General features: G+C 32.5%; 5 protein-coding genes across 13 annotated transcripts; 4 read left to right on the top strand and 1 right to left on the bottom strand.

Moving 5' to 3' along the window:
• Positions 1 to 57,856: 57,856 nt before the first annotated feature.
• On the top strand, positions 57,857 to 74,506 carry LOC123693302 (fatty-acid amide hydrolase 2-B-like). Of its 2 annotated transcripts, none has more exons than XM_045638328.1 (9): positions 57,857 to 57,911; positions 68,328 to 68,510; positions 69,961 to 70,180; positions 71,188 to 71,405; positions 72,038 to 72,167; positions 72,684 to 72,823; positions 73,041 to 73,181; positions 73,340 to 73,609; positions 73,895 to 74,506. In XM_045638328.1, exons 2-9 carry the CDS (start codon positions 68,334 to 68,336, stop codon positions 74,195 to 74,197), a joined length of 1,599 nt encoding a protein of 532 aa, XP_045494284.1. In that variant the 5' UTR covers positions 57,857 to 57,911; positions 68,328 to 68,333; the 3' UTR covers positions 74,198 to 74,506. The 2 variants fall into 2 exon arrangements, with proteins under 2 accessions (XP_045494284.1, XP_045494283.1); XM_045638327.1 differs by lacking the exon at positions 57,857 to 57,911 and adding an exon at positions 67,287 to 67,517.
• A 2,838-nt stretch (positions 74,507 to 77,344) lies between these two features.
• LOC123693307 (guanine nucleotide-binding protein G(q) subunit alpha) lies at positions 77,345 to 112,845 on the top strand. 8 transcript variants are annotated; one of them, XM_045638344.1, is made up of 10 exons: positions 77,346 to 77,642; positions 78,109 to 78,312; positions 86,474 to 86,658; positions 90,502 to 90,656; positions 93,512 to 93,640; positions 93,827 to 93,955; positions 102,395 to 102,524; positions 105,737 to 105,890; positions 107,288 to 107,395; positions 110,356 to 112,845. In XM_045638344.1, the coding sequence occupies exons 2-10, from the start codon at positions 78,195 to 78,197 to the stop codon at positions 110,436 to 110,438; spliced, it is 1,191 nt and encodes a 396-aa protein (XP_045494300.1). In that variant the 5' UTR covers positions 77,346 to 77,642; positions 78,109 to 78,194; the 3' UTR covers positions 110,439 to 112,845. The 8 variants fall into 8 exon arrangements, with proteins under 8 accessions (XP_045494294.1, XP_045494299.1, XP_045494300.1 ...); XM_045638338.1 differs by lacking the exons at positions 93,512 to 93,640; positions 107,288 to 107,395; positions 110,356 to 112,845 and adding exons at positions 106,654 to 106,761; positions 108,986 to 109,136 and having other exon boundaries at positions 77,345 to 77,642; XM_045638343.1 differs by lacking the exons at positions 93,512 to 93,640; positions 107,288 to 107,395; positions 110,356 to 112,845 and adding exons at positions 106,654 to 106,761; positions 109,004 to 109,136 and having other exon boundaries at positions 77,345 to 77,642.
• A 624-nt stretch (positions 112,846 to 113,469) lies between these two features.
• On the top strand, positions 113,470 to 115,603 carry LOC123693248. Its single transcript, XM_045638249.1, has one exon. The coding sequence runs from the start codon at positions 113,470 to 113,472 to the stop codon at positions 115,225 to 115,227; it is 1,758 nt and encodes a 585-aa protein (XP_045494205.1). The 3' UTR covers positions 115,228 to 115,603.
• A 1,611-nt stretch (positions 115,604 to 117,214) lies between these two features.
• On the top strand, positions 117,215 to 118,678 carry LOC123693249 (glutamate receptor ionotropic, NMDA 2C-like). The gene has a single exon (XM_045638250.1). The coding sequence runs from the start codon at positions 117,215 to 117,217 to the stop codon at positions 118,676 to 118,678; it is 1,464 nt and encodes a 487-aa protein (XP_045494206.1).
• A 922-nt stretch (positions 118,679 to 119,600) lies between these two features.
• On the bottom strand, positions 119,601 to 121,317 carry LOC123693312 (bombyxin G-1-like). The gene is made up of 3 exons (XM_045638352.1): positions 121,267 to 121,317; positions 120,103 to 120,286; positions 119,601 to 119,769 (listed from the first exon to the last, which is right to left on the bottom strand). Exons 1-3 carry the CDS (start codon positions 121,267 to 121,269, stop codon positions 119,612 to 119,614), a joined length of 345 nt encoding a protein of 114 aa, XP_045494308.1. The 5' UTR covers positions 121,270 to 121,317; the 3' UTR covers positions 119,601 to 119,611.
• Positions 121,318 to 121,896: the final 579 nt, after the last annotated feature.

Raw genomic sequence — 121,896 nt, forward strand, 5'->3', positions numbered from 1 at the left:
TATCTTTAGAACTAGATTATCACCCGTATTCACAAACGTTACTGTGAGGTCTCATAGTAGGCATGGACGCATAGGGGTAGCAAAATCATTTCACAAACAATACTTAAGTGGTGAAGCGCACTATGCGCTCGATAAACTGAACGCACAGCTAAGCAACTTCGTTAGCTACTTTAGACAACGCATAGTAGACCAAAAACAGGCCACGTGTACAAAACGTGTGAAGTTATATTTTTTTGTCGTCTTAATTTGTTGTTACTTTCGACCTCAAAAGTCAAAATGGATTATAGCAGTGAAGAAGAATTCGTAATTATATTAACGATAGGATATTTGAACGAAGGACAATAATAACAAGAAAAGTGGTACGGGACTTTCTAGATCCTTATTTGATTACTATAGTTCGGAGTTTAGAAAACGTTATAGATTTTCGAAAGATGTTGTTTATATATATTATATGGCTGTGAGTTGAAGGAAACAGTCAAGTCCTCCCAAGCTTGCTTTTTTAATTCAATATTTTTTGAATTAGTTCGCTTGTCTGGGTCGGTCTCGTACTAGAGCCACGATTAGTTCCCTTTCCGACGTGGTGAATGGTATTTTCTTTTCTTAGAACTGGAATACAATTATGTACTCATATTGTTTTATACGTCACTCAAAATTTTCGTTTAAGTTTTCCTTAGTTTGCCAGTCAATATGCCATATCAAACAAAGTTAAAATTACATACATAATAGCAAAGTAATAACATTACAATGTTTAAACTTAGGTAATTTGTGAAGATAGTAAAACAAAATTTCTCTGACCACATTGCGTCCGTAACGTTATTTTTTTTATTTCCAGTCACGTGGTGCTGCGACATTTTAAGTGTAAGCTTATTATATGAAAATTACCACGACAAATCAAATGAACAATGTTTCTAAACAAACGGTTTGAATTGATTGTCATTGTCATTTACTCCTGTCAAACTCTACCATGAACTTAGCAATACAAATGGACCAATCACATGTCGCCATTTTACGCAGTGCGTTTGCTTTGCCAAGCATTACTTAAGTTTTGTCTATGAATAGAAAGGCTCGATGAATGGAACGCACTGAGAAGTGTTAGAGTCTGTGTGAAAAGAGAACCGTCCTAAGATTTGAGGGCGCCTCTGTGATTAATATCCGTGTTAATGATGTTGACAACACTGTTATGTCATTATAGTGTGATTGTAATATTTTGATATTTTAAGGTTTTGTAAAGAATATAATATTTTCAACGACTGTCGTAATAATTGTTTTGATGTATTGTATGTATTAAGATTATAATATGTTATGTATTAAGGGAAATAAGTAAAGGGTCTTTTTTCAAGATTTCAGTAGGTATAAGGAATAAAACTAAAATTTTTTTTTAAATCTATATTTATATTTATTCATTGGCTCCCTGATCAGAACCATAACTAAAGTCTGATTCTAAATATTCAATGCCGGACATGACTGAACTATCTTTGGAACTAATGGATAGATCCACAGAATTATCTTCTTCAGAACTTGATGTGCTCGAGTCTGTAACATTTATGATGATCTCTTGCATATCTTCAATTAAATGGTCTTGTTCCCAATATTTTTGTTCTACATGTATCACATGATCACACTCTTTTCGCCAATGTTCTGCAGTAATATTTTTGAAGCATTCATTTATAATTGGTAATAGGTCTTTTGCTGATATGTTCACATTCTTTGATGCTACTTGTCTTTTCACAAGGCTCCATATCATTTCAATGGCGTTAAGGTCACAGTGGTATGGGGGTAACCTCAAAACAGTATGACCATGTTCCTCAAATATTTGATTGATTTCAAATACTGGTTCTTTTTTGTTCCTTTTTACTAAACTTAGAAGTTCAGGTTTCAGTGCGTTATCTGGATATTCTATTCCATTGTCTTCCAACCATTTTTTCAAAGTGTCTTTCTTGTCGCTGCTATTTGGAGGCTTATTTATGCGTGTACTATGATAGGATGCATTATCTAGCACAATGACAGACGGTTGAGACAGGTTTGGCAAAAGCTTTTCTTTTGCCCACTTGGTAAAATTCTCTCGATTCATGTCGTGATGGTAATCAGCTGAAATACTTTTAGTTTTATATGCAAGTAAACAATTTTCAACAAATCCTTCCCTGCTACCTGCATGAACTATAATATATCGTTCACCAAGAGAAATTGCTTTTGAAACTCCAGGTTCACCGGGACCCTGCCAACATTTATTGACTTCATGTGCAGTATGTATATATGTTTCATCTATATATACAACTGGTTTTCCAGTTTCCCTCAAGCGCTTCATTGTTCGCAAATATTTAGCTCGCCAGACCACAATATCATGTCTTTCAATGAGAACTTTTCGTTTTGACTCACATTTTTTATATTTGTAACCCAGCTCTTTTAAAATACCACTGAGACTACTGATTCCACCGCAATAGTTTATGTCTTCCTTTAACACACGATGTAGCTTCCTCAAAGTCGGTACCTCCTTCCTCACAGCATAAAATTCACGAATTTTGTTACGGATGACGCACTTATCAAAATCATCAAGAATGAGTTTTGGTCTTCCTTTACGTTTTTTCCCTGGTGTGCACCACACGCCGTTATTTGTAGAACCTTCTTTTTTTATTTTAGATATTGTACCTCTATTTAAGCCTGGAAAAAATAATCTTAAATAAGTCTAAACACTTTATAAATGAAAAGTATCAAAACTCTTTATACCTGCTACCAAAAACATTGATTGAAACAAAACAAACATTTATTCATTTAGATCATCACATATTTAATGAATTACTTTTAATTTATATACATTTCGAGATCTCAGGGATCGATGGTTACCTAGGAGACTAGAAAACATAAAGAAAAACTGTTACATACCGGTCATAGCTGCCACACGTTTCGTGACTGCGTTTAGGTCAATAATGGTATGTTTTGCCGCTTTTTCGCTTTGGCAAAAGCGAATAATATTATATATTAATTCCCTTGTTGAACTGTGTATGGTTTTACCTCTTTTCGACATGATTAATAATCAAAATTCACTGGAAAACGTTACAACAAACAAAGCTGTATCGACACGAAATCAAGTTTGACGTTTGACAGACGGCTGGATTGGGCTGCCATGTAAAAATCATATCGTTAGTTCCATTTTACGCCACGCCTATTCTCTTTTCACACAGACTATACCCTTGGCACAGTGTTGATGCTTTACTTATGGAAGTACTGTTTGTGAATACGGGTGTATGTCTTTTCTTTTATTTTGAATGCATGCGATGACACTCGTAGAACGAATAACTTATAATATTTTCCCACGCAAAAGCAGATTTTGTAGAGCTGTGACAGACTTGTCACGTCGTCATTTTTTTTGTTCTTATTACTTTTGCAAGGATTTCCTCTACGTATTAGGATTGTCAATAATTGTGATCTCAATATTATGTAGAAAGGATAAAAGAGATAATTATGCATTATATTTGGTACACTCGTCCTAGCTAAATCGTGCCGTTTCTTCCGCGGGCTAATCATTCTGATGACTTAATTAATAAACTTTGACCAAATCCATCCAGAAGTTTTCTCGTGAAACATTTACAAACATACATCCTCAAACTTTCGCATTTATAATATAAGAATACGTAGATTTCAAAACAACGCTTACAAAAGCTAGATCGAGTACAATCAACAGCTCACTAATCTGCAGTCAAATTGTAATCGGTATAATAAAGCAGACATATGTTCGACACCTTTCATAACCGGTCGAACGAAGGACATCCGCTTTTTGGAGGGTAAAAAAATCGGGATCGACATTCTCACAGGAACCGCTGTGTATCCGGTGCGCGGGCGCTGTGGAAAAAACAATCATTTGTTAACGTCTATACGCCAGGTACATTACCGCCTCTCCAAATCTTGACTTGACGTATTTGGTTTACCTGCTTCACTTTAAATGCGATTTTAATCAAATTCATTATTTTAAGATCCAGTAATAGGGTAGATACTGGAGATGTCTTCTGTATAAGATTAAGTTCGTTTCTATTATGTGACAGAATGTTAGAGACAAAAAATATTTAATTATGTCCGTAGATAAGTCGTTCTCGTCCTTCCGTTAGTCTTTCTTCTTGATCTAGAAGGAATCTAATTATGCCCAAGTGTGAGGCACACTTAACATTTTCATCTTAATTCTTGGCCACTCATCAATTAATTATTATCGAATAGCTATTTATAAGATTCTGAATGTTAACTATGATTTTATCATTCTTGTTAATACGCGACATTATTCTTTGGAATTTAACAAAGCATTCTTAGAGCATCTATCAAATCACACAATTAACACATCTAGAAATGTATTCCAACATTAAAATAACGACTTCCTCGATAAACGTGATATGGTAATCTAAAATAATCAACCAAAGAAAACTTTCTCGATTGAAAAATTACAGAAACAGCTACATTTAATATACCTTAACTAATATATAGCGAAAGTACCAATCTTGTTTTAACACTCAAAATAGCTTGACAGTACAGTATGATGACCTCTAATCTACATTCGGACAAATTACTTCCACGCATGGACAACAACAATAACTCGAATGTCTCTGGACACAACTCTACAGGTAGGGAACATCCACCCTTATTCAATGTAGAATACGATCGAAAATAGCGTATATTAATAATCATTACAAAATAAGTTCTGTCAGTAGATTTAGTAATAGTTAACTAAGTGAAAGGCTGTACGTGAGAAAAACATCGCCAAGACTAACAATGATACATTTCGTCTTCTGGGCCAGTGATCGATTAAGGTTTCATTTGTCCACATCAATGCCATTGTGAAACAGTTTTATTGAAATATGAGATTTAATTGTGCAAACCTTGAACTAAGTAAATGTACTTAATGAATAAATATTGTTACATTTACACACGAGTATTTCATTTTACGCGTTTCACGCATTAAAGGTTTTAAAACAGGATTTAAATACAGTGCGTTATCTCTGTAAATAATATAAATTGAAAAGTTTTTGAAATGTTGGGATAAATAATTTAAAAGGCAAAAGTAGCATTTTAAAACTATGAGAATCTCGCCGAGTGTTATGTTACTTATAAAATGAAACAAAAGAACAATACCATAGTCCAGACGGAGAATGGAGATTATTAATTCAATTTATTTTTGCACAGAACTGCATAACTACTATCATCACTGTACATATAAAGTAATCAACCTTGCAAGTTGAATGTGACTTGTTGTAAAGAAAATATAGCAATTGTTTAAATTAATCAAGACAATAACAAATAATTTCAACATCCTACCCATGTAAAATTCGTACTTTCTTTGTCTTCACGTTACCACGTGAGTACAATATGTCCTTCTAGACAGTCATGCAATGTCATACTTAACATTTCATGATTGACCCGCCAACCTTGGCGAGCAACTACCACTGCCTGTCAATATTAACAGAAACTTCATTTTCCGTTAATATTAACGTTTCAGCTAGATGTTTACTTGGCTGTTGTGATATTGATTGTGATCGTGTTTATTTGTATTGTTGTTTAATTAAACCTAATTTAGATAAGTGTTTTAATGTCTTGTGATAATTTTTTCAGTAAATTGCAATTTCCGGGTTTTGATTCAATTTAATTATTTTTAACTAAATTAATCTGTAGTCGAAGTCTATATCAATAAAAAAACTTACAAAATTAATTTATCCCACATATGATTTTCTGATTAATTTTCTTTACAATTTCTTTCATTTCCATAATTCCCATTCGCGTATTATTAAATAAACTACAATACAAACACCTACGTTACATACGTCTACGTCTATCGGGTGGCATGAAGACGATCGAGAATAAAAACTCCCCCCGTGTGGAAAGGTTTAATCCCAAAACATATTACGGGAATGTACGCAGATCGGACTTTACGAGTTTTCACAATAATCAACGCGAAAAGATTACATGTTAAGAATAATACATGTGTAATGTGAATTAGGTATGAAGTTATTTTTAGATATTGCCTGTGTGATATGTTACAGTCTCTAATATAAATATATACGCGTATTTTAAAAATAAACAATACACAATTTTTCTCTTACTTCTTGCTTCCTGAAAATAATATAGATAAGTATATTATGAATGCGTTCCTATCACCTATGTACGAGGTTTTACGGTAACAGTTTCATAAAAACCTGCAGACCGAAGTTAACACCTTTGATAAAGGTAAATAAAATGAAGATACTCATAAGAGCAAACCTGAACTGTATGAAAAGATCCGTTAAAGGCAGCATCCGTAATGGCTTTTCTATTCAATTTTCGATAGAGATTTTTTACCAACCCGCAGTTTTGCGTACGGCGGAACCAATAAATCTCCTCCTGATGTAAGGGGCGAATTAATCACTCGACAAATCGGCCAACTAGTCGTAAGATTCGTCAGACGTCTCAAAGAATATACACTCAAATTCTTGGTCACTTGAGTTCATATTGCAATACACAACGTTCTATTTACTGTTCGGAAGGTGGGAATAAGAAGTGGAAATAAATAGTATCTTTTGCAACCATACACTCAGAGGAGATTAAAGTGTTCGGGATAGCTGTAACATAAATTAGGGCCACGGCCGTAGCTTTTGATCGCCGTAAACAAAATGAACAGTTGTAACTAGTAGGTACATGATTGTTACCACAAAAAGAGCGGAATACGAAACAAAATTCATCGGATGTGAATCAAAAAATCAAAAATCCAATTTCATTTAGCGACGCTCTGAAATTTAAAAGCTGTGTTATTCCCGCCTATTAAGGGTAGGGCAGGCGGGTCGGTGGGAGGGCTGGTATCGGGCACGAATTAATAAACAAACTGGCCAAGGCCACAGCCACACGACCTTTAGCCCATCCTCGCTCCCTTTATCCGTTAATCATAAAACCATTGAATTATTTAGTTACTCATGCCGTTACATTACAAGAAATAATGTTCGTAAACGTATATGTGATATTGAGGGGAGCCTTCTCGGCGAACGTAGGGACGATTTGCATTATGGGAGATGATGGTTACAGAGCAAATCCTCGATTCGCTATAAAACGTCGCGACGAAAGTGGGCTCACACGGCCAAAGAAAACGTTGTCATTCAAAATCAGACCACGTGTACAATATTTCATCATCAGGAAGGGTGGTCTCCCTTGCTCTCTCCGGCGGCCCCACACTCTGGCCGCCCGCGCCCGACCCAAAAAGTCTATCTGCACTTGACATGGGAGGAAACGAGACAGATTAACCGTAGTGAAGGGAACAAAGCTAAATATGTTTCAAGCTGATACTTGCCCTGTGTGGTATACGGCAAATTTTACAGGTACTTATTGTTACTGTGCATGTCCTTTGTGTGTTTGCCTCTTGCTGGACTTTTATCTCTTGATATTGTCCTCGATGTCGGTTCGAGTACTTACCCTGCTTTTAATTTATATCCGAAGTTTATTGTAAGCCTTTTATCTTTGCTGAAATTCTGTATGAAATATGATGGTAATCGCTTATTTAAAGAATAATTCTCGTTACGTCATTAAAATGCATAATTAAAATCGTTTAAAATGCCTTGAAATCAAATGTTTGTCATTTACAGTTTCGCACACAACGAAAGAGTGTGTTTACGGGGCTCCACGCACACATCGCACCCTCGGCGTGAAAAGTTTGAGCAGTAATTTATATGACGGTTTAAATAATTACTTCGCGTTTTTGGTTCAATTTGTAGATGAGGCGGTGTATCGGTGCTGTTGACATTTATGCGTATTACTCTGCTGGGTTTATTGATGGTATCTTTGTTTCGCGAGGGTTGTGATAACGTGCATAATTTTATTAATATGTTCATGGCATTCTGTAAGCCCGGACTATTTAGTATGAGAACTTTTCTTAACTGTCTAATAATATTGTACAAGTGCAGATTTCGTAACGGTACCTAAACAAAACAATTTTTAATTTAATCTCAAGAAAATTACCTCGTTTAAAATTAATTTTCCGCATTATAAAACCTTTTTCATTCATTGCCATCTGTTTCGAAAATAGATCGCTTGTCAATAAAAATGTAAATTCGCCACTTCGCTCTCAGCTAATTCATTTCCCAATGGAAAATCCGAACCCGTCACTAGAGATCGATGAGCATTCATTTTGCTAAATTTTTTAGATTTCAATACTGACCAGACGGTAACTTGGAATTTTCTTTTAGGAGTTTTCTTCGCCTTTGTTTGCCTGTTTAAAAACAAGTTATGTATAAGTAAGTATCTATCGCTTAAGTTGAATAAATAAATAGATCATATAACTATTTCCGGACTCGTATAAAATCTATTTGACATATGCAACAGAAACACAAAAAATTCTGACCTTCTAAACAAAGCAAAAAATCGAAGTACGCAAATTTGATCCAAAACCCCGAGGTGTAGTATTCAACTCGCGGTGATACGCCTGACACCCTAATCAAATAAGTACCTTTTTCAGAGAAAAGATACAACAACAGTAAAAATAAACCCTAAGCGGTGGGAGTACAGTTTATAATGGGTTTAACTGCTGGTGTCAGACTAGCTTCCGCATAAAACGTATTTGTAGGAAGGACGACCCAGAAAATGGGTATAATGTACTCACACTACCGTCGCTTCCTCCTTACCCCCTGCGTCCCCCAGGACTACAGAATTTTATATAACAAGCTATATCTCCCAACTCGGTTATTGTCAGCAAAATGCCTTAGACATAATTTTTTTTAATTAAACTTTACTGGCCAACCCGATGAGACGTTGCAAATCCTTTGCAGAAATCTGGTAGTTTGTAACAACTTCATCTTAGAGTATTTTTTATCATTTATTTCGATGGAAGAAGAAATTGATTTTTTTGCAGTGTTGTATAGTTGCAAGTTGAAGTTTGGTATGCAAGTATGGTAAAAAGTAAAGAAACGGTTTGACCAACGTTATATATTATTTTCTAATTTCAATTAATTGTTATTCTTCAGTAATTATTGTTTAATATACGTAAAATTCTAAACACAACCAGCGTTTAGATTAAATAATATAATCATGGAATGTGAATTGTGACAAAAATAGCAGCGCTGAATCCTCGAATACATACATACATACTTTCTAAAAATACAAATCTATTACAATGTTCTTCCAAAAATAGTCACAATATAGCAAATATATAAGAATGTGAAAAATTTCATATTTCTGGATGTACAAAAAATAATCAATTTAATTTAATTTATTTATCAAATAAAACCTTACACAATATTTATCTTCGTTCCTAATAACAATATTAACACACTGAACTTTGATATAGAAAACTGATATCACAGATTATCACAAAAACTTCATCTGTTTGTCGATAATGTGATAACATTTCAAGAGAATTAAAAAAGCGATCCTTTAAACAATTTCTCACTCAATCACGTTAAATGAGTGGGTGAGCCTCCCCCGTTTCCAATGAATACCTACCGAGTGTAATCCACCGCCTACTGTTAAACGTAGATACGTTTTCTTTTTGATTTGTATCTTTATAATTATAATGTGTAAACGTTATAATATGGCACGAAAAGGGCAATATTGTTTTTCTTTTTGTTTGTGATATTTTTTCTGAACTTACACCTTTTAATTTCAGTTTATATCACAGATGTATTGAGAAGAACCTACTTTTAAATATAGCATTATTTTATATTACAACCATAAAAGCCTCATTTTAATAACAGAAAAGAATTACAAGATTTGCTAGCAATCTATCAAGAGACACGTTTTTTTATACTTTAGCGGACACTAATCGAAATGTTGTAATTTTTTTTACAATATTTAATTCACTTCTACTTAGGAGTTTTCGCTAAGCATAGAAACTTCAGAACTCAATCATCCTGTAACCTCTAACGTGCTCTTAATATAGCTATTCGTATGATCTAAACGAAATAAAAAAATGTCAAATGAAGGACATATCCAATTTCGAGCTAAAATGATGATTAGTTTAATTATCTATCCTAATTGTAATGCTTGTACTTTACCTACTCAAAATTAATGTCATTTGAATTATGTTATTTAAAATAATTGTGATACAATTATTAATGAAAAAAATAAAATAAAACTGAATGTATATTTAGCAGAACTCACGACCGAAACGACCTGTAGACGATCTTTGAACGCAATGTATTAAAGATTATTGACTGAAAGTAACCTTGGAGTGTGACAATTCGAATTAACGTGACTGCTACAAACGGCTCACCACAAAACCTACTATCAGATTAATCACAAATATATAACACTGATTATTATAAGCGAATAATTATTATTATTAGCTTCGTTTCCATTGTGATCAGAAATACTCTCAATCGAAGTTTTAATTTCGATCCTGAAACAAAAAAGAGCGAGATGGCAAGATTCAAAGATACCAAAATCGTCGGCTATTTCCATGACGTGACGGTATTGCCATGACGTGACCTTGAAATTTTACGCCCAACGCGCCTAAAGCAGTTTAACTTCAAAAGTTTTCATGTAAAATTTTCCATTGGTTTTGCATTTTGCAGATTATCAAACGAATCACACAATCATAGATTTGAGATTTCTACCTCTTTATACTATTACGATATTTTCTTTAACATAAAGAAAATCAATCGGGAAAATGTATCGAAAAATTTAGTAACGAAGGTATTGGCAACCCTTATGTAATTGTGCTCTGAGCGAGATTGTGGGTAAAAATAGGAAAGCAAAGACATCCGGAATCCGGATGCCTTACCGACACCTTCACCGTAGAAACGCATACCTTTAGGTATCTTCTTTGAATATCCTGAATGGTATTCTATGCTACCTCTGGAAAAATAAAGACGGAGTTTATGAATTATGTCAGTATCACTCATAGTTAACACATAACTGAATACATCCATATTGTACATGCAATTATCAACATAAATAAACATAACAATAACTATTCCAGCAATTACTACATCGCACTGACGTAACAGATTTTTAATACAAAACAAGAATTCTAACACATCTTGTATGTCAACTTTAAGTGCGAGCCAATTAAACGCAAACATATAGCATTCAAAAACTAGAAAGCTGGTAATTGTTGTTTATAAAGCACATAAAGAAGGCTTAGAGGTTCGCAATAATAACGGTAGAATCGCATCTCAGGGCGAATACGTGATTCGCAATCTTATCTTCAGGCCAGTCGCAGCACCAACACTAGCAACGTGATAAAGAAACTACTAAAAAGCCTAATTAGAACAATACATTAACTATTCTTGCACGTACTTGCTGTGAAAGTCAATTTTAAACATAACTTTCCTTTCGCTGGATCAGTAATTACAAACAATGTATAATAATTACAAGTGAAAAGCGATCGTTTAGTTAATTGTTTTAGATAGATTGATATATCCAGTTAATTATTGATTATTAAATCAAGGTTATACACCTTATATTGTATTATCGTAGTACCAATTTATATCGCTATACTGTCGTTTATTTTACGAAAATCTTTAATAATATGTGTGGTGGTGTTTTTCTCATAAAATATCGATAAGTTCGATGTATCTTTACAGTAACAACAAGAGCTCTAGAGTTTGAAATATAAATCAAGTAAAGTCCTATTACTCCCAATAATACAACAATTCGAAGGATAGAACTCATACTCTAGAAAAAAATACGACTAAATTTTATATGACAGCCACTCACAGGCCCTCGTATTGACAGGAATTTAGTACACATCCACGTAAGTACTAAGTGTTTAGTAATCGATATTTTTCATTTAAATAAAAGTCCAATAGGTTAAACGTCAGTAACAGCGAGGCGACTATAACTATGACCTAAATAAAGTGCGAGTATCGTACCAATTCAATTTAATCCAATTACTGCGCACATATCGTTATGCGGCGGCCAGAACTTCGTCACCATTGAATTCGTCTATACAACTTGTCTATGAATTATATTATGAATGTTGTATAGTCTATAACCTACGTAGAGAAAATCCGCTATGGTCGTAGTAGAGATCTCCTGTGGTTTAGCTTGATCTGATTATTTCATAAATTGTTTATTAAAACACTTTCTGTTTACTGCCTACTTAATATAATTTTTAAACATGTTTCCGTTGGTTTTGTTGCATCGACTCTTTTCCACCACAAATCGTGGAAATGAAATTCGATAGAGTACAGGTAGTATTCTGTGGTACTAATCGTACTTGATGATACATATAATTTAGACTTTTCATGAGCCATTTTTATCTACATAACACCAGTTATTATTCACATGTTGTTTAACAAAATTTTTTACATAATAAAATAACAATTCCTTAAAGTTGTTCTACAATCGAACGATGTAACGTCACCCGTCGCAATTGTGGCCATATCTATAGACTCTATAGGGTTGACTCATATAAGTATTGTATGTATGTTTCATTGCTTTCACAATATTTTACAGTCCGGTATTGATTATTAAAAGCTTTTAACATCACTACATCAATCTACTCTGCATTTACTATTTGCATATTGAATACATTAATGTTTTTGTAAATACATACCTATACAAATAATTATTGTTATCAAACTAAATATTGCTAGAAAATCAAAGAATGTTTTCATGCTTTTGAAGAGAAATGTGATTGCCTTATTTGAATTGATTATTTGCGATACATAAGTAGTTAGTTTTTTTAAAGGAAATTATGTGCATTGAAAAATACAGTGTTCAATTAATGATCTCAATTCGAATACTGAAATCGTAAGCTTCAATAGATTCAGTAGTAATTATGATTGCAACTTAATGCCTTTATTACAATCTCATTACAATTATCAGCATATTTCTATACGTAAATAAAAGTTAGGACTTAGGACCCCTCTGACTGTACACTTTTATCAGGTAAAAAATGGCTGATATTCAGTGCTGTAATTTAATCTGGACTAAAGAGATTAGATTCCAAAATAGTTCTATAAATGCCATAACACCTCCGCTTTCTTTTATTCGCAAAGTACGTATCTTTAAAACATTAACCATCTAGGTATCTATACTATAAAAATGAATCGCAAAATGTGTTGGTAAGCGCATAACTCGAGAACGGTTGAACCGATTTCGTTAATTCTTTTTTTATAATATTCCTTGAAGTACGAGGATGGTTCTTATAGAGAAAACGTAAACATGTACCACGGGCGAAGCCGGGGCTGACCGCTAGTAATATATAAATTAGTAAACTTGAAATTACTCGTTTTAAACACGCCAGACAGTTTAGTGTTTAGGCCCGAAATTCTAGAAACAAGATTAACTAAACTATAATATTGTGAATATATCCAGAGGTCAGAGCAAATGGCGACCCAAATACGCTCCCGACAACTCAATTACAAAGTACGCAATTTATTATGCTGTCTAGTTAGTGATAGGGAAAATATGTGATGATTTTTGTTAGAAGAGATATAGTATTCTTGTTGACATACGTTTAATTTGTTATTTCTGTGTCGAGAGACGAAGATCTAAGTCTTCTGGTTTTCTAATTCTCAGTATCTTCAGTTTGGCTAATTTGTCAGTTAAAATAATGTATGATTTTTTAAAGTGAAACAAACTTCTTTAGTGCGTTGAGAGTAAAATTTCAAGGTCGCGTCATGGCAATATCTACGCATCATGGAGTAAGGCCACGATTTTGGTATGTTTGAATGTTACCAAAAAAGTTTCACTTCTGACACGTGTGCTCGGCACACACACTCTTTTTTTGAAGTTTTGCTACTTTTGCTATGCACCTTTCTACTTGATAAATAGAGAATCAAATATTTTTCTTTTATTTTCAACTAGCTGTAGCTGATCCCGCCGTTTCACCCGCATTGCTCCGCTCCTGTTGGTCTTAGCGTGATGATATACATATAGCCTATAGCTTCGATAAATGGGCTATCTAACGACTAAAGAATTTTTCAAATCGGACCAGTAGTTCCTGAAATTAGCGCGTTCAATCAATTAAACTTTATAATGTTAATAAAATAAAATATTTTTCTATTATTTTCAATTTCTTTGTTACATAATAATTCAATCTTTACCAGGTAAAAATATTATTTAACAACAATACCTTGTTTGTCGTTTAGGTCACACAAGCCTTAACCAACTTTTAATCTTTAAGAACTTTCTTCATGAAGTACTTATTTCTCAGTTCTAAAGTTCCGTTTCTAACTGGAAATTGTTTTTATAATCCAAGACTTTTTTGGACGTTAAGAACAAGAACCCATTTGTTTCAATATTTTGCCTTTAGGTACTTCCACTTTTTCATAATATTTATCAAACTGTTAAGTTTGATTAATATTTGTGTAAGTTTAGCAATAAATCAATACAATTTTATTCCATTATCAAAAGCTATAATATCTGTACCAAATTTCATCCCAATCGGTTCTGTGGTTAAAGTTTTACACTTTAACCACAGAACCAGACGAGACAAACAGACAGGCAAAGTTACTTGCGCATTTTTATTTATAAGTTAGGTCAGACAATACAATTTAGGATAATAATTACAAATTCATTACAAATTCGATAGAATAATTATACATATATTATATATAAGCAAGAGGTAGGATCTGAAGTCGGTATTTACTAATCAAAATGTAATTCCGAGATAATATTGCTTATAGAGCAACATCTAATGCTGCAAATGTAAACCTTCATGAATATTCATTATCACTAACCTCTTCGGATTCTATCCTAAATCATCATTTAGCGGGATAAAAGTTATCTCATACTTTAAATTTTAGTAAAAATCATCTGTCAGTGAATTTTTGATCAAACCCGTTCAGTTTAAAAACTTGAGAATTAACTTAACTTCTTATTTCATATTTAGTACGACAATAATTCACATAAGAAATCTTTTTGAAAATTTATCAATTTAATACAAAAAAGAGCAAAAAAGGAAAATATGTTTTGCGAAAATAAACATTTTTTTTTATTGTGACTTATATCAGTTAATAAGTTAATTTTACTTTAAGGCAATTACTTCAAAGATGTAAAACGTATATCATTGAGAAACCTGTTACGGTAACATTATTGTATTTTCCAGAAAATGTCTCCGGGTCACTGAAACACGATGTGGGCGGTAACACAATATTCTATTTTTTAACTCACGGAAAGGTCAGGCTTTAAGTAAATATTTTATTATAATCCGAGCTGGAGGAAATACTTCTGTTATAATTTTCAAGATCTTTTTAAAAATAGCATAATTTTTAAAAACATATACGAATTTTTTTACACAAACCCGTTTCATAAAATACTTAAATCTATCGTTTGTTTTGTTCATTAATTGAACAAAATAAACGATAGATTTATAATATAATTATAGATTTATATTATAATAAATAGAATTTCATCCTTCTTTTCTTTTCTTATACTAAGTTTTTTTGTATCAATATCAATTCCACATACTTCTGCATTATTTAACTAAACAAATCACGTACTATTAATACTCTTATTAATATAGCCATAATAAAATAACACTCATAATCACAAATAATAAAATAACATTAATAAACAAAATAATCTCTCAAATAATAAAATAACATTAATAAATAAAATAACACTCCAATCAACGCATAAAATTCAAGCTGTTATGTAGCTGTGAAAAATCTCCGTTGTAATAATGATATCAGAAGAACATTAAACGAATCTAAGGTAAGCTCCTACGTTGCAGTCGAGACCGTAGGCTGTGGCGCCTCGCTTCCAGAATTAATAACTTTCTCACTGAGGAGGGGTCTCTCACACCCACCCCACACCGCAGAGCCCGTACTTCTGTTGCAAATCTCGCATTACTTCGAAATTTTTGGAGGAATTTTTTGGGCTGCCATTTAAGGTGGTCATGGTAAAGCATTTATATAGCGAAATTAAAATATACGTCTTATAATTTATTTCTATTGATCAAATAAGGTGTATTTTTAGGACAGAATTAAGAAGGTTAGTAGCAAAAAGAAGATATAATATATTTTCTTTCTTAGTGACACATTACTGGGCTGTAAGTTTTAACCTTGTATTAGTGGTCATCTACCATGCGTTACCAATAAAAATGAAGAAGCAATGCGGATACATAAAGGTAGTGATAGAATAAACTATCGAATCGAATTGTTTCCTGTTTTGTTCCAATTGTATACATGCTCATATTATGTATTCAGGCATCGAGTTGCCATGGTAACGGAGATCCTCCTCTCTCGTGGGGACGGAAAGCCTTCGGAAGTTGCAGGAGTATTTTGGTTTGCCTCTTTCACTGTATTTGAGTGTGTAATGATTTGATTCTCGTATTATCCGTCACAAATCGCTTTATATTACTTTGTAGATTAAGTGTTAGATTTTAATTATATTATTTTGCAACAGGGTTGATTTCATATAATTGAGAAAATTCTTAATTTGTGTTCTTTCCCGTGGAGTATTATAAAGCAAAACAAAATTTATCATATCAGGTACTTAGGTCTTTTTATATAAAATTTAAACATACAGCTTTGCATTAAATCTGCCTTATACCTCACATGACACCTGCTTCCTTGTGGCAGTATGCAAAGGTCAGATTTTTCATTATCCTTCATAATACAAAACTATCGAAATCAAAAAAAAAATGTTAGTGTTTTCATATTCTTACTTTCGTACAAAAGCTCATAGTAGATACTTCACTCTCAAATTTAAAAATAATTTAGTTAATTGAACATATATTGTAATATGATAGTTATCATCAAAAAACATTTTTGACTTAAAAATTACATAAGTATCTCACAACGAAATTTTCCAAAATTGTACATAATCATTTTATTCATCATACTTCATACTGTAGAAACAAAACTTTTACCTCATACTTGAATTCTTACGACTTATATCCTGAATTAAATTACATCGTAAATTTATAAAACTTAACGTTAACTTAACTTAAAGAGTATTAAGTAAGTAAAGAGAAGCATTTTTAAATGACCTCAATATTTAAATTTTAATCAAAATTCGATATGTAACTTGGTGAAGCGCGTTGATGTCTTTCATTCTGTGTCAATTAATTTTCAATAGTTTATAATATTCTGTTATAATAAAATAAAAATAAAAACTATATTTGAATTTCTTATATAAAAATTCACATGGTAGGATAAGGTCTTGTTTCCTTTTTACACCTACATACTTACAACTCATTCTTGATCAAGGCTGTCGACGATAAAAAAATCAATATTATATTATCTGTGATTTCAACCAGTAATATGCAGACCCCAATTAATATAGAACACGTTAATCTTAGCATATTTTATAAACTTTCACAAGTAAACTCTTTATATTTACTCAAAAATGGGTCAAGTTACGCCTGCGGAAGGATTAAATACTTTTTTGAAGACTCATCTATTTTGGCTTCACAAGTTTAAATTATATTCCTGCTTAGTTTAAAATATGCTCTTACTATAATTCTTACATTAAATTAATAAAAAAACTCAAGTACGTAACTCTCATAAAATAATCGATATGTAACTTAGTAATTGATCTAATCAATGAACAACTTTTTATTTGTGTGGATAAATTGATGACGGATTTGTAACTAACATCACAGAATAATAACTAGTAGCTAGCTACTAACATGTAAAAGGTCATAAATGCTGTGCTGGGCAGTTTGGGCCGACAGATTCACAGGAAAAGCTATATACTATACTATAGCTTATGTGTACATAAGATACACTACTACCAAGTATTATCAAAATTCGTTCAGTGGTGTTCCCGTAAAAGAGGAACCAACATACATACTACATACATCTATCTTCAAAAGCATTCACATTTATAACTAAGGTAAAAAATCTAGACTCCTACATACTCGAAGAAGGTACACGAAGTTAATGACTGGGTCTAACTAGTGCTTCATAATATGGTTATATTACAATAAAGTTTAATTGCCAGCAAACAAAAGGCTAGGAAGCTACAGTGGGCGACGCGATATGCATCAGCGCACTCGCAGGGCTGCATTCCTACTTAGTGCAGGCGACAGCTTATTGTGGACAAGTAAATATAATTATTTGAATTATTTGTTTGTATATTTGTCTTTTAAAACATAATTATTTTTGAATTGATATTTGTTATTATTTTTGAAGTCAAAACTTCTTCTTCTAGGTCGCGTCGTAGCAATACCCTCACGTCAAGGAGTAAAGCGACGATTTTAGTATCTTTGAATCTTGACAAAGAAGTTTTACTTATGACACGTGTGCTCGGCACACACGCTATTTTTCTGTATATTTGTATAGTCAATTAAACATAATTATTTTAAGCTGAACGATACATCTAATAGAGAACTGGATGATATTCGAAATCTATAAAAAACTATTTGCTAGATAGATAATAGATAATATTATGTTTGGTGAATTTGTAATAAACGTATGCAAATATTATGTTGTTGTTTTATTTTTATCATTTCAATTTGTATATTCTTATTTATTTATTGTAAAGCGAGATTATTTAGACAGAGACTTATTATTTGTTCAACTAAATACTAGGATAATTAACAGGGCATATCCATAATAATATGAATGTATCGAAGTAAGTGAAGTTCGAAGAAAGTGTGAAATAGAATTAAGCGTGGCTTCAACCAGAGGCGCAATATGAAAGTTTAAATATTTTCTTGTGAACATAGATTGTAATAATAGTAATTATATTGATAAAAGAAGGTTTTATTTTTAGAAGATATTTCTCATTAAATCCGTAAATTACTGAATTTTCTTTCACTAAAAAAATATAGAGATATGCTTGGTAATTAATTAAATTAAATTATATAAATGAAACGTTACCGTCAATTATTACGATTGACTTGAATTTAATTTTGAATTATGTGTTGATTATCATTAATTATCTTTAAACTTCTTTCTTAGTAGTGTAAATAAAAATTCATTGATATGAATTTATATGAGAAAATATTTTTTGTATTTTTAATAATTATCTTGCTACAATCCTGCCTCTATTCTAAACTTGTTAATAAATAATTGTACTACACCATATCCAATTTCCCTAATCCAAAAACCACAAAAATAACCATAACAACTAAAAACAATTTAACTTTGTTCTATCGTCAGTCAAAAGTCATAACACGGGCCACTCCGAAATCCAAATTGTGATTAAAGTAACCTAATACACACAATAACCGCTCACACGTTACCGACAACCGTGCTCAATTTAAGCCAAAAGATTACAAGCCAATTTATCATTAACGTAACAAAAGACACATTTATTACCTAAGCATCAAGGTATAAATTCGTCTGCACACAAGTGATGAAACATCATGATACGGCTGTGTGCCTCCGTGAAAGCTATACATTTCATTTATAATAGGTACAATGAGCGCGTCATATTGTACACAACACGTCCACTACCGTATTCATTGAATTGCTTGTGTGTGCTCTAAACCAGAGATTGGAGCGAGGCAACCGAATTTGTGCTTTAAATCTATGTGATAAATCTCAAAATTGTTCAACACGACAAGGGTATGGAGGCAATGAGAATATGTTACGTTTTGTTTGTGTGAACCGCAACGGCTCGAAGTATCGAAGAATGCGGAGCGTGAATTACCATGTTTAGGGACTTGTCAGTTTGACAATTTTGCTCTTATTTGGTTTTGTTTGTATTATCTACCCAATTAGATAGTTAATTTTCTTGAATTTAACTAAGGATTAGGTTAAATATATGAATATTCAAAATATATTAATACTACCTTTGAGCTGCTTAGTTAAATCAATGCGTGCAAATTAATTAATATTAATGAAATCAATTCAGAAAGAGATGTACATATTTCACGTTTTATAATCTTATTTTTAATTGCTCTACATTCAATTTTGGTAAAAAAAAATTTGTTTATTTATCTGATACCTAATAATATTAATTCATCAATGCAGTAAAATAAATAAAAATGTAATATAATAATAATTTAATTGTACATCATAATGTAAACAAGGACAATGTCAACCGATCGCCGTATCAATTACTAAATTGAATTAAACGCTATAACCGCGCGGGCGCTCTCCGCCACAATAGCGATCACAACGCATCGCTCGCATTAGCTACTGACAATTTACGTACATATGTGTACCACACTCGTTACGTTTACGTGACGCTCACACATGTTTACAATTTTACATTTTCCACGGATACAAGCAAATAACACCCTTACCGGCTCGACATAGAGACGCCATAAGCTAATAATCAGCGTACTGGTTTATAAACTCACGTTTGCCACCGCACCGGGTGGCGAAGTCCGGCAACGTCGCGCCCAAATTTATTGTGACATTTATTTCTTGCGGGGCTCAAAACAATACCACTAGCGACATCTATTCACGCAGTGTGAACTAAAGTTTCGGCTCTCAGAGCGAGAGAGCAAAATTTGACTATATCACTTTCACGGTCTCATACTTAAAGCTAAGCGGTTTGCAGTGTACAGTTTGTTTGTGTCTGTAAACAGCGCGTCCGCCGAGGTGTACCGCGCATGAATGAAATGGATGACCCGAGGAATGGGAGAGCATTCTACGGTCTACATGCGAGGGAGAAGGATGGCATATGAGCGCGAAGCGTACAGCGTACTTCGTTTATCAGATTACATGCGAAGTATCGCGAGCGTGGCGATGTTTTGACACGCGATAATCATGAGATAATGCTGGCGATCTGAGCGTCGTTTAGGTTTATATTGGCTTTTTATAGCTGAATGTGGAGTGTTGGCAGCAGCGTGTAGCAGAATAATACCAAAACAAAAATAGCATGCGTTGTTGAAATGACGTATGCCGCCAGGTGACTTTTCAACTTCGCACGCGATCTTCGCAAATTAGCTTAGTTTGCGTTCTTGACAAATGTTTCCTCTGCTCGCAGTTGAGCAGCCTAATCATAACAGCTCATTTCAAAATAATTTATTACACTGATTTATTAGTTTTAGTGTACAATGAAATGTTATAAGTAACATAAGGAAATACAATTTTTAAAAATCATAAAGACTGGTTGTTATTCAATTAATAAAAATTTTTGGTAAAATATATTATGTTTATGGTTAATAAATATTACGATATAATCCCTAGGTATGTCAAAATTATAAATTTTAATCCGATAAAAAACTGCTGCATTTTTCAAAATACTAATTGCACTCAACTATTAATAGCTGAAATGAAATTACTCTTGTTGAGTTTTTTCAATAAAAACAATAAAATTATAAATAATTCATAAGTTTCAAAATCGCAAAAGACATGCAGTGCCATCTATGGGTGAGTAGCTAAATTAATACACAAAGTTCATCTTAATAAAATAAAGAGTATCTATTATTCGTCACTTATAGCACAGAAAAATTGTATACCACAAATAACATATTGTAATTTGAAAACCACAGTTATATTATGGTACCAGGCATAAATATTAAATTACACATGAACAGTAAACGTTTTATGGACACAATGCTCACGGAATATTTCCATACGAACATATTAACAAATATATAGAGTTCATAGCATTTAGTTTATGCATTAGAAATTCCTTGACCGCTATTTCTGGACGACCGATGTTTATCTTACCGCTACGTACGTAACATGTTATTCTTGTATTGAATTCGCTTTTTTAATTCAGTAATTTTATATGCTATTGATTTTGTAAATCGCTTTTAATCAAGTAAATGGAACACCCATGACGTTCCATTTAACGACTATTTTCTCAGAATGCAAACAAAACAAGTGACGTAATTGTCTTCGCTCACTTTAGCTCCTAAGACGTAACGTAAGTTTTCCAATAAGGGTTCGTAAATTTCCACAATCTGAGGGAAATGTCACGTTAAACATCACAACTCATATATTTTGTAAACATTACAATTTGCTTGTACCGGCTTTATCCAGATTACAAAACGTAGTTCAGATATTATGTAGGTACAATTATTTTGGACTGATACAATATGTGTGCACATACAGGAACTACACATCACATTAACATAGATCGTCTGTAGGATAAGCGTTCATGAGATATCTCTCACACCAAATATAAAAAATACAAGAAAAACAAAGAAGGTAGGTAGTCCGTCGTCCAACGATATCGTTTATCGCACAAATAAGATCGTCACGTCTGCTTTTGGCTCAGTTTACATATTCTTAACGTTCCGACGTAAATCTTCCATTGATTTACGCATAACCACGTACTCTAATTTACAACTAGTCGGATTTAGCCGTAACAGACGTATGGCGACCGTATTCCGACTCATTCCTATAAGTCGTAAAATCACCGGGACGATGTATCACTTTTAAATTTACTTTTCCCCACGGGTATCATTCAAGGTGTTTTATTTTTACTTATTTACAAAAGAAAATAATGATTTATACTTAGTATATTTATATCAGTGCTTATATGGACTTTTTGTTATTATGAGGAAAAAAGCGAATAAAATGCCTACGTAAATTGTTGACCTACATCGACACTTCGTTAGTTATTTTTCAACGCTTTGTAGTTTATTTACGAGGTATATAAAACAGTTTATCTCTCACAATAATCGCAGTAGAAGTGCCATTTGGGTGGCCACCATTAACTTTTGTTAAATGCGCACAAACACCACACGTACTTATGCTATTGCATAAATTCTTAATAAACATTTCATTAAACGTCACGTATTTCCTTCGAGTATTGAAATGTGAATTTATTATAAAAGTATGCAACTGTACACCCATTTTTGTTTGACCTACTTTACTTTTATCAGCCTATAAAGTTACAGGCAACTGAGGAACATAATGCACCCGTGAAAGCTCTTAATAAACTGGTCAGCTGTAGCCTGAAGGTAATCTGTATCGCTTTTGTACCTGATTCCTGGTAGAACCTAGTTACTGCTTAGATAATTAACTTGGCAACCATACTGATGCTTCTTACGTAATTAAACATTACTTTGAAATTCACACATGTAGTGTAGAAATATATATAATATAATATAATATAAACTATTATAATATGTAGTAGCTTTTGTAAATCTGAATAAAAACGATAGTATTATATCTAAAAGTATATATATATATATATATATATATATATATATCAATTTTCAGTCTGCAGACAGTGCTTCAGCTTGTAATATCATTTTAAAGGTCACTTAGTGATAAATTTTAAAATAGACGGAGTTGTTCTTAGACGGAAATACATTTAAAAATCCTTAGATACTGTATTGCGCACAAATAAAAGTAATTAAATGGATATGTATACTCACTTCTCGTAGATAATAGATATGCGGCAATACTTTGAAATAAATAATTAAGTATTTCGTTTTTTAATAGAAAAATATATTCACGTCATGTAGTAATTTATGTATTATACAATTGACTAACTAAAATAAACGCAAATAATAGATAGAGAAATAGAGATATTTAATAGAGTCATTGCTTCAGATGTCCGTATTGTCCTGAGGACAACCGAAAAACCATGTTATTAAATCTCCCAATCACTACATAGGTAGGTAGTATAAAACAAAGTCGCTTTCTCTATCCCTATGTCCCTTTGTATGCTAGTAGTAAATAAATCTTTAAAACTACGCAACTGATTTTGATGCGGTTTTTTTTTCCAAGAGGAAAGTTTTAGTAGTTAGGTATATAATTTATTAGGTTTTAGACAAAGCGGGCGAAGCCGCGGGTGGTAAGCTAGTTATTTATAATCGTGCACAGTATTACCAAGATACTCAACTACAAAGGATATAATAATTATATTTTGAACATTACACAATATTATCTATAAGTTGAAATTCAATTCATATATTCAGCAATTAATGAGGAAATACCTTATCTAGTTAGATAAAAGATAAGGATTATCTTGTTATTAACACGTGTAAACATACAAAAGAATTTATTAGTATCTATTAGCCTATCGCACCGAGTTTTTCCATTGGTCATAAAAAATATCATATGAATATGCTATTATTTTAACCATATGCATATTGTATTACATATAATATGCAAAATTAGGTCAACTAGGGGGTAAAGTTTAAACTTTTCTGGGTAAATTTATATACGATACATAATTAAAATGATGAATTAATCCGTAACTTTATTAGGTTAAGGGTTGATTTTTCAATCCTTGGTTAAAACTTATTCATCGATTAACGTATTAACCTCCATTTCAAAAATGTATTGTAATTCCGTATTTGACAGTTACAGAAGAGTACAATCAGCCCCTGTGCATTGCTTTTGTGGATTATGAGAAAGCTTTCGACTGCATCGAGACGTGGTCTGTTCTGGAGTCCTTGCAGCGATGCCAGGTAGACTGCTGATATATCGAGGTGCTGAGATCTCTGTACGATGCCGCAACCATGTCCGTCCAAATCCAGAACCAGCGTACCAAGCATATCCATCTACGGCGAGGCGTGAGACAAGGCGACGTAATCTCGCCGAAATTGTTCACCAACGCGTTAGAGGACATGTTTGGGACGCTGGATTGGAAAGGACGAGGCATCAATATCAACGGTCAGTACATCTCACACTTGCGATTTGCCGATGACATAGTCATTATGGCTGAATCGCTGCAGGAACTCAAACAGATGCTGAACGAACTAGCCGAATCCTCCTTACGCATCGGTCAGGTCAAAACTAAGATCATGGTCAACAATCATGTTTTACCGGAGCTGATCATAATAAACGGAGTCTCCCTAGAAATTGTTCAAGAGTATGTGTACCTAGGGCAAATGCTCCAACTAGGTAAGAACAGTTTCGACGGTGAAATCAACAGGCGGATACGGCTGGCTTGGGCAGCATTTGGAAAACTCCGTCGAGTCTTCGCGTCGTCACTACCACAATGCCTCAAAACAAAAGTATTTAATCAGTGCGTCCTACCAGTCATGACCTACGGAGCCGAGACGTGGACACTGACAGTACGACTGGTCCACCAACTTAAAGTCGCTCAGCGTGCTATGGAGAGAGCTATGCTTGGTATTTCTCTGAGGGACCAAGTCCGGAACGAAGTAATTCGCCAGAGAACGAAAGTTACCGACATAGCTCAACGGATTAGCATGCTGAAGTGGCAGTGGGCCGGTCATATATGCCGCAGAACGGACAACCGCTGGGGCACACACGTACTAGAGTGGAGACCACGGCTCGGCAAACGTAGCGTAGGACGCCCTGCTACAAGGTGGAGTGACGACATCCGCAGGGTTGCTGGGCATGACTCGCGTCAACGAGCGAATGACCGGGCTCAATGGCGTGCCATGACTGAGGCCTATGTCCAGCAGTGGACAAACATGGGCTGATAATGATGATGATGATGATGATTTGACAGTTTACAGGTGACATTTGAATATGTTCGTGTAACACTTTATTCGACGGATAAATTTTAACCAAGGATTGAAAAATCGGCTCTAAGATAAATATATCTTACAGGATATATGTCAATTGCGTCTTTATATTAATTAATTTATGAAAAAGTAACCCACGTGAAATGCATAGTTTTGTCGGATTATAATATAATATTATGTTCATAATTATGCACTCTTTATCCTTATTAGCTATTCCCACACTCAAGTTTTTATTATGAGATATATTAGAACAATTTTGATAATATTTTATTATTTTACAATGCAACTGTATAATAAAATTAATTAATAATATGAATAAGTTTAAATGTAATACTGCCACTCACCGCTAGATGGCGGTATATGTAAAATTGAAACATTTTATCGTACAATATGAAGCTTTATGAGGCATGTAAATCGCAAATCCGTTGTGTAACAAATACTTGATATTATGGGTTTTATCTGTTTAATAACGCTATGAAACAGTATAAATTAAAAATTAAAATAGGAATAAATGAAAATGGTCAACGTTTTCGTCTTTTGTTATATTATATCGAATGAAAATAATTTATTAATTTTATAATAACTATTAATTTTTTATGTAGTACTAGAGGTCCGCCCCGGCTTCGCCCGTGGTACATATTTCGCAATAAAAGGTAGCCTATGTCCTTTCTCGGGTATCAAAATATCTCCATACCAAATTTCATGCAAATTGGTTCAGTAGTTTAGGCGTGATTGAGTAACAGACAGACAGACAGAGTTACTTTCGCATTTATAATATTAGTATGGATTTAATCATGAACAGAAACTTATTTTATTAAAAATGTACTAGTGCTGTCATTTTTCTAATTAAAGTTGAAAAAAGGCGAATAAATAATTATTTATTAACGACCTGTATACCAGATAATACCTATCATAGATAATCTTTTTATAAAATCTATGGCTAACTAAATTTCATATCGGGATACAAAGTCCAGGTCCTAAAATAAACATGACAGCTTTGTTGCCACACGTTCACAATTTCCTCTCGATTCTCTTCAAATATATAAGATATTGGGCGCCAAAAATAACATCAACCCAAATACGCGTAAGGTAAGGGAAGCTAAGCTATTTTAAGCGTACTTAACCTCTTTATTTATAACAAGGAAATTCGATTGTTTATAGAAGTGACCCATCTTGTGTTATCCATATTATGCTTGATTGCATTTAGATTCACGTTTAGATATGCCATAAGGACTCATAAGACTCATGTAGACTCATAGAGATAGATACATAGCCTTTGGGCAAAATTTAGGTTATTATAGTGTACATTAGGTACTCTTCACAGGTCCAATTATTTTTTCATATTTTTTTTTTCAACAAGGCAAAACAAAAAAAAAATACAAAACAATTCAATCTATTGATATATTAATTTATATTAAATAAGTACATTAGTAGTATTTATATTATCTAAATTAAACAATAAGTTAACGCAAAAGCACACAATAGTAAAAACACAACATAAAAACAATATTATTCCATCGGAATTACGAATCAATCATTACCACGTTAATCCATTCCGTTATTTACAAATAGAAATTTGTTACAGAACGTCGCGACGATGTATGCAAATGGCTCGCCTTCACCATATTCACACTGCAGGGGACGCCCTCGTAGAACAATTAAAATATGCAAATCAAAGTTATTACCCACTACTTTTCATCCGCCTCGATTGCGTTCAAATCGGAGGGAAACGGCGCAGACGCTGGAGGCACCAACAGTGGAAATTTTTTGTGATATAGATATCTAAACTTATAAATACTTACCTATATGTTTATTGAAGTGAAACTTATTTAGGCGCGTTGAGAGTAAATTTCAAAGAAAGTCAAAAACGACTGTTTTATGAACTCTGTAAAAAATATGAAACGATTCCATAGAAACATTTATAGAAAAAAAAAGAGTTATAGTAATAAAAATAAAATATCGCTGCAAAGAAAAGCACAACCAAATTTCCAGTAACGTTGCATAGAGCACCATTAAAAAAACTGGCTAACTAATCTTTAGAAATGAAGTTTCAATGAAAATACATTTATCTGTTGATTCAGTGAAAATGAGACCATAATACTCTAGACAACTACTAAACACCAAAATTACAGAGAGAACAGTCGGGGTTAGCTACGATGTAAATTAATAATATGTAAATTTCACGTTCAGGCACTGAAAATGGAGTTTAGACCGTCGTACAGCTACTCGTATAAGGTATTTTATTAATTTGCGTTCGTAACATTTTTAATTGATCTCACGTGGTCCGTTCCGTGAAAGGGTTGAATAGATTGTAACAGATATATATTTTTAAGAATATGTTCGATGGCAGTATAAAATTAGTAGGAAGCTCATTATCATTTGAGCTAACGGTATGAATTTGCTTTATAACTAAAATATATAATCTGAAGTCAAAAATAAGTAATGTATGAAATTAAATAATAAGGCCCTGATAATTATATTAATTGGCTAGCCACCAGTCACTTTTTTTTAATAATAATTAGTGATTAATTTGTTTACGCCACTTAATATAGAAAACTATTTATTTACTCTGTGACTAGACAAAAACACTATACAATTTTAGAAAATAATTCTGATAATGAAGATTGGCGTCTACCAAGGCTCTTATCTCGGGCCGTTGCTATTTCTTATTCATACTTACGACACGGCTCGATTTGAAGAATCTCCGCAAACATTTTCAAAGTAAAAGACGAAGGTTAGATAGATAATTATGTTTTTTTTTTCAAATACATATATTTTCGCATAACTTACACATACAATAAATTTAAATTACATTTTCGTAAGCGAACCTAAATTTACGAACATGAACAATATGCAATCAAAAAAGAAGACTGCTCACTGCATGTGAAAAATATTTGCCAAAAATATTTTCACATTTTTGAACGAAGCATTAACCTACAATACACTGTAAAAACAGAGTCCTTTTATCATCTGTGTAACGAAATCATCGCTACATTACCAGCAATAATTGAGTTACAGTTTCAAATATTGTAGCTCGCGGGATGATTCATAAATTGATCACTAACTCGCAGGTCAATACTCGAAGGGGATGAATGAGGGTGCGCCCACGTGTCGAAGGGCCATAATCCGACAGAATAAAATACAATAGTGTCCGGCTTAATTGAAAAACTAAAAAAGTTACATGTGTTACTATGAGAACGACGAAGTACTTTTCATCGAGGTAACCTTTTTTAGGTGGGAAACGGCAATGTTATGGTAGATGGTAAAGGTTATTTAAGTGTTAGAAAAAGTTTATTTCATAATTTGCAGTTTATTAGAACATTTTAATTCCGAAAGTAGCAAAAATGGTTTAAATTATATTTTTAGCTTTATAGCTAATGCGTAGGAAAAAAAATCCAAATAAATTACAGATTGTGTTTACCGTTGCGTGGATTTAACTAAAGTCAATACATAACCATGAACAGCATGTCTTTATTTATGTTGGCGAGCGTTTCCTTAGTATATTTAATTCGATCTTGATTAATTCGTTCGCTCCAAAAGCGTAAGTCATAGAGCATTAAATTGGTAAAAAAAAATGTGATAATACCTATATCGCGTTCCAAAAGTTACTTCTTATTCGTCTATATCATTACATGTTCCTTTTAGACGCCAGTAATAATCAACCATAAAGTTCAATATTGATAATAATCGATCAATTAATGATTGACACACAACATCGCCAGATAATATACGTTAGATAGAAATTAAACCAACCATTCACGAAAAACAATTAGGTATTTGAGTTATTTAAAGACAAAGAAGTTTGATATAACTTGAGTCACTTTTACAGCGGTGGAATTTCCACACCCTCATGCAATGAACGATGTAGAGTGCGGGATCTCACCCCAGTATCCACAATCCAAACGAGATTCTCAATGTTATTTGAGAATTCAATACTTCCCTCACTAGATTATGATAATTTGTTTCGTTATTCACTGTTTAATGAATCGCTCTATATGTAGTCGATAAAGCTAAAGTTGCATAGATATAAGGTGACCATTTTGTTTGTGACTTCGAAACAGATTTTGATGAAAGTGTTTCTTAAGTTGAAGTTAATTTAGGACAAAGAATATCCTGTAGATATGGTAGACATTTGTGATTTAATAATAACACGCACAAAGTATTAAAATGATAATTAACATTCGAAGTTTATGTGTAATTCGAATAGTGGATGTTAAATAATGGTTTATGAATTTAAACATCCACCGATAGCTCTTAAATCAGCAATGCTGTAAAACTTGACATGCTTAACATTACTCGTATTAGCAATGAGGTTCTATTTGCAATCATTAATTACCAATATTATACCTGTTGTATTGAATGGCGAGTAATTAGCCCAGTTATATGTTTCTCCATATAGGCGTAATCCGCAAACAATATTAGGGGATATGTACCAACACTGCTGTATATCTATAATTCTATACGAACGTGCTTCGAATATCGATTGCATATCAATAGACACTTAGCATTAATTAAAATGTAAGCATATATTATATGCATTTGATTGTATTGTGAGATAATTATGTATTGTAAAAGGCGATTATCGTTTTACATTTATGTAGTAGTAATATGGTGTATCATCGGATGACCTAGTTGGGTTTCGTTTCTGTTAATGAATTTTGTTTCTGTTTTATATATAGAGGATAGTTAGTTAGCTAAGAAATGATCAAAACTAAATGTTGATATTTGGGAGGTCGTCTTATTATGGAATTGCTGACAGCATTGAGCATAGATACTTATTATAAGACGAAAGTATGCAAGTATATATCTACGTATGGCATATGCGTCAGTTTCTTAGCTCTTTGTCATTAACTTAAGCTGTAATTTATCATGTGCACGTTGCATTATTTCAAGAAACTTCAAATTTATGATATCACTCAAAAGTAAACGACTTCTAGATATTTTAAGAATTTAATACCTATTATGATGACATGAGATTCCTAATATTTTAAAGGATGATACAGAAATCGAGTACCAAGCTATCGTGTTCTTTGCATTGCGGTGACAACACTTCCTGATTCCACGGAGACAGTATACAGAAATATTCCACAGTCAATTTCACAATGAAACTGTCCTTATAAATCAAACATCGGTACAAGAAAGAAGTGAAAACTAAATTAAAAACAAAATACCTTAATCTGTTAATTACATGATTAATATATTCCAGCTGGATAATATAACATTTACGAGTATGTTATTCAGGATTAAGAAGCAAAGTCTAAATGTTGTATGATATATTTTGCCCACTTGACCTTCTTAGTAAGGTAGCGTAAGCATTACAGTCCTAGATTTTTCCCAGAGAAATAGGGTTAAAAATAAAATTAATTCACAATATTATCTATGTACAATGTACATACTTCTTTTAGATTTTTTTATCGTAACAGACATGAGTTCGAATAAATAGCTTTCTGCTTCTGTGACACTTAAATTTCTAGATATGAATTAAGTCAAATTCAGGAGATGCTAGTCGACTTATTTACGCTATTGTTGGAAACTTACGGACGCAAACGCGGCACTGTAGTGAAACAATATCCAAATAAATATGAATACTATTTAACTAATTTTGAAATCAAAATAATCGCAAACAATATGAATATCTTAAAATAGTGTATGATGACTATGAATTATTTTGATAAGGGTTGAGTCTCCGGACCCCTCACAAATGGTACAGAGCGAGGACGTCCTCTTCAAACTCAAAACTCAAACATTTATTTATTCAATTAGACTTCTTCGAGAAGCACTTTTGAAACGTCAATACATATTTTTAACATTACCCACCGATTCGGAAAGCAGTATCTATGGAGAAGAATCGGCAAGAAGCTCCATAGTTGCTCTTTTAAATCATTTCAGTATTACAATTTAATTTTACAAAATATGTAAGTAACTGTACGTATATATTATCATAATATGCCAAAGAACTGTCCTGTGGTTTTTACTCGACAACCCTCCATGGGTTTTTATCTTCCATATATTCTTTAATGCTATTATTTCTCTTATGCCTATGAGATTGTAATTACTTCGCCATCAGGTGAGGCAATTAAGCATGACTGCTTCAAAATGCAGGGAAAACTAATCGATACGCTGCAAAGTATATTACTTCATATCTTATAAAATTTGGTGCTATACAATTTAATATACCTATGAATCGATCTATTCTAATATATTTACACACTACCTAATCTGTATAAAATAGAGTTAATCTCGGAGTTAATTAAACTAGATACGTCTTTTCAACTAACTTCCAGAAGATTAATTTTCCAAATGTAGTCTGAATTTCAGCCATGTATTCATTTTGCATGTGATATTTTGAATATTACCTTGTAATTATTATTATTTTTTTTATATTGTACATTTAAGGACGTAAAAAATAATTTAATTTTTCTCTAACTTTTCTCTTAATGTTACAGTCCCAGCGTCACGCAGCCGGCATATACCGCTCCGCTGTATTAAGTATGTGTATGAAAACATAATCCTAAACTAAAGCGCACGTACCGTGCCAAAGACAGGGGGTTGTCAGTTGGCATAAACATAGTTTTTAGAATTCATCAAATATAAAAAAATATGTCATACGTTTTATAAGTATTTTTTTACGTAATCATGAACGATGAAAAACTATAATTTCTATAGAGGGATAGTACACCACATATTGGATAACCTGTATAATATATCAAATTCGATACACATGTATTATTTTCCGCATGGACGTATATTTATTATTGATATATATTTTAAATATTTTACATTACAAAGTTTACATATTAATAACGTTAAGAAAATTAATATTTTAGAGCTTATCCAGTACTCTATTCGCATATCTATGTGAATCGGCGACAGACGGAGGGCAATCGAATTACGTTCCCATTATTATTTCGGAACTGTTTGCAGCGATATATCAGGGGTGATTTGTGTCCAACACAATATCAATAGCTTTAAAATCAATTAACCACCAGTGATTTTCAATCTAGTTTGTTGGCGCTAGTTAAAATCTAATTTCCTTACTCTGAATTGCTCTCGAAGCGAGCAAGCTGACCATTACGCATTTTTATCACATCTAAAATTTACCTCATCCAACGATTATAGGGTTGTATAAAACTGTCCGAGTTCTAAACAGTTAGTTACGTTATCATTATTAATTAACGTAATCGCTTCCCTCGCAAAATAGGTCAGCCTCATTCATGATACCCCAATATTAAAAAAGGCGCAGGTAACGTAAAGATCTTCCGTTTACAGAACAATAACGCCTACAAGCGAAGAGATTGTCAGAACAAGAAGATAAAAATATGAAACGCAAATTATTTTAAACGGGGCCCTTTATTCTTCGAAAATTACTTATTAAAAGAGAGAATATTTTCAATTGCGTTTGCGCAAACATTGTCACACCAATTAGAACACAATTTGGACACTATCAAGAAATAGAAGCCACCTCAATGAAATTATTCAATTAACCAGCCCACAGAAAGCAGCCACGCAATATCGAAGCCCGTTCGAGGGCCCAAACAAACAACAACCTTGATATTGGCGTCAATAAAAATAAATATCCCCTATCCCTTCCCCCTCCCCACCCGCATCGCAGCTATAACCCAAATAGGTTATATAATTACGTATCACGCTTCATTGTAGTGATAAATACTTTCTCACACTTATCATTTACCAAATCTACGCCACTGTCCATTTTAGATAATGGTGCGAGAGGGATGGCGCATATGGCGAGTCCGTATTCAAGAACAAAGCGGCTACAAAATAACATATATTATTATAGTGTCCACAAGCCAAGCGGATATTGATTATCTGCCACAGTTGAGAGCCAGCGCCCCCTCCCTCCGCCACCCCCACAGCTTTGTTGTGACGTATATAAAGTCCTGGTTATCCACGATTCTGAACCGTAACTCATGTGAACAAGGTTCATATTTTAGGCTACATTTCAAAAGATATAACCCTTTTCGTATCGCAAACTGTATTCAATATTTGATCTCTGTCTAGCAGACTGAACGGCATGTGACTGCAATATCCCCATCCCGTTCAGGCACATTCCGTAATCATTTTCAATGCATTCCCTTGCCATGATTTTCCCGCGGCACTTGCGAACACAAGTATTCAACCATTTTGCGTTCATAGCACTCCTGCATAAAGAACTCAAAATTATTTTTTCTAAAACACAATCATGTATTTGTTTTACAAATTTTGAAGATTGCACTACTATTTTTTATCAAACTGATACTGATGAACTGATTTTACCAATTTATGTGCCACACAAATTCAACAATTTAATTTTATGGTCTGTGTTACATTCACTGGCAAAAGCATTAGATATAGTTTATCCAAAAGATTAAGACCATTCTGTTAATTACGAAATATTACCGATATTACCGCGTTATTAATATTCCCTTCAAGATCACGCAGTCTCGCAAGATCACCTCTAACTTAAAAGCATGGCATGTCTAGACACAACTAGCGAACAAAATTTGTACTACAAAACTTTTCGTGGGGCAAGGCACCGACTACATTGAAATTACATCTGTGTGTGTAAATGTAACCTGTGAAAAATTGCTTTTCCCTCGTAGTAAATGGCACGGATGTCGGCGGGGTGTGAGTGGAGCGCGCCTGTGTGCGTGAGGGGGGCGGGCGGCAAGGGGGTCGAGTCGTGAACTAAATAGCTTAGTGTTAACACATATTGACATCAAATTCACCGCGATGTTATCATTTATTCAGGTAGCTGTAAATTCATTGTACTTTTCGTTAAGGTTTACGTTAAATAATTTTGCGTGCCGCTTAATTCCCGTGCGGCGCGACATTTTTACAGCGCGAGCGTGTCAGCGATTAATTATTTTTGTCGCTTTGTTTAACTAACGTTGACTTTGCTTCGAAGTTATTACAAATTTTAATTGCCTGCTGAGGCTTTTCTTTTTTTACAGCTATTTTCTCGTTGCATTAGTGTTGACGTGGTGTCTCATATCAACATGTGCACAACTCGCGTTTGTATTTTTGTGTTCAAATAATAGTTGCAATAGAAGACTAGGATATACATTTGTTACGTTACTCTATGAAGAAAAATAATGAAGGATATATTTCAATTATTCAGATTGTTCATTACATTTTATGAACACATCACAAAGCTACTGTACCTACTTAATCGCATATTTCAAGGCCCAACCTCAAAATAATTAAGTTTCGTGTTAATTTAGTCGCTTCGTTCATGGCCTAACTTCAATAACTTCCTATGAAGCATCCGGAAGTTTTAATAAGTTACACACAACATAAAGGTCAAGTGGTTATAGCGCGTATTAAATAATTATTGGTAATTTGATCTTCTTTCATCTATTCTCGTTTGTTCACTAATTAATATAATAAAAGTATGTTGTGGTTTATTATATGAATTTATTCTCAATAGTAAGGTGCTCAAAAATATGGACATAGAGTTGTGGAGTAGATGTAGAGCAAGATGATTATTAATTTTTTTTTTCTTTTTTTTTGTGCAATGTTTTAATTTAAGTACCGTGACATATAAATTTATACTAGTGATACCCTTTGCTGAGTAATATGAAATAAAAAGTGTAATTTCACTTCGCAATATAGCTAATAGGTAAATTTCAGAGAAAAACATAATCAGGCGAGAAACAGAAAGTTGTATTAAATTTTGACAATTTTTTTCCAAAATTTTATTCCAAAATTGTTAGATATAAACACTATAATATTATATTTGTAAAAACTAAAATGACCTAACTAAGATGTTATATTATTTACTTTTTGTCAGAATAATTTGAAACTAACTTACTAGGTACACGATAATATAAATGATAAATCAAGTGCAATTTAATCCGCATATCTAGCGGCCACAAAAACAAAGAAATATGAAAGTCGGTAACTTTGTATCATTGTTAAAAGTAACAAACCAGTTTCTATATTATTTAAGAAATACTTATTCCAGTCATCATATTTTTTTCTTAATGATAACAGAATAAACAAGATATTAGTTTTAACAGCTGAGACTATAAATCGTTATATTAAATGACTTCTAATATCGATAACGACATCAATACAATACAAAAACAATATATGAAAAAATGACGTGCACAACGGGCGTCTTAATGAACTTGTAATAAAATTATTGGCCACACAGAGGGCAGTTAAGGCAACGCCCCAGCTACGACGAGTTAACCTGCCTTAGGGATGTACTATGTGTTATCGATAGTCGATAGATATTATAGATAAACATTATTTATGCAAAACTTTATAACAGATTGTTAACACTTATTAGATGACGTTGTAGAGTCATTGATTTCGGAAGATCCCATATTAATTATTGTCCTGTACAAATTGTATGCACTATTTTGACACTTGTAAACGCTATAAGTTTTAACGCCAATAACTAAACTTATTGAACGAATCCGTGAACTTATCAAAAAATCTGTTCTTCAGAGAATACAAATACAGGTAGGTATCGAAACTAATCATTATTAGAATAAAACGAACACAACATCAAACGTTCTAATACGCCAATCATAACCTACGCATTATCGAACACGCACCAACGTTTTTTCGTACAAACAAATTTCCCAAACACTAAACCTCGATTCGTCTCTACATCACTAGTATCCAGAGAGGCTACAATAAAATGTACCGAGAGCTACAAGCCTGAGCAGTTACTCCACCACCCCACTCACACTACGACACCACCACCCTGTAGACATATGCGCAATCCCCCTCACACACACACGCTTGATATCACACATGAATATCAAACGGCAATAGACATATGCATCTGTCAATCCGTTCATGCGCTAATCGTTACTTCAGTTAATAACTGTGACTGTTATCTGAGCAATAAAGGTGGAATTGATGCAGCCGATTGTGGCGAACAGGTCATCGAACAGGATTAGGCTTTTATTTATTTATTTATTCTTTATTGTACATATACCAAACAGAAATAAGCTATACCTACTATAATTAGATACAATCAAAACACACGGCACATACGTACTAAAAGGCGGCCTTATTGCTCAATAACAATCTCTTCCAGGCAACCCTGATTGGTAAGGAATGTATGCTAGTACGCGAAGTATGTGGTCTAAAAATATAACTGTCGTACAATGTATAAAATGACTAGAGTCTTTGTCCTTGAAAGAAACATGAAAGTATAGCGTTCGCGTCGTCAGGGGCATATTTTTTTGAACAACAGTTAAACTGATGACTTTTTCTAGCAAGTAGGTCATCACCCCGTTATGACCTATGAGACCTATATTAATATATTTGACCATAATATTTGTAGTAGGTAACCACGAAGATTTGAACACACTTTAGTTTTTTGGACTTTAGTTATGTATGGTCAGGGAAAGTAGAATGACAAGAAGAGGGTAAAAAACACGTAAACATTTAAAATTGGTTATGCCTAAATTAAAAAATTTAAATATAAATATTCTTATAAATCTATTCAATATACTATTCCTCTTGGTTAAAGAACCTGTCGTAAAAATCACTTTCAAAGAAATCTTACTTTATAAATCCATTGTTATATTTGCAAAAAGAATATTCAATTCTATCACAGAACGCTATGTTTCACTACATTTTCCCTTTGTTTGACTTCGCAAGTAGGTAAATCTAACGATCCTTTATCACTTTTTATCTACATTTCAATGTTATGTTTATTTTATTCATAGTTTATATCTGTTTATTTTACGTGATTATTATTAATAATTTTTGAAATACCTTAATTTCAAAAAAATCATTTGACCTTCAAAGTCCCAAAATAAATCGGATCAATGCATGCTTGTAAGCAGTTTAACATCGCATGAATTAAAAAGGTTCACCGTCTGCTCAGTTAAGTTCATCAAAACCATAAAAATATATTACTTGACGCATGAATAGACGTTAAAGTACATATGTTTTTTGTAAATTATTTCTGTCCATAATATAATAAACTTTTTACTGTTAACAATTAATATGACTAAAATTAACTACTAACTTTGACTACTAGTAGGTATAATTAGTTTTAGACAGCTTTATAATTTTAAGACATACCTACCTAGATATGCTAAAAGCAATTTAAAGCACCTTAACATTCCTTTGAAAAACGCGTACTTAATTATTTCAATTACCGAATCATTTACGAATCAAAACAAAGCTCTAATACTTGTAATTGACATCGATGCCCAACGAGGTCGGCATCGCCAACAATGATAATGTAGCAGTGTTGGTAACAGGTCGCGAACCGGCCCTTGCGACGCAGCGGACACCCTCCGCGCTCCAGACGACAACCAACAAGCTACGAAAGGTACACGCAGGTGGCAATATACAAGATTTATAGACTAAATACTGATATTAATTATCAAAAAAATACTGTTAACTGTTTAAAATCTAATGAAGTATAAAAACCCTATTTCGTGCGTATCTTACGTAAGGCGACTGGATTTTGGCAACTTTGAATCTTGCCAAAAAAGTTTCACTTCTTACACGTGTTCGCGGCTACACGCTTATTAATTTTAAACAGTTAAACGACAAAATTCTTAGTATTATCTGTTCAATTTAAATAATTTAATTTTACCTAAGTAGGTACAAACAACGTTAAGCGGTTATAAATTAATATACCAACAATATTATAATAAAATATTAGTTGAATCACAATCCTTTGTTTCAATCTTAATTTGTTTAAAACCCTACACGTGACCTTTGGGGTGTTAAACTACTAATAATTACAAATCACGCTAATTAAATTAAAACAAACAACTTTTAAACATGCTCAAAAATATGAACATGTAATTAATTTTGTTATCACAGTAAAATTTGAACTAACACAACGTTTTAGCAGAATTTTACACACGCATCTACAAATTCCATAAATATGAAATATTAAGTTGTTCAATAACATACTAAATTCAATTTAATATTATATTTGACCAAATCTAAAATGTATATTTTCCAAATGATGAAGATGCATTTGAGATCTAAATTTTTATACGTTTACTGATGGTTTAAGTTACTAAACAACTCATGTATTCTACCTGCAGCTATGACACTAACAAAGTGCTAAGAGCATTTGCCACATCCATTTGAGATTTTATTCGCAAATCATTGGCACGCAGTCTGAAAGTGGTCATCTCAAGGAGAAATTACAATAACAGACGATACTCTGTATGAAATACGAAATGCATTGATTTTATTTACATAGTCTGTACCCTTTTTGTGGCGCTCCCCCTTTAAGTGTTAGTTTGTAGACAAACAATTAAATTCGATTTAATGAATAACATTCCAATTTTATTGAAAGGAGATTTGGAAAATTGTTAATCTACTTATAATTTAATTAAAATAAAACTTTGCATATTACACACAAATAAAAATCTGCAATAAGACACAAAAAGCTGCAATAAAATTCGATAAAATCTAAAAGCATTTTTTATTTACATCCTGTCTCACTATTACAAAATCACAGCCCATTCAACTTATAAAAAATAAAAAATAAATCATAATAAAAATTACAAGGGACAGCGTGAAAGAGATTCCCTTTCATCAAATAATCCAGCAATCTTTTCGCGATTGACAAACCAAAGATGAAAGAAGTTTAAGTGTTCTTGTAAACCGTGGCCCTGGGAGGGGGCCCATTTCTCTCCCGGAAAAATACCCGGCCGGGCGGGGCGGCACCCGGTTAATGATCAAACCTCCAATATTGCGAAGGCATGCCCTTATCATTATAATTTATTCACGAAATAGAAACCTTCTTCGTTGTCTTTTCAGAATTAATAACAAGAGCTGTTTTGCTCTTTGATTCGAATGGCCATACTTGATATACATTTAATTTGAACATCGAACTTTTGGCGGCGGGATTGTTACGTTGAAATTATGAATAATAAAGTTTAGGTTTTGTGAATTGTACAGCAATATTTATGAAAGGTTCGATAAGTTTGCAGAGAGTTTATCCACTGAGGGCATTGACCCGCTGGATAAGCTCATATAGCTATGATAGTGTTGGCCGAAATGAATAGAGGCTGTACGAGTACATATTTGTAACTTTTTACAACTAAGCGCTCCGCATTTTTTAATAATACCTCCCGTCACCCGTGTATACACAACCAATCAGAACGTTTTAAATGTGATATAGCGAGTAACTTTGTATTGTATCCTATAGAAAATATTTTACATACATGATGAAATTGATTGCAAATTACCTGTATGTTCGTTAGCTGCTGGTATTTTCAAGTGTTTAATTCGAATTCTTACATTCAGAAAGTTCTAATTGACAGAGCTACCAACTTTTTTCATAATCAATCGGTAGTTCCACATAATTCGTTTGTACATTCAAAGAACTAAGTATTAGCTGTGTTTTCTTTATTGTATAAGAGATATCTATCGTCTCTTTTATCTGTTTTAAATGTGATCTCAATAGAATCAATCAACCTATACCATATTTCCATTTAAATTCATCCTCATAATATTGTTACATAGTCTTGAGGCAGGCTTCTGAGAATCTCTGCTTGAAAACAAGTATTTCCCAGAAAACTAATATCGCGTAATTTACAAGTTATTATGTTTTATTAAAAGGGGTTAGGCGGTCAGCGAAAATTCAGCTATTCGGGCCTGAGGTAAGCGGTGAGGGGGTCCGCGTTTAGTATGGAATCAACGTGCTCCAAACTAAAAATCGTAAGCGCCATTCACATTTTTATCAAAAAGTGAATGAAAATATTTAGTATTTTCTAAATCTAAAACAGTCACGAAATCGACAAGGTAAATACCTATGTATTTGTGATTTTATACGAATTATTATCGTAAAATACGGTTGTAATAAGCATTTATATGATATTTTAGAGGTAACTTCAGGATTTTTTTTTATCGAGCAAAATGTTTCCAATCGTGTTTTGGAAACAGTCATCCCATCACAAATATGTTCTGTAATACATATTAGAAATTCCAGTGCGAAAAAACTTCAATATTTTCAATTATAGCTCATAAAAAACAGTCCATTTTGCCGTGTTCACCTACTAAGGCCCATTTTAAAATCTTGTTTAGATTATATAATATTTTATATTGGTTTTTGCGTAATGTTATAAAGCCTTCCCTTCAATTCAAAGTACCAAAAAGTATTGCTTTCAACAGATAAACTCCTTTATAAGTATACATTTATTAATATTGTAGTTTTATAAATATTCAATAAACTAGACATTTAAAATATATGTTCGCTACAAAAGATTGCTCATTTCTTCAGATACAAGTACGAGAAGGTAGGTACTTATAGTTTCATAGAAAGTTTTGTTTCCACCAACTTATAAACTTAACAGACGTTAAAGTTGATCCGATGATACTGTTCGCAATACATTGCCTTCTACTATAGAAACCAGTCGGAATAATTTTATTATACCCTTAGTGAAGAAGCAATGTAAAGTATACAAAGCACGGATTGTCGGTAATTCGTAGTCTGTCAGATCACGATGCTCCGGAATTATATAGAGCAGTCTTAAAAGTTGCACCCTTCTAATATTAATTAGGTACTCGCTTTTAAAATACAATAGTGCATTTATTTTACGCTATTTTGAGGTTCTGACTACTGCTTATTCATAATTTTTCTATTACAATAATTAATGTCGTGAAATTAGTAAAGCGCTCTTAATATGATTATAAAGTACAACATAAGTGCAGTTAATACGTTAAAACACACCCTATAAGTATACTTTTATAAATATTAGATTAGTAATATACAGCTCTATATAATTACATACTCAATTTCACTCGCAGAAGTTAAGGAAAGGTTAAACCCACCCGTCCCCCCACGCCCCGAACATTCCCGAATTTGCCCAAAGTATCGTTTAATGCAAGTAAATTATCTCCCATCGTTGAACATTAATTAATTCTTTTTGAAAGCGTGACTCTCGCGGATTTTTTAGCGTTTTATTTTGAAACCTCCCTCTTTATAAATTAAGTCTAGACAATGTAGCGGTGTAGATTTTTAGTGCGTAGCAGAAATGGAATATTGATTTGGAATGCGTTGAATATTTACATGGAATCAGCTGTGTATGCAATAGTAAAAAAATATCGAGAATAACGGAAGCAACATTAAAGGTAAATTTTCACAAAAGGCTTAAATCAGAAAAATATAAATTTTCACAAAAATCTCAAATCACAAAAAAGCTAAATTTTCACAAAAAGCTCAAAATTGGAAAGCCTTATTTAACAAATCAAAAAACAAAAACAAATACACTCATAACAAAATAAGCTACTTCAAACGTTTACAGCATTGATTAAAATATGAAAATCCACTGCGGTTTTCTCAACCACATCGTTAAATAACATATTATAATGCCCTAAATGTAAGACAAATAATTAAATTAATCGGTAAGCAGGCCGATATAAACATTATTAATTCAGAGCCCGCACTACCGACCCTAGGGCCCTTCCCACCTTACCCCCACTGTCTCTCCGGAGGTCGCCCCCGAAAAGTTACTTCACAATCTTGTAACTGAAAGTACAGATTATGCATTGTACGCTTTATTTTAATCTTATATTTATGTAATGGAATATTCTTTATTTCTTGTAGTTTCGCGTTACAAATTACTAAGTCTTTATAGTGCTATTTTATACGAAATCTATCATAATAATATATATGAAAATGTTCTTCTTAATAATGTATTTTTATTGGTAGAAGGAATTTATTATGTAGGCTACCTACTCTAATATCATGTTCATTCAGTAGTCATACCAAATGAAATAAACATATTATATTACAAATAAATATCCAGAACAAAACACAGAAATCAGAAACAAAATCTTATTTAAATAATAGTGTTGTACCCACGCACGTATTCGTTACGGTTTATATTAGCCCTCGAGTAAGGTACAATTTAAAGCTAATTAAGTTCATATAAAAGTCACATTTGGGTGTAATTTCAAGTGTTTCAGTATAAATTACCATTAACCGTACCTATATTTTATTACAGATGATTTATTATACAATTGTTTAACTAGCAGTCTGTTCTACAAATAATAACATTTTTTATATAAATATAAACTGTTTAAAAGCACGAGTAAATCATATCATCCTTTGAAAATAAATAATAATTCTTTAAAATTATTTGTGTCCAAGTTACTACTTGTTAGTATTTCTATATACTAACGATAAATAACAAATACATAATAACTCCACAATATCACAATTTCCGTAAAATGTCTAACAATTCACTGTGAAAATCGACACAATTTTATCTACTATAGCGTGTTCAAATACTAATTTGTTGTTTTAATACAAGCGCCGGATCAATTTACCTTTTTCCCACGTCATAAGGCGGAATTTTGGGTGAAAACTTATTTTCCGTTCACCGAGACTGCGATACTATCTGTCACGGAATGCAAAGCTTACGATTCGATCGCTCGAGCTTTATTAGATCTTATGTTTAGAGTGGTAAGGTCGAGTTTTGTGCTCGAATTCATTTATATGAGTGGAAAATTGTCGTTCGGAGAACAGCCACCCTCCTTCCCACTCGCACTCTACATGTTATTTACGTGTGAACACAACACCACCAAGGGTTCAATTTATCTGACCTACTGGGCCTCTAACTAATATTACGCCCCAAATTGTGGTAATCTTTTTAGATTGTTAGCGTTGTTTATCTACATGTATACTGTATAGTCTTCATCGTTGAAAGTTAGGACTATAATTAAAAGAATTTATTACACATTTGAAAGAAACATATTATTGTGATAATAAAACAATTTATTAATAAAAAGATAAAAAAAAAAACTTATAAAAATTATTCCAAAATTAAAAAGTTGTCTTTCTGACATATTAGAAGCTTCTTTTGACCTACCGCATTCACAGCTTTGAGTTTTCAGTTTAGTTTTACCCACACAAAACGTCACAGAACTACAAATACAGTGATGAAAAGGACGGTGAAACTGGCGCGAAGATTAACGATTACAAAACATATACTTTACCGCCAGACCATAATATGATAGACTTAAATATTCCATAATATCAGCAGCGTTACTATGCCTAGAGGAGGATATTTTTCTTGGGTAGAAAGCCGATATTCCCCCAAGAGTTACGACATTTCAATTTGCCAAGGCGGGCGGAAAATGGAATTACGATTGAAGCGAGAGGACCCGAACGGTGATCGCCCCTCTCTCTCTAAAAGCCGATCGACTCTGTGCACACGCGAAGTTTCGCGAGCGCGCCACGCTCCCGCCGCACCAAGCCTTGTATTGATTAGATGCGGACCGCCCGATGCCATATAAATTAGGCCGCAAAAAATCTCTGTAAAAATATATATTTAAATAAAATGCTAAATTTGATCATCGGCGGTTAAATAATGTGGAAAACACTATCGTACGGATAAAAATGGTGCGTTATTGTCTCTTATTAATGAAACATGTAAATTCAGTAATAAAAAAATTTTTGAAAGTTTTTTTAAAAAATAATATATTAATAATAAATTAATTACAGTACTGATTAAAATATAACCAATTTTTAACATTTTAGCCCCCGTTGTAGAGTAATGTGTAGGCATCAATTAAATATTGTTTCATCTTTATCTCTATAAGAAATTATAATTATAAAAGCCTACTTAAAGTAAACCAACCTCGGCATTCAACCGTAGAATAATGTAGACGAATAAATATACATTACATTATTAACGAATGTTGGCCTCGTTTCCCGCTCTCTTTGTTCGTTCCACAATTTTCCTGCGCGATTAATTGAGAATAGGTTTTCTCCTGTGCGGCACGAAGGTTCAAAATAATTTGCCGAGCGTAGCATTTTGTTCCCGTTGATCGGTGTTTGCAACAATGGAATAATACACTGTAAGTCAACGGGGTGGAGTCGAGATTCGTGTGTCGAGTAGAAGTATGGCACGTTTCATGATTTGTGAGTTTATAGCAACGGTGAAGTGTCGGCGGTTAATGGTGGCAGAGTGTGGCTCTCGCGACGACGCGACGTATTGAAAAAGTTTAACGAAAAGCGGCGTATGACTCCTTTAATTATTTTTTATTTGTAAACTATTGTAAGTCGTGCGGTTTCATATACCCAGTACCTACTCACGTTTACGAAAATTGTATGAAATGTTTACCTGTTGTTGTTGTTATTTTATTATACATATAATTGTTTAGGAACATTGCTGACGTGATCAAAGGATAATGCATAAATATCTCACGAGAAAGATTTGTTACGCGCACAAGTACATAATGGAATGTATTTCTTTTTTCCTCAATACATATCCGAACCCTTGTCTCCCCGGGGTCGCTCATGGGAGAAATACCTTTATTTTCAGGTATAACATCCTATAAACATTACCGTAGCGTATAACTGCGTTGTTGCCAACAATGTATAAGGTGTTGATATGTATTATAACTCATCCCGACGTTGATTAGGTAAAAGTTATTTTCTTTATTTTTCTTCTTGATAACGAAGCGAAGCGAAGGCGAATGAATTGAAATACATAAATATCAGTGTCGGTGTACAAAAGTTTCCTATTTTTGACGAGTATCAATACGGTTTACTAACACTTAACGTAATTATATAGGTATATATAATCGTTTCACTATTTTATTAAAACTATTTGCTAAAAAATCAATATCTTAAATCAAATTCTAAACAGCGAAGACGCGGAAAAACATATCACACGTAACAAGTATAAAATATACAATTTAGTTTGAGATTCAGTGATAGTTTCCTTCCTCCGGCAATCAGCCGCCTGCCCTACTTTCCGGACGCTTGAAACATTGCTAAGAATATCTAGGGAAAAAATACTGGTTTATAAGGAGAAATATAATATTTAAAACAGAATATACTTATTAAATCTTTTTGCAATAAATTTTGTACTACAAGTAGGTATATTAATAAAGGTTGTGTCGAAAGATTTCGCACGATAGTGTCGAAAGACGAGCAAAGCGAATAATAATGTCAGTGACATGTCGAGAAGCCTACGTTCAGCAGTGGGAAAAAACAGACTTATTTATGTTTGCAAGAACTTATAAAATAATTATTTAATCTCAATACAAAAAAAAAAATTATCCCTACTTAATATACATAGATCAAATTTGCTTCCCGCTCTATATCTCTCTCGCTCTATGCTTTTATCTAAAAGTAAAGATCTTTCCAAAACGGATTTTCATGGGGTTTTTTATATGAAGCAGTTTTCGAGTAAGGTTTAAATATAGGTATAATTTATAAGCCGCACGTGTAAATCAAGTTACGAAATATAATATAGAGGTACCAAACTATAGGAAATCCTTTGGAACGTATTGTAGAATTTCCTGGAAATGAAATGAAAGGAATTTTTTTGCAGATAACTTTTACACGAGGTAAGTGAAGTCTAAGAAACCCTCTTTGCCGTTGTAAGGAGTAATTCTCAGAAATTCATCACAACTAAAAGGAGCTATATAACGCTGAAAACAAAGGAAAAAATAATAAAAAAGTTACTTTAAAAGTAAAGTAAAATAGGTAATGGTACTCAATAGAGTAAGTTTTTATGTTATGTAATAGTCGGCAAAGCTGATGGGACAGCTGATGGTAAGCGATACCATCGTCACCACGGCATAAGGTCGATTTCTAATTATACGCTTCTTCAAATAGTTTGCAGGGTTAAAAAGGTATGGGATTCAGAAAGGACTGGAGGAGGCCTTCGGGAAAGGAGCCGTGGGTCATGTCAGATACTTACCAACTAAAACCCCACTGTGTTCTGTCGTGACGGGGCCGAGAGTATTGGTTGGAATTCTTCCGCGAACCTGGAGCGAAATAATAATATTTAATATTTAAATTAATACGTAAATATATTATTTACTCTTATTAATTAAGCGAATTCTACCTACTATTAAGGGTGGGTTGGAACTTGGAATACGTAGGATTTCTTCATTTAAATTTAGAGGCGGTGTGCCCACGCAATAGAATATATAGTTACAATATACCAAAATACTCAACTGGTGGGAGTTTGAAAGTGGGAAGTAGAAGTTTATGAATGAAAATCTCTCTTTCTGTGTGTTTTTCAGTTGAATTGATAAACCGATTTTAGTGCAACGTAACTTTTGGATACTTAAATATTCTTGGTGTGTTTTTTCTTTAAATATATAGGTACCCCAAAAGAAGCTGATTGGGGATGGAAAATAGTCCGCATCTTTATTTCCCGCCATTAAGTAATACAAGGGAAGCTGCTAGCGGAAAGCTAAACCTACAATTATTATTATATAAACTACAATGTTAATCTACGTACCTACTAATGTATTACCTACGTAAATATTTTCATTACGATAAAAAGTAATTGTAATATACTTAACTAAATGTGCAAAAAAATTGTTAGTCGGATTAAAGGGACAAATTATTTTCGTATTTATTACATTACAATTTTTAGTTTGCAGTAAACCTAGAAGTGGTAAGAAGTAGTAAAAAATCTATATCTACTAATATATATAATGTTTGAAAGCGCTTATCTCAGGAACCACCGCATCGATTTCAAAAATCCTCTAACTGTTGGATTTCCGTGAGTAGGTACTGCTGTGTGCTATAGTGCTATAGGCTTACCTTTACATTTATAAAGTGCTACGGGCGAACGCAGCTCAGGTCGAAAAGTTCGCGCTAGTGTAATATAACAGGTTATAAAAGAGAATTGAATAAAATAAATAATAATAATTATTTGTTTAATATGTATATGTCGTGGCCGTATCGTAGATTTGTTCATTTCATGAAATGGCCAACATAGTTTGATCAGATCGTTAAATCGTCAACGTTTCACGATTTGGTCATCGACATTTGGCCAGATCGTATAAAATATAGGTTAGGTTAGGTTAGGTTAGACTTTAATAAACAACGCACGAGCCGAGCGAGCAAAGCGAGCGTGCCGCAGCAGCGGCCGGCGAGTGCCAGAAGCGAATCGCTTTTTAAGAAACAAAAATGGTCGCATTTCGTGAAATGGCCATCCACGTTTGGCCAGATCAACGATCTGGCTAAATGTGGGTGACCAAATCGTGAAACGTTGACGATTTAACGATCTGGCCAAACTAAATTGGCCATTTCATGAAATGAGCAAATCTACGATATGGCCACGACATATACTTAGAAAAAATAATACTTTCAAAACTTTTATTAGATCATCATCGTCATTCATATTACCACTTTAGGGACACATCCCTCCAGATAGGGTGCAGGCCATATTCCACCATTCTGGCCAATGTTGAACGTTTTAGTTATTAATTAGCAGTAGATAGTAATGCAATGACACATAAATAGTCTCTGGATAGTACAAATATACAATCAATAACAATAATAATATACAATAATATTATAATGAACTGACTCTTCTGTAGAGAATGTGCACACTAATATAACAGCGGGAAGCTTGTAATACATAAAATAATTCAAATGCATAATTATTCCGCGTAAACATTCAAGCCCCATAAAAAGCACAAAAATCTACGAAAGATAATATTCTCCTAAACGGGAGGCTTTACGCAGGAATAACTTCGTCGCCTTCGAGGGCCTCACGAACTTTATAGAACTTGAAACTCTGGTAAATAATAATGAGCTTATAGCTATAAAGATACTAGCTGTGCCCCGCAGTTCCTCCCTACCGTGACACCCTTCAATATGTAGCATTAATTTGTAGGTATCTATTTATTTGAATTGGTAACATAATATACGAAACATTCGTCAAGAATAAGGGAAACAATTGCCAAAAAAATCAGAGTCTTGTCCATTCCAACAATAAAACTCTTTAGCTATTAAACTGTATTTATTGCGCGTACTGAATTTATAACGAAACGTAAACTACGTTTCATCTAGACAAATCCCTGAAAAACTTTTGAACAATTCGTGTAAGTTTGATTATCTACATAGTATTTATTAATCTTGTGTGATAGTAATTTTTCCTTCAATTTTCTCAATAGAGATTCCTTAAAAATTTTTTAAAGGAAAATGGTCACTGTAGATTTTACTTTCGAGAATGTTTGTTTCACGCATTTTATTTCCGAGGCTCCAAAGTCATAAAGACCGTCTCTGTTGGCTGTGGGTGGGGGCGACCCCCGTCTGATTTATGGTAACATGTCGCGAGAAGCTACCGCGTACGGCAACTCGCTTTTTGTCATTAACTGATTTTTATTCTATTTCGTTTCCTCTGCAAACAACTGGTACTCAGCTCTCTCAACGCAGTTAAATAAAATACTTCGCAAATTAGATTTCGCATAGGTAAGACCTCCCGCTTGCGACTAGGTTAGATGTAGACTACATTTTAATTATTTTGCATGATTTAGGTTCCAGAGTGGCGTCATAGATGGCGCTATGTATAAGCCTTTTAAAAACGCAAATTATATATACGTATATTATTTAAATGTAACAACAACAATACACGCATTATAAATAACGACTTACACGTATTATTAATGTTTGACGCTATTATGATTTCAATTGTTTATTTTTATAAATATTATTATTCCCTGCAAAATTATTCCTAGTTGCCATCTAGTGACGAGTAGCGAAACTAAAATTTATTTAACTTTCAAATCGAACACAAGATGGCGCTTAATTTAAAATCATTAACGCTATCTGGTGGTGATATCATCGTACTACGTTGTAGTAGATGCAATGAAGGATGTTTTAGTTCCTGTGTATGTGCGGTAATTTCCATTGAGATAATGTCACTTGTCGAACCATTTTATTATACTTCTGCTCTATCACAGATAAATACTTATATAACATTTTTAGTTTCTCGATTTCCTCATGCTGTTGCAGCTATTTAATATGGAATTTACACTGCCTTTACCGTATCAACACTATAATATTATTATATTCAAATTATGGATAATTTTAATCATATTAATGCGGGTGCACATTTTCTAATATCCTTAATTAATCCAAGGAATACCTATTAGCTACAAGTGACAAGTAAAAACGCAAATGGTACAGGTAAGTACTTCAACGAAAAATCTTTGCGAACAACGTTAGATTTGTATGGCCAAGATGTTTAGCCAACCTGCAACCACTTCACATAGCATATAAAAAATTATATGATGTTTTAGATAAACCCACACGTGTTTACGTATTTGCAGGCACGCGTCACGAATTTAAGATCAAATGTCAGCTTAAATAATGTGAAATTGCAATAGTTATGACAAAACGTTACTTACTTGTTACTTATTTATTTTTTTGACTTTCAAAACACTAAATTCAAATGTTTTACTATTTTAGTATAATAATAATTGTAGTTCAATCTTTACGGACAGTTGTAAATTTCGAATGAAAAATACTTATAAAATTGGTTCATACATGACAACGACGATGTTTTAGGACCCCTTTTTGCATGTTTATTACAAAGGCGATTTTTATTATAATTATATGTAATCAGTTAACGATTACAAGGATATGTGTGCAAGTTGGTACCTACTAAAACTTGATATCCCGTATTGCAAGATGAAGTAATGTATGTTAAAACACATATTGTTTAATACCAACGCAATTTTGAAATAGTCCTTCTAATGCTGTTTTCACTAATCAATCAAACATTTGATGCACGCATCTTTTTACTTACACTTTTTGAAACTTATTCAGGCGGTTAGAATAAAATTTCAATAGATCGCGTTATGGCGATACCGTCACGTAATTGAGTAAAGCGACCATTTTGGTAACTTTGAATATAGCCAAAGCGCTTCTGACACTAGTGCTTGGCACACACGCTTTTTTTTTAAAAACAGTGTTGTTTTTTATTTATTTTATTTCACATCAGTTTCTATGTTATTCGGTTTTGAGTTGTCAACACCACAATATTCAACACAACACAATTCTACTTTTCGTAGGTACTGTAGACAAATAGATATTCATCATCATCACGCTATCGACTTCACCACTGCCCAAAACAGCGAAGGAAAATTCAGTGAGGAAATCGACGCATGCTAAAAAGAAATATGAAGTATAATTATAGAAACCCACATATATATGAGACTTTTTTTAAGTGCGGAAATCGTCCAAAGATACGCGGCCCCCGGGGAAGAAGGTGGGTTATGTCGGATTTTTACCGACTAAAACCCCACTGTGTTCCGTCGAGCGCGGATATCAGTTCCAAATATGAGACCTGTAACAACTAAGTAATTACTAATATTTAGAAACACAATTAAAAAATACAAATAGAATTAGAAACACAATTAAAATACTTACACATTTTAACTACTATAACCTAGTAAAAAATGTGACAAAATTTAACAAGTCTAACTAGATTCTTAGATCTTTGTAGGTTATAATTTATGGTTACAAAAATAATGTTTTATATAGGATTAAAATATTTTCATAAATAATTAAATCACTTTTAAATGTTTTATTGTAACATTGATGTGCATGGAATTGTGTCAATAATAATATTTTAATGTTTTTAATAATTACAGTATAATTAATTGCACTAACGGCTGATATAACATCAGTAACTGGTTTAATAACATTTAATATAAAGCCAATCATAATCGTATATATATTGATGGCTAACTTTTTACCGCGACTTCTGTTTTGTTTCAAACGATCAGACAATAGTTATTCATAAAATTGGCAAATAAGTTTCATAGTGACTACCTACTTCCTTTTATTTTTATATTATGAAGTACCTACACCAACTCAACAAGCCTTTTTATGCATCTTGGTGGCTCTACTTATGAGCTGCCAGAAAGCCTGTTTGTAATTCCTATCCCTAATCTATGTATTTGACATAAATCCATCGCAAAATATATATGTAATAAGTAGTTTTATCATTATATTATTATAAATAAATATAATGAAATGAAATATTATGTGCATAAATTTTACGTGTAAAGAAAACGCACCTGATTTTTTAAATTAAGTAAATATAAAAAAATATACCTTCAAAAATTTAAAAAGCTATTAAATATTTATCCTAACATTTTGAAATACGAACCGAGTGTGATAACTCACCAAATTATTTTTTTATGATATTATCTTTCTTTCCTTGGCAGAAATGTAATTTCAAATTAAATTACTGACTATGATAAATAAAAAACCAAAAACCTGGTTTTTTGAATTCTTCAACTAAATTTTGAGGTTATGTGAAAAAATTGCGAATACAAAAGTTGTAGAACGTTTTATTACCTACAACTTTGCCATTGAACTTTTTTCCATATCTAGGTAGGACTTGTAGTTTTGTCGGAAATCAAGAGAAACCATTTTTTAGCCTTAGAAGCTCACCCCCTCCCACTTCCAGAACTCGGATTGTCTGTAATTTATTTTTTCTTTAATTTTTATCATATCCCCCTCCTTTTCTAACGGGTTTCATCCTACTGTGATTTTTTTTAGGTTTTTATCATTTTGGAAGGGATTGGCCCTGGTCGACTAATCAAATTACAAATCTATACACTAAACTACAAATTCCCGTTATAATATTTCATTTCATTATATTTATTTATAATAGTACTTTTATATAAATGGTTACTTGCTACAATTATAATACGTTTACTCGTAATGCACAATAGCAGGAAGTAGAGGGTTTTGGTACTCAATATCATGTTTCATAACTGCAGTGCAGTGATGTGTGTTCAGTTAGATACGTAGGTAGTTAGTAATAAGTAATAAGTATACCTACTAGTTTTGTAATTAGCAAATATATCGAATGTTTCAATGTTTTCTTGGTTACCTCGAATAGATGATGAAAATTAGTTTCAAATTTGAAATGTTTATTAAACAAGAAATGATAGAAAATCGTTGATATTAAAATAAAAAGATATAGTTAATATCTACTTATAATAGTTTGGCAGTGTTTATGAAGAGAATTCCTCATTAATGTTTTTAAAATATATACTCTTTACTTTAGGCGTATGGCAGGCCACTCCTATTTTATTAAAATTTGATGAAAAAGTAGCAATTAATAAAAAAAAAATCCGTTTCATCTGCTAAAAATACTATTGAACCAAAAACCTTTAGTTGATTTGCCTGTAAATAATTTATTAAACACATTATGTATACTTAGATAAATTATATAAGATTGACTATTTAATTACTCATAAGCCATGGATTATGTTATCTATACATATAATAAAATCGTAGGAAAGTCAAAACTGTACATTGAATATTTTTTTAAAAGAATACTTGGGCCGTGATCTATAATCGATATAGAAGCCAAAAACATAGTTTTTAGAATTTTTGTCTGTTTGTCTGTTTGTCTGTTTGTCTGTTTGTCTGTTTGTCTGTATGTTTGACCGGGCTAATCTCGAAAAGTACTGCATAGATTGACTTCAAATTTTGCATGAATATTACTAACAGGTCGGGTGAGGCTATAGGCTACATATTATCAAGCTATCACCTACGGGGGAGGAGCTGTGAACCTTTATTTTTCTTACGTATTCCGTGTATTACGACAGCGTACAATCTAAAGACTCATGTTTAAATGTTGGTTTCGAGTAAGCCATGCTATTATCTAGCTTTACAAAATAAAAACTATGTCATTTACGTAATTTGGGCAGAGAAACAGTTTAATGAATTTAGTAGTATAAAGACAAATTAGAAACAGCGCCATCTATTGAATGTTATAAAAATCAAATCAATTTTACACGTTAACTATTGGAAATTAATAATCAAATGACGCATATATAAATGTTGTTTGACAATATCTAGATTGACACTATAAAAATTATGCCATTTAAGTAACTTGGGAAGAGAAACATAGTTTAAAGAATGTAAGTTGTATAATGTTAATTTTGTAACAGCGCCATCTATGAGATTTCTTAAAAATCAAATCAATTTACATGTTAACACTACTGAACACAATGTTAAAAATTAATAATTTAAATGTAATAATTATGTTATTTATTTATTTAACTCTTTAACCCATATCTTCCGTTCCCTATAAGATATATTTCGTGTGAATAATAAACTACATTTTTTTTAAAGTGAGGGTAGATGTTTATTATTTTAAGTAAAAATAGACACCATTATCTACAGTTAATCTAATGATTGTGTTCCAAAGAGTATAATAATATATTGTTGTGTTCATTAGTTACAATTTTAAAAATCTTCGTGTTTTATAAATTTACTAGCTTACCAACCGCGGCTTCGTCCGCTTTGTCTAAAACCTAATAAATTATATACTAAAACCTTCCTCTTGAATCAGTCTTATCTATTAAAAAAACCGCATCAAAATCTGTTGCGAAGTTTTAAAGATTTAAGCATACAAAGGGACATAGGGACACAGAAAGCGACTTTTTTTATACTATGTAGTGATATTTATAAAGCAATTGAATGCCATAAAAACAAAAATATCAAATGCAATCTTCGTGTTTTGTGAATTTTCACCATCATGCGTTCCCACAAAAGGTAAGTTGTTACTTACAGGTATTTATTGAAATGAAATGAAATGAATGATTCTTTTATTATTTTGAGGTGCATTGGGAACAGAAGTTTTTGATAAAATTTTATTTGTAAGTAGCTTTTTTTTATAGATTTACAGTTAACTTTTGATTTTTTTATTTACAGATTCAATGCTCATAAAATTATATCGCCTTTGGAAGACGATTTCTGCTGATATTTTTACTACACCACTTGAAAATTCATGATTTGATGATAAAGACAGTAGCAGCGAGGATTAAGTGGAAATTAGTAATCATCCGCTTCGTCAATCCAACGTCCAATGATTCAATCATTGGAAGTATCTCGGGAAATTTTGGAGGATATTTTTCAGGAAGGAGAGGAGAGGCAGCCAACCACATATCAAACTACTACGTTTTAGTACCGAAAAAAATTTTATTGCCAAATGAAACGTAAATTTTGCACTCACAACTTTACAAGTAATGTTTTTATTTTGACTTTGCGGTTATCTGATTATAATATTTATCGTTATGGCTATCGACGTACCGACCGTACTGGGATCAGAGTAGGTACATGATATACAGTTCATCATCCAGGATTGCTTAGAGCATTTTCACACTGAAAAAGATGTTTTCTTTGAATCGTAGTTGCTTCATTTATTTATTTTTAATCATTATACATAATATGTTTTATATTTTATAAATATATCATTTTCATTATTTAAGTAGATAAAATAAATTATGTAACGGTTTTATAAGAAAACACATTATATTTATTAGGCGACGGTGATTTCTTCCAGGCAAAAGATATTCATCAGCTCAATAAAATTGAATAGTATGTTGTTAGTTATTCTTTAGATTCACAATTGTAATGAGCATTTCCGCATGCAAGTTGTATCGTAGTTTAGATATATCATAGTTTTTACATATTAAAGTTCCAACAAAACCCTCAAATTTTTGAGTTTTCATTTACATGTTGTTAGTAAAAATAAACTTTAACTAACAGTCAAAGTAGTCAAAGTATATTTTAACTAATACTACTTAATATCTATTATACTTATGTTCAGTATTTATCTGTATTATTATTGCTTGACAATTAATATATTTTCATGTCGTATACCAAATTATAAACATAAGTTTAATGTGTAATTAGCTGGATTTATTTTTACACACTCACAGACTTATATTTTATGTTAAATGTTAAAAGAGTGTTAATATGTAGTGTAAATCATAATAGGTACATTTTTTCACAATTAAAAATAATCCTTTTTTCTGATGGTGTTGGCATTGAATTAAACCGCGCTGTCGTTTCGTTCACAAAAAGTGATGTTATGAGGAGCATATTCGGTCCTCATATTATAAAAAATCTGTGCGAAAACAATAAACACGTGTGAGGCCCTCACGGCAGATCGGGGCGGTCTGACGCGAAGTGGGGACAGCGTTGTCACTGTATCGCTCTAGCCACGCTGGTCAACAGACTTATTCGTTAGTTCAGTTTTGTATTAAGACCGCTGTGACATCCAACCCGTGAGACAACCAAACCCGGTCTCCCCTACTATCCCGTGAGACCGAAATCTTCACTGAGAGGGTATGACGTCTCACAGCTGATCGCAAACGGCATATTGTACTATCCCGTGAGACCGAAACCCTCACTGAGAGGGAATTTCGTCTCACTACTGATCACGACAGTCATATTTTATCTCGAGAATCTGAAACTTTACTCAATATGAAGACCGTTTGACAAATGATAGGGTGCATCATAATAAGATGAACATGAGCATAAGCAATGACTAGAGTAGGGACGCGAATATTACAATTATATGAGACAAGAACGATTAATAAGTTTGTTTAATGAAAGATTAAGAATTGAAACTATTCGGTCTCTGGAAACGTACGAATAGCGAGAGGCCCGTCTTACTGCAGACAGATTTCGTCATAGTCTTAATGTCTTGAGGTAAACAATCTACGAATTCGGTGGTGTGGTCTGACAAATATAAAAGTGGGTTTGCTTATAACCTCACAATTGATTACAGATCATCTTCTGTATAGGCGATATTAACGTAGTATGTTCTTTTTGTAATGCTTTAAAGTGTGGTAAGGCGAGTCGGCTTTCGTTTGAAGATACACCGGAACCTTTGAAATCACTACTTTTAGAGGTAAACATACTGTTCAATTACCGTTTAGCTACTTATGTATTCTGTGGTGCAATGTAAACTGTTATTAGACAATATTCGCTCTTATAGTAGTGCGTTTCAAATGATCCTTTGGTGCTCAATAATTATCAGAAGATCCGTTCATGCTTACTTTTAAATACAAGGTCAAGTTTACTATTTGATAGGATCCCTTTTGCCTGAAGGCCAACCTAAGTTTGTTTAAATATATTTTTTATTCGACTACAACGAATAGTGGAATACAAGAAATCAATATTTCTCAAATTTAAAACTGAACTCATTTCACAATTTTAGAACAGGTTAATTCGTATGTATGCAGTTTTAAATCGACATTAGAAGCTTTTCCTCAAGATGGTGATATCGGCACTCAGGAACTCCCTGGACGTGTTATAACGCCCAGGCCACAGTATTAAAATTTTTCCTATAGTAGGGCGACGAATGTATTTTCGCATAGCAACGGAGGGGAACTCGCGGGGGGCCAAGTGACGCGGGCCACGTACCACAAACATGCTTAGTTTGTGGTATCGAGCGCGAAAGATAGTCATCATGTTTTTAGTAAAGTTACTATGTAAACTAACGTAATTTAATACTTAGGTACATATTCTATAATGGTGTGCTCAAACTGTTAATCTACATTTAATTTAGATTATTATTTGATACTAAGTAATGTAGAATTTAATCCACATTCATTCGTGTTTTCTTCAGATTTTAAGATTTTCTTATCAGAGTGTTCAATTTTAATGTAGTTAAATTTTATAAGAGACAATAATTAAGAACATTTTAAAATAAAGTGTCACGTATTTTTTTTAAACGACGAATGACGAAAAACGATCTAATCGCGGACGAAGTCGCGGGCAACAGCTAGTTAATACTGAAGGACATAGCAACACAGAGCTAATATCATATTTACATGCATAACAACACAGTTAGGAAGTACACTGATATTTAGCTATATTTTAAACATATCATCCATGTTATGTTACCCCAGTAAATAACGAAATATTGACTCTCATTTTTATTGGGGAAATATGCACATGATTTATATTTTCCAGGCAATTAGAAAAAATAGTAGTTATGTTATTTGTAAATAAATTCAAAAGTTTTTCACATGCTCACTTCGCGGTGTTTTCCTTCATCTATTGCGGAAGTGATGAATAAATCTCAGATAAATTTAAAAATATTTGGTCGCCTGATAACTCTAAAATTTTCTTGAACAATATGGTGATAGGCCTTAAGAAGATATATTCTTTGGTCTATTACAATGTTAAATGTGAATGATCTAACCAAGACCTCTTGTCGCCTGAGAGTGTGGTAATCTTAACAGTCGTCAATTTGAGTGTGACCCAATTCGTATAACAATCGATATCTTATAGAAATAAATAAAAACATTAAACCCAAACTCAAACATTTATTTATTCAATCAGACTTCTTCTAGAAGCACTTTTGAATCGTCATAACATATTTTTAACATTTACCACTTTTACATTAAAGAGAGAAACATACCTACTGGTTTTTAATAAACTATGTACACTACTACTTTTAAAGGTAATGCAAATGAGGTAAGCATTAAATGTATGCAAAAATTATTCTAATAATTTCTTTACATTGATTTGCATGTATGCTTTAATAAAAAGAGTAAACATAAATGTTGTTCATATTCGGAGTTTTAAAATTTGTAAATATTTACTGTGATCACGTCATTATAGCTACGTAGTTAAATGATAAGCAGAAAGAAAATCGCCAAAAACTTTATATGCGGTTATAATACAAAAACTAACTTTGTCCATAGAGACCTGTATAAAATGCAAATATATACACGAAATAATAACTAAAATTTACATCGATTTGATGTCTAAAATATCAATCATTTTACAAGGATTTTACAGTAATATTTGATCAGAATTAATAGCGTTATAAATATTAAAATACTTAACTCCCTACAAACCTTTGCTGTATTTTAAAGACTACTTTTAGACCTACTTAGATTTTATACACTATTATAGACCTATAATAGGTAAGTTTTTTTAGAATAATATTTTAATAAATAATATTGAACACAGGTGTGCAATAGTGCGTACCATTATCTACAAAGTCAGTTAACTCTATGAAAGAAGTAGAGAGCCGTTTGGATAATGTACTTGGTACCTAAGTCACCATCGCGCTCCGAAGGCGGGCGCACGCGGGCTTTACAATCTAGGTTTTTATTAATAACTACAAAAATCGATTAAAATTGTGAAAGCGTAATATTGAACGTAAGTACTTAATTTTTATGTTAATGGTATAGTCGCTTTTTTCCCAGTAGAGTTATCAACTATTTGTTTACAAATATTATTGTTTATATTTTGGTGATATTGAAACAGGTTGATAAATTTGACGGTTGTCGAGAATTTTTTTATTGATTAAAGAAATTTAAAGAAATTTTACCTAATACAATTTTATTTTAGTTAAATATAAAATGATTCATTCGTTATGTATGCATTCACAGTAAGGACGTAAAAGTATTTGTAAGTGAGCTGTGACTGACTAGCACAATAATTGTAAAATAGAAAGTTTTTGCAGTTATGCCGGCTTACCGGGTCCCGCCTCGACACCGTTCAGTAAACAATTTTATATCTACTTCATATAACTTAATGAGAATAAATAAATAATATTTTTATCTAGATATAAAAGGGAAAGTAGAAGTGAAGTAGAATTTAAAAATGTGTCCCAAAAAATATAGAAAATAGTAAGAATTTGCCGATCAAACCGGTTTTCTCGTTCTTTTTACATAAATGAAAAATTTATCGTATCGTTTTCGTGTTGTACCTACATGTGTTTTTATTTATTATGTCTTAAAGATCATTTTCTTCTATTTTTCATGTTTAGTTTTACCTATTGCTAAATGTCAATCAGCCCGAATTGTTTTAAAATATAAATATGTATTTAATCAATACAAACACTTATTTCGATAATTAAGTAGATTTGTGTGTCACAACAGGGAAATATTTTTTCATAAATGTATTCGAAGATCATAATATTTTTTGTTATTCGTGTAGAAGACACGTTAATTATAATATGACAATCTTTAACTTATGACGAACCTACACAGCTTGATTTTATCTTCCGTCTATAATCCTTACAAAATGTACTTACATTATTTTTCTTTAATTTAACTAAGAAATACATCATATACAGGATGGAAATATTCTATGAGCCGGTAGTGGCAATTGAATTTTCGAAAATCTTTAAATGCAGTTCTATTTCTTTTTAAAAATAAATGAATGTTTGATTTCAGCCAAATTCGCTAAGTAATAAAGGCACTTTCCCTCCATGGCCCAATGAAATTTTGCACCCTGTATATCTATCACTTATACCTATATAAATTCTTGCTGGGTTACTTAGCTGGGTTAGGACCTTAGTAAGGACCTAATAATATGTACACTGTTATGTGTATGCGATTAGTATATTTCTTCATTATAAACACAGTAATAAAAATATTATCAAATCTTTACACAAACGATTCTCACATAAATAATTCCAAAAAATACATAATTTATTTGTAAATGTTAAATGTCGTTCCATTTTTGTACCCACGCTTGAAGACTTGAACTGAAAAATATTTTTTATTTTAAGGTTTTACACGTCACATGGCACATTTTTATATGTAGACTATACAGTAGGTATCTTAACACTAAACTGCATAATTTATTACTATAGAATTTAGATCCGCTATAAACATACGCACAAAGACAAAATATTTGTCACATTGTAATATTTGTCAACAAGAACCGTAATTTTCATCACATTTATAATTTCCTTAGTTGTGATGAAAAGCAGAACAATAAAGGCAATTTCCTACACATAAAAAGTTATAACAATGTTGCAATATAATATAAAACAAGTGGACTATGTTACTTAATAATACTTGTTTTAACAATATGTTTTAGAGCGATTTATAAACTACAATTAGGCATACCTACGTGCGTAAATCGTAGGTGTTCTCAATTTTTTATAATTTATTTACAGTAAAGTAAATAAAATTACAGTTCCATCAATGAATTGGCTCAAAAAAAATAATGATCATATTTTTATCATTGATGCTGTAATGTTAATTCAATCTCCATTCTGGTAGTTATTTAATTAGTAATTACATATTCTTTGAATATGTATTGTATTGGTTCGTAATAATAGGTATAAGTTAAAATATTAATCAAGGTATTACTAAACAGATTATAATTTGCTTACGAATAATGTAATAATCTCAAAAAACAGATGCTTAAGATCGTCAATGAAATATCGGCTTATAGCTAAGCTAGGTCATTAGACCGGTGGTATAGCATGCGATGCTAAGTAAATCAAGTAGGTACATAGTAGATTTCTAATAATAAACAACTGTTATATATCACGGATTCAAAGCGCAAGCTTGCTCTATTGAATTCCGTTTGCTCTCATGGGATATCGATAGGTCATAATTATTGAATTTATTTCACATTATTATTTAAATAGTAGATTGTACCACAGACTAATAATAATATACTACGTATAAATTGTACTTATACTTTACAAGGTAGAATTATGAGTTACACTAAAGACGCAACTATTAACTTTGTATTAAACAAGTAGTAAAGTTATTATGTCATTGCAAAAAACTTTTTCAATAGCCTATTTTCTTACGGCTATGCTAGGAATAAAGGCACATTTGTTGAAGTGGTTGATATCACAGTATTTTCGATACACAACCTCTTTTTATATGGCGTTAAAATAATGGCGTGTAAAAGTTTATTCCACCTGCTGTAGACCACCTAAAGTCAAAAAGTGAAAACTTTATTTACAAAATTACAAATGTGTTTTCCGCTTATCATTGTAAATAGATCTTGTCACATACTGAAATAAAAACATCAAGAATCACTTCGCGGAAACTCAATTTGAGATTTTCAAACCAAATTAAGATTAATGTAGTTACTTAGGTATTAAATGCTATTTTATTCTATTGTAGAGTCTAGAGTCTAAGAGTCTATACACTTCTTTCTGTCATTAACTCCTTATCGCTCTATGTTCAGGTAGGTTAATTTCTCCAAAAAAGGATCATTATCTAGAAACATAAACAGTAAAAAAATACACCGCATTTTAATAATATTTCAATTTCTCTTACTCCCTTCCTTCTCTATGTTACTTACTTTGATTTTTTGTATTGTAGAAGTTTCAATGAGAAAACAACATAGACATTCAACCACAGAAAGGTACCTACCAAATTATTAAAAAAATGTAAACCTTTTACGGAGTACATTGTTATATATTGTTATATATAGGAGATATAATCGTTTCGTTGCAAGAGAGGAATGGAGTTAATATTTCCAATTGAGTATACCTTGGCACCATTTGTAGAACGCACGTCGCACACATTGATAATGAAGCATACTGGTATGCTAATAAAACATTTAATTTAATAAATAAATATTAATTATTATTAAATAAGCTATGCTATAAAGTCAGCTTTTAACTTATTCCTTTGCAAAGTGCAACAAAATATAATAATTAACAAGCTGTGCCCCGCGGTTTTACCCGCATTGCTCCGCTCCTATTAGTCTTAGCATGACCGTTTTCAAATCGGACCCGTGTTTCCTGAAATTAGCGGGATCAAGCAAACAAACAAACTCTACAGCTTTAGAATATTGGTATAGGTACGTGTAATTTTTTGTAGTCGAACTGATTAGTATGCTATCTTATATCTATTATAAGTAGTTAAAATCTGTAATCTCATGCCAGTTTCAAAATTGGTACAATAATCACAATTGCGTGATGACTGACAACTAAAAGATAAATTTCATAACATATAAGTATAGTGTGCACGAATAGAGTGTGTTAGTTGTGGAATAAAAGCCTTGCAGAGCATTAACAAATCATTATTATTATATTACTTAATATATTAATCGATATAAATTAAGAATAGCTTTTCTCGGCTCTACCTTAGGATTTGCTCCATAAAGATTGCTTCTAGGCATAGTGCATCAAAGTGCTTACAAAATGTCTAACGCTGTTGAAGAACTTAGAAAAAAACATAAAAAGGGTAATTTAACCAAATTTTTTATATATAGCAAGACAAAAATACAAAACAAATGGCGTCAATACAAAACAAAAAACATGTGCAAATGGCGTCCAAAAGCCGTCTCTATCTACCAGTAGGAAATATTTGGGTAAAGGATAACACACACATATAAAACATCGCGATGAATAAACAACATATTACATTAAATAAACTTTTAAAATTCATTATGAAAAAAATGCATTTATATTTGTATATATCCGTGTGTGATACATTTGCAAAAGGTCGCGTTAGAGTATATTATATTCTATGGCAGAAGCGAGGTAATTGGCCTTGACACCTACCTGTGAGGTCTGAAAAATTAGGTACGTCACGTACAGCGGAAAAAAATACTCGAAAATAATTTCGAGTATTTTTTTCAAAGTTAGGTAAGTATTCGTTTATTTATAAATCATATTTGATTAAAAAAATATGCTTAGTTTTGCGTAATCAACCTATAAATGAAATGAAAATAAATAATCACTGCAGATGCACCTTATTATTTCTCCGATAAATATGAAAGTCAACAAACAATCGATAGCAATTAGCAAACAATTAACATGCAATAAACACGTGTGCACGCCCTTGTACCATTTCATCATTTAACCCGAAGAGTAAATATCGAGGAATAGCTCAAAAGCAAATGTTGGTTAAGTAGTGGTGCAACGCGGGACGGTACTACGAATCTAGTTTGTGCAATATCCACGCCGTGAACAAGGTTGTAGGTTTGGTCGTGTAGCCCTAAGTACTTACGCTCATTTATATACAGACTAGATTGTTCTGATGTAAATAGCATCTATTTTTATGTGAATACACGGGAAAAAATCTCTTTTTTTTTCACAATAAACAAGAGCTTAGAGCAGGTACTAAGTAAAGCTAACGTAAATAAACGATCTACCAATACAAGCCAATAGGTACAGTGTACTAATTTAAAATATCTTAGTTATGTTACATCACATCTAAAATTTATAATTAAACGACAAAATGGCACGTATCTAATACTCACATCCTTATAAAAACTTTACCTGCTATATAAATCAATATAATATATTAATATTTGATTTTACAATATGGATTTCCTTGAATGTTTTTCAACGACATCCTAAAAAAATATGTCGATATACCTAAATACGACGTACAACTCTATATTTAGCTTATTGTTTGTACTACATTCTTGCAAATAAATATAATTTGAATTTGAATTTGAATTTGTTTTTTAAAGTTAAAAAAAATTCGCCTCAGAAACTAGGTTACTTACTTTTTGGGTATATTCATAGTACAATAATGAATTATTGGTATGAAATAAAAGTATGATATTTTTAGTATGTATAAGGTAGAGTCATCTTAGATTTAGATAGAGCACGTTAATCCATACTAATATTATAAATTCGAAAGTAACTCTGTCTGTCTGTTACTCAATGAATGAGCGAGCATGAAATTTGGTATAGAGATATTTTGATACCCGAGAAAGGACATAGGATAGGTTTTATCCCTGAAATCCCACGGGAACGGGAACTATGCGGGTTTTTCTTTGACTGCGCGGGCGAAGCCGTCGGCGGAGAGCTAGTTACTACATAACTTTGATTATGTCAGTAGTTATATCATTATCCAATATAACAAGTAAAGTGAATTACTTTTATAACTCTAATCGGAAACAGACGTGATGATAATTATTTGTAGCTATTATCTGTAAAAGATAAAACATTAAGAATATGTATTCGAAATTATAAGTTTAATTTTTTATCATCACGTCAGTTGATGAATTAATAATCTTTATTCAAGAGACAGTTAGTAGTTACTTAAATTTAAACTTTTTTAGTAGTAAAATTTAAGTAATTGTAAGTCAACGTTGTTTAACTATAACTTTTAAATAAACAATTAATATTCAAGTAAGTAGTATTTCTAAATTGCAGTCACTTTTGTTTTTACGATAATAACAGTTAATTTTCAAAGTTAATCAAAAATAAAAATCAAAAGTTCGACGACATGTGACATCCGCCAACCCGCACTTGGCCAGCGTGGTGGATTATGGCTTAGAGTATATATTACAATAGTATAGAGCGAGTGTATTGCACAAATTGCCTAGTGCGGATCGTAGGCAGATGAGCTATAGATACTATATAGATGTGTGTGTGACAAATAGGGATGGGTAGGTATCAATTGCGTGTTGAACTATCGATAAGTTATGTAAATAAATATGTATCATAAGTAATTTTTATGTTCATTAAGTTATTAAAGGAAAAATATATGAATAAAGTATAAACATGTAATTTTTTTATTTGTTTACCAACTGAATAAAGTTTGTTTATTCCATTTGAATATTAAATATTATATAAGAAATTTTCTTGTATTAATTATAAGTACTTTAAAAAAATATGTTTAATTGGAATATCAGAAAAACGTGAGTACTTTTTAAATAATAAAGTTAATAAAATAAAAGATCGGGCTTAGTTCTGTTTCTTTAATAATAAATCAAACAATAGTAATTATGTTTTAAAAATGGTAAAAAATATTAAGGAATAATTCATAATTTAAAATGATAAGTAAACGCAGGTATTAACGACCCCTCTAAGGCAATTTCAAAATCAACCATATTTTTTAAGTATACTGGTTCTTCTAAAGATTTATAATTTCATTTTATATGCTAGTGTTATGTATAAAAAATGTATTTATTGAAGCAAATACATTCTAATAAAGGATTATCTTGTAAAAAATAATTTACAATGTGACTTAGTCGATTGTTGCTATTACCGACCCATAAAAACGGCTGTGAAGCTATTAACGATTTTTATGCAGCTATTCCCGATCGTATGTGAGAGGAAGCCTTTTTCCAGCAATGGAATGTATAGAAGCTAGTGATGATGATGATTACCGATCTTAATAAAATGAAATAAAAATGCAAATATATTCGTATTTTTTTATTGTAGTTATTTTTAATAAAACAAATGAGTACTTTTTAGTAATGAACTAAATAATTACAAACTTTTAAATTAATCAACATAATACTATTAATATATGTACATATATTAAATTAAGGATTTCAAACTCTAGGATATTTCGTTATGCTATTTGATTGATTGCTTCGGCGAGTTGTGTTTTACTGAATACTTTTCGCCGCTTTCGTGGCTCCATATTTCTGGAAAAAATATACCTAATTATATGTTTTATGTTAATTGAACCTAAAAAAAATATAATTTTTAATAGGTACCTATTATGTCATAAAAGTAATAAAAATATATTTGCACGCTCAATTACGAGCGGAATGTTTAAGGATCAATATTATCTGTATATACAAACATCTTTATTCTACATTCTGCAAATAAAGCAATTTGAATTTGAATTTGTAGATGAGAAACTAAACAATCTATATTCGATCGGTAATAGCTTCCTATAGTTGCTATTGCCGACCCACATGGGTCGGTATTAAAGTATGTAAGTATAAACCTAAATTGTATTACCGACCCATAAAAAAATGGTTATTTTAATTCATTTGACCATCAGACTATAAAATAGATTATAATTGATTAATGTCATACAAAATATGAACAAATGCATATTGTTTAAACAAAAAAAACAATGATTTACTACTGTAACTATTCGATAGGGATCCTCGAAAATATCATAACTTTGTATAAATTGACAACGCTAAAAGACACAACACTAGACAAAAAAGTTTAGTCGCTAATAGATTTTTATGAAGACTCATAGCTTAGATTTAAACTGGTCCATAAGACCACTTGTGTTAGTGTGATATAATAACATAAAAGAAAATAAAACAAAAAGTTACGTTGCTGCCATTGCCGACTTACGGGTCGTTGATACCTGCCACGACTTAAACTGGTGAAGCTAACACCGTCCCATTTTAATTTTAAGTTTTATCGTTTCAAATTACTTTTTATTAATAAAATGTTGTAAGAAATGAAAAGTTGACACTTAAATGCATTGACATTTAGTAATATAAATTAAAGTATAGATGTCATTTGTTTGTAAATGTCTTAAAAAGATACTCACAGTACTTACCCGAAGGAACAACGGAACAGTACGACACGTCCTGCTTCCACGCTACCCCGCAGCAACTTACGCATTTTAACTCTTTTTTGCTCAGTTACTCACTCTAACGTTAAAGTATACGATGCTCAATTAATACATTCGTGTATAACTTTGCCTACCTATAGCTAGAATAGTTCTGGAAACGTTTAAATTTCGAATTACTTTTATAGGTCGGTAATACCTTCAGATTTTCGATGGGTCGTTGATAGCTGCGTTTACCTTATAATAAATAATATTAATAATTTTTTTATTTAATTTTATCCATTCTACTATCAAAATCTTCAAAATCAATTTAGCGGTTCAGAAAATATATCGTAACATTACATACTTTACATTTACACTATAATACATTCGCATTCATAATATTAGAAAGTGTATCATACAAAACACACCACAAATTTATTTATAATACATTTTTAAAAGAGTTTTAATTGTAAAGTTGAATAAATAATTTGTTAAAATATAGTTCTTCTAGTAAACTTTATATCGAGTACAGCGTTGGTCAGGTCACATCACTACGATCACGTGACGGCAGTGAGGCGCGCGAGCGAGCCTGCGCGTGTCCGCCTCCCACCTTCCCTTCACCCCCGCGATGCTAGATTTATTTTCATAAAAATAAGTATAACAATCGACTTACTGATGAAATGTGATAGTGGATTTCAATTTTGTGTATTTTCTAGTATCGTTTTTGCAAGATAGAACTGCACATTTCACCATGTTTATTCGTAAATATGAAAAAAATCCAGAGCAACGCACTTCGTGAGCACTCAACCACGACTGCGAGCGCTCGCGGCGGGAGCGTCGTGTTGTTCCCACCTGTGCCTACTGTTCCCACTTGGTTGTTCGCACTCTATAGATAGTATATATACTCTAAGGATTATGGTCTGTACCCTCACAGGAGGCCCGTGTTCCAGCAGTGGGAACGTATATGGGCTGATAATGATGATGATGAACAGTTAATTTCTTTTATCTTACACATGTAAATAACAATGGAGAATCTATGTAAAATTCTTTTCATATAATAATAGTTTATCTTATATTTAAATAAAGGGAAAATTTCAACATGTAAAGTATAATTACAATTAATGTTAATGTATGTAAAGAGACAAATACTTTCCCGATATTCACAATCAAATAGACCTAAACACATTATAGTTCTACGAAAAAATAATCAATACCTAATTATACATTTACAATATAAATATAATTTACATTATAAATATAAAATCTCTATCGAGAGATACTTATGACTCTCATCATAATATTATAGTCATCGTTTTACAATTGGCAAATACTAATTTCATAATAAAATTAATTAAGTAATAACACGCACTAAATAATAGTAGTAATATTATGATTATTATTTATTATAATTTATAGGTAATTAATAGACAGTTGTCCAGCGTATATGATAACCCCATTTACTATCACATCGCATTGAATACACAGCTTCACAGTTGTATACCATAAAACTTGTAATGTTTTGCAAAAGAAATATAGGTATTAAATAATTAAAAATATTAATAGCACCATGATTAAGCGCTGGTTCAACTTCACTTTAGTTATTTTTAGTCGCGTTGTTTTAGTGATAATAAGTGCAAGTGTGTATAATGTGTTTGTTTGTATCGAAGTTCTATTAAATAATACGGACGTATGGTACCCCGAAAGAATATTGAAAAGAATTGAGAAAATCCTTAAATTTACGAACTATGTTTCTGGTATTGCTGTAAAAAAAATATCGATACAGGTTTGTTTTTTATTTTTTTTTCCGAGTTCTAAACTGTGGCAATGAATTAATAATTAATAAATCATTTGTCTTTTTTCAATAGCTGTTAATTTAAGTTTTATAATATGAAACGTTTTAATATACTTACCGAATGATAGTAAAAAAATAGCTATATCGTATTTGAGTTTAATAGTTAATTATAATATGTTAATTGAAAGTAATTTCTTTGTTCGAACAGTAAAATGTGTTTACAAAGTAGTTTATTATGTAAATGTATATATTCACGTGACAATTTTAGTAGATAATTTTAGTTTATTCTATTACTTAATATGGAAATAGTAATATGAGGAATTTTAATATTAGGCTTATTATAGAAAACCCACGGATTACAACACTATTTTCGATACAAAAATTTACCAAGTCGATTACAAAAAAATTGTATATTTTTTAAATATTATTTTAATACTCTACCTTTCGTAAGGCTGGTACACATTATACTGTAAAAAATTGTATTTTTAAATATTATTATAATACTCTATCTAGTATTGCAATCAATGCACTCAAAGCTAGTATTTACTATTTAGCATATATTCATAGCATTCTAATTTCTAAAGAATGTTCATTGTTTAGAACTCCAAAGAGTTTATCATCTATCGCTTTTGAATCGTGATAAATCATTTAAAAGTATACCTATTTAATATTAAAGTGGCATAATATAATCTACTGAGTAGATGTCTCTACTATGTACTTTTAGTATAGTATTATATCATCAGTGTTTTCTTTTTTGTTTATAACTTAAACATAACGACTAATTCATGTTTCTTTTTACAGAATTTCATGATGAATGCGTTCATGCAATGGTTTCTTCGGTTTTTGGTTTCCTTATCGGCGATAATAGTGTATCCTCTAACACTATTGATAAATATAAAACGTAACAAAAAATGCCCGCCACCGACTAATCCTATTCTTTTTAAATCAGCCACTACTCTGTCTATGATGATAAGAAATAAACAGGTGTGTATATTTTTACCTTTACTATTTTTTTTATTTGATGATCAAGCAATTAAGCCTTTACCATTAGCTACTATTAAGTATTCTGTGCCTTTACCCAGCGATATATATAATATTCTATTAATTTGGAAAAAGGGAAATGTCTCGAAGTTATTATGTTTTTGAGTTTATAGCTAGAAAGTGATAATTTTATTTCTATTATTGGTACTTTCTGTAAATAAATTAATGATAGTAAAAAGTATGATCACAACATTTTTGCAGTAGGTACATTTATATTAGTCATGAAGTGCCTGTAGGTGAAAATATGCATAATCATTTGCAAATCGATTATTTTATATGCCCTTACAGACTCTATTACATACTTCGTTGTCCATCAAGAATTGTACTCACAAATTCTCAGTTAAAATACAAAACAGACAGACAACTTTGTATCATGGTTATATAACATTTTACAAGTTTACTTAGGTCATAGCTGTTGCCCGATGGGTTTATAATACAATAAAAAAATATGACTTATAAATCATAAGAAACATGAATAACATAATCACTGCTACTATGACATCGATTCTTTGTGACAACGAGATTAATGTTTGTGACCGTGAATATATTATAATCGTAGACGGAAATATCTTAGGAAATATTATCATAATAACAAATAATATATAAGTCAAAATAACAAAAGATACATGATTAATATAGACAGATAACAAATTTCATGTGTCAATATTTAATAGAATTATTTATAATTTGTTTATAAGGTTCATGTTTTTTTTCTCAATAAGTTTATTTTTTATATACTTATTTTTAAGTATAAAAAAAATATCTTTATTGAGTACAAAAATTAATACAGTCCAATTACAGTATGGCTCTGTCTTCCTAACAGTTCCTTCCCAGAGAACATGTTCAGTACAAAACAAAGATTACATTTTAAAAAAAACAGAGAAAGTAGAAAAAAAACATATAATAAATACAGCTGCGCGTTTACAATTTTTGACAAGTATAGTGTGTGAGTTTGTTAGTGTGAGTGTGTGTGTGTGTGTTTGTTAATGTGTGTGCTTGTGCATGTGAGTGTTGTGTGTTTGTGCATGTTATATTATTGACATAGCTATCCATTATTAATTATGAGCTGCTCTATTTCATCATAGTCATAATTGTCAAGCCATTTAATGACCGCTTTTTTAAATAAACTGTTATTTAAAGTCCTAACTTTTTGGGTCCTACTTATAATATTGTAAAACTAGGGGCAGCAAAATGAAAAAATGAAACTATTATTATTGTTGTATACGTTTATTATTGTCCCTCTTTCGTGTTTTCTCTCCATGAGAACCTTCCATAGTGCCTTAACAAATCGTTAAAAAATTCGTTGTAATGGTAGAGGCGATTTTGTGCATTTGGCTATTCTATTTATTATATATAGATTCGCAAGTGATTCATAATATTTTGTAACTTTCAGATCACATCAGAGGCAGTTGTATCAGCTTATATAGACAGATGTAAGGAGGTTAATCCGTACTTAAATGCGATCGTAGAACCCAGATACGATGTAGCGTTGAAAGAAGCAAGGGCAATAGACAAAATGATCAACTCCAATGATCGATCCCCAGAACAACTGGCTAAGGACTTCCCGCTACTGGGCGTTCCTATGACCGTCAAAGAGAGTATCGCTGTTGAAGGTATGTTTTATAATATCATCAGTATATTTTTTCATATAAATAACTAAGGTCATACATCCGCAGAAAACGTGTAAAAAAAATGTGTCTATAACCTAGCTTTATAATTTTAAACGATTACGTTTTGATTTCCCTATTTCTTTTCAATGTTCGTTTCATGTAATGGCTCAATTAGCTCTTCTCTTCTAAAATCTACTTAAATATTATATTAATCTAATCAATTAACTTAAGACCATAATATTGTGTGGTAATTCCTCGAAAAATGCTATCAAAAGCATCAACTTCGATTGCTTACCTACTTCATATATCGCCATCTACATCCGCAAATTACCTTATAAACAAACAATAAACATGCGAAACATCCGCTTAACTACTACAAATATTGCAGCGACGGATTTCTTCACAATTACATAAACAGCTTATCGTGTGTACCGTATGCAGTATGCACTATAATACCTACAACGAAAATACGTTGTAATACGATTACATAGAGGTAAGATAACTTTAGCAGACTTCTAAATACGGGAGTTCGTAAAGCGGTGCATCACGCGATAAATTATTTATTAAAGCAAGACGGCAACAGGGTAGTGTAATGTAAGTGTAATCAGCATCTATTTGCAATAAGCTGTTTGTTAATGAAGAATTGAACAAAAATAGAACGCTACTTAGGGTTTCCACCCTTATATATTGATACTATTATTTCTATTGACGATGCCAAATAACTCCTCGCCATCGCTTCGCATACCTAATAATTATTATAAGTACATATAATGTGGCAATTAGCACGCCATATTATGTCTATTAAGGTTTATAAATATAATATGTTGGCCAAATTAATATTGATATTATTTCTATCTAACATTTAGGGACAATAGATTTAAATAAAGAAAATAAATAGGTAAATAAAGCATAGATACACTACGTGAAAAATACCACCTATAATAAAATATTTGTTTGTTATAACTTAAATATGTGTACAAAATAATTTACCAACTCGTCAAATATTCCAGGCATGAGCAACGACTGCGGCACAGTGTATCCCTACCGCAAACCAGCGAACAAAGATGCTGACATTGTTCGCCTTGCACGAGAAGCTGGAGCCATACCCATCGCAGTCACCAACACACCACAGCTTTGTATGAATTGGGAGACTTATAACAACGTGTCTGGTCTCACTATGAACCCGTATGACCAGAAACGTACTACGGGAGGATCTTCAGGGGGAGAGGTTAGTGCTGGAAATATAAGTTAGATTTTTTAAACATTTTCACTTTGACCGAACATGATCAGTATGATAAATTATAGGCTACGCCATTCTGGAATAAATGAAAATGTAGTTTTCTACTGGAAGAAGAATATGGATTATGGAGGATTTGTTGATTAACGAATTTTCCATTACACGCACACTAACAAAGTTACAAACAATAAAGATCATCATAACTCATCATAACGTTCATAATTGCTTGTAATATGTTTTATACGTAAAAAGGAAAACGAAATACACATTCGTGTAGAAGTAAGAACAATCGTTAAATTAGATCTTTGGAAAACATTAACATGAAAAACGTTAACATGTTTAAACGACATTATTTGAGGAAAGTCAAACGCTAAACTACACGTATTCTCACATTCCTATAAAAAAAACAGCTTAGATTCAAATTATTATAAGATAATATCTAACCACCTAACGCGTATCCAAGCAGTTTTTCGAAAACAAGGAAAAATTTGAAATTATTGTTCAGTCTTAAAAAAAAAATCAATACCTATGAATGAAATGAATAAAATCGCTTCAATAGTTTACTTGCATAAATACCTATTACAATAATAAAAATAAAAATAGCTTTTTTTTTTAATTTCCAGTCGGCCTTGATCGCTGCAGCAGCGTCAGTAATAGGTGTTGGTTCAGACATCGCAGGTTCTCTTCGATTACCCCCTATGTTCAATGGAATATTTGGCCACAAACCAACCCCTCATCTTTGGTCTATTCAAGGTAAATACGATTACATATATTATATTGTGGGTTAAGATTTTCACAGTTCAAGCAACTCTTGATAGATGGCGTGCTTATAGTCGTGTTATAGAGCGAAAAATGAAGTCGATTGCTTATGATTTGTAAGTGATGTGTTCTAAGGCATCACGTCGCTTAAAAAATAGGAACTGCAACTTATATTAATTAGAGAGAAATTAAACATTGATAAACTTTAGTACTTCAACTGAACTTGTATACGTGGAGGTTTGTAACCCGTTTTATTATTTGAACAGTATTTTAAATGCCCGTCCGACTAGAGCCCTTCCGGCCTCCTCCACTCAAGCGACAGCCCAAGCCGAGGTTCGAGATCCCCGTCAAGGGGGGACGCCCTTGCGCATGTCGCTACAAGGGTGAACCTTCAGTTCACCCACGCGTCCGCGCCTTCTGGCTAACATTGAGAGACACCACACAAAAAAAGTATTTTAAATGCATTACAGAAATTATTATTACAAAAATGTCCTTTACAAAACTTTTCAGGTCACGTACCGGACTGTTTGGACCCTGCCTTTGAAGAATACTTCGCTCTTGGCCCTATAACACGATATGCCGAAGATTTGACACTGCTACTTAAAGTTTTGAAGCAACCGGGAGCTCCTGACGTACCTTTCGATAAACCAGTAAGCATTTATCCCATTTCATAATTATTTAAGACGATTCGAAAAGTGTTTCTAGAAGAAGTCTAGTGTTAATTATTTATATATATATTATTTTTAATTAATTGTCTATTTTATCGACTTTGTTTGATAATAAGATTTTGATAATATTATTTTTCATACAAGTTTTTTTGTTTTAATTTTAAGTTTTTAGAGTTCAATTAATCGTGTTATTTTTCAGGTGGACATAACTCGCCTAAAGTTTTATTACATGGAGGGTGATGGAGGCCACGTTATGAGTAAGATAGGACCGGACGTGAGGAAAGCCATGGAAAAAGCTAAAAACTATATAAAAACCACTTACAATCAGGATGTACAAGAGGTAAGAGAATTAACCGCATAAAATATGCAAGAATGTTAGATTAATAATGGTAAAAAAGCCAATTGATATAAGTAACACAATATACCTACTGTTAAAATTTATACTTGCGGACGGCCCCAAAACATAATGTTAAACTAACCAAAAGTATATTTTTTTAGCTCAAAATCAAGAATCTTCATCACATGTGGGAGATCAGCGTGAGAGTGTTATTCAAAATACGACACGTTGCTAACATCTACACTGATCCAAATGAACGAGATCAATTGATATCCATGTGGCCAGAAGTATTAAGGAAATTATTCGGTTTATCCGATCACAGCCTAACGTGTGTTCTTTATGGACCAGTTCAGAAATTCTTTGACAAATTACCTGAAAATTATTATCAGAATTTAGTGAAAACTTTTGAGCAAATTAAACAGGATTTCTATGTAAGCATATTTTGTTTGTATCGTTTATACTTTTAGCATGCATTGTAGAGTGGCATGGCAAAAGTCTCGGTCTGGCTGAGCATAGAAAATTGATCATCTACTTGCACGCAACGAAAATCAATAACTGAAATAAAACAAAAAACTTTATGTGCATTAAAATAAATTATTCATGTATCAATTTATAACAATTCTTTGTTTCCATTTCAATTAATAGTTTAGTGTGTTTGTAATTTTATAACCGTGTCATCATCGCGCTTATCAACTAATTTCTTCAAAATTTTACAGGAAGTATTATCAGACGATGCTGTACTATTCTTCCCATCATTCCCGGGCCCAGCACACTTACACTACCGGATATTTTACAAATTCCTGAACTGTGGTTACCTCACAATGTTCAACGCTCTTGGTCTACCATCTACGAACTGCCCACTAGGATTGACAGATAATGGTCTTCCTGTTGGAATGCAAATAGTAGCCAATAAATGTAATGACCATCTCACGATAGCTGTAGCCAAGGAATTTGAGAAAGCGTTTGGTGGATGGGTTCCTCCTAATAAGGATTTTTTTGACAGTGTGAAAACTGCTTAAAACACAAAATAATTAAGGGTATACCAACGTTATAAGAAGAAGATATGCAGCATCACATTAAGAGTATTGTAGCATTTACGCATGCCGCCGAAATATAGGACAGACTACGTAGAATGATGATTAGAATGAGTGCAATACAACGTCCTTATTTTATCCAAATTACCTATACATATCGATAAGTACCTACCTACTTGTAAGAATTCTTGTACCTATAGTAGAATTTATTGTAAATATTTTATATGAATAAAATTATATTTTTATGGATAAGGTAGAATATTTATGTGATTTAATAATTGCGCTTTGTAGGTACATAATCTTAATATATATAAATCTCGTGTCACAATGTTTGTCCTCAATGGACTCCTAAACCACTTAACCGATTATAATAAAATTCGCACACCATGTGCAGTTCGATCCAACTTGAGAGATAGGATAGTTTAAATCTCAAATCGTTTTAGAGAAAGCGGGCGAAGCCGCGGGCGGTAAGCTAGTATGAATATAAATTTTATAGGACCAAAAATGCAGTCCCCTACCGCAGTTACTTTTAATACTTAATGTGCAACAGTTGTAGAATATAGGTAAATTGTTTTACAGCCATTATCCCACGATATTTTATTTAATTTATTAAAATATGGACTCCTTGTTTTACTTTGATAATATAATGATCTAAATTTTGGAGTTGGTTTGGAGTACAGAATGTTGGTATTACCTACTTCTTCGATTTGAGTGTTATCAATGAATTCGTGATATTTGATGTATAATTATTGTGCCTGGGTTAAAATTGGCGGTATGTGATGATGATAAGGATTTCCAAAGTTAGAATACTATCCATGTATTATTGTTATGCTTATGTAGTCCTAAGAATTTTTATAGTTATAAGTTTTATTCAGGGACTGCAAATTTTATTAAAAGTGATATTCTTTAAATTTTAAGTGTTTTATTACCCCTATGCTTAAACGAGCCACAAGCCCACAAAATGTTGCTCAAACTACACTGGAGTTTTTTTTTAGATGACATGCAATTTTGTCTTTCTATTTACGAGTAGGTATTCATTAGGAGAGTGACCTAAAATTGATGAAAAGGTATTTGTTATGAAATATGCTAGGTTTCTAAAATTTAGAAATATTTTCTCATAGGTAATTAATTCAGATAATGGCTTCAGAGCACAGCACTGAAAGTCCTACCCATAAATGAAAATATTTTCTCAAAATTCTTATGAAAAGTTCGTGCTGATAACAGATAGGTACGTTACGATCTAATACTAGAAAATTAAAGCCAAATACTATATTTATACTGTTTTCATAATATACTTATTGAATTAACATTGACCACAACGACGAACAAATCAGATCGGATATATGCATAATGCCTTAATAATATAAAAATCTAATGACAATGGACGTGGCCGGCAAGACGGCACGGTAGTTACAAGCTACAAGGTTAATCTTGGTCTAGGACACACGCGATAGCATTAGTCAATGATATTATATCAACTAAATCTATGCATATACAATATACATACAAACCTATACCCTGCGGTTTTACCCCCGTGGCTCCACTCACCTGTAGGTCTTAGCGTGACGATATACTTTATTAATAGCCTTCCTCGATAAATGGGCTATCTAACACCAAAATAATTTTTCAAATCGGACCAGTAATTCCTAAGATTAGCGCGTTCAAACAAACAAACTCATCAGCTTTATAATATTAAGTATATACTTAGATAATATTATCATTGTACCTACTGTAGCCATTGCTGGTCATTGCGGCCACGTAGGGACTGTTTTGATAATAGATCGTCGAGCTAAAACTCCAGTTATTTCAATAAAATGTTGATATCTACCTACCTAATGCAATAATGATATTTATTTCAAAGGTTGTTTTATTGTTTGTTTCTTCAATAATAATCTCCGACATAATATCAAATTGTATAAAAATAAAGTAAAAACTTAACCAAGTTCAGTATGAAGTTAATTTAATTTTAAAGGGTTATTCTTATGTGAAACTGAAGCTTTATAGGTAGGACCAAACTAAAACTAAAAAACAGAATAGTAGTATCCAATGTTACGTAAAATAGAAGATCGAAATATAGGTACGTAACTAACTAGCTTTTAAACTCGTATAATATTACCTACTCAAATCCGAATCGAGTTTACTAAGTAATTTACTTAGTTAAACATAAAAAAAAAACATCAAAATCAGTCCAATCGTTCAAGAGTTCACAGATCACTGACCAACTGACCGAAAGAAACACTTATACTTAGAAGAAATATCTAAAAAGATCCTAACTACGTAGGTAGGCAGTCAATATACTTATATTATGCAGGTAAGTAATTTAATTATTCTCGATTAAAAATCAACAGGTTGATTTGATTATATTCTGTGTAACTAGGTATGTTTTAATTAAATTAAATTTTTTGACTTAAAAGTTTGGATTATGCCTTCTTCAATTATTATTACCTATTTAATTTTACATAACCGAACTTATCAAAATACAAAGAATATTATACATTTTAAGGAGTACTGAAGTCATCTACTCATTAAATATATACATATTTCATTACCTATCTGGAAGCTATCTTTTGATTTAGATAATATCAAATTTATAAGTGGTTGCTAGAAACTTAGAAAGATTTAAGTTGCGGCATTTTCCTGCGAAGTGCGAATTGCTGCTTGCTGCGGGCCGCGGAGGCCTGAGCCTGCGGGCTGCGAGTTGCCATTTCCGTCCATTGAATGTAACCATATTAAAATATTGCTCGTTATTGCCACCACTAAATATGAAATAGGTATAAGCCATAATATTTCTAAAACTCTAATTTGCACTACAGTTTAATATGTTCTATAGAATGTTAAAATATAATGAAAATGTATAGATCTACCTAAGAAAAAAAATATCCTCCCTATTTATTTTACTCATGTTGTATTTTTTATATAAATTTCTTGCTGTATTTTCTTAGTCGATGTAATTCAAAACGTTGAAAATAAAGAATAGCGTTATTATCAACTTCTTAAAGTAAAATAAGAGCTAGATTTATGAATATATTATTCTTTCTATTTTTTTCCTAAAATTGGGATTGAATGAACAACAAGATCTGAGAATGAAATTATGAATGAAAGTTTACATTGACAGCTAAAAATGTCATCTAATGAGCATGGAAATTAAAATCAGATTTCTATTTTATTATGATTTGAATATCGCGCATTATATATTCATTGTAAACATTTTATCTATTTCATAAACTTTTGTATGACTTTACAAAAATATGCAACACAATTTAATATTTGCTAAAACTGGCACGACGCACGCGCACTAGTTACATTATCCAAAATCTCCCAGCGCCATATTGAGCGAGGCGGACGTTTTATGATTTCAGTGAACAAAATTGTGGTTAGTGCAATAAGTTGAAGTGAAAGTCTTGATCGTGCCCTATGGATATATATTCGGGTACGTAAGGTGTTAGAAAAAGCATCTAATTCGTATTGTAACACGTGCATTGATCTGTAGGAAATCATATCGTAACCTAGACATAGGCCGTTCTAGTTATCAGTAGATTACCATCAATCCGCTGTTTGCTTACAGTTTTAATTATATTATTACACACGTGCGGGGAATAGCCATAGGTTTCTTGAATCTAGTTACATTAATAAGATTAAACGAATGCTTCACAAGGTTCCACGGTCGTATATAAACGGATTTCGAAGTGTTTATGTCGGCAGTTGACAGAAGCGTATATGTATATGACCGATCATAAGTCACCACACCCAGTGACCGGATTGTCGGTTTTAGTATTTATTGGTTTCTAGTTCGGATGGTTGTTCACGCGCTATCGAGTTGGTGTGTGATTTTGTGAACGTTAGTGCATATCGAAACGATTCGTGATGTATAGAGTGAAATGATATATCGTTTTTAGGAGTGGTGTGCCTCGGTTGATAGGCCTGCCGAAAGGACAGGGCTCCCCGCGCGAGGACAGTTTGCGGCGCTCCGCCCTGAGGAAACATGGAGTGCTGCATGTCAGAAGAAGCCAAAGAACAGAAAAGAATCAATCAAGAAATAGAGCGGCAACTCCGAAAGGACAAACGCGATGCCAGGAGAGAACTCAAATTGCTTCTACTGGGTAAGTCATAGGTTACAAAGGCTTTAAATTTTTATGGAAAATATCTCTATTCACTTGCTAAATTTTATTTCTATTTTTATAATGACAAAGATGTCCTTGATTACAATATTTTTACATTAACAATTAATAGTGTAGAATATTATTGTGCTGACTTGGCATCCAATAAATGGTTACTAAAGTAGATGTACAAAAAAAATATAAGTTGTTTGAAAGTATCCGAAGGCAATCAAGTTCTTTTCTATATCTTACTGTTCTTAGAAATGCCATAAACGATAGGTTAATCTTTATCTTCGAATTGCTGATGAGATTAGATATCAATTTGATTAATGTCATTCATCTTATGATGATAACACAAAGAGCATTTTAAAAATAAATGTTTCTATATCTTTTGTATAATTCATAGTCATTTTATGGTAAACTAAACAAGGAAAACCAACTATTTTATTTTCTTGGATAATCATCATATTTTTATTTTTTTAATATGAAACAAAATAGGACATATTATATCTCCCATCTCTAGCTGTGTAGGATAAATAATGTTTATAATATATTGAAGATACAGACATATACTACATCATTTTATCGGGCAATCTATATATCATAAATTCAGGCAAACCTGAAATGAAATGATTCTAATAAGATTATTTTGATACCAATTATTCACTAATATCCACTTTATAACTTTGTCACTGTAATGATGTATAGTATTATAAAGCTGAAAAGTGCATTTGATGCTAAAGTCAGGAACTACTGGCCCGATTACAAATATTATTTCCATGTTAGGCAGCCCATTTATTGAGGAAGGCTATAGGCTATATATCATCACGCTAAAACCAACAGGAGCGGAGCACTGCGGGTAAAACCACGGGGCACAGCTAGTTTAACAATATGTCAAAGTAACAATAACACCATGACCACCATATGACTAAATTTTTCGATAAAAACAAATATTCATGTCTTTCTTCAAAACTAAGATTGAGATCATTATATTAACTTGCATTTATTGTTTAATAAGTACTCATTTTAATGGTTTAAAAAATTAATTCTACGCTTACATGATAATGATAAAAATAGTATCAATATAAGTGACAATTTGTTTTTATAAAACTAATTTTTATTTATTTATATGAATAACTCTAAAAAATAAAGGTCTATAATGTATATGGGCCAATGCAAAGCTCCTAGTCTAAAATTACATAGAACAACATTAGAGGTTTGGCTAATTTTTATTTGTGGCTAAGTAAAACAATGGATAGTATTTCAGGAAACTGTGATTTCACATTCCTTGGCACATATCTAATTTTAGTAACAGCTACTTATCTAGACAGGAAAATTATTTTAAACACTAAAATTACAATACCACTATTTATTGAGCGTAATCAGTTAAGAGAACAATGCATTGCAAAATATTGCAATGTTTTGCATTAATAATTATTTAAATTACATTCAAATAAGTTTTTTCAGAACGTAGGTCAAAAAAGTATGTAGTTAGACAAAAAAATTGTCATTAACAAGTTGTTGTAACTTATGAAACATAAATATAAAATCTCAATAACATTTGCTCAAAAACTACTGAATGTTTTATTTTGAATATTGATTTCCCTTTAAGGTGCAGATAATGTGATGTTATACAATGATTTAATTTAATCTGTACTAAATTTCATAAAAATTGCAATGAAAACGTTGACAACTTTTTGCCGTTAGATGATGATACAAGTATGAACAATAATTACTTAACCTCCTTAGATGTTGTTAAAAATGATATTTTATTAGATGTTTTTTTATTTAATAAAAAAAACGAAGAAACAGCATGTATTGCTGTTACATATCATCCGATTTCCTGTTAATGACTCACATTTAATTGGTATGGGAAGTATATAAAGTGTCAGGCATAATCAAAATTCATATTCACACATATAATTATCATATAGGTACATAATTTATATTTAACACAAAACTTTGTAAATTTTCTTGATATTTTTTATCCGTCTCCCAAGTTAACTTAATATTTTAGATAAAATGGAAATTAAATTGTATGATTGTATATTCTATGTGGATAAAAATAAAACTTAAAATAATAATTCAATATTTCCTCATTGTTTAGCATTACTTTTGTGTGAGCATGATTTTTTATTGCATTATTAATGTCTTCAACAGGTTTCACATTCAATCATATCATACTAAGATTTTGGAAATTCTAGCGAATAGAAGTAGAGATAGGTTAAACTTATTGATTGCATAGCTCAACGAAATTAAGCGATGTGGATATTTTAATCTTTATTTATTAATTCAGTCCATTTAGCTGGATGAGAATAATCTTTATGGCTGTATTGTTTTATAAAATTGGTTGTAGCATGTCTCTCAACTCAGTGTACATTTTGACAAAGACCTCCTCCCATTTAGATCTTATGATTTTTTCTTATAAAACTGAAATGTTCTCAAGGCAAAAGTAACATTTAGGTAAATCATTTGTTTACATAATTATGAAGGTAGTATTCTGGGTAAATAAATCAATTTGTTGTTGACTTTTAAATATTTCGTACTAGCTTACCGCCCGCGGCTTCGCCCGCTTTGACGTGAACCTAATAAATAATTTACTAAAACCTTCCTCTTGAATCACTCTATCTATTAAAAAAAGACGCATCAAAATTCGTTGCGTAGTTTTAAAGATTTAAGCATACAAAGGGACATAGGGATAGAGAAAGCGACTTTGTTTTATAGGTACTATGTAGTGATATTTTGTGTTTATTCATGAATATTAATTTTAAGTTAATGTGTACACAAAATATATTAAAAACAGTCAGTTTAACTTAAAATGACTCACTACTATTATATAAATTTTAAATCAGAATATACTTACTGAATATTATATAAAACTATATTTATATCTCAATTTTTATTTTTAAACAATAAGAAATGCTGGAATGATTAATCATAAATTATGTAATTATTCTATCATCTATTGTGTATGAATCACTACAGATCACTAACATATTAATTTTATAACTAAGAATGGATATTTTAATCAAATAGTAAATGTATATAATATTATGTACTTTAAACAAAAAAAATGGGTGATTGTGTAGTTATGAAGCCATACAAATTTATTTATAAAATACCTACCTAAACAGTTAAGAGGTACTCAAAATAATTTCTAAGTAGTTACCTAAACCATATTTTAAAAATGACATAATATTTTGATACTTAATTGACACAGAAAGGTCATTGACATTACTATTCTAATTTGAATCGTATGTACCTCCTATTGCATATATTTAAAATTAAAAAACGAGAGAGTTTTGTGTTGAATTGTATCAAGATAAACTCCTATCATAATATAGAACCTAGCAAAGAAAGAGCATAATATCTAGAAAAAATTAAGATAAAAATAACTTTTAGAAAGCTATATCATCAGCTTTTATATTGATTAATCGATTGATTATGCATAAACCAATTATGTAAATTATGGGTCACATTTAATATACAGGTAATATCGTAATAAAAAAGTTACCATTTTATCAATGAAATGTATGTACTTTTTATTTGTTTTATTAGTCTCAACATCACTATAATTTACATTGAAACAAGATTTGTGTAAAAAATCGGAATACTAGTAGTTATTTTAATATCTATTTTTGCCTACTGCCTCAAATTAAGTAAATTCATCACCAAAACTAGTATTAAATTAAAGATATGAGTGATGAGTCATCTATACTAATATTAAAAAGAGGAAAGGTTTGTATGTATGTATGTTTGTATGGTTTTCACGCATAAAGTACTGAACCGATTACAATGAAATTTAACACACATCTAGATTGTAACTTGGATTAACACATAGGATAGGTTTTATCCCGGAAATCCCACGGGAATGGGAACTATGCTGGTTTTCCTTAGAAAACGCGGGCGAAGCCGCAGCCGCAAATCTAGTTTCTAGTTTAAATATATACGTATATTGTAAATCACCCCTAATTCATATATACAAGCGATTTCTGTTTGCATTATATCTTGAATAGCAATTGAAGTACTTTGGCGCCAATACTACAAATGTATGCGCATATTATTATTAAAAATTTACCTTATGCGTATGCGCAGCAAAATCCTGTTTCACTCCTATAGCAATGTTGCTTGCTTCATGGGTCATTATACAAAAATGGGGTAACTCAATGTCACCAGCCAATTTATTCAAAGTCTTATTATATTTTAATCAAATAACAATCTATTTTAAAACAATAAAGCGTCCTTTATTTGGTCACTCACTTTCACTTCTTTATTTAAAATACAAATTGATAAAAAAACAAAATTAATACTTAAATAATCAGTACTTTGGCATGTCACAACTCCGAAAACCAACAATCAAGTGACTATTTTATAAACATTATCATTGATTAGAGAAAACTTACTAACTCAGGACAATCTTTGATATACATAGTATTATATAGTATAACTTTCATAACGAAATGTTTAACATTTTATTTAAAAAATAAAAATAAACTTTGTCATCGTTTTTATTGGTCAGTCCGTTGTGTGTTTTTTAAATTTGAAATTCTCGCTAAATATCACCAAGTCGAGGTCAAATCCCTGTCTAAATATTAATGTTGGTAATGAAGTTACTTGTGCATCCCATATTTTGATGGCCGTCATAACTGTACCAGCGCTAGGGTTGTGTTTGTCCTCTAAATTCGTGCTGCGCCAGTCAACATTTCAGTCCTATGGTGAGTCGTTATTTTATTGTTAAACTGATTTTTATTTTCATTCATACATGGTTAAGTATGATTTGTAAAAATATAGTTTGTTGATATAAGAAATAAGGCAAAAAACATAATTTGTGATTATAATCTCATATTAAGTCCCTTTTTATCAATCCGCTGGCATCAGTCCTATGTCAGATATCGCGCCAGTGGACTGACGCGACCCCATAGTACTGATGATTCTATCGTTTTTGAGAACTTTTATCTTGATTGCTATTGGTATAAGCATTTCTATTTGATATTTCAGTTTAAGACATCATGCGCCACGCTAAAAAAACTGAATTTGACTAGGGAAGAAACATTTAAAAAAGAGTAGCAAAGAAAAGAGCTATTGAAACAAACTAGTAATAATTTTATTTAAAAGATCTTATTGTATTTTAATTATTGATTTTGATGCTTTCAGGGCATAGCTTGTTATATGTATTTATTAGATAAATACGTAAACGTATAATATTGTGAAGTAAAATTACCTCAAAATAACATAAAAGTTAATTATTTTAATAACATTATAAAAATGTCAAAAGGCTCTTATGAAAACTCAGATGAGACTTTCATTCAAGCCTTTGGTTAAAAACCATGAACCAATTTATGAAAATTAGTACTTTTAACATAAATAATGTTAGATTTTTAGGGCTCCGAACCTCAAAAGGAAAAAACAGAACCCTTATAGGATCACTTTGTTGTCCGTTTGTCTGTTAAGACGTTTTTTTGAAGCGCGTGGAGGTATCAATTTGAAATTTATATTGAATACTCAAGATTAAGAACCCTTGGGGCTGTAAAAAAATGAAACTTATAACGCAACGCAATTAAAAGATACCTACATCCGTTAATACTGCAAATTTCCGCAAAATTAAATATTCGCAAGGGAATAAAAAAATACACAGGATGCTTGCCGTGTATACAGTCTTAAAATATGGTAAAAAGCAACGTCTTATAACACAGATAAAGGAAAAATTGCTAAAAGTGTAAATTTTAAGTTACAAACATAATAAAAAATAGGTTTGTTAGGAGTCCAACTCGCACTTGGCCGTTTTTTTTGTTTCTATTGTTTGTGAATTACTTGAAATATTAAGTAAAACTAAGTCAAAGTAGTAAGTTAAGTAAGAGAGTAAGAATATTCACGTTGCGTTAAATATCAGAAGGCTGTTTTGAAAATTGAGACATTGTTTTTTCCCAGTATCACAATATATTATCAATTATCATTTTTAAATGTAACTAAGTGATTTTAATACTTAAAAGACATGTGCCATTATTAAAACTGAGAGATTTGTAGTAATTTTCATTGAATTTCTTTAAGAATATTACAAAATTGTATTTTTTATCAGTACTATGTTAGCCTTGTCAGTCCCCTGGAGGCCAAATCCAGAAAATTTAAAATATCTCACAATCTACTTAAAAAAGTGGCTGGCCCGATTTGGAACAATATATTCATTAGATTAGCTATCATATACACCCTAATTTGTAATAATCTGATATAAAAAATATAGTAAACAAAATATCCTTAAAAGTTACCCCATTTTTGTATAATCACCCTCATATATCGCGTCAAAAAACTATAAGTACCTTAATATTTCCCACCAAATTTCAAATCAAATCCTAGTCTTTTATTCTCTGCTAATATAATAACGTAAATGTTGATGAATTTTTACTTCTTCACGCTATTTATATACGAAGACTATATAAATAGCGTGAAGAAGTCTTTAGTCTGTAGTCAGTATTGTCTGCATATGACCTGAATCTTCATCATCATCAGCCCATATACGTTCCCACTGCTGGGACACGGGCCTCCTATGAGGGTACAGGCCATAATCCACCACGCTGGCCAAGTGCGGGTTGGCGGATGACACATGTCGTCGAACTTTTTTAATTCTTCGACATGTCGGTTTCCTCACGATGTTTTCCTTCACCGTTCGAGCAGTGGTGATGTTACAACATGCGCAGATAAATTGAAAAATCTATTTATTTCCTGCGCGCTCGCCTGGTCTCGAACCACGGACTTATCGATTCGAAGTCCGAGGTCTCACCACTGAGCCACCACTGCTCACTGACACACTGACCTGAATCTTGATATTTTTTAATTGCATTAACACTTACATAAAAATTTACAAAAATATCTTAACAATACGAAATGATCAGCTGTCGCGACGATCTTTCAATTTTTCAAAATTTAATACAACTATCTTCGTGTAAGTATACTTAAAATAGGGGACTTAAAAAAACTTAAATCGATCCCCTGAAAATGACGTCTTTAAATGCAATCTTGTTATTTAGTGTTCCCTCTTGATGTAGGTACTTCTATGCTCTTAATTTCATGATCGTTAATCACAACGCCCATGGCCACTCATGACTCAAGTCTTCGGTTAAAAATATGGCATTAAAAAATTATTAAAAACTCACAACAACCTGTATTATATGGTTATTAAAAATTAGTCTATACGTACCAAATAAAGCCGATATCTTTCATCATTCATGTTATTAGAAATCAAAAATCAAATATTTTTAAACTGAACTCTAGCTAGCCAACACAAAAATATTTTTTTCAATTCGAACTAGTAGTTACTGAGATGAGCTTTTAAAAAAAAATGACAAAGATCGTCAATAAAAAATATACTTATTGTTTTTTATTTTTGTTCAATATGTATGTCTAACCTGTAAGTATAAAGAAAAGTAAAAAATATGTAGGTAGGTACTTACACTAATATGTAAATGAAATTGCAAGTTTGTCAAAAAAAGAGAAACAAATTAATCTTGTAATTTTTTTTATAAACTTATTATTTAATTGTCTAAACTGCTTATTAGTTTTTTTCTGCCTATAATACAAAATTATGTAATTGTAAATATTTTTTTTTATCTCAGGTACCTATCTTTTAAAAGCATCGCATCCTCGTTTGTAATTTTTTTTGTAATCAAAAATATTAAAAACTGTATTCGCAATATTTATACTGCGAAGTTAAAGTATACAGTTGAATAGAAATAAAAAAATGTCAGGATTCTTCTGCATTAATCCCTTTCTAATAAGGATCCTTTGATAATAAGTCTTCGATAATTAATAATTAGATACACAAACTATACAAAAAAATATTTTAAAACTGATCTCAAATCTGTTTGTGAAAATTGTAGTCGAAAGAAACAGACATTTAATTGAGCTTATTGTTAACATAATATCAAAAAGAAAATGCCTCTGGTCCAAATACCCCAAAATTACAAACCGCTTAAATTTCGCACGAGGTATTATACCTTTGTTGGACATTTTTTTTAATGGTTGTGTATGTAATTTTTAATGATCGTAGAAAAAACTAAATCAATAGTTATTCTAACTCAAGATGATACTCTTGGGAACCTTATCTCGAAAAAGATCCCAAATCCTGATGGTTCATTGCATTCCCAATTAAATAATCTTTTCCATGCAACAGGTACGGGCGAGTCGGGCAAGTCCACATTCATCAAGCAGATGAGAATCATTCACGGGTCGGGCTACAGCGACGAAGACAAGCGCGGCTTCATCAAACTCGTCTACCAGAACATCTTCATGGCCATGCAGAGTATGATACGCGCCATGGACCTACTCAAAATTCAATACGGAAATCCGTCCAATGCAGTGAGTATATTATTATATATGGCATATTATAATGTGGTGTACCGCAACACGACTTCCTTATTTCGTTATAGCGTTCCATGTAATTAGGAAATTAAAATGGAACTAAGATACCTGCATCGTCTTTTGTGTTACATCTTGTTCCGCCCAGACTTGCTTAATATGCTTAGCACAGTCAATATTTCTCTCCGGACCCGTCCTATTTATAACTTTAAGACGATTTAGTATAGTTTCCTATTTAAAATCGAAATAAATGATCACCAAATAATTAATTCTAATTTAATTGTTATATTAACAGGAAATTAATATTTAATATTATATGATATATTATGGAAATTATAATTATATATGGAAATTAATATGATATGATATATTATGTGGCAAATCAGGGAATTACTGAAATATATGTGCCGGATTAATATTCCGTATATATTTACGGTAAATCAGAAGTTTGCAATTTGCTATTGATAAATTTCAGCATTTGAAACAAGCTACCCAAAAGGCTTGTTACAAAATCATTATACGAAATATCATATCGTACTTGCTCGTTACCTTCCTTTCTAGGAAATGTAGATTTAGCTGTCTGAGTTTCTATTTTCACCTATAATTCTTTGATAGAATATAATAGGGTGTGCTGTTTTGATAATATGAAACATATTATGATCTATTTCATCATCATCAGCCCATATATTATGTTTTCAAAGCAAGCACACAAGCCTTCTATGAGGGTAGTTAGTAAATACTCTATTTACTACATGACAATATAAAGAGGAAAAAGGTTATAAACCACTAACGACTGCTATAAATTATATTTTTCAAAAGAAAATATATTGAGCAATGATTTTTTTTAATCTCATATGTGCGCCATTTTACGCATGTATTTTGGTCCGACAGTTTTACTGTAGCAAGGTTCTTTAGCGATGCGTTATGCTTGCGAAGGTAACATAAAACAAGCTTATTTGTTAATAACATGGCGATCTACACTACTGTTATGTCAGTAATAATATGATGTATTATTTCCATCTGTTGAGAGCGTTTATCCTGTACTTACACCTTAACAAGTGGAGTTATTATAACTGCGTTAAAAACAACCGACTTCAAACTTGCACGTTTGCGACATTTACAAATACAGACAAAAATGTTCATAAAATAAAAACTACTGGGCCTATCCGAATAAAATTTTTATGTGACCAATACGACACCATCCCGCATGGAACAAAAAAAGAATCACGTAAATCGATTCAGAAACCTCGGAGTAATCGGTATACATACATAAAAAGAAATACCGGCAGAATTGATAACCTCCCTTTTTTCGAAGTCGGTTAAAAATAACCGTTTTGTCAAATCCAGCAAAATATGTCTGCTGCAATAATGCATCTAGGTTAATAAGTTCTCCCGGTACTTAGCGACGAATGTTTACCTATCAATTAACAAGAATAGTTGAAAAGTCATCTTTGTAGCCGACCGTAGTAAATTTACTATTATGTATTCTTTCGGCATTACTTTTTGTGGGTGTGAGTAAGAAAAAATTCATTGATTTTAGAAGTGCAAAACCATTCAACTTTCTATATTCAACATTCTATAGTGCTAATACACCTAAGCCTCGATATTTCCTTTTCAGTGCATGATGCACAAATATATTTTTAATCGATATTTGATAATCTATACTAATATTATAAAGCGGAAGAGTTTGTTTGTTTGTTTGTTTGAACGCGCTAATCTCGGGAACTACTGGTCCGATTTGAAAAATTCTTTCGGTGTTAGATAGCCCTAGGCTATATAATATCATCACGTTACGACCAACAGGGGTGGAGCCACGGGGGTGAAACCGCGCGGAGCAGCTAGTAAAAGATAAATCTAATGAATGAATAAAAAATTACACGTGTAATTTAAGTGTGAGAATGTAATAGAGGAATATAAAATTGTAACTGTTTAATAATATTACATTAATTAATTAATTAATTCTTGTTTTAATATTATGATAAGAGATGATTCATAGACACGATGTTAAGTGTGGGTTTAACTAGAGAACATTAAGAAAAACATGTTTTCTAAATTGTTTAATTAGTGGTCACGCTGATCCTTTAACTATATTTTGTTATCAGATACGTATATCTATAACAGAAAATATGTAATTCTATGAAGTAAATCTACCCAAATCACGTGAAATATGAAAATAATTTATGGACCTTTCTACGTAAATCGAATTTATGTTAGATATTTATTTATAATCAATTTGAAATTTAAATTGGAATACACAATGTCTAAGGTGACAATTAAACCACGTGGCGAAGGGCGGTTGCGTTATGCAAGACAAACGATTGAACTATATAGTTCGTCTCAACCTGCAGTCCTGCAATACATTCATATCTAAAATTCTGTTGAAGAACATCTTCTTTATGAAATAATTCTACATAGAATTTTCTTAAAAGAAATAATTTTTTTTTTTCATTGGACTCTTCTATGTTATCTGAGGCATGCGACACCAAGAGGATGAAACTGGGGTTTCTTCGTATTATACGCTTTATCTTCGTGAGCTCCACACCACTGCTTTGTGTGGATCTTACAAACAAAAGGAGCAGCTTTAAGTACAATTCAATTAAATGTTGGAATAACGTTCTTACTGCTGTGAGAAATTTCAGATCTAAATTCAATGAAACCGGCCAAGTGCGAGCTCTGTTCCCGTACGATTAAATTATTGAAATTCCTCTGCCAACCGGCTGGTATCAGCCAACTTATTATATTTTTCTATTGGTATTTATTGTTAACTAGCTTACCGCCCGCGGCTTCGCCCGCTTTGTCTAAAACCTAATAAATTATATACTAAAACCTTCCTCTTGAATTACTCTATCTATTTAAAAAAACCGCATCAAAATCCGTTTCGTAGTTTTAAAGATTTAAGCATACAAAGGGACATAGGGACAGTGAAAGCGACTTTGTTTTATACTATGTAGTGAAGAAACCATACTGCGTATAAGAATACGACGTAGGTATATGTTCTAGCTGAATAAAATACCCCATAATAGGTAGTTGGCTTCTTTTTTATAAGCACTAAACGTTTTCTGCGTACTTCCCAAGAAATGGATGGATGTAGTTAGAAATGTTTTGCTTAGTATTCGAGCTTCGGATAAGGTGGGATACAACTCCTACAACCAAAACCAAATTACAAAGTAAAAGTACCACCCAAATTATACTGGAATGAACGGCAAAGCATCAAAAAAAGTAAGGCTACTGCCCTTAAACCCTAGTTCCTTATCTTATTTTGCTGCTGTAATCTTGCATCCCATTTAAAAAAGGATAGTAAAAACAATTGAAGATGAAACCTGATAAGAGAAAAAGAAATAAATACTAATGTGTATATAATATAAGAAGACATAAGAATATAAGAATACATGACATAAAAAAGGTTCTTCAAACGCCTGTATGTTATTTGCCTACTAGATTTCCGCCCGCGGCTTCGCCCCCGTTTTCAAAGGAAAATCCTCATAGTTCCCGTTCCCGTGGGATTTCCGGGATAAAACCTATCCTATGTGTTAATCCAAGTTACCCTCTATATGTGTGCTAAATTTCATTCTAATCGGTTCAGTAGTATTTGCGTGAAAGAGTAACAAACACACACATCAAACTCAAATCAAACTTTCGCATTTATAATATTAGAAGGATAGGATTAGTAGGATGTAGCCTGGTAAATCCGTTGAGCAATGACCAAACTCATTTTTTTACTTAACCCATTGAGCCCCAAGCGGCCCGATCGGTCCCAGACACAATAGATTTTCTATTGTGTCTGTGGTTCTGGGGCCTGAGTTATTATAATAAAATATTAACCATTCAAATGAAATGTTTCAGGAAAAGGCGGAGTTGATATCGGCCATCGACTTTGAGAGCGTGACCACGTTCGAGAGCCCGTACGTGGAGGCTATCAAGGGGCTGTGGGCCGACTCCGGCATACAGGAGTGCTACGATCGCAGGCGAGAGTATCAGCTCACTGATTCGGCCAAATAGTAAGTTTATTTTTTTATTTACCAATTTTATGTACCATTACAAATTTCAATATATAATATTAAAAGAAAATGAAAACATGCATAGCACATAAGGCAACCTTATCGCTCATCAGCGATCTCTTCCAGGCTGCCCAAGGTTTATGTAAAGATTTAATGATATATAGGTACACGGGTGGCAATGAAAATAAAGATAATAGAGAATAAATAAAATACATATTATATGAAAAATAAGAGAGAATATAATTCATACATATTTATTTTGAAGGAAAAGCTAAATTAGAGAAATATTTATTTAAAAGAGTTTTAAAGGAACTTTTCGAAGTTTATATTGCTTGGTGATAAATAAATATATCAATTTAATTCAGATCAAGCGTAGTGTGAACGGGTACCATCTTAGACCACATCTTAGATTTATATCAGGCGAAATTGTGGTCAAGCGCTACCCTATCTACAATAAAAAAAATGTTATAAATTTGATAGTACCAGCTGACTGATTCAGCCAAATAGTATTTCTTGCGAAGGCTCATGGGTGGTGATGTTTCTCGCTATAGGGCGACCGACCACTTCGTTTGCCCACTTTTTTTTTAAAAAAGAGCGTGTATTCCGAACAAACGTGTCAGAAGTGAAACTTCTTTGGCAAGATTCAAAGATGCCAAAATCGTCGCCTTAATCCATAGTATCGCCATGACGCGACCTTGAAATTTTACTGTCAACGCGCCTAAAGAAGTTTCACTCCAATAAAATAAAATTAAGTTAGAAATTTGAGAGTACCATCTCAATGTGCGCGGTGATCGCTCGTTATCCGGCGACCTACCAGCTTAAAAAAAATGTAAATGAAGTTAGATTTTTTTAAAGAATGTAACAGAAATAAAATAAATAAATAAAAATAATTCGACTGGGCGGAATTCGAACCGCGTATTTTTGCCATACCATGGTAAACACTGTCTTACTTCACTTACACCGAGATATAAAAATGTGTGAATTTATAAACATCAATATAAAATTTGAGGAAATATCTGGTGTTTTCAAAATATTAAGGTAAAATTGTAATTTACTTAATCGTCTTAATGCAATTGATATATTGTACAAAAATTCAGATATAAACGTGCAGTATGTAAATGTTAAAGAGCGATTAGAAAATAGCAACATCTTCAAAATATTTGAAAAACTACTTGATAGTATATGGTCTAGTGACATGTACTCATAATCATTGTAAAATCTAAGAAGAATTTCTGCCTTACACACGCATCGTGTGATAATTTAGTAGCTCAGGTATACATTAAAATACTAACTGATAAAACTGATACAATTACAAAAGTTCCACATTTTTCAATGTGGACATTGGATAACTGCAAATAAAATATAAAATCCATTTTTACTTCAGAAGAAATCTAAATGTATAAGATTAAATGTCAAAATCTGATATATTAAATAAGAAATTGGAAAATGATTATAGTAGATGTTCAACATATCTGAAAAGCCTTCAGATAATCTTAGAAGAATCATTTGAAATTTATGCTATCCTAATTTTTTATATAATCAATTGAATTCAATTTTTTATATAATCAATTGAATTAATGGTAATTCTAATGAAATAAGGCAATTATCCGGCATAATAGTCTTTGTACACCACTGTATTGTATTAAAACAAAGAACATTATAATCGTTTTAATTTTTTTTAGTTACTAGGTCTTAATACTTCGATAATCCAAGTGAAGCCTTGCTTAAAGTTCTCAATTGTTAACAAATTACTATTACATTCATTATTCATTATATGACCTAGGTCCTAGGCAGTTAAAAGCGACCTACATCAATAAAAAATACAAGTACATACTAAACATGAAAGTACAATAACAAAAATTGATTAGTTGTTTCGTCATAATTCTGTGAATTCACACGCACGAAGATATTTTTTCGCAAAATATGTCATAATACCATAATATGTAATATTTATTTTAGTCTTCACTCCCATAGATTGAATAATTGCTAAAGAATAATGTTGATTTTAATGAGCCAATAGGTGACAAAAACAATGGATCGTGACATTACTTGTAGCACGCATTTATAATAACATTAAAACAAACAGTAATTGTCTAGCGGGCGTATGCTATTACGATTTTCAGTTTACAATAGTTTTAAATCATTTATGTTTGAAAATGTAAATAATCATTCAGTGCATACAATTGTATATAGAGATATGTTTGTTTTAAATTATGTGAATTGCTATTGAATGGATATATTTTTGTTTAGTCATAGAGCTGTCGATAAAAGTATATTAGTATACTTTTATTCAATTGATTTGAGGCACTCACCATTATTACATGGTAAATTACCTTATCTTACCTAATATTCACTTAAAACTTTAATATTATAAGTATGTACATATTAAATGTGTAAGTCTACTCGAAAGGTCAGTTATTACTAAGAATTGCAAGCATAAATTAAAAAGGCTTCTAAATTCTTTCAAACTATTATATAAATAGAATAAAAGTCAACCTTATGGGGAAACCTTACTTAAAAATTTTAAACTGATTATAATTATATTTTATTTGCTTTCACAGATGATATATAAGTGATTGTCTTTATTATAGTATAAAGAAAATGATGTTATAATAATAATATGTCAAAACTTACGTTTTGTTATGACTTTGATTTAAATACAGTATTATTTTAAATATATGTAGTAGGTATTTAAAATATGTTTTAAAAGGAAGGATCAATATGAAATATTTTATTCTTCATGTGGAATCACCATGAGTTATCTAAATTCATCAATAATTATTTTAAATATGTAGGTAACTGGTAACCGAATAACCAAATTGGCATTCCAATATGAAATCGGCGTTTTTCCATAGTTACTTGCAGGAAATCGATCGTGTCGCGGCACCAAATTACTTACCGACCGAACAAGACATCCTCCGCGTCAGAGTGCCCACAACGGGCATCATCGAATACCCGTTTGACTTGGAAGAGATACGATTTAGGTAACATTAGTGCCGTATACGAAACGGTGCATGCTTCGCTGAAATGGTGCATGTTATATGTTCTCTATACTGGGACTTGGGACGTGGTTTATACTCGGAGATTTACCCCAATTGGGACTTTCGAGTATGAATCACGGTAGGTTAAAACGCGCGTGCATGTGCTTTAGTTGTTGCATGAATTTACAGCTACTTAAGTGATCTGGAGAGAATCGAAAGTGCTGATTACCTACCGACCGAGCAAGACATTCTGCGCGCCCGACAACCGACCACAGGCATTCTAGAATATCCTTTCGATCTAGATGGCATTATATTTAGGTATGTTCCAAGTGTTGCCGCTAGATCGAGCCACAGTAGTTATTGATCAATGACCCCTACTACCTACAGCTAATTTGCACTCGATTCCAAAAGGTTTGTGGTACGTAGTCGCTAGTTATTGGTATATAGGTCAAGGCTTGCAATACGATGGGAAATTTAAAAAGGTAATTTGTTTCAGAATCGATATCGATTTCAACTATAATTGTTCTGTGTTGTGAAACCTTACAGTAATGTAATCTGCTTATTCTAAGCAAGGTCGGATAGAAGCATGATATTGCGCGGTGTGACGCGCGGTAAATCTTTAATACAATTATATTCTTATTTAAAGTAGTTTTTTACATTTTTATTTATAAGTATGCTCGTATGTTTGTGCCGTAATGACTCTGAGAAACCTTAACTTTAATATCAAATGGAAAATAATTTTATAATTGTTTACACGTCAAACGGTTATGTAAAGAATATAAATGAGATGCAAACACAAAAATAATAATCATCAGGGAAAATACTTATTTTTTAAACTAGACATGGCTTTATTGCTTTGGATATAAGTTATTTTTTATGCTAGAATGAATAAAACGCTTCAGCTCTTAGTTTTGCTTTGTGATAACCTCGCGCTTAATCATCTCCCACGGTCAGACATATTTGTTTAACTATATATTTTAGCGAGCTTATAAAATGTAATTGTATTAGTGAAATCACCTGTATTTCAAAAGACTATTTAAAATAACATTAAAATGAGTCGCGTCAAATACTTTACGGCCTACTATAGTAAATGTTTCATGTGTTTACTTTCAATATCGATGTACTTAATATTTAAACGTCTATTCCACGTGCAATTTAAATGTTTAAATAAATCACATTTTCTTTCCTTGTCACATAACCTTCATGTGAAAGAGATAACACTATGTAGAATGACAAATTATATTACCAATACCACAGTAAAAATACAGGTAAAAAGCAGCAAAGCTTATATACTTCACACTTTTATTGCATAGTTGAACTAGATTTTTACAAGGTTAAGTACTCTGTAAATATATATAAAGTATTGTTTGTAAATACATGTGGGATGATAAGGTGAGATGTATGATTAATTGATGTTTATTAACGTGTGTAAGATTAGTTTCTGAACGATGATTAGAATGAAAGAACGATAGACTATGATTGAATCAATTAGAGAATGTGAAGTAAAGAGCGAATGAGGAATGATCTGTCTCTTTTCATTGGGATCGTGGGTGAAGACGGCTGTTTCTCTGTAAGATGTTTTCTAAAAATTAAGATTGTGGTCCGAAAATAAATCTCAAGAAGTTCAAAGTGTTTTTCATTTAGCCCCGATCCTACAATCTTGGGGGCTCGTCCAATTGAAAGAGGAAAATCGAAGATTACGACGGAAAGACGATCGGCGGGAAAGTAAGGTTATCTCACCGGGCGAGGCGGCGCGGCGTGGTACAACTTTTCATGCTAATAAGACGACGACGACTAATAAGACGTATTCCAATAAGACGACAACTATAAGAAAGACGCAAAAATGGGAAGAAAGGATAAGAGAAACAGCAGCAGTTTTAATATTGAAGACGAAGGACGAAAAGAATTTAAACAAAATGGCGGCGACACACAACAGCAACAGAACACATTATTCATGACGGCGGACCTTATACCGAAATTTACCGGACAAGACTCTAATTACCCTGTACAAAAGTGGATACAAGATATCGAAGATAATGGATTAATATTTCAGTGGACACCATTACAGCAACTTCTTGTTGCCAGGCGATCACTCAGTGGGACGGCGCTTCTTTGGCTTAAATCGGAACGACCATTCAAGACATGGCAGGAGCTGGCGGAAGAAATATTAAAGGAATTTCCATCTACGTGGGATACAAAAACGGTACATGAATTAATGAGTGCGAGAACAAAACAGGCGAATGAAAGCTGCATTGATTATCTACTCATCATGAAGGAGATGGGTAAGCGCGGCAAATTAGCGGATTACGTGACTATAAAGTACATAGTTGACGGTATTATCGATGATGAATACAGTAAGATTATGCTATATGGGATTAAAACGTACGCGGAATTAAAAGAAAAGCTGAAAATTTATGAGTTAGTGAAGTCAAAAACAAAGAAAATTAGTACCAGTCAAGACCGTCAAGAAAAGCCTACAAGTGTATATTCGAATTCATCTCATGTAAGAAACACATTACGTTGCTATAATTGTGGTGATCACGGGCATGCCTCATCAAGCTGTCCTAATAAAGAAAAAGGAGCTAAATGTTTTCGTTGTAACTCATACGGACATATAGCATCAGCATGTGATTTGAAAAAAACAGGTGCATCAAAATTTCAAAGTAGAAGCATTCATAAACAAGATGGCGTCAGCGCAAGCGGCGGCGATTCGAACGAAATTCCATCGCAACAAATCGGAAGTATGAAAAGAACGATGTTCGGATCTATCGGCGAATCAGGTTCCGATCTGAAGTTTGTCGGTCAAGATGGCGGCTTAAGAAATATTGAACGAATGATTGATTATGATTGCAATGAAGTTTCTATTAATCAGTTGACAGATGACAAGTCTCAACAGGTTATGAAGATTGTAAACAATGACGAAATAACAAAGAAAAGTGAAGAAAAACGTTTGAAAAAAATTGTTTTGAATAATACTGAAACCACAGCGCTCATGGACAGTGGTAGCGACGTGAATTTGATCAACGAGGACGTTTATTTATCGATGTGTACCCCAAAATACGACAACAACGTTGTACTCACCGGTCTCGGCAGTGCAAAAGTTAAAACACTTGGACATTGTATTGTGAAGTTACGAATCGACGGGCGTGATTTCGTACAAGAGACATTTTATATTGTACCTAATAACTGTATGCCTTACCGTGCTATTGTAGGTCGTGCGTTCTTGAGCAATGTTGTTATGGTAATGGATGAAGGAACAGTGTTTGTTTTTCCGAAAGGTGAAAGTTGGATGACGAAAATTAATTGTTTTTTTTCTACTGTTGATCTTGTAGGTACAGTAAGTAATGAAAGTGTGAAAGATGAAGTAGTGAGGTTAGTTGACAGCTACATGCCACAGCAAACAAAGGAAGCTCCAGTGGAACTGAAAATAACTTTGATGGACGAGACACCTGTTGCACAGCGGCCACGCAGACTGTCACCTAAGGAGCAGCACGAGGTTGACCAGCAGATACAAGAATGGTTAAAAGACGGTATTATAAGGGTAAGTTATTCAGATTTTGCTAGTCCTCTGGTATTGGTAAAAAAGAAAGACGGTTCAATTAGGATTTGTATTGATTATAGACTGTTAAACAAAAAGATTTTAAAAGATGAATATCCTCTTCCAATAGTAGACGATCTTATAGATAAATTAGCAAGCGCTAAAGTATATTCAGCCTTAGATTTAAAGAATGGATATTTTCATTTGAAAATAAATGAAGAGTCATGCAAATATACAGCTTTTGTCACCCCGACAGGACAATATGAATTTTTGAGAGCACCATTTGGGTTAGCTACTTGTCCTAAAGTGTTCATGAGATTAATTACAACAATTTTCAGAGATATGATTGCATCGGGAATTATTATAATATTCATTGATGATTTGTTGATTCCAGCTCGAGACGAACAGCAAGCTGTTATGAGATTGAAACAAGTTTTACAAAGAGCATCAGAATATGGATTGAATATCAACTGGAAGAAGTCGCAGCTGTTAGTAAAGAGAGTTGAGTATCTTGGACATGTGATTGAGAATGGAACGGTCATGCCTTCCCCTGAAAAGACTGAAGCTGTACTCAAATTTCCAGAACCACAGAATGTCAAGCAGTTACATAGTTTCTTAGGACTGTGCTCATATTTTAGAAAGTTTATTGAAAATTATGCTCAGATTGCTCAACCACTTACAGATTTATTGAAGAAAGATGCAAATTTTAAATTTTATGATGAACACAGATTAGTTTTTAACATGCTTAAACAGAGTTTAACAAGTTCACCTGTACTCAAGATTTATGACTTTAATGATGAAACAGAACTACACACTGATGCGTCGAGTGTAGCATATTCAGCAATTTTAATGCAAAGAAGTAGAGAAGACGGAGAGCTGCATCCTGTTCATTTTATGAGTCGTAGAACATCGGACGCAGAAAGCAAGTATACAAGTTATGAATTGGAAGCTTTAGCCATCATAGAAGGAGTTAAAAAGTTCAGACATTACTTACATGGTAAACCTTTTAAGATTGTAACAGACTGCAAAGCATTTGAGATGACTTTAAAGAAGAAAGACTTGGTGCAATGTACTAGAGTAGCAAGATGGATTTTACTTATACAAGATTATGAATTTACTGTTGAACATCGCAGCGGTAGTAAGATGCGACATACCGATGCATTGAGTCGAAATCCATATGTGTCTACAATTACTATGGACCTGCATAAAGAATTACAATGCGCACAGGAGAGCGACGACGGTTTGAAAGCTATTATTGATGTCCTGCAAGACGGAAAGACATACAATGACTACTATATTTATCAAGGCTTACTACGTAAAGGGCCAGAGCAGTCCCTTGTAGTTCCCAGAAAAATGGAGGATTTTATTATAAGAAAAGCACATGAAAATGGACATTTTGGAAAAAAGAAGACTATAGAACTGATAAGTAAAGATTATTATATTGAAAACTTAGAGAAGAAGGTAACTGATCTATTGGCTTCATGTGTTCCTTGTATCTTGGGCAGCAGAAAAGAAGGTAAACAAGAAGGCTATTTACATCCTATTTCTAAAGAAGAAGGACCCCTGCACACTTTACACTGCGATCACATAGGGCCTCTAGCGGAGACAAAGAAAAAGTATAATTACATACTCACTATTGTGGATGGTTTCACAAAATTTGTATGGATATTCCCAGTGAAGACGGTATCAGCTAAAGAAACTATAGAGAAAATGGAGATTTTACAACAGACATTTGGTAATCCAGCCAGAATAGTAAGCGATAGAGGAGCAGCATTCACGAGTAAAGATTTTGAAGAGTATTGTGAGCGAGAAGGAATCCAGCACATTAAAATCACAACAGGAGTGCCAAGAGGGAATGGTCAGGTTGAACGTATTCACCGCACAATGATATCAGTACTTACCAAGATGAGTATAGAGGAGCCTACACACTGGTATAAGCACACAAGTAAGTTGCAAAGAGCACTAAATAGTACTTACCAGAGAAGCATCAAAACAACACCTTTTGAGCTGCTTACTGGAGTGAAGATGCGACACAAAGAAGATATTGAACTCGTACATATGCTAGAAGAAGAATATGTATCTAGTTTTATAGCTCGGAGAGAAGAAACAGGAATGAAAGCAAAAGAACAGATTTTAAAAATACAAGAAGAAAATAAAAAAAATTATAACAAGAAAAGGAAACCTAGTATACAATACAAGATAGGAGATTTGGTTGCTATTAAGAAGACTCAATTTGGAACATCTATGAAGTTAAAAGCAAAATTTATTGGTCCATATAAGATTACAGGCATAAAGGGAAATGACAGGTATGATGTTGAAAAAGTTTTTGATACTGGAGAGGGATCCAAGAAGACATCATCGTGTGCTGAATTTATGAAGAAATGGTCTGATCGAGTTTGAGGTAAAAATACTGTTTCATATTTTTGTCTTAACATTTTTATCTGTTTCAGGTTATTCTGATGACTTATATTTTCTATAATAAAATAATGTGTATGAAAGACTATGCTTGAAAGAAAGGTGGAAGATTTGTTTATTTTATAAGATTTATTGCTCAAGTTTATTATATTGTGATACATGTTAAAGTTGTATGTGTTAACTACACTACTAAAGAAGGAAAGGTTATGGGTTAAATAAAACAATAAGGTTTATTGTTTAAAGTCTTTATTTATATTTTGTGTAACAAGGAGTAAGAAAATGTTTTTCTTTAAGTTTATTTAAACTAAGTTACTATGGAAAAGTTTTCTGTAATGTTTTGTAAGTTTGATTTTATTTGAAAATGTAATGTTTTCTTAAGGGTTTATTTTGTTATGAGTATTTAAAGTAGAACGGTACCATTGTTTTTGTTTAAGTTGAAAGTTTTAAAGTGTAAAGAAACTTGTAAGATTTTGTTTTTGTTTAATTTAAAGTCTTAACATTTAAAGATATTTGTAAGTTTTTGTTTATGCGGAAAGTTTAAAAAATTTAAAGATGTGTAAAATGTATAATTGTTTATGTTAAACGGTGTTATGATGACTGAAGATGAAAGATGATGATGATGATGAATGACTGATGACTGTGTGTGCATGTCTGAGGACAGACATGGTGCAGGAATGGCCGAGTGTGGGATGATAAGGTGAGATGTATGATTAATTGATGTTTATTAACGTGTGTAAGATTAGTTTCTGAACGATGATTAGAATGAAAGAACGATAGACTATGATTGAATCAATTAGAGAATGTGAAGTAAAGAGCGAATGAGGAATGATCTGTCTCTTTTCATTGGGATCGTGGGTGAAGACGGCTGTTTCTCTGTAAGATGTTTTCTAAAAATTAAGATTGTGGTCCGAAAATAAATCTCAAGAAGTTCAAAGTGTTTTTCATTTAGCCCCGATCCTACATACATATTATTATTCGTTTGCCTTATATAAATATTCTATATTTTCTCATAAACACGAACGATTGTGGTTTGGTATCGTGTAATGTAAAGATACATTTATAAAAAATACAACAAAATAACGCTATAAACGGAAACAAATATGTCTGACAAGCAAAATACTAAAATAGAGAAATCTTAAACTCATTTTTCACAATTGCATTAGTCCATGGCTGCCCAGAGAATATTTTTTACACGAAGACGGTGCGCTACGTTGGTGGGCTAGAATCTTCACTAGAAAGGAACTGATACACATTAGGTAGTTATTTCCCATCTACTTTCATATGATTAAATAAGGTGATCCAATTTACTTTCATAAATCGCTTTAAATGCTTCGCTGCTAATTAGATACCAAGAATGCAATGTGGTTTAAGTAGTGTTTAGACGAAATACTACCTATGTAACGTAAAATGGTAATTCATAAGTTTCTTTGTTCTCCGTAAATTTTTAACGAATTTAAATCAACAATTTGTAATGAATTTTAATCTTAACAAAATGTGATATTTTCTGATAATATTTACTTTGATAGTTGTCACAATGTGTTTTCTACTTTGTGAAATACACGTCACAGTTACTTATTTTGTGACAATAACATATTCAGACAAAAAATAAGGAGATGTTTATTGTTTTGTCAGTAAAAAAAAAATGCTTAATTTAAATGTTTTTAAAAGCAAGAAACATTAATTTGGATCACCTGAAAATAACATTGTAAGATTTAACATTTATTTACTAAGCGAACATAATGCCTACAGCCAACTTGCTACCAATAACCACTATTTGTACTTAGAATTATAATATATGTGCTTGTGCAAATTTGTAACGACAGAAAAAATATATTATTTAAGCAATTTATAAATATATTCATTCTAGCCAGACTGAACAACATGTACATACATATCTAAAATATTCAGTCAAAAAACATAAAATTTAGCGATTACAACACTTTTTTGTCGTCTTCTCGAAATAAAATGAAAATTTAAATAGGTGCTTTTATTTGATAAAAAAGAAGTTTTATGCGTTGTTTTTTTTTTTTTTTTTTTCATTTTTACAATTAATATTCGTTGGTTGTTTATCATTTTGTATTTTCCTTAAATTTAAATTACATTTTTGTTCGAAAAAAAATCAAGCAATCCATGTTTACTCGATAAAGCCTACATAATCATACATTGGTACAATCATACGAACCTACTTATGTAAGAAAATAATTATTACATGTGTAAAATATTGTTTTATACATCTTTTGTATGTATTTTATGTGTTTGTAGTTGTTTTGGGTAGTAATTTAATTGCATGTTGATTAAAAAGCTTGTGTCCTGTGCACTTATGTCCTTTTAACTTTGTGCATGTTTATATAAAGTAACATTAGTTGTAATGCATGTGCTGTGTGCTTTATTTCACTTATTTTATATTCTCGTATTGTATTTGTTTTTTATGTTGTAAATAATTTACGTATTAAACTAACATACATGTCTTGTTGTTTGTGTGTGTGTATATCATTTTGTATAGATTTTTTCTAAATTTTCATCTAAGGTTGCCACCATTATTATAATAATTCATAATGTAATACGTTTTAAACTACTTATATTGTTTGGTGCTTTGCCTAAATGACTGTATTTTGAAAGTAAAACAATGGCAATTTTTTCAGCCTTTAAAATAGAATAAACATCTAGAAATGGTATACTTATAAACATACTATGACGCTATTGTTGTAAAATTGTTCAAGGTGGCAACCCTATTCATTTACATAACTACAAATGTGGTTTATTTGTTGAAATGTGTATTAAAATAACTCGTTAATATCCAACAGGATGGTGGACGTCGGGGGCCAAAGATCTGAGAGAAGGAAGTGGATCCATTGTTTTGAAAATGTCACATCTATCATATTCTTAGTAGCCCTTAGTGAATATGATCAAATTTTATTCGAATCTGAAAATGAGGTACGTATTACACTACTTATTTGTTCGTTAATTACGTTAGAATACAAAAAAAAATTATGTATGTAATTTTTTTTTTTTTTTTTTTTTTAAGTTCGGATAGGTAGACATTTGACCACAGTCCCACCTGATGGGAAGCGGTGACGCGGTCTATGGTGGTAAATCATGTCTACCTAGAAAATGCCTATTTATTCGCCTCTTGAAGGAACCTATATTGTAGTTCTCCGGAAAGACAGATGCTGGCAGGGAGTTCCACTCCTTGGCGGTTCGAACTAAGAATGACGACGCAAAGCGTGAAGTGCGAGCAGTCGGCATTTCCACCAAGTAAGGATGGTAACCTGCAGTGCGCCTGGATGTTCGTTGAAAAAAAGGGGAAGCAGGGATGATGCTGTGCAATTCAGTGGCGCATTCGCCGAAGTGTAAGCGATAGAAAACCGAAAGACTGGCAACTCTTCGGCGATGTGTAAGACTCTGTAGGCGGTTTTTTGTTAAGTTATCGTCGCCTATAATTCTTTTGGCACGTCTTTCCATCGCTTCCAAAACATCAAGGTGGCATTTGGCAGTGCCTGCCCACAGGTGGCAGCAGTATTCCACACAAGATCTAACTTGCGCTTGGTAAAGATTTAAAAGCTGTTGAGATGTGAAATACTGCCGCACCTTAGATAGTATGCCAAGTTTTTTGGCTGCAAGTTCTGCTTTGGACACTATGAACCGCCCGAAGTTGAGATTTGGCGATAAAGAAACGCCTAGCATCTCCAAGTGGTCCGCCAATTCTATCGCCACTCCTTGGAAACTGGGAGTCAAGTTGAGAGGACTCTTTTTGGCTGAAAAAAGACAAGCCTGGGTTTTTGCAGCATTAAATCTGACTAAATTCGCTTCTCCCCATTGGGATACGTTTTGTAGTGTCAGGTTCACCCGCTGAATCATGACCTCCCTTTCCATTCGAATCATGTCTCCTGTCGAACGAGCATTAGATAGATACCTCTCTACAATGGTGCAATCATCTGCATACCCGAAGATGTTTGATTGGAGTAGATCATTTATGTGTATCAAGAAAAGAGTTGCAGAGAGGACAGACCCCTGAGGTACGCCGGCATTAATGGCCAATTGATCAGACGAGCAGCCATCAATAACTACTCGAATGGATCTTTCTCTCAAGAAGTCGGCTATCCAAGCTGTGAGGAGTGGAGGTAAACCGTAAGAAGGAAGCTTGCTTATAAGAGAATTATGCCAAACTTTGTCAAAGGCCTTCGAGATATCCAATGATACTGCTAATGCTTCGCCATGGTTCTCAATAGCCTCTCCCCATAAGTGAGTCGCGTGTACTAGGAGATCCCCAGTTGATCTGTTTGGGCGAAAACCATATTGGCGATCGCTCAAAAGATCATTGGCCTCTAGGTATGCGAGCAATTGGTTGTTCAATGCACGCTCCATAATCTTACAGATTATGGACGTGATTGAGATCGGACGGTAGTTTGTAGGGTCGGCACGGCTTCCCTTTTTTGGTACAGGCTGTACGTTGGCTAGCTTCCAAGCTCTAGGTACGATTCCAGAAGAAAGAGAAAGGCGAAACAGGCGTGTCAGAATGGGAGACAACTCGGGCGCACAGGTCTTGAGAACCAATCCTGGAATTCCGTCAGGTCCGCTGGCTTTATTCACGTCAAGATTTATCATTATTTTTAAAACATCTTTATGGGTAATACGAACTTTGGACATAAAGGAACCGTAGTGGGGTATGGTAGGTGGACTAGCGTTCGTATTATCGAGACGTGAATTATTGGCAAAGAGAGACGCCAGAAGATCAGCCTTCTCTTTTGCTGTATGAGCCAAATCACCGTCAGGTTTCAAGAGTGGTGGCAGTGAAGGGCGAGAAAAGTTACACTCTATAGCTTTCGCTAAGGACCAGAAAGCTTTACTACCAGGAGGGTAGCTTGCCAGCTTTTCACCTGTTCGTCGGATATGATCATATCGAGCTCTCTTCAGCACTTTTTTGCATAACTTGGCAGCTCTATTGAATGATCTCTTTCTAGCACCAACATCCGGTAATTTGTGGAACCGAGCATCGACCCATGATTTAAAGGCGTTCTGTTTAGCAAGTTCTGCATGCCTACATTCTTTGTTAAACCACGGTCTTGCTTTGTTGACATCGGAAATATCAGAGAATGGAATATAATATTCCATTCCTTGCCGGATAACATCAGCAACATCGTCTGCAACTTTTGACGGGTCGGTGGAAGAGAAACAAACTTGCCGCCATGGATAAGATGCAAAGAAGTGGCGCATCTCGTCTCAATCCGCTAATTTATATCGCCAAAGTCTTCTTATTCCTCTTAAGGTAGTATCCGGAGGAGTAAATGTCGACACGGATTTCACCAGACTATGGTGAAATCCGTGTCGACATATTTACCACACTTAGCCTGTCTTTCATTCTTAATTTGATAAAAATACAAGTGTTATTATTGTATAGGTTATTAATTATTATCATATTAAGCATGTCGTGGACGTGAAGATAATTTAAAGTTCACTCGCTAACATAAAATATATCAAAAGTGTTTGTCAGAACTAATTGACATAAACAGATTGCGATATGTGTTTTTCTTAGACAAGATTCGAAAATAATCTGTTGTAATGCTGACAAGTTTATATACTTCATAGTTTACAAAATAATAAGAATTGAATGTATTTTTTGACGTGATAACGTCTTTAAAATCGTTTTAGTCGGGTGACATGTTCAGAAACTTGTGTCACACCAAAACCTCACGAGCGCGATCGCAGGTATAACGAGAGAGAGACGAACCGATCTCCCGTCTCATCTCGAGCGCTGCCACTGCATTATGTTATCACGTAAACATCTCGATCGTAAACCTACTTTACAAACAACCAATTTTTAAATAATTTTTTTCTTAATAAAGATTTAGATGGTAAATGGATGATAGATGGTAAAGCTAAATTAAAGCTTCTAACTCACGGTAAACATTTATTGAGTAAAAGATGATAAACAATGTCGCTTGATTTTTTCTTTTTTTTTTTTTCAATTTTGTCCCTCTTTCGGTCGAAACATATCAACGTTACAACACGAAGCGTTGCTGTTTGCACGTTGACAGCAACATATTGTTACAAAATTTGTTGCTAAATAAATGTTTTAATATAAATTCATTTAAACAAATATAAATTTATTATTTTCTCTTACTAAAACTGCGTATGTAACATTCCAGAACCGAATGGAAGAATCCAAGGCGTTATTCAAGACGATCATCACGTATCCATGGTTCCAGCACTCGTCGGTAATTTTGTTCCTCAACAAGAAGGATTTGCTCGAAGAAAAGATCATGTACTCGCATCTCGTCGACTATTTCCCTGAATACGATGGTAAGACTTGTTCTGTTTGTGATTATTGCATAGAGAACTAACTATACTAATTTCTAAATTGGGTCTTTTTAGTAAGTTTGAGTTGGGTGTTGAACTGTCTTTTAAAAGACGATTTTTAGGTAACGCACCATATTATGTATTTAGTGTTTATCAGTTAAATCAATTAATATTGAGCTGTGTTTTTGAAATGACATTTTGTGATAAGAATTACTTCTACCGATTATACCAAAACTACTAGTAATTGATTATTTCAAAGTTTGGTTACCTTTAATTACTAATGTACCCTCATTCCAACAAGATCAGAATCGGTACAACGCATTTTGCACTTATAAAATGTTCAAAGTACTTTGAATATCAACCTTAAAACGTCTGCTTGAGATTCATTTTGCCTTTTAAATAAAAGGTCCTGAATGCGAACCATTATAAACCTTATAACATCTACTCACAAGGTTCAATTTGCCTTTATAATAAAAGGTCGTGAATGCGAACCATTATAAACCTTATAACATCTACTCACAAGGTTCAATTGCCTTTATAATAAAAGGTCGCGAATGCGAACCATTATAAACCTTATAACATCTGCTTAGAAGGTTAAATTTGCCTTTTAAATAAAAGGTCCTGAATTCGGACCATTATAAACCTTATAACATCTACTCACAAGGTTCAATTTGCCTTTTAAATTAAAGGTCCTGAATGCGTACCATTATCGACCTTATAACATCTGCTCACAAGGTTCAATTTACCTTCTAAATGACTACTATAGGACCTAAATGCGACCCGGTCCCAGCACGGGAGTATATCCTTAAGAAGTATCTAAGAGAGAACCCGGACCCCGACCGGACGTGTTACTCGCACTTCACCACAGCCACAGGTTGATAGACTTTGTAGTGAAAACCGCTAGGAGTGTGCTAAAGGGTTTTGATCGCTAGAATATTGTGTATTTGTGTGTGTTGGTGGAAAATACATTGTTATGTAACTAAAAAAAAAAAGAATCTTTTTCCCTTTTGAAACATCAAAAAACACTGTCTGTGTGCAGAGAAAAAGATTTCAAAATGTTGAGAATAATAGTTTTTTCAGAGAATTTTTTTAGGCGTACAGAGTGACCAGTATAATAAAAATACTAGGACGCCTATTGGTGCACGTTATTTTTATTTTAATGGTTATAATATCACCGTAGGTCTGACGAGTCTCTTTCTCTGCCTCTTTCTTATATTTCACGTATTATAAAGTGAAATACTCTTTCTGTTTTTAATTAAATTAAAGCGCCCAAAAATGTCCATGTAGATACGTAATTAATACGTGTGTTTTCCACCAATCACGTACCATGTATTGTATTTTATATAATGTAAAAAATATGTACCATGTATGAAGTAGTCTAAGAGCTAGTTAACATATAGGTCCACAGCGCGACGCGAGCACTGCCCGTGAATTTATACTACGAATGTTCGTCGATTTAAATCCCGACGCTGAGAAAATTATTTATTCGCATTTCACCTGTGCGACGGGTGAGTATGGACTTTTATTATTTTAGTATTAAAAATACTTAGGCCGGTTGCAGAGCTTCACCGACCGTCAGTGCGTACCATCGGTCCTGACGATACGCATCAACAATGTGTATGATATGACACTACTACGCATGACAATACGCGTGCGTATGGTCGGTCTAGCTATCAACGGTTTTATGAATTTCCATACATATGACAAGCGCGACTGACGTACGCACTGATGGTCGGTCAAGCTCTGCAACCCGCCTTAATATAGAAGTCGAAAGTTTCAATGGTCCTTCGAGACGGTTCTGTGAGATTTTGACATTGGTAATGTAAAGTTATGTGGGTTCTAGAGCTATGTTAAAACAATTCGAAACTCATTGTAAAAAGTTTTGGTCAAATTTTAATTTGTAAAAATATTGAACTGGTTCCAATGGAATATCGAATCAATATTCAATTCTGCACGAATGCAAATGCAACATATTATTATTGATAATTAACGTTCTTCATTTATTATAAAGGTTGATCATTTGTTCAAAGTTGACTAATTTAATTACTACTTTTGACCAAATAAATGAACCGATTCTCATGTGCTTCTAACCGATTAAAATAAATAAATTGAAAATGAGCTGACCACTGTTCCGATCATTCATAATTTTCTATATCCACATCACACCTGTCAATTGTGTAGTTACGAAACAAATTCGTTTGAATATTATTTTATTATATTTAATCGTCGAGTTATTTTTTTATACATTTTAAAGATTTATAGAATACTTGGACGACCTGGTAAGAGATACATTTTAATATAACGTATAATATGCTAGTTGGGTTTTGCGCTAGCTATAATTACTGTAGATGTAGTGCGTAAATGTTGTTATTTTATATTTATGTATGTTTATTAAGTGAACGTATGTGTGTGATGGCTGCCTTTGTTTGATCTATTGATATTTTTTTATTTGCAATAAGGATGTTTCATTTTTTGTTAAGTTCAACTTTTAATATTATTTCTCTATTGCCCCCCGATTTTTAAGTTGTTAAGGGGAGGCTCCCTAAATTTTATGTGAATTTGTATTAATATTCTGAATCAGTCACACATACAATCAAAATGGAACTTTAGTATATGATTATTACTTTTTCTTTCCATGTATAAGACAGTTACGTAAAATTGTAAAATTTTCGCTCGATTCATGGCTCGTGCCTTTTTTTAAGGATTATTACATTTTTTTAAAGATTTACTTGGACTTAATGTCTAAAATAAATGTTAACAGTAAGAAAATATAGTTTACTATCCAATCCCAAGATATTTTTTCTCTAGATCAATTATTACTTTAGTTATAAACGAAATAAGAATTGAGACTTATGAGATTTAGTTTCGAGCTCGAACGCGATCAAAGAGCGCACGCGATATTCAACTTTGGCTGTGTTAGCGTCTAGCACCGTAGCGGTCTAACCGGTCTCCCAGTGCCAGAAATTATTTTAGGGAGCCTCCTCTTAATATTCTATTGCTTTATTCAGTCTCTTGAAGACGTATGCTTTTGAGTTTTTGAATATTTGAGTTTTAAAAGTATAATTTTCTTCTATTTATTTTTTACTTTTTGCATGCTGCCTTGGATATTTATAAAGACACTGAAAACATTAAATTAGTGTTTTGTGCCGTAAAGGACACGATCATGCAATCCGCTTTAAAAGAATTCAATTTAGCGTGATTTCTTTGCCTCTAGTGATAAGTTGTTTAATAATAAATATTTATTGCTTATTTGTTATTTTCATTTTTATTGACGTTATCATTAAAGTGTAGATAAGGTAAGCAAATATTTATTGTTTTTATTTGCCATTCATGTATATAGTTTTGTCATTGGGTATTTTTTTTTTATAATAGAAGGTACATTTTATTTGTAGCCAGCCCATTTTGTTCACAATAACATCAAAGTCAATTATGTAAGCATGCCATTGAACTGTTTGATTACCTATCATTCGTTAAATGAATATACAGGATGTCCCACTATTGGTATACTAAGCTCAAAGGAGGTTATAGTTTTACATACGCTGAGTACGTAAAAATACTTATAAAATTCCAGACGCATTTTTTTTTCATATAGATGAATTCTTAAAACTCTATGTGTACACCTATAACAAGCAACCCACCAAACTTTGCCAGCACGTGAGCTATCGTTTAAGATTATGTTTTCATAGACAAAATGCTCACATTAGAGAAGCGGTATATGCCGGTTGCGCGAAGCTAGAGAAGAAAACATGGATTTTCAGGAAAAATTTAGCAAAAAAATTTTGACGTAATATTGTTGTTTAAGTATTTTTTACGTGATCAGTGTATGAAAAACTACAAGTCCCTTCGCGCTTAGTATACCAATAGTGGCACACCCTGTATGTTCTATACATATATTTTATTTAGAGTCAATTAATTGAATTGAACAGAATTATCATTTATCGTGTGTTACTAATGAAAAATATGTATGTATACAATGTTGGATGCGGTGAATGAACTGCTTGTAAATTATCACTTTGTCTCATATTCATGTTACATAATTATATTTGTGAAGCTTTTTATTTCAAAAATATATTTTTTGCATTATTCTATGTTCTCGTATGGTAAACCCTTTGAATTTTTAGAACCATGAGTATAGGGAATATAGCGCAAGACCTAACACATTTTACGTTATTACATTTATTCGAAATGTACTCGCGATTTATTATCATCTTATCTAATTGAGTATATATTCTAATCTATAACAGGTACTATTTTATAGGTCTTTCAACTTGTTTATCACTGATTGTATATTAATGGTTCTTTTTCTGATTTCACTGACTGAATCATAATTTGTAATGATTGTAACTTGGTTCAATAAAGATAATCTGGCTTTAGAGCGACATCTTGTAAATTTCGTCGAGTGAAAACAGAATAAGAGCTATTTTATTTTAAGAATATGTGCAAATGATTAATTTTGTCCAACTTGCAGACACCGAAAACATCCGTTTCGTGTTCGCGGCGGTGAAGGACACAATCCTGCAGTCTAACCTCAAGGAGTACAACCTCGTCTAAGCGACAACCACGTGGTCCCTGACACAAATCTGTGATTGTGTATAACACGTAATTTAAACATCATTTCACGACAATGTATAAATTCACGAACTAAGATCGAATAGACGAACGTAATTCATCTTAAACAGATTTATGAGAATGTAAGGTTAGATTGTAAGTCATTTAACCTAAATTAATAGGCACCAAGTCGGACGGTGTCCTCGGACAACATTCGTTCTCGATCCGTACGGGTCGGTTTAGGACCTTTTTTGACATGTTTTTTTATATTGAGGTAATTCACAATTTATGTATGTGTCTGTATCGGTGAATATTAAATTGTGCATTTTTTAAAGCTCGCGACGAGTCGTGGCCTCGCCGCGAGCTGCTTTTAGTCATTGTTTTAGATTTTTGTAAAGTTTGTTGCCATAATATCTTTCTACATTAGTATACATTTATGTCCAGACGAATGGATTTGAGAAACTAGTCCAATGAAGTCACGGCGTGTGTATCGTGAGGCAGTCGGTGACTGGCCTGTATTGTACGTATTTATTTAAGCTGTGAGCCGTGTCGGTAGGGTTAAGTTTGTCGCAACTCGCACTATGTACCGTTCGTTTGCAACCAACATCTGTCTACGGCGTTACTTTTGTACATTACGTTTTGTCGGTTGACATGATATGTCACGTGTTTATTTATAATCCTGTTTATATGTAACGATGGTGTTTTCTACAAGAATTGACTCGTCACAGTGTTCCGTTGACGGTAGGCTTCGTGTACGCGGTGTTGTTTTGAGTTTGTCCCTAACGAGTCTGTGTGAGGTGAGTCCATGCGGCGAGTGGATAGGACGTTACTCTGTACGTTAGTTGTGTAAGGACATTTTTAAATGCATTTGATATAAACTTTTTTTACTAGAAATCCAAGTAATACATCATGGCGAAATGTGAAACGTTTTAAACTGAAACTGAAGATTTTTGCACGAAAGCTTAACACAGAATGTAATATATTGTACATTTGGGTCTAAATGTGCTGAGTGAATTGAGCTGACAGTTCAATGCCAAGTTTTGCTATTGGCACCCATTGGCCACCTTGCGGGAAACGCAACCGTGAGAAATATATACACTTTATTATTGTTTTCTATCATATTTTTGAGATTTTTTTAAGTATTACATTATGCTTAATTTAGTGTGTTGCTTCGTGTTTATGATTAGTTATTTTATGTATAGTAAGAAACAGAGTTTCTATATTATGAACATGTAACTTATTTGTGTTAACTTATTTGTTGTTGTGCCTATCTCTGTAATGTTCTTGACTCGTTTTATTGATTAGGGAATAACGAATAGCTGACACTGTCAATAGCAAAACTGTTTGCTTCCAAGAGTACCTACAGCTGTCTTTATGCTCAAAAATCATGTGAATTTGGAACTTAGCGCACAATATTGGATTCTTTCTACTCGTGTTACCCACTTGATGCAATCCTTGTGTAACCCTCGACACAGTTATACAATTTCGTTTGTGCAATTTTACAGCAATATTTATTGATTTCGGTTCGGCGAAGGGTCGTTTCCTATTCTATCGCTTGCGTGCCAATGGTTTCTTATTGACGTAAGCAAATGCATGCTTAGATATTTTTGTTATTATATTCTTTACATATATTTTATTTAGAAGTTATGCTGTATTGATAAATAATATAATTTTTGTGCCGCTCTCGTGTAACCGGGTACACGATACCGCTCCGGGCGTCGATTTCACGAGACTGTACGCGTAAACCAAAGATATAGTGACATTTTATATGAAGTTCAGTTTCGATTGTAAATTAACAGTCTCCAAAATGGACGTCGGTCACGTTATATCACATCGAGAACAAACCGCGCGGGCTTTACTTGAAACGTGTGAAGCATAAATTATACGACAGTAACGCTAGCTATAATGGACTGATTATTTAATTATAAACGTATTTTTAAACTCCAACACAGAGGACCAATACAATATCTTAAAACAAAAAAAAAAGTATATCACACTCTTAATTTGGTCGTATAGTATATGTCAAGGGATAAACAATGCACAAAATATATTTTAAGCCTCGATTAGTTACGTTTCGCGCACAAACGACAGATGGATATTTATATTTTTATTTATTTATACAAGTTAATTTATGAATGTTATGGATTTTGATATTTTACTGTAGCGGAGCGTTGGCACGCACGCGACGGCTCCGAGCCCGGTTCCTTTCTCTCGACTGAACTTACCGGTGTGTTTCTTATTTGCAAGTGGGCGAAGACTACACATGTTGCTAAACTATACTATAGTCTAACGTTGCTTTACCTTTTGCGTGAGATTGTAAGAATTTTAGCTTAAGTTTCGACTGAAGATGGATGCCTGTATGTAATATTGTAAATTATAATTTCTCATAAAATATAATTTTTTTCAGCTATGTTGTTTGTTTTATTTAATCACTTAATCACCTTTACCGGCTTGGGCCGTGTGTACAATGTATTATAGTTTATACAATTAATAATATTGTATTTTCATCCAGATTTATTCCATTAGATGTGTGAAAATACCTACAGAATCAACACATAATATTCTATCACAGACACATTAGCAGTTAGCACGATTAGAGATGTCTCCTATCTACTCTATTAAATTAGGCCAATAACATCTATTAATAATGTTTAAAAGAATGTAATCTCAATCTTACAATAAACAATTATACTTAAACTTATCAACAGTTCAAAGTCAGTGCCTGGCAATCGAAATTAAAAACTTTGAAACTACAACTTAATTCAGTACTTTGTAAGGGCTTCACTACATACATATATGTAATTACCAATATTTTAAAGTGGTCCTGTTGACTATAAATCACTGTTTCAACAATCACTAAAATATTAAATAAAAAACGTTAACGGGAAAATAATTCATTATATTTTATTACTAACTACAGCGATATTATCAGTCGTTCCATTTGCACTATTACACTGATTTCATAACGCGATAACAGACACCATATAGAAAATAAGCGTGCGTCATGAACATCGTTCTATTGCTGATATAAAACATGACATTGTCCACCACTATAATACCAGAAAATTTCTCTTCGTTCGAGGCTCTAGCTGAAACTGCAGCACACATAGCGATCCACAATTTCAGATGGCAATACCAATCTCTCATTCTGTTTAATACGACTCTAATCTGTGGAGTTAATGCTTTTATTGGATCATACAACAAATCTGTAATCATCGGCCAAAGTACTTTCAATCCTTGGTTCATCGAAAATACGAAACAATTTGTGCTATTCCTGGATAATATTGACGCCCTTATTATTATGCTGGAATGGTTGAAAAGTCAACGATTTAATAATACTGGAAAATATTTGGTCATATGTAACTCGGCCGAAGTGTACAATTGCGATGAAAATCGAGCTGTAAGTTTATTTTGGCAATATCAAATAGCAAATATCATTTTCATGAAACATAAGTCCCAGCAAGCGTACGGCTTTACTTATTTTCAAGACGTTAGTTGTCTCAACAGTCCTCCGATAATACTGAATAAATGGGATACCTGTTTTCAAAACAGAAATGAGGAGAGTTGTTCAGATATATTTCCACTTAAATTTACAAATTTACATAAATGTCCATTGATAGTTTCAACATTTGAACAAGAACCGTACATGACTATTAAAAATGGGATACCAGGCGGCGCAGACGGCGATTTGCTCCGTGTTATCATCAAGGCTCTAAACGCAAACCTCATTGTTATGACACCACGGATAGGTACTGGTTGGGGGAAATTAGAAGAAAACGGGACATGGAGTGGCTCCCTGGCGGATATTTACAATGATTGGGCCAACTTTTCTATGACTTCTGCCAGTTTAACTCTTCGGAGATACATGCATTTTCAAATATCTACTAGCTACAATAGTATTACCCTTGCCTGGGTGACTCATCCGTCGACCTTGGAACCGGCGTCGTTGAAGCTAATGAGACCGTATAATGCTCAAGCAAGGAGAGGTTTACTCTTCCTCTTACTCCTTGTATGTATAATAGCTATGATCTTTAAAATCCTGAAGGTAAAATTGAATATGCCCGATATTCCTGACAATATACTTTTCCATTCTTGGGAAATATGTATGGGATTACCGGCGACTAGATTGCCCACAAAGTGGGTTTTATCAGGCTGTACTATACTTTGGATGTTGTATTGTTATTTAATAAGGACACTTTACCAAGTTTATCTCATTAACTGTTTGCAAACAGACTTTCGCCTCCAGGATTTAGAAACAATAGAAGATGCAATCGATGCCGGATATCACTTCGGAGGGGGTCTAGCTCTTAAAGATCTTTTCATTGAATATCCTCTCATTTATGATAATTGGGAAAATGTAGAAAGTAGCAATATTCAGTCTACTCTGTTGAAATTATCAAATGGATTGAAATTTGTTTTAGCGATGGATTATGAAACAGCCAGAATGTTTTTAAGGAAACCAAACAGAAAGTTGTATATATTGCCGCATAAAATTGTCAACGGCCCAGCTGTTATATTTTTTAAGAAATATTCCTGGTTGGCACAGTCGATCGACGCCATACTAACACGTTTAATTGAATCCGGATTGTGTGATAAAATTTATAAAGATAACACTTTTATAAAAATAATTGATGACAGTGATGCTGCAAAAGTTATTAATATTGACGCATTTAAGGGCTGCTACTTAATTCTTTTGTGTGGTTGGATTATGGCCTCCGTAGCATTGGTAATAGAAAAGTATATTTATTCAAGAAAAAAAGTTATTCCAAAGTCTATTAATGCAAATCCATAAACTTTATCATGAAATTTACAAATTATTTTTTGGGTTATCAAAATAAAACTATACGGTCTTATTTTGTAGTAGTTACATCAGGAAAATGTTTGAAGTAATTATTTCAGCAGATTATAGGCCAAGTTATTTAAAATGCATCATTTTATCAATTAAAATTACAGTTTCCTTTATTTGTAATTGATAAAATAATATGATAAAAGAATATGATACCTAGATCAAAATAATAATGGTCTCTAGAAATTTCGGCAATTCGTTGCTTTCGACTCTACCCTCTATGGCTACGGCCTGCAACTTGCGACAAAATGTCTGGTGCCTACGCAAGTGGTTGATTCCTATTATGTATTAGTATGACGAACAATATTTTTTAAATGAGTACTTACACACCTATTTCGTTAAACTAGAACTATATATTTTATATTTAAAAATAAAATAGAAATGATAGAAAACAGTTGTTTTTTTACATTCCTACTCCCAAAAACTTAAGACACAACTTAAGAGATGGAAGGCTAAAAATACCTACTTTTATTAGGTATCACTCATCCTTTCACTTTCATTAAACTTGCATAAAATCAATTAATACTTTAGAGATATGTATTTCATATTTCCCTTTAGTTTTTATACATATCTACCTAATTAAATTTATAATTTTAAGTCTAGTAAACCGCTGAACCGTTTATGATTAATCTGTTATTAGTAACTAGGTAGTTATGAATAAATTCATTAAAACATGAACGAAAGTATGATACTTTGATAAAAGAGTTTTAAGTTTTTTGTAGATAAGGTAAGTATCTATACAAATAAATGTGTCATATTATATTTGTAGCAAACATTTTTTATGTCTGTTTGGCCGCCCTATAAACTTCCTTTTATTTATAAATATTGACTTCAAAGACAATGCTCATTATAAGTAGTAGTTGTATACGTAGTATATTATTATTAGTCTGTGGTAGTAGTAACACATTTTTTAACTATGATCGATATTCAAGTATAGTAATATAAGATATTGTATAACACTGGACTGTCGCAAATAATATTGTTGCAGGCAGACGCAATCCATGATCCATCGATATATTAGTTGGGTCCTACTTACTAGCTACTGGGCCATTGTTTACTGTTGGTATAGGTACTACTTATAACTCTTGTAAAAATACCAGAGGAACAGATACCACAGTCCACAACAAAATTAATTAAGCTTTCCACCTCTTCAAATGTTGAAATCTAGTAGCGTCTTCTTTGACCTATTTCATAAGATATTGATTATCTTACCCCAGTTATGTGTAATATGAATATTTACGCTCCAAAATGGTACAGAAAATGGTATTGATATTTCAATAGTATGATAAATGATTATAATTTACCTACCTTCTTTATTTGGTACCTACATGTATTTTGGGTATATTTTAACATTATTTAATGTGAGCACTAAGTGATTTTATTGTGCTCCATAAGTCATATATCTATCAATTTTACTATCTTGTACCCATTAGCGGTCCATCAATCTAATTCATTCCAAGGTAGGTAATAAATCTTTATATAGGTACTTTTACTTTTCTATTAAAGATTCCATTGCTGTGCCATTAATTATTTTATGTGTGTTATATCATTTTCATTCATATCGTTAATCATTACCCGCGGCATTCCTATATAAAATGAGAAGGTATGAAAATTATTGTTTGTGTTAAAGAAACAACATCTAGGCAAGATAATGTTATCTTTTGAAAATGAAAATTGTTCCACTTTCGATGCTCTAGCTGAAAGTGCAGCAAAAATTGCGATTTATAATTTTAAATGGCAATACGCTACATTTGTTTTCTTAAATTCTACCTTTTTCTGTGGAGCAAATGTGTTTGTAGAATCATATAATAAAAATATTATAATCGGACAGCATATTTATACTACTTGGTTCATAGAAAGCACAACCCAATTCGTCCTGTTCGTTAGAGACAATGCTGATATACATCGAAGTCTGGTATGGTTCGAAAGTAAAATGTATAATAACGCCGGAAAATATTTGATTGTCTGCAATGCTGTACCTGGATGTGACGAGACTGAAGCTGTTGAGTTATTTTGGCAATATAGAATAGGAAATGTAATTTTAATTAAATACGATAATCAACATAGAGCAACTGGTTACACATTTTTTCATGACGAAAGCTGTGGCCCCGGTCCTCCTGTAAAACTTGAGCATTGGGATGACTGTATTTTTGAAAATAGCGTCGATGATTGTGAAAATAATATGTTTCCTCTGAAGTTTAAAAACTTACATCGCTGTCCCCTAAAGGTGTCAACTTTCCACCAGGTGCCCTACATGATTCTTGGCGATACTGCTCCAAGCGGTGCTGATGGTGATTTATTAAATATTATTATTGAAGCATTGAATGCAACGCTTGTCCTGGTGATTCCTCGTGATACGGATGGTTGGGGAAGCCTCGAAAGCAATGGAACATGGTCTGGATCTCTTGGAGATGTTTACTATGATTGTGCTAATTTCTCTATGACATCCGCAAGTATAACATTGCATAGATATAATTTTTTTCAAATGTCAACAAACTATAACACTATGTCAGTTGTTTGGATAACTCACCCCTCCGATGTGGAATGGTCATCTCTGAAACTTCTACGACCGTATAGCGTAAAACTAAGGTATGCTCTTATTGTTATTCTTTTATTAATTATGTTACTAGGTCTCTTTCTTAAAATTGATATATGCAAATCTATTAAAAATAGATTGTGTTTGTCACAAACCTCTAATGATATAATATTATATTCTTGGCAAATGTGTCTGAGCCTACCAATGCACAGATTACCGACGAATTGGTTTCACAAATATACTATACTATTTTGGATTTGGTTCACCCTTTTACTGAGAACATTTTACCAAGTTTATCTCATCAATTCCTTGCAAACTGATGTGAGGACCGACAATGTTTTGAGTATTGAAGATGCTATTGAAGAAGGATATCCCTACGGGGGAAGTCTCGCCCTGAAGGATTACTTTATAGATCAACCTGATATTTATAATAATTGGATACTGGTGGATAGCAACGAAATATATCCCATCATGAAAAATTTATCAAATGGTATGAAATTTGTAATGGCCATGAACATAGAAACAACAAACATTTTTCTTGCTAAAAGTCAAGCAAATCTTTATGTTCTCCCACAAAAAATAGTCAATAGTCCAGTTGTGTTATTTTTTAAAAAATACTCGTGGTTAGTACAGTCTATAAATACATTATTAACGAATCTGTTTGAAGCTGGGTTACCTGATAAATTACTAGAAGACTATGTGTCTAAAGGCATTCGAATTGAAGAAAACGATTTTAAGTCAATAACAATCGAACATTTCCATGGATGCTTTTACGTATTATTTTTGGGATGGACACTGTCTATCGTTATTGCGATTATAGAAAAACTTGTATATTTAAGAAGATCGATTCCCATTCCTTAAGACAAATTACCTGTTTGTCACTATTTCCACTATTAGGTAAAGTTATATCAACGCTATTTTCTGCTTGCACCAATTAATAAATAGAGACATTAGATTTGGGTTGTGAAAGTAATAAAAAATAACACTTTCACAACCCAAAACTAGTGATTTTTGTTTCCGGGTAGAGCAGTTGATGAGTGATCTGTCCAAACACAACTTAACTTAATAAATCTATTGATTACTAGCGGTCCGCCCCGGCTTCGCCCGTGGTACATATTTACGTTTTCTGTACATTAGAACCATCCTCGTACTTCAAGGAATATAATAAAAAAAGAATTATCGAAATCGGTTCAGCGGTTCTCGAGTTATGCGCTTACCAACACATTTTGTGATTCATTTTTATATTATAGATTATTTACGATGTAGACAAAAAAGTGTTTGTAGTTTCACATTAATTAAGATTTTCTAGTATTTAGAACCTTTGTAGTTTGTTTTTGTTGAAATAAATACTTACTTCACTACAAAATTCGGATTTTTTTTTTCATTTTATTCTACAATTTTAACTGGTTGTAGAGAAAAATAAAGGGATTGCCCACTGCTAAATGTCACCGTGTATTATCATATTTTAAAATCCCTATTGGGCATACATGTAAAATATGTTATAAAGTGTGTTACTTTATTTTAAGACCATTAGAAAATAATAATACTTTACAGGAGATAGATATAAAAAAAATATGTGACTAAAAATATTGCCTGAAAATTTTACAAACTATCTGCACAAACTTTCACCGATGCGATGTCACGCTTTTAATAGTAGTAAGGAAGTCAAAACACCAACAGCTTCTTTATAACATATTTAATAAAATAAATACTTTAGGTTACACTATTACAAGATGGGACATTTGTCTGTCTTAGGAATAAGTATGTACAGAATTTCTCAATGTTGTAGCACGTTTAGCAATAGTTCAGTATGACGTCAGTGGTGCAAGGCTTCAAGCAGCATTCGTCAGCAAGTCCGTCACGCTTGTAACGAGACCAATCAGCGCTGAGCGCTCCTCGCCGGCCGCTCCACATGTAGCTATCGAGCCATTTGTCACCATCGGCCAATGCAGCTGAAATTATGTTGTCTAGTTACACAAAATAAAAGTAGCACTAACGCAATATAGAATTAGGCCTCTGATTAACTTATAGGACTTGTTATTCGTGTATCCTGATTTCAGTCAAATTGTAAATTTTTAATGTTAGAAGATACACGTTAAGTAGGTAAGGATACGTGCATATTTGATTTTTAAAATATGTCCAGTAACTATTACCTACTCTGAAAAAAGGTCATTATTCTCAATTTGTTTTGACACAACCTTAGAAACAATACCGATTATAAGGTATTAATAACAAAGATTACGATTGCTCGTTAAAGATTAAAGTTGAGTTAGGTAGTTACTAACCAAATATAGATTCGGGCGATGTTCGTTTCTCCACAAATTCTCCGAAACAAACCAATAGTCTGGCATTAGCCAGCTGTCTTCCACACAGAGTAACTGGCGTCTCCTTCTCTCCCCTCCCTCCTCTCTCCCCCCTCACCACGGTCATGAAACACAACAGAAGTGTGGCTAACTTCATGTTGAAATTCTAAAAGAAGCAGAATAATTTATAAAAATGTTAAATACTCAGTCCAGACTCTAGAGTCTAGGCGAAAGTAATCTCCGTCCTTGCCCTTTAAATTTATGTAGGTTTATTTAATCCGTTACTATGCGAAATATTCAACATTTTCGGAAGTAGGAAATTGGTGTCATGTAATAAGGATCATTCACATTCATTAAAACTCGATCAAGGTATTCCGAGACGTTATTAATAACTATACAGGACTAAGAAAAAGTCCTTCATACAAAAATGTCCTTCTGAGTTCTTACAGCTCCTCAAAATTTTAATCACATCTTTTCATCTTATTGGAGACTGAATGATCTAAGGAGACCGATAAGACACAAAAAAACAAATTTCATTTCTATGAAACAAGATAGTTACTTAGGTATAAAAATTTTTTTCCACATTTGATAACAAAGTTAGGTAAGGAAAAAACAGCTGCTGCTGGTAAATTGTATTATTAAAATCACCTAGACACCTAAAACTGTTATATTTTTTATCACAAGACCACTTTCTTCAGTTCTAAGCTCACCTCTATAATTATGAAGCAATTATTTTAGCCACGGAAAAAGTTCCATGAACACATTAAGTACCTTGTAACTTAGCAATTATAATCGTCCCTCGTCACACATTTCATGAATCAAGGCCTAAGCCTCGACACAATTTGCATGTGAACACCTAAGTGTTCACATGCAAATTGTGTCGATTTAGATTAAGAATTAGATGTGGAATTAGATATCTAACATAATTAAAAGTATGACTTTTTTATGTCAGAGCAAGCAAAGGGGCAGTTAGGTCACCTAATGTTAAGTTGTCAACACCGCCCATAAACACTTGTAGGTAACACTGGTAGAGGTTATAGATGCTTTGCCGGCCTTATAAGGACAAATAAGCTCTTTTCATGAAGGCCCCAATGTCATAAAATGCCCTTCTTAAGTCCTTTTTAAGTAAATGTAAAATTTCCTTACCATTTTTAAGATGAGATGATTATCAAGATATTTCGTTCTACGCAAGTTAAGATTTCAAGTGTATATCATGTTAGACGATCTGAAGCTTATATATAGATAGCTGAAAATATTCAATTTGCATAAATGGTTCACACTACATGAACTAGCGGGTGCGACAATGAGGTAAATCAGAATTTTAGGTTTCAAGATATTTATTCTCTTTAAGACAACTATTTTCATGCGTACATCATCCTTGTCTTATTTCTTTCCTCAAATCGAGAAGAACAAAATACTGTTTCATTACATATTATGTTTAACTTAGGTAAACTTTTTACTATTAAACTAAAATTAATATAAGAATAATTAATAAATGTTTTACTATGGGAAGAAGAAGTATAAGAGTAGACCCAGGGAAGTTTTCCATAAACCCTTATTGTTACGGTAAATAAATAACTAAATACCAACCCAGGTGGTAAATGTACCAAAAACATGTTATGACGATTCAAACGTGCTTCTAGAGGAAGATAGAATAAATAAATACTTGAGTTGGAGAACCCTCGGTTCTAGATACTCATAGTCACTATGAATAAAAATGCGGGAAAAATCTTAAAAATTAAATAGAATATGCAGTATTACAGTTACGGAAAAGCT

This window comes from Colias croceus, chromosome 7 (genome assembly GCF_905220415.1).
Source record: "Colias croceus chromosome 7, ilColCroc2.1".
NCBI lineage: Eukaryota > Metazoa > Arthropoda > Insecta > Lepidoptera > Pieridae > Colias > Colias croceus.

What these genes read in the sequence shown, in the direction of transcription:
- LOC123693302 (XM_045638327.1), top strand. Translation starts at nt 67,302, where the DNA reads ATGATTAAGCGCTGGTTCAACTTCACTTTAGTTATTTTTAGTCGCGTT. An exon ending in ACGTACCTTTCGATAAACCA is followed by an intron (nt 72,824 to 73,040) that starts GTAAGCATTTAT and finishes GTTATTTTTCAG; the next exon opens with GTGGACATAACTCGCCTAAA. An exon ending in AAATTAAACAGGATTTCTAT is followed by an intron (nt 73,610 to 73,894) that starts GTAAGCATATTT and finishes AAAATTTTACAG; the next exon opens with GAAGTATTATCAGACGATGC.
- LOC123693312 (XM_045638352.1), bottom strand. An exon ending in ATCGCCCGAATCTATATTTG is followed by an intron (nt 119,770 to 120,102) that starts GTTAGTAACTAC and finishes ACATAATTTCAG; the next exon opens with CTGCATTGGCCGATGGTGAC.
- LOC123693307 (XM_045638344.1), top strand. Translation starts at nt 78,195, where the DNA reads ATGGAGTGCTGCATGTCAGAAGAAGCCAAAGAACAGAAAAGAATCAAT. An exon ending in CTAGATGGCATTATATTTAG is followed by an intron (nt 93,956 to 102,394) that starts GTATGTTCCAAG and finishes AATATCCAACAG; the next exon opens with GATGGTGGACGTCGGGGGCC. An exon ending in CTATTTCCCTGAATACGATG is followed by an intron (nt 105,891 to 107,287) that starts GTAAGACTTGTT and finishes GTTAACATATAG; the next exon opens with GTCCACAGCGCGACGCGAGC.
- LOC123693249 (XM_045638250.1), top strand. Translation starts at nt 117,215, where the DNA reads ATGTATAATAACGCCGGAAAATATTTGATTGTCTGCAATGCTGTACCT.
- LOC123693248 (XM_045638249.1), top strand. Translation starts at nt 113,470, where the DNA reads ATGACATTGTCCACCACTATAATACCAGAAAATTTCTCTTCGTTCGAG.